The following is a 144,179-nucleotide window of genomic DNA, read 5'->3' as shown; positions in this document are numbered from 1 at the left end:
TGAAATTCAAAACGTACTAAGGAGTGGTGCAAGATTTATCTGTTAAAATAAACGCAAAACATTATCATGGGCCTGCAGAAGTTGAACATTAAATACACAATTAAAACAAAACTCAATCAGAACTTGTACAGGGTGGGTCATCCAATCGGTAGCTGTTATCACTAGTATATATTCCAGAATGGATCTCATTCACTTTTCTCAGCGATGGTTTGACCGATTTCCTCAATATTAGGGTCAAATGAAAGGATGATCCTATTAAAAATTACTGAATTTTCGAATTCAAAGATTATACTAGTTAATGCATAAACAATCTCTTTTATTTTCAAGAAACGAAGAGAAATATTTTGAATAGAATACCACAGTGTTATATATGAGAATATGATTGATATGAGAAAGGCATCATTACACCACTAGGTGTATTGAAACAGACTTTTATGAGAAATGAGTATAGAATTCGCTCAAAAAAGTATCTCTGTTTTATTTCATATTCACGTCACCCAGTTATGTCTCTGACATTACCCACCCGTCTTTTGATGTGAGAGAATCTAAGTGCTTTTAGTTGATTACTCTGCCCATACTCGCATATCAGTCCCATATCGATTTTTGCCAATATTGAGTTAGCTTGCGGAATGAAATCTATCCTCAATATATTTTCAGAAATTGCAATAAAAGTTGAGGGTTTGTTAAGTAAAATGTGAAAAAAATATCAAATCACGTCTGTCCCATATGCAAAGTACCCGCATATCAGTCCCATTCAGTGCAAATTTCAATAATTTCATTTATTGCAATATTGGAATAGTAAAGGTGTATTACCGATATTTCAAGTAAAAATACCATGATTTAGCATTAGGTAGCACAATAAATCAAAAAATTCAGAAATAAAATTTTAATCGTCTTTTTCTCGACAAGCCGATTTTCCATATGGGACTGATATGCAAGTATGGGCAGTACTGTTTAGTGTTATCTGTGAATTAAGTAAATATGAAATTCAAAGCACTGGTTTTTAACCGCAAATCTAAAAATTAAGTTCTACAGATTATAACTTTCATATAGGAATTGTAATTGAAATTAAAATGAATATTTATCATCTTTCCATATGTACTGACAACATTGACCAAATCGGCCACCAAGTCCGTTGAAACAGAAAGTCTAATTCCACAAAATGAATGTAATACCCAAGGAAATCCGAACGTCGGACACATCGTACACGAAAGCTTTTGATTGCTTTTCGAACAAGCTCAAAGTTTACAGTGTGTATCACTAGAACAAAAGAGTGTAGCTATACCAAAGCAAGAAGCATGACGCCTGATACCCAGGAGACGGTATATATAGGGTTTTTCTGCCCCAAAGAGGCAAGTGATCTTAAGGTTAAAAGGCTGTCCGCAATAGGCCGATCCGACCGATCCGAGCTCTCCGGCGTCGCTCAGCCATAGCCGAAGCATAGAAAAAGTAAACGCCGGAGAGCTCGGATCGGTCGGATCGGCCTAATGCGGATAGCCGTTAAAGCAGAGGTTTGATTCACTGTAAATAAAAATAGTCAGTATTATCAATTCATATCACATTTTATTGTAGATATTATAAAAATGAATTTTGAAATGAATGATTTTTGATAATTTTCTCGGATATGGATTATCCAATATTTATAATTTTAGTCTCTTTAGGTGAGTTTATTTTGTTGGTTGCATCGAAATTCCATGTTTTGTGATGTATTTGAAACTTATTCAGTAATACCGTCGCGAAGGAGTAATATCATTAATAAAAACAGCTAATGATATTAACATACATGCTGCGATGAGTTATAATTATAATGATACGAGAGATATTTACAATCACAAAGTATACTACGCAGCTGATTAATATTACCCTATTAAGCTTGAATATTATTCACAGAAGTAACAGGAGTGCAGTATTTTTGCTACGCTAATTCAAACGCACCATTCAAACGCTGCGCCAAATGCAGCGCTCCTGTTACTTCTATAAATCAAGTTCCTGTCAAATAGCGTTTTATTGGGTGTAATCTAAATAGTGCATGAACATCATCATCAGCATCATCTAGCTGGAAGTAAAACAAAGCGTCAGTTCGTGCTCGCATCTCATCCTACACAGTCGACAATTGCTTACGCTCGACACTATAGAAACAAAGACAATACAGTGTAGTGAACAATAGACTGTACGAAATGGGCAAATACGATTTAACAAAGCCTGAAACTTGGCCTACAAGGCCAAATTCAATTTGTATTGATTTTAAGCGCTGCAAAGTTAGACCAGCAGCAACCGAAATTGAAATCTTGCTTAAGGAACGAATGCATCTAAACGTTAATGATGTAAGTGAGTATTTAATGATGATGTAAGTAGTTTTTTCAACAAGGCATCTAACTGTGTGTACATTATGTTCAAACGTGAAAGAGATGCAGTTGCATTTGCTTTGGTTAATAACGGGGTGCACAGTGTTGATCATGACAATGTTAAATATAAAATCCCTGTGTACTTGGTGGACAATGCCATAGAAGTACGCGTGCCTGACCTTCCCCCGCAGACCAGTGATGGGTTCGTTCGGGAAAGTATGTCGCAGTACGGTGAAGTTCTTTCCATCGAAAGGGAAGTATGGCGGAATTTTTTTCCGGATATCCGGAATGGCGTGCGAGTAGTACGTATGCAACTACGTAAAGCTATTCCATCTTACATCATTTGTGATCAAGACGGGATACATCCGTGTAAAACGCTGATTACGTATGAAAATCAACTGGTTACATGTCAGTTTTGTAAATAACCAGCACACTACGGCAATCCTTGCACTGAAACTACAAAAAGGACATCTTCAAACAAAAATAAGGACAACCGCCCAACAACGGAAACTAGTGAGCGCAGTACTCCTGTTGTACCATCAAACCAACCAGCAACTGCAATTAATGCACAACAAGGCGCGTCTACAGCAACTAACAACCAACCCAAGAATGCGAATTACAAGGAAAACTAAGAAAAAACGGAAACCAACAACGATACCACCGATGCGACAATGGAGGACGACTCGAGCCACGGACAAAGTGCCCCTCAATGATCGCAAAATAAAAATGGAAGCTCCTCTCCCCCTAGAAAAAGGGTGACAACGAGCTCCAACGGTAAAAGAATTATTTTATCTAATAAAAACACGGCTCATTCGGCCACGTAAAGCTTGTACGCAAATTGGCTTGAATGAAAAAATTGTATAAAAAAAAGTAAAACAAACTGCTTAGTCGTTATAATTACTATTTGGTGTGGTATACTTTCTTAATAATTTTGCATTGCGTATTGCTATTGCACAGTAAAAACTGTTAAATTATCTTTATCAATGTGATTACGATCCAAACTGATTATTTTCCTAAACCCTTCATCTAACATTCATTTCCGTTTATCTAGTATGCATTTTATTGCGGATTAAACAACAGTCTGCATTGTCTTAAAAAATACTGTGCAATTTCATCCAGATCCGGCATATGGTTCAGAAATTACAGGACGATGAGTGTCAAAACTTTCAAACTGTCATACAAAATAATGCAAAACCGGTACGCATCGGTAGGTGCTGCTACGAAAAACACCACCGCCTAACAGGGTGCGTGCAGGCTTTCCACATTTTAATGTATATTAAATTGATAATTGTTAACAAATTGAAAAGGTTATGGTAGTTTATACACAAAGAAAGTTTTTGATTTTATTAGTATGAAAGAAAAAATCTTAAGATAATCTTCTAGTAATGTTTTGGAAAATATAAGTAAAAGGAGAAAGGCGTCATTAATCGCCATTTTTAATATAAGTCCCCGCGGAACTAGTTTTACTGGAGTTTTTTCCCTTATTTTTTTAAACTAACTCTACTTACCTGCACAATACTTTTACTTCATGTAGAATAACAACAAATTTTCTTTCTATATGAAGGTAACCCCTAATTTTCACAATTTTTGCAAAAGAAAAAAAAAACAACAAACCGATCCAGTAAACTGAACGAATATTTCGTGCAGTATGTCGTTCAACAAACGCTCAATGACCAACCAATGAGACTGGAGCACTCGAACCTCGCTCTTGGCCTAATGCGCTAAAAAGTGTTGTACATTCATTTCTGGAGCGGTACATACATAAATGCGCGAAGGAGTTTTAGTGAGAGCAGCTAAAGCTTTTCACCTGCGCATGATTGTCTTCTGAGAATGAGCACAAATTTCTCTGCGCAATAAAAAGAGCATGTAGGCATAAGGTCTGCTGCTACTCTGTGTAATATACAGTTCCTACAATTTAAAAAAATAATCGCAATTCTAGTTTTGTTATCCAATTTTTTAATTCACGGTGTTCGGTTTTTTTTATTCACAATCGGAAATCTTGATTCAAATTTCCGTAGATTGGCACAATGACGCTGCCTTGAAATGTAGAGGCGCTTCTTATTTAGAGATGATACTTTCAGCAAGAGCTGTCAAATCGGTAGGAAAATTTTCAAATTCTTCACCTTTTTAACGATTTCCAATAAAAACGGGCAAATTCATTTAAAATATCTTAAAATAAGTGGAAGAAAAAATTTTTACACTGAAATGGTAATGTTGATCTTAATTTATTTTCAAATGCCCGAAAATAACAAATAAAATATCTAAAATAAATGGTATTCGATCACTAAACATTCTATTACTCGAGAAATTTCTGTTTAAAAAATGCTGGTCCGAAAAAACCTAACCTTATTTCTTCCATTTCTGAAAATTTTCGATGCTTAAATGTAATTTACACTAAAAAAAGTAGTAATAATCTTTTTGAAATCGATTTTTTTCTACTCCAAGTTTATTTTTATTGCTGATATCTATTAGTACTTATTGGTAGGTGTCACTACCGGTAATTCAGCTTTGCGACAATGTGCCAATAATAAAAGTTCGATACTTTTTATCACCCTATCGGGGAGACGTCGGCTCGAAAATACCTCTTTTGGTATCTCTTCACTCTTTTGTTCTAGCGATACACAATGAAAGCGTAAAGCTTTTTCAGGTTGACGCGGTTGATGCAAATGGTGCAGAATTGCCCGATGACGGGCCGATTGAAGTGCCACGACATCAGTTTAATCTGACTTCAAACCGTGATCGATGTAAAATTAAACTGGAATACATTGATTCTTCAATAAACAAAACGGTATATTTTAAAAATCGCTTAGTTTTCATTTAGGGGCTTGGTATCTTTTGGGTACCGATTTCTGCTACAGTGCACATGATTGATTTAATTTTTTTTATGTTTCGCATTCAGCTCATCAGTGCATCAGCAGATTATGCTGAACTCCAAATGCCATAACATGAAGCAACATAATCCGCTAAGCAGACTAAGTCATTGCTATTTGCAACGCAATCGTTACTTTCGGTACATCAGAATAGACATTGCATTTTCAGTGTAAATAAGTGCGTTTACATGAATTGAATTGATATTAAGTGAAACACGACACTCCTTTTATCTGCATCAACAAAGACGTAAATTTACACCATTGTTTCTAGGTATGTGCAGTATGTGCGAATATATAAATAAAAATGTGTGCGAACTGCAGATAAGTTTGTCGGGGGTCTAATCTTAACTTCAATTTTTTCGAATTCCGTATATTCCACAGATTCCGGATTATAGCAAATAGCGAAACAGCCGAAAATGCAAACCTTCTCATCAGTTGATGCCCAGCTGATGCCCAGCTGATCATTGGACAACTGCTCGTCATATCACGATAGTGATGTTCAATGACATAATGGCATTTAAATTTTCTCGATTCCAGTGCCTTAAACTTTACGAGTAAATAGATCTAATTCGCAAGCTATCAATGGCGAACATCGAAGATAACTCTTTTCAGCGATATTATATTTTTATTTTGATAAGGAAACATCAATGCGTAACCATTCTTAACATTAATCATGTTTTTCGCTTAAATGACACTTCTCTCTCGATGACCATCTAACCGCCCAATCTTGATGAAAACCCTCTTAACAATTTAACATTATTGCACTGCGGGCTCAGATCTAAATGAGATAGTTTCTGTACCATTTTGTAAACTATCACACTATCTTGGCTCCCGTTGCGGTTCCCTCCGGACCCTGGTTCGGTGTTTTCGAGCCAACGGGTTGAGTTTTTCGCCTAGAGCGCCACATTTTTTTTCGGTTCATAGAGGCCATCAACGTAGTTCTTCGCATAAATTATCATTAACCATTTTGTCTCCACGTTGTTTTCCACTGTTTCAAAGGCTCTGGCTCGGTTCCACGGTTGCCGACATTATCAACTTTCCCGAGAGTGTGACTAGACCAAGTCTAGTCTACCCTTGAATTCCCATTAATTCCAAGCCATTTCAGCCAACCAGCCAGCTGGGTGCTCGTTCGTGCCTACATAGTTTTGAAGCTCTCGTGCTCCACTCCATGGATGAATTATGAAAATCAGGCCCGATTCTTCTCCACTATCGGGCTGCCATAATCGTATATTTTATGGTAATAAGGTTTGGCCGCTTTTCGGACCCATCGGGTGATCTTTTACCCACTACTTCTGAACCCGGAGGGCATCCCAGATGCTTGCTAGCTTGCTTGCTGTCGCATAAATTTTAATATCAAAATATAAAATTTCTCCCTTCTTGTTTCGGGTCTGGTTTCACACTCTGACCCGGTAGGACAGCGCACTTCGATTTTATCTATGGATGACAAACAATAAACGGGGGAAGTGGACGTCAAGCTCACTTGGAAGGTGATAATTTAGGATTGCATTTTTATGGCACTAGGTGGCAACATATTGTTGGGTACGATATTTACTGTCGGTTAAAGTGGACATTATCAAATTAGTTGACGACACATTAGCAATCAAAGCGGGATAGGTTATCAACAATACGCAGCGTTCGTTTTCTTCAGCATGCTTTATGCTCTATTTGGTCATTGGGCTTGCGGACCAGCAGGCTATTCAGCATGAATCATGGTCTATTATTTCCGAGTGTACGAGGTGTTGAATCATTTGTGATTAGACACAATGATTTTCTAATGGTTCCAAACTAGAGAAAGAACTCCCAAATATTAGTCTGAGCTTCAGAGATAGAAGCATGGATCATAAGATTACCAGAAAAAAACCTGTGAAACTAAAGCTAAAACGAATATTCTCAGAAACCATCTCAGTAACGAGACCGAAAATAAACTTCGGTGTTAGGTTGCATCACCCAATCCAAAGTCGCCACATGAGAAGTGAAAATTGTTAATTCAGACTGATCGAAAAACATCGATCAATCGTCGTAAACAATGCAAATAGTTCGTGCTGTCCAGTTGAAAGGAACCAATAATAGCCAGCATACGCGAGATAAATCATAGAATTTCCATACTTCCAAAGCCCACTCGTCTGTCACTGAAGTAACAAGGTGAAGAGGTCGGCGAGGAAACCGCCCATTCCAGCGCCAGTAAATCTTCCACAGTATAATTATGCTCTTCCGTTTGCATCGTATACATGCACTCTTACACTCAATGATACTGATGTTGGCTGTACGGAAAGGATGATGATGATGATGATGATGATGATGGTTATTCACAAATTTACTATTATTTAATACATCATAAGCTGGCTCAGATCGTAGGTAACAAATTTTCAGTTGCAGCCGTCTGCAACGTTATAACAAATAGATTTTCGGTGGTTCATAAAATTTGAATGCAACTAGCAGCCATTAAATGAAGGATAGCAATGAATGATATCTTTTGAACTAGATTGGAACCCATGGACAAATAGTAAAGCCACAGAGAATCCTGAATCTGATAGTACAAATAGGGTAAAAACTCCTAAATGTAGGCCAAAAGATGATATAACTAAATGCTCACGAGTTCTTATGTCATGTCTGCTCAAAAAGTTTTGATTACATTTATCCATAAAAACGGCTTCGGCTTCAGCGTTAGTAGCAAATTGAACGGTGGGAAAATCGTTAGCATACTGTAGCCCATCTGTGAACGTGGAACCGATGAAAAGTTGTTCAAATTGTAATGCTGAAGCATATTTAGAACGATGACGGTCTCTACATGGTTTCTTAAAAAACGTTCCAAGTATTCAAGAAACATTGTACGTGCTTAGTTGAAAGGAACTAAATCGAAAGAATATTCCATTTAACTAGACTATATTTAAAAAAAATCTCTGCTATTTCACCACTCCTGTCACGAGATAGTAACAGACACAGATACCAGTATTTCGGTGTGCTATTTGCCACTTTCATCAGTGTATCCGTTCTAAGTCTGTTGAACAATATAACAGTAGTTTCTGGAAAAGTAAAGTGAACTGAAACACTGAAGAAGGTGGCAAATCTCGGTTGATTTTTCATTAGGGCGTATAAGCAAGTGACAGTTTCTCTTTAATCACTCTCTCTTTCGATTATTGTGATGTTTTTAAATAGATTTTCTTTGATTTCACTACTCTGTTTGAAAGCCGAAAGTTTCGGGTATCAGTTTATGCAAACAGTTGAGTGATAAACATGGAAATCGCTTGGTAATCAATAGAAGAGAAAGTAAACAAAGAGAAACTGTCACTTGCTTATACGCTCTAATGAAAAATCAACCGAGAAATAGCACACTGAAATACTAGTATCTGTGTCTGATACTATCTCGTGACAGCAGTGGTGAAATAGTAAAGATTTTTTTAAATATAGTGGAATTAAATTAATTAAATTAATAATTAAATCTTCATAAATAATTAAATATATAAATTTAAATCTTCATGTTCTTCGTATATACCTATACAACTAGTAAGTAATATTTCTTCTTAGAATTCCAGCATAAACTGTTGAAATTCGCTGGAAATTAACACTAACACATTCATACAATGAGCGAAAATTCAATGCCGTTTATAATGTCACTGTGAATCTGGTTGATCGAGCACAGAAACGAGCAGTCGAGTAAGAATTCATTACTTAATCCGTATTTAAGACCGTATTCAAGAACCATTTTTGTAAGAAAGACCCGCATAATTAAAAATGGCAACTGGTTTAGTTCAAATCATATAAAAATCTTATAAGTTGTGATAACCTCATTTGTTATGGTATGTATTTGATTTAACGATAAACACGGGTTTTATGCATCTACAAAGTATTGTACACAGATGATGATTTGTTGTTACAATATAGTATATAGTTATTTTATAATATGCTGTAGTTACACCAAATTTGCAGGTGATTGAAATAATTTTAAAGAACTATGGCTATTATCGTTGTAACAGATCGGCTGAAAAGTTCGTATCGTTTCTATGAGAGGGCGCCACAAGAACTAAATCCATACCATTTTCAGTTAGTACCAACCTTCAAAAGAGACGTGTATAAATTTGACAGCTGTCTGATTATTAGTTTGCGAGATATTGCATTTTGAGTGAAACTACTTTTGTTATTGTGAAAAAAATGGAAAAAAGGAATTTCGTGTGTTGATGAAACACTACTTTTTGATGAAAAAAAGTGCCGCCGATACCAAAATATGGCTTGATGAGTGTTATCCAGACTCTGCACCGGGCGAAGCAACAATTCGTAAGTGGTTTGCAAATTTTCGTACTGGTCATATGAGCACCGAAGACAATGAACGCAGTGGACGTCCAAAAGAGGCTGTTACCGATGAAAACGTGAAAAAAATCCACAAAATGATTTTCAATGACCGTAAAGTGAAGTTGATCGAGATAGCTGACACCCTAAAGATATCAAAGGAACGTGTTGGACATATTATTCACGAATATTTGGATATGAGAAAGCTTTGTGCAAAATGGATGCCGCGTGAGCTCACAATCGATCAAAAACAACAACGAATTGATGAATTGATGGTGTTTGGAGCTGTTATATCGAAATAAAACCGATTTTTTCGTCGATATATAACAATGGACGAAACATGGCTCCATCGCGTGGAAAGACTCAACAATCGGCCGGTAAGGTTATGGCGTCTGTATTTTGGGATTCGCATGGTATAATTTTCATCGACTACCTTGAAAAGGGAAAAACCACCAACAGTGACTATTATATAGCGTTATTAGAGCGTTTGAAGGACGAAATTTCAAAAAAACGGCCTCATTTGAAGAAGAAAAAAGTTTTGTTTCATCAAGACAATGCACCGTATCACAAGTCGATGAAAACCATGCTGAAATTGAACGAATTGGGCTTCGAATTGCTCCCTCATTCACCGTATTCTCCAGATTTGGCCCCCAGTGACTTTTTTCTGTTCTCACACCTCAAGAGAATGCTCGCTGGTAAAAAATTCAGAAGCAATGAAGAGGTAATCGCTGAAACTGAGGCCTATTTTGAGGCAAAGGACAAATCGTACTACAAAAATGGTATCGAAAAGTTGGAAGATCGCTATAATCGCTGTATCGCCTCTGATGGCAATTATGTTGAATAATAAAAACGAATTGCGGCAAAAAAATGTGTGTTTCTATTAAACGATACGAACTTTTCAGCCGAACTGTTAGTATAGTTTTGTATGGCTTTACTTGATAAAACTCCAACCACCTAGTGTAATAAATATGCGAATTGTAAAAAAAATTTCGCGTCAGGCCAACTGGATTATTTTAATCAACATTTAGAGTAGATCTATCTTCTGCGGAACATAATATGTTTTTTTCCTGCCAATATCATACACATTGTAAAATGTAAGTATTACACTCATTCCCTTTATTTGAATACTTTGAGCAGGGCCGTCGAGGGGGGGGGGGGTTTCTTATTCTTCATAATAAAAAATATTCAATAATCCAAATTTGTGTTCTGTCGGTTCTGTCGTACCAAAACATGAACAAATAGCACACTCAGTCAAAGCCAAAGAGAAAAAACATGCCTGACTGGCCTCACCAATCAAGTAAGGATAGACATTAAGGTGCTATTCATGCGAGAGTCGCCTTTTTGTAAAAGGATTTATTCTCATGAAAGGGGGCCCGTAATATTGCAATCCTCCCAGGTCCGTATTTTCTCTCGTCGGCCCTGATTATGTTGAAAAATGCATGACTAGCACAAATAGAGCTATAGCTCAATTGGATACAATGAAATCCATTATATTTACATTCATCGATAGAATTGAAACTAACGTTAATTTGATGCAACACAAATGCATACAAATGACAGCAACGCAATTATAATATCTCTTTTGACACTGTCGAAAAAACAGTTTGATAAGTACGCTCAAATATTTTTTAACAGTATTTTGCTGAAAAACTACAACAGAACAATGCTCTAATGGTGCGAGTGATAATTGTAAATCAGAGTGTATACAAGCGTAATCTATAGTATTGAAACTGGATTATAAGCAAATTATGTCTTTTATGGTTTTCACTAAAAATTGCGAGAAAATTGTAATTTTGGCCTTTCTCATATAGAAAGGTTATGCAATCACTGTAAAAATCTATATTTTTTATGTGAAAAAAAGTAAATTTGTGATTTTTTTTCAATTGGTACCTACTCGTTAAAAAATCATGATAACGATGCTTTTCTTTAGAACTACACTTATTGCCTTTCTCATATAGAAAGTTTATGCAATCTCTTGAAAAATCCATCCGGGACCGGTAACGGATCTATAGGGCGAAGTGTGTTCAATCATTTAGTGCGACGATGCAAAATGAAGTATAATTCTTATTAACTTAACATAGCTGTTTACAATTTGAACAGGTTATGTTAGTTTATACCCCAAAAAAGTTTCTTATTTTATTCAAGATAGAAAAAATTTCTTGACAGAATATTTTAACTGATATTCATGAAAATGATCGCATAATGAACCTTTGTCAGACTGAGAGTTGAACTGACTTATATAAATATATAAATTGGACGAAATTATGTCTTATTGATTCCGATTCCGATTAGAGAGAGAGAGAGAGAGAGAGAGAGAGAGAGAGAGAGAGATCTCAGCTCGATGAACTGAGTCGAATGGTATATGACACTTGGCTAGTCGGTTGTCGACGAATGTCTTTGTTGATACAGTAACAATAAAAATTGTGCATTAAATATATTCTAACGTAGGACTACGTCTTTCTTTACTATGCTCATCTGGGTGCATTTTCGAAATTTCCCAACACGAAAGTGTAACGAAATTACTTCAGATTTGTTTTCTTAATAACTTCATCCTTGTTTGATTATTCTCTCTAATTCTTTTACGAAACGAATGGAAAAAGATGTAAGATTGTTGTTAATACCACGTACAAAACCAGCCGTTCTAATGGCTCTAAATGTTATCTAACGAACTATTAAGGTGACTTCTTTTGCAAATCAAAGGTTAACATTATCAGTTTAGTGCAAATCAAGAATAATTTGATAGGTTGCTCACTTTTCACTGTGCGAAATTCGCACCAAACGAATGCAAACAAAGCCAGCAAACGGCATATCAGTGTCGTATAAAATAACACCTTCTGAAATGAGTTCCGCGATTACATCATTCAGCTGCTGGTCGTTTGCGTGCGAGTAACAAAAAATACATAATAAAATACCCGAACAATGAAAAATGATAATCCGAAATAAAGTAATCAAGCTTAAAATTCTATATGTTGTTATTCTTGTAGCCGTTACAACCGCTCTTTTGAACTTTGGATCTATTATGCTCATTGTTCGCTCCGTTCACAGTGCGGCTTTCGCTTCAAATAAGTGAGGAAAATTCATCAAATTGTGAAATTGTGTGATTTCCTCATTTACATCAATTTGATTTTATAAAATCGAGTTTCAATCAGAATAAGTATCGTCACTACATCCCACGACCCTGTGCGGAACGTTAGCGCTGTAGGGAAGGGCACACAAGCAAATGACAGATTTACTTTGTGCACCGTTCGCCAAACGAGAGGCAACCGATTTGTTGGAAATTTTGCTCGTAGAAATAATTGTCAACTGTGTTGAAGGTTGGGGAAATGGTAACCTTCGGTTCTTTTCTGAATCCAAAGCATTTTACAAAGATCTGATGGGATTTTTCTTCAAATGTATAATATATTAGTAGAATAATGTAACAAAATAAATGTGCATTTTTAAAATGATCTGCCTCTTGTCGACAGCAGTCCTACGTCAATCTCGCGGTTATGTCTCTCAATTGTCACTCAATTTTCCCAGAGATGACTGAACCGATTTTCACAGACTTGTAAAACTGCACATTTTTGTAAAACTTACAGCTAAATTCATCTAGTTGGCAGGCCTTGTTAGTTAGAGAATATATAAAACTACTTTGGGACTACTAGTCCCCGGTTTCCGCTCCCGAAAGCACGAAAATGGTGAAAAAAATCTCCAAAAACGAAACTCACTTCGGTTTCTGAGCAACGATTAAACCGATTTTCACGAATAATGATTCAAATGGAAGCTCTCATTGTCTTTAAATATACTGTGCAAGCTCATCCAGATCCGACTTCCGGTTCCGAAATTCTAGGACATTCAAATTGTCGTTCAATGACGATGCAAATCTATTACGCAACGGTAAGTGCGGCTTTGCTCCGTTCGCAGCGTGCTTTGTTCATTTTCGTATAGCGTGAAGGGTTGCCACATTTAAATTTATATTTTTTTTAGTGATAAAACGTAAGTTTCTAATTCTTTTATTTAATTTGTACCTACTTGTTATTGTTATTACAAAATCATGATAATGATGCTTTTCTATAAGAGCACACTTATTGCCTTTCTCATATAGAAAGTTTATACAATCACTTGAAAAATTGATTAGTGAAAATTGGCGCCGAGGGTTATGTGATCTATATCATTCGACACAGTTCATCGAAATTAGCAATGTAGGTTTTTGTGCGTGTATGTGTGTGTATGTGTCAAATAATGTCACTCATAAAATAAAAAATCTCGCAGTCCCGCAGGTTGCTATTGAATTTCATCATGCTTTCATAGGGTAAAGTGTGTTCGATGCAAAAAACGGTTAAAATTATTCTACATTTGGCTTAAAACTGATTCAATTTGTAGGCTATATTAGTAACTTATTAAAAAAAACCGACTTCGGCTATACTGGTTCCAAGTTGCAGGTTCCAGAAGTACCGAAAATAGTGGTTAAAAAGTCTAAAACGAGACTCATTCAATTTTCTCAGAGAAGATTGGATCGATTTCCACAAACAGGCTCACATAAAAGTTCCTATAGTCTCATAAGTTGCTGTTTAATTTCATGCGGGTCCGACTTCCGGCTCTAGAGCTATAGGGTAAAGTGTGTTTAATAATTTAGTGCGACGATGCGAAATAAAGAAAAATTCTTATTAACTTGACATAACTGCATACAAATTGGAAAGGTTATGTTAGTTTATACTCAAAGAAAGTTCCTTATTTTATTCAAGATAGAAAAAAAATTGTTCACGTAACCTTCTAGTGATATTTTTGAAAATATAAGTAATATGAGAAAGGCATCATTACACCACTAGGTGGATTCAAAAAGTTTTTTTTTAAACGATCATTCGTTGTAAAAATTTCGATTTATAATTGAATACAATACATAAAATTATTTAAAGTAACACAGATTTTCTACGAAAATATCTGGCATCCCTGGTCTATGGCACGCTGCGATCGAACCGATATCGTGTTAAATCGGTCCGATGATCCAATGACCAATAAAACTCACTGAGTAAGCAGGTTATATGAAATTATTCTAAAAACATTCATGCAATGATTTCGTGAATCTCGGGTTTAGAGGATAATTTTTCTGCTGAAGTATCCCTGTTCAATCGTTTTGAATTTGATGCAGAATTCAGCGTGATTTTCATTTCGATGCCGTAACAGAAGCAACAAACGATTTTTACTCAGATAGGTTGTTCGGAACTTGTTTTTTCCATCTTACTTGGAAATTATGCCCGACTTGGCCGTACAATGCATAAGGCACTGAGCTTACGAGCCAGTTGTCGTATGTTATAGCCCCGATCTGAAAGAATTCTTAGTCTCAGTTGGATCGTAGCACCAGCCTTGCAATGGTTCTGTACACTTTGAATCGGCCACGAAGTCTGTTAAAACAGAAGGTCAAATCCCACAAAAAAGAATGTAGTACCAAGACTTTTGTTGGAAAGTATGCTGAATTCCAAATCAAATTACAAATGATTTAACTCTGATATTGTTGCATGTCACGAGATCTACACAGTAAAATTCTTATAATATTGCGTCGAAAAGTATGCTCAAATCCCCGTTTGTGTGCACACTTTTCGATGTAATATTACAAGAACTTTGCTGAAATGATGCGTAGAATTACATTCCTTCGACGTCACACGAAAATGGCACATGATTTAATATTTAAAAAACCTTCTCTTTTGGCGGTCATATCCCAATACGCTAAGGGAGAACGGGGCTAAGCCGGACACTTTTTGGAAATTGAAAAAACCATCCATTACAATTAGGTTTCTACTCAAGTTATCCATACCGTTGTGTAGCTTCAACCTTCAGCTACAATCCCAAATTTAGGATTTGGAAAAATATGAACTATAAACTTTCACACAAAAATGAAGAACGAGCACAAAGGAAATGAAACCATGTTCGGATGGATTGTCTATTGGTCTCTTCTTACCCTGCAATGCCAAAGAATTGACCATAGAACTGACTTAAGAGCCTATATTGAAGACTACTTGACTGTTTTGTTACATATATTTAACGGTTTGCTTGAATTTATAGTAAATCTAGTTTAAATAAGTGATACAAAGTAGAAATATAGGTATCAATATTTAGGTATGTTTCAAGAATTCGTTAGGAATTTCAAAACGAAAATTATCTGTCGGGTTGAGCATCTCATTTTTTGGTAGGTTTCGCACCGCACAGATAATTGATTTTTAAAACCCAACAATAGTTCCATTTTTCACGTAATCGGAAGCACTCGATAATCACTGGATTTAGCACGAAATCAACATTCAAACACACTAACCAGACCATCAATATGATGCATAGAAGTCAAATATACCCAAAATATGAGAAAATAAAAAAAAAGCAGTAAAAATCCTACACATTTTGTTATGAACACTATTGACGCCAAACTGAATTGACTCAGCATCATCCAGCTAACTGACGTCTGTTTGTCAATCCATGTATCGAAATAATAGCTGATTCATAAGATATTTAAGCTGTCGAATTTAACCACGTGTCCGGTCTAGCCCCGGTCTCCCCTACATTTTTGCAGAATATTCTGTCACAACACGAAAAATATCAAAAATGTTTTCACATGGACGATTAGAATACGTAGATTTTGATTGTACGTCATCGCACATTACGGTTTTATTTACTGTGAATTGAAATTTCTCAAAAAAAATTCTCATTTAAAAGAATTCTCAACCATCCCTTCTCGAATGTTATAATAGAATCAAAAGATGCACTACTACTCTATTCATTAAAGGGGCAATTGATTTATACACGAATTAAATGTAATCATATTACATTTCGCGTTTTATTGGGTGGTTTTAGATGTCGTATGTGACTCTGGCTACCGCGAGATAGCAACCAAATATGCAGAAGGAACCGTTTGTAACTTTTAGCCAAACGTACTTTAGTCATCAATCGAAACCGACAATTTTACAAGGAAAATAGCTTTCCAAGTTTACTTCTCGACCACAATTCGATACAAACTTTGTCTGCTGAATACGGTATGAGTTCCATAGTGTAGCGTGCCATCGCCATCAACAAACTACATTCAAGGTCATCGACGGATTTTAACTCTACTTTTTTTTCATTCCAATATGGCTAGCACCTGTGGAATTTTGACATTTGATTCTGTCTAAAGGGTGCGTCATTCGGATGTATCCTATTTCAACATTGAATAGCTCAGCAATTTTTCAGCCAATTTTGACAGATAACACCATTCAAAGCTAATGTACGAGCTGAAGATAATTGACATTTTATTGTAAACCTGGTTCGAAATAAATGACATAGAATATCATTAAAAAACTTATTTAATTGTGAAAATCAGCTGAAAATGGCGGAGTTGTTTAATGTTGAAATATGTTTTTAATATCTTGTAATATTTTACGAAAATGAGAGGAGAGTAGGCATCACTGGGAGTGCGATGCGGTATCGTGGCATGCTCTCGAAAAAGTATAATCTCAATGTGTTGTTTGATATGTATAGTTAAAAATTCGGTTGAAATAGTTATGTTGACGGACTAACATTCCTTCCTTTCCCTCAGTAGCACAGCCTTTGGTCGTAGCCAGCGTCGTTATTGATCATTTAATAAAAAGTTAGGTGTGAGTAGGTATGTACAGTGAAGATGGTTTGCTTCTCCCAAGCTTCGTTTTCTTGGTTCATTGTACATTTCCACTCATTCGGTCATTCACGAAGCGCAACTACGGGCGATATACTTCAGCTCAGCTCTAGTAAAATTTTACGAAAGTGAGTCAATAATGGAAGTATTTTCACAACTACACTAAATCAAACTGATCAATGCCTTATGAATAGAAAACAAAGGGCAAATTAATAATTTTGAGCAAAATAAACATTCCACCATTTTTACATTTCGTTTTCGACTTATCGGTGTGATAGCAGTTTATGTTAAAATGCTAACACCACCTAACGGTTGTTATGTGATGTGATGTGAAGTGAAGCCACCATCAGTTCAAGGACTTGCCAGTGGATGCGGGTAGACTTACAGTAGCCCCGATATGACTCATCCATTCACCTTCTTACTATAGCTGTTACCGAAAAGCGAACAAAAAGGGTTGGGCGGATATGTAAGTAGAGTCACTTACTCGTATTCCGCGGGAATAAAAGATGCTCTTCCAACCATAATATCCAGTGCATGGATGAAGCATATCGCTATACATGCTTGAACCCGCCTGATGGTTTGTTTGAGAAGGGCGCGTCAGACTCATTTCAAACCTTCAGAAGGAAACAAGTTTCCTTCAAGTGACTTGGGCTGGCTATCCACAATCCCTCGTCCAGTCATCAATTCGTCCGATGCCCTGGTGCTCCCTCCCCTTTACGCCCCCGTGCAAAATGTTTTATATTGATAAATACAATGAAGCATAGTGTAATGAAATTAATATAACATAAAATGATATAATAGATTACAAAATAATATAATATAACATAATATAATATAATATATTTTAATTAATTATAATATAATACAATGTCATACAATATAATATAATATATTACAAAACATGATATAAAATAACAGTTAATGTAGAGTGTCAGTTATGCTCTTATATCTTCGCAATACTGCAGGAAGTAGAATATTTCTCTTCTAATAACAATAATAATATATACATCTATAAAAATAATATATGTTATTATTATTGATGACAAATTAATAATAATAACAATAAATATAATTATGAAAATAACAATAAAAAACAATATAATATAGTACAATGAATTATATAATAAATAATAGAATAAATAAAATGATATGTTGCGATATGCTATGATATTATATTACTTGAATTTATATGTCATTTCTCATCCTCTCATTCTGCCATCAACGCATTCCATCGACCAATTGTCATCACAGATACACGTGTAGGCATGAAACAGGAACCAGTGAGGACCAAGCTCACCTTGTGACGACCTTGATATTTAGTAGAAAGTTACTTTAAAAATGATAACTTATAAGGAAAACAAATGTATATTTTGCGCAGAGGTACGTAGTACTACTCATAATAAACTCTATAATATAATATAATATAATAAAATATAATATAATATAATACAATATGATATGATATAATGCAATGCAGTATAATACCATACAACATGTTATATAATAACATAAAATAGTGTAAGACGATAATATATGAAATAATATGCTATGATACAATATAACAGTTGATGTCGTAATGTAAGTTACGCTCTTCTAATAATAATAATAATAATAATAATAATAATAATAATAATAATAATAATAATAATAATAATAATAATAATAATTAAAATAATAATAATAATACATGATGTAATAAACAACAGAATTATATGTTGTAATATACTATGATAAACACTGCATTTTAGGATGGGCTTCAACCTACAAGCCATTTCGCACCCTCTCATTCTGCTACTAACGCAGAAGGCGATAGCACCCAGTCGACGCCGTTCTATTGACCAAATGTCATCATAGACGCTCGGGGAGGCATGAGATAGGGACTTGTGAGGACTTAGTTATCTCACCATTTGACGACCATGCTAACACCACCTAACGGTTCAACATAAACCGCAAAGTATATTTACATTTACACCTGTTGTACCTAAAATCCCTGTATTTGCTGAAGTTCCGAAGAAAAGAAAGTACATATTTAAAAAATTTCGCTGAATTCGGTAATTTTTTACCGAATTTTCAACAACTGAACGTTTGGTAATCAGCTCGGTAATTTAATTGATTACTGATCGTTCGGTTATTGCTGAATTGTCAAACAACTACCGTAAACTGTAAACCAAATAGATCTAACGAATAGTTCGGTAATTTTTTTGTGTTTGTTTTCGTTTGGTTAAAATGCTGGATTTTAATGGATTTTCAGATTTCAAAAAAACAACACCAAATTTTTAACTTACAATTAAGTTTTTCGGATTTATATCATTAAATCAATTAAAGAGGCTATGGTTTTATTGCACTGCATTTCCACGAAAAAATAAGTGTTGAGAAAAACCAGAATTATGAGCGCCTTCCAGAACACTACACAATCCACCAGAAATTGTCCTTGAACGAAATGTGTTGGTAGCAAGCGGACAAGTGACAAGTGATACGAATTTTTTTTCTTGCCTATAAGTAAACAAAAATCTAGTTCTTATGTTTTAAAAACTTTGACCAACCCTTCAAGATTTTTTTCGTTTTGTTAATAAAAAGATACTTACTGAAAATTTCAATAACTTTTTGACAGTCAGTTTTCACAACAATCAGTATTTACAGAACTTCGGTTATTGGAAGATATTTTTACCCTACGGACAGTATGATTTTTACCGTACTCGACGACTATTCTTATTTACCACCTAACTTGGCACCGGTGACAGCTATCAAAGAAAAAATAACTGAAAAAGTCCGTTTAGTGAAACAATTGTTTATTGTTATTAGAAATAGTTGAGTTTGTTAACATATAAAAGCTGAATTCTTTGGCATATTAGCTTTCTGACAATTCACTTACAACCACAAATACAAATGAGATTAGTTTGTTTTCATCAGGAAACCCCAACATCAAACACAATTCAGACGATTAATCAACTTCGGTCGACGCCAAGATTAATTTAATAATTTTTTTAACCGCATATTGCTCACGTATCCGACGTTAAAATGTTCCTTGAACTTGACGTAGTGTCCCTTCATATGATCTGCTAACAATTAATGTTGTTGTTCCGCAATCATTCCATGCTGGAGATAGTCGCTCGATGCTGCGTGTGAATCGCCTTTGCATATTGTTTTGTTTTCATCAGGAAACGTGTTGGCCGCCTATTTTTCAGTAGGGCCGCCGTTCATTTTTCACCGGACATAGAAACCTCAATGTTAAAAATACAAAAAATAAAGTGTCTAAATGAAAAACAAAAATTTAAATATCCATAAAAACGCTCCTTTTCACATGCGTTTCTGGCCCTTGTCAGCACCCTCTCAGCAAGCGGTTCTATTTTGTTGGTCGTTGAGCTGTTGTTGAACGACATACCGAACGAAATGTTCGTTCAGTTTTCTGGGCCGGTTTGTTTTTTTTCTCTAGAAATAAAAATATTAAAATTAGGTGTTACCTTCATATAGAATGAAAATTTGTTGTTTTTCTACGTGAAGTAGAAGAATTGTACAGGTATGTAGTGTTAGTTTGAAAAATCTATTTTAATCCACCTAGTGGTGTAATGAGTGGCCTTTCTCATATCAATCATACTATCATATATAGTACTGTGGTTTTCTTCAGAATAATTTTCTTCAATTCTTGAAAGAATAACCGAGATCGGTTTATGATTGTTTGTGATAATTCTGATAGAAACCATCAATTTGAAAAGATTTGAGGTCGATTTTGAGTTTTTTTTCGCCCTTTTCAGTGATGGTATAAAATTTTAAACACACTTTATCCTATATTTCCAGATCCGGAAGTCGAATTCGGATGAAATTTATGAATTCCGTATGGACATTTTATCCCATAATCCCGGAACCAGAAGTCTGCTCCAAATAATATTCAGGAATTTTGTATGGGACCACAAAACCTTTCATTTGAATCTGACTTTGTGAAAATCGGTTCAGCCATCTCCGAGAAAAGTCGTTGCAGAGCAAACGTACACACATACACACACATACCTCTGTCTGCCACGTTTGTTGTACGAAAAAAATGGCATTCGGTTCAACGGTCTGTTTCAAAATTGGCATTTTCTTCTATTCTTTCTCTTCTTCCTTTTCTTCTTGCTTTATCTTCTTCTCCTATTCTTAACGTATTCGTGCTGTTTTTTATTTAAATTCGTAATAAAAATCTAATTTCACATGTAAGAAAAAAACATCGTTTTGTACAGATTTTTCAAAATATTCCGAAAGAAGACAGATTTTCAACACATTTCTCCAAAATTTTCAAAGATTATAATTTGATTTAAGCATCACAGATGGTAGACAGATGCTCAATTTGGAAACACGAATGTAAACAATGCAGACGTGAGTGAAATAAGATGAAATTTGATCAAATTCGGACAAGTGTAAAAAAAGTGAGAAAGAGTCGTGTTACTTATCGACTCACTCTTTACTCAGAAATTGGCTAAATGGAAGGTATTTTTCAAAGGCTAGTATCCAACCTACGCGTTAAACGCAAGAAAAATTGGCTCCTTACCCTATGTGTACAACTTACATAGTCAAACTTTGTCAAACAGCGACCCCAAGAGGGACCGGTAACAAACGATACGTGTCACTTGTTATTCCCATTCGTTCGGTTTTTTTTTTTTTTTGACAGGCAGACCACAAGGATGCAAAGCTTGAATATTGATTAGCTACGAGAACGACGTCGTTGATGGTAATTCATCGCCTCGTCGGCAGAAGGAAAAGTTCAATTGTAAAATTCTCTCCAGGCAAAACCGGGGCTTACTAACGTGCCATCAGATTCGTGGGAGGACTTGCTGATGGCTTTTCTTTCACTTGGTTTTCGTGTGCTTGATGAATACAAGAGGCTCACTGCCACGACGCTGGTATCGAATTGATGGCTGCGATTGACTTGTTTCCGGTTCAACAAAGCAGCACTGAAGAATGGTAAATTAGTGGTTTGAAATGGGATTTCTTTTTTGGATCTGATAAAGGTACCGATCGAACTCAGTGTACTTTTGAGCCATTCCAATAAAAGAGATTCCCGATTCCATCGAGTCGAGCCGAACAAGGTAATTTCACGGGGGGGGGGGGATTAATTCTGAGCACGTGTCTGTTCGGGTTGAAAGTTTCTCGATTGAGGTAGCAAACAATAGTCTAATAAATAAATCGTATAAAAATATATGTTTGATTTGGGTGAGGTTTTATGACTGACGGCAGTTACAATAATTTCACTTGTTCCTACGGCTGACGCATTTTAATTTGAATTTTATTCAAAGCAATAAGCTGCTTATACTTAGGATGTTTCAAAGAAGGTCACGTAGATGTTGCGGAATTTGTTATAAATGAGCATTGTTTTTGCATGTACTGAAATTGCCAAGAAACATTTCTTTTCCATTCCTAGAAATGAAAGCATATCCTGTTGATAAAATCGTGTCGAACTCTTTCTTAATTCTACCGGCTCATAAGCCGTCAAAGTAACAGAGAACGTATCTCATATTTATAATTCAATTTTCTTTTCAACTCATCCATTAACACAACATTTCTTTATCTTAATTGAATCGTAAAACAGTACCACAGAACATGCATTAAAACCTGAGCACTTGGTCTCGCACCAGTGATGTAAAAACTTCTTCATATGGATAATACTGTGCAGCTTCCTTTCCACCACCGACACGAGCCTTAGAAGCTTCCGGCTGTACGCACATCAGAACGACTTGCCTCTCGAAGACTGCCAACTTTCTTCGCGCTCATACGGAAATGACGGATACGAGGCAACCGAAAAAACGACTTACTGTAACGTTAACAAACAGAATAAAATAAAGCAGTAGCTGTTTTAAATTTCGAGAGTACTGTTTGTGCGTAAATTTTACACAACGATTCCTCTTCCGAGTAAGTGCAACCGAATCACTCAAAACAAGAAATAATGTTCAACCGTCTGCAATAAAGAACATTTCACACACCAGAAAGCGATTGAACGTTGTTCTCACGATGAAGTGCTGTTCAAGTGGTTGTCGTACGTCACTCACTTTTAGTTCCTGTTCAAATATGGTTTCTTCTCGTAATCGTTTCTTACCATCCATCGGATTTTTTCCGAAACGAGAGCACCTTTTTCTGGTTGATCCAAGATACAGTAAATAATAAAACACTACACTGAAATGAAAATCTTATTTATATTCATTAGATTTGTCATATGAATCATATGCCGAATATAATTCATAGAAATTATATAGAAACTTATAATCTTTATTTAATGTGTACGTCAAATCTAAATGGACGTTATCATAATGAAAGTTATAAAAATATCCCATATAATTTATATGGAAATCCGATGAAAGTCGTGAATCGTACTGCTTGAAGCTGAAGGAATAGTTGTGTCCTCAATATTCGTCAACTGCTCCAGACCATTTTTTTTCAGGAAGTCCCGCATCTCAATGTAATTTTAAATCGCTGAAAAAACAGCTCATCCAACTTCTTTCAAGGATATGCGTTAACGGACCATGAAATATATATGAGGTACGTTTCATTACTCTATCTGTCTAGTAAGATTCATTTTTTTTATTTTCAGTTTCGGGATCTCACTTCTCTTTCGAAAATATCATGAGGTGCTCCCTTACCGAACGGAATACTAGTATAGCTTGAATCCTCAAAGAAAAGTAGTAGTTTGCAATTATCTACTATTCGTATGACCTCCATTGAAAGTTATATATATATATATATATATATATATATATATATATATATATATATATATATATATATATATATATATATATATATATATATATATATATATATATATATATATATATATTACTAAACTAGTCATATGGTATATATGAACCTATCTAAATAAATTCGAAGTGAATATAATATGCGCTTCATAAATTGTTCCAATGTATGTTGTGCGGATATCTAGTAATGGTTATAAAACGCGCCAATAAATTTGACTCAGACTGGAAATTTCATTCGTTATATGGAAATCCTGTAAAAATAATGTTAAGAAGAGTTTTATGTTTCATAAGATTATCTCATATATTTGACATGATGTTGAACACATCTTGTAACTATTATTGGAAATGCTAATAGTGCAAAATCATTAGAATATCATATAATGTGAAAAAGAAAATTTAGCTCAGTGTAGACATCTTCCGATCGATGTAAAAAGTTGATATGTAATGTGTTTGGATTTATATTTAATCTTATTTTTTTTAGGAAATTCTGTAGCACACTATCACTTTATATAAGCAAGTCACTTAACGCTAGCACAATATTCTGTTCGTCATGAATGATTCAGGTCGATACGACCGAAGCCGTAAGCGCCCTCGTCGGAAGCGCCCCCGCAGAAATCACCTTTATCTAGTTGCGGGCGTATGCCCGGATTACCCAAAGCTAGGGGCTATCCCTCAGTTCAGTCCGAACGAGCGGCAGCAACCTTTCAAAATCTCAGTAAATTAGAATAAATTCTTTTAAGCAGCATGTTGATTTATCATGCCAAATGACCATTATGCCAAATAACCATTCGGAAAATAACCAAATAGCCATGCCAAATAGCTTTATGCCAAACGGCATTATGCCAAACGGTAGTATGCTAAACGACCTTATGCCAAACGGGGTAGCTCCGTCTGAATCAGGGGTTCCCAAAGTGGTCGATATCCTTTTTGCGGGGGTCGATGTAAACGAAAACTGACTATGGGGGTCGACGATGTCTAGAAATCAACCCCCTGGTGTTTGATATAAGTTGTTATTTGAAATATTTACACTATAAAAGTTGTGTTTATTTGACCATCCGCAGAAATTCGTAAGTATTTTACATCAATATTAAAAAAGCAATAAATTGAAGTTTCAAAGGAATTTGTTTATGGGGGTCTCAGACCTAAGTTAAATTTAGTAAAGGGGTCCATGACTCAAAATAGTCCTGGTCTGAATCATACACGCAAAGAAATGGAGCATGTTTAAAATAACAAAACTGTTAGTAAATTTTTTAATTTGATTTATGATGTGCTTAATCCACCTAGCAAGGTGATGATACCTTTTTTATCAATCAGCATGTGTTTTACGCGTGAATATTCTTCGTTGTGGTTAGTTTTCATGAAATTATTTTTATGACCGTCGTTTTGAATTAATTGTAATTAAAATTTTGAAACTGCAAGACGAATCGAAGATAGAAATTGTATGAAATCGTAAAATTCTGCCTTTTATTCTAAACGTGTGACCACTGTTGCACATATTTTTCGTGTAACTAATTCATTCACCCATCCTCGGTTCGAATATCTTGTTTATACTCATGCCTGTCTCGAACATCGTTGAACGTATTCACTGCACGAAAACGAGAAGGGTGAAAATGAATATACCAAAACATTCTTCGCTGCTGGTATACATCGTGCATGTTCGTTTTATACATTCGTTCATTTACTTCACTCTTCGAATTGGTTCGAATAGCGTCACTGCGATCAGAGATGGCATTTCACCAGAGTGATACACGCTAGAGTCAGATTTTTGCCACACCGAGGATGCAAAAAACGAAGCACCGCACAAAGAGGAAACCGCACTTCTTCTCAGTGTCGAATAGACAGCATTTGAGAGTGTGCTTGTAGTTAAAGCAGCTGGCGCGAGTGAAACACATTCTCTTCGCATGAATCGCTCACACGCGCTCTCGTCTAAATACACCCAAGTGACCACTGGCGCGTGATGGTGAGCGAACACTTCTGTGAACTTCAATTAATAGAGAGTAGATCTGGCCTTGCTATGAAAAATTTGCAAGGAAAACCGAAAATTTTACGATAAATTGTTTTATTTTGCTGATTTTGCGTGTCCACGCTTCATCTACGAAAACCATACAGCAGAGTGCTCACCGGCGTGTACACCTCTGTGAAAGTATCTGCATCCACCTCAGAGAATTTATTAGCTAATGCTCTAGCACTTTGGTGCGATTCAGTGGAAGAGGTAAAAGGAAATAAACAAACGCACTCATGATGCGTGCACACTTTATACAACAGTGGTGTATAAATGTGAAAGAGAAGAGCTCTCGTTGAAGTTGTCAGTGCGAGGGGAGAAATTTTGCTTGCTCTTCGTCACACAGAGGAGATAGACATCTCTGACTGCGATGATCGTTGGATTCTATTCTTCGCAAAGCATTCTTCATGTAATAAATTCATCATATCTCGTGAGGTAGCAGCAATGGGGTAGTACTGGGATATGTTTTTTTAAAGAGGTTTTAACCTTAAGGTCATTCACCTCTTCGGGCCAGAAAAGCTTTCTGATCCTATGTACGGGGTTGGGGATCGAACCCAGGTGGGCCGGGATATGGTTCATTACTCACACATAAGACTATGGTACTAATACAGAGATAAACGTCTTAATTTGCTTGTTTCGAAGACAGCACGAACGATCATCGCGAATTAGGGTTTGACGATAATCGCTGCATGAATATTCGTTCCACATTCGCGTTAAGTCATTCGGGGGTATATTCAATGCGAATAATAACTGCAAGAAACAGGAACTGCCAAATGATCTTCATGCGAGCAACGAAGCAGCGTCGGTTTCGTTCGCACCCGAATATACGGACAAGTCCGAATATCGAAGCGATTATCGAACAAAGCCGAAGGGCAGCGAACGGTGATCATTGACGTGATCATTGATATTCGAGCAACATTGCTTGTGACAATGGATTAAGCATTCCAAGAGATGTAGAAGGGAATTTAGTTTTTGTTATTATTTATGGTACTTCCAGAAACGGTGTTCAGAGACCAGCATAACCGAATATAGTTTGTATGTCCATGAATTAGTATGAAGAATAAATTGAAATAGTTCTGAATCCAACTTTGAAGCTGTTCTTTACGTTTCGTCTTAGACTCGTCAGTGCAGAGCAGTTCTAATTGAACTGCTTATTGCAAACTTAAACAGTTCAATTTGAACCGCTAAGCAGACGTAAAGTTCATGCTATTTGCCAAACACTTATATATTTGGTACCGAGGTACCACGTCTTTCCTGACGTGCCGAACGAAAACGTTGTTTTCGGCTTATTCTGGCCGATGCTGGTAAAGTCATTTAGGGGTTAGCCCAAGGGGAGGACGCTTAGAACAATGTGCCAATCACACATTAACACAATGCTTTGGTACATTTTTCAATATTGGCATTTTCGTTTTCATACAGTTGCACAGTTGCGGCACACAAAGGGCTCAGTTTTGACAAGTAGCTGTTTCATGGGGCACAGCGTGGCACACTTATGTCGTTTTCGCTTGATGCCAAACCTAACCCAGTTTCCACCCTAACTGCTGTCAAACCGTTTGTTTGAAGTTAGTTTCGAACCTAGTTTTAACGTTGTTGAACTGAAAATCGAGTCAGTTTCGAACCTGGTTGTTATATCAGGTTTGCTCAAACCCCCGTTGCTAAGTGCGAAATCAACACAGTTTCGTGAAAAGTGTTTGTTTGATGAAAATACCCTGAGTCAGTTTCAGTTTTCTCAAGCGAAAACGACATTAGACTCATAGTATATCACGTGTTTTTTAGAGGCACAATATAGTTTGTGTTAAGCGTCTATCCCCTTGGGTTAGCCGGGAGCGGGTCATATCGCCGAAAGCCATTTCGCCGAAAGTCGTTTCGCCGAATGCCATTTCGCCGAAAGTCGTTTCGCCGAATAGGTCAGTTCGCCGAAAGGGTCATTTTGCCGTAAGGGTCATTTTGCCGTAAGGGTCATATCTCATGCATGTTATGTCTCCTGTTTACCCGATGTGGCGCAGCCAAATAACCGAAGCCAAGACCGACGCCAGCTGAGTCGGCCACCGACCCGCCGTCGGAAGCGGCGGCCTCTTGCATACAAACCTGTAAACGCCTCGTTTGCCCGGTCTACTCAAAGCTAGGTTTCTTTGCTTTAGTTAGGTCCGAACGAGCGGTAGCGAGGTCGAACAGCACATGAACTATAACGATGTGGCGTAGCCGCATTAGTATTTTTTTCATTTTCACTTAATAAACGGAAAATACCACCTACATTTGCCTGGTAGATACACCTATGCAATTGCTTTGATGCTTACTAGTTAATAGTCAACAAGTTTTCTTGGGAACTACTTTCTGAGGTTCATGAATCAATCTTTATTCAAGAGTACAACAATCAATCATTATTCAAGAAGTACAATGGTAAGTTAACAAAACGGGCGTTAACGCTATTATCTTTCGTTTGTCTTTAATTTAAATCAATTCTAGTTACGATTTCAGGATTCGGCGAAATGTCATTCGGCGAAATAACCCTTTCGGCGAAATGACTTTCGGCGAAACGGCTTTCGGCGAAATGGTTTCCGGCGAAATGACCCGGGTTAGCCTATGTTTGTGCTTAGGGCACATAACCATTTTTACTGTTCTTTACGTTTCGTCTTAGAAGACTTTGAAGATTCTTTGTATTGTCATCTTCTATGACGGTTTGAATTTTAAAAACTTATCACCCTGTAATTTCAAAACTGGAAGGCGGAATCGGATAAAATTTTCTAAATGTTGTATGGAACCATAGGTTTATTTTAATTTAAATTTTTGTTTATTGAAATCGTTTCATCCTTCTTTTAGCTTCTCTATTCCCGATACTTTCGGAGATCGGTGTAGCCGAAGTCAGTAAAATTCGTTTAATGATAGATTCGAAATTTTTAAAAATCAGTGTAGTATAAAACTTTTGGGTACCTTCTGGGATCGAAAACAAGTAAAATCGAAATAAATTTATTTGATCGTCGACTCTTAAAATCTGTGAATCCGATAAACCCGATAAATTTATGTAAAATTTCTCTGAATCTGATAAAAAAACAAGCTGTTTTTATGGGACCTTAAAGGGCGGGTAGGGTCTAACACTTTTGAAAAATCATTTTTTTTCTTTATATTTTCTTATAGTAAAACAAGAATATTCTGTGAAATTTTCAAGCCTATCGGAACAAAACTTTGCAAGTTATGAGCCTTTATCTTTGCCTATCTCCTATTGAGAAGAAGTGAGAGCTCGGCACATAAGCCCAAGACTTTTGCTTCGATTGACTAGAAAACTTGACAAAACATTCTTGAAATGTTTCATTATAACAAATTATACAGGAAAAAATATGATTTTTTGAAAATATTAGGCCCTACGGGCTTCCTTGAATAATAAATTGTTTCCATTGATTTTATAGACAAAAAACTTTAAACGCTTTTTGCTCGGAAGCAGGTTTTGAAAGCCCGTGTCCATCGTCATTCAAAAACTACTGTACCAATTTTGTTCAAATTTTGCACACACTTTCTACATATAAAAAACCAGACCCCAACGTTTTCCTTTTCGTTGTTTGTTACTTGGGGGAGGTTTTAATGCTACAAAATGGCGAATTTTTTCGTGAAAAATCACAGTTTTCACTTTGAACAACCACCAAAAATTCAATAAAATAAAAAATATCAAACAGAAACATTGGGGCCTAGAAAAATTTCTACTCTAACTACGCTGCTTTTATTTGTTCACTTTGGATTAGTCTGCGCTAAGATACAGTGGACACCGCAAATCGTGATTTTTAAGAAGCGTCCTCAAGAATACCTCTTCACCGACTCATTTCTCAATATTGTTCCACGAAGAAAATACAAAATGTTGGTCGAATTATGCTTTCTATTATGCAAAACATTTGAATTCATTTTGTTGAACGATAACTCTGAAAAAATCGCAAAAATGATGATTTTTTTCATCATTTAGACCCCCCCCCCCCCTTTAAGACCTTTTATTTGAATTTTTATTTTAACGAAATCGGTTCAGTCATCTACTAGCAAAATGAGTGACCTTATTTTAATTTCATTACATATATCATCCTGTAGTTCCGGAACCAGAAGTCGGACCCAAATGAAATTCATAAACCTTATATGGGAGCACTGTTCATATGAGTCTAAGTTCAGCTCTAAGTCTGAGTCTAAGAAATCAGATAAGCCATTTCCGAAAAAAATAATGAAATTATTTTTCACACTTAAATTTGCTTTTCTCGGCGAACTTCTTCGAATAGTGTAAGGGTGTAAGAAGTGGTGCTCTGCTAGTAATTATTGTTTCTAGCAGTATAAATCAATATAAATATGAAATTGAATTTGAAAATACATATGTCAATACATATGTCATATTCGAACGATTATGATATAATAATTAAATCTTGCACGAATCACATCGGTGTCGAACTCAAACGTAGTGAAAATTCAGCATCGGAATATGTCACCCCTTCGATTATCTCATCAGCGATATTTTTGTAGGTGAAAATTCGTCATCAAGTTTCTATGACATAAAAAATCACTTGCGAGCCTCGAGGTTCAGAGTTTTGCGGATGCTTGTTTCATGAATGAATATCTCGGAAGTGTTCTTTCAATCACTGATTTTTTTAGAAAATTCGTTTTTTTTTACAAATGATAATGAAATGAATTTTTTCTGATCATGATTTTCCCAACACTGCTTGGGATACCTCACAATTGAATGAAATGGAACGACTTTGCAATCAAATTGAAATGACTTGTTTTGAGTATATTTTGGCAAATTCTCACTAATTTTTACGCGAATTTTCTATAGAATCATTTTTTTAGAAGTATTGGATTTGATTTTCATAAAAACCAACACATTTGAGAAAATTGAAGAAATTTTTATTGGAATCGGTAGAACGATCAATATAATTTAATGTTTGAAGATGATTTCATGCCAATGCACAGTGGGAAAAAAAATCCAGGAAACCCGCAAATAAATCGGGAACCATGGAAAAAGGCAACAAACAAGAGTGTTTCTTATATGTAAAAAAAATCCAAGAAATTCAATGGAATGATTTTCAATGGCCGCACGAATCGCCATTATGCTCTTTTTACCCCAAATGCCCAGCATTTTCAGGGTTTTCTGTAGTATTTGTTCTGTAACTTGAAAAGAAGTCGCGTGCAGTCTACTGAAATAGCTTGATTTTATATGTAAAAATGTCTGGAGAATCGAATGGAAGAGTGCACACTGGCCGCGCGAAACGTTTTGGTGGCTATTTTAAGTTAGATTTAGTAACCTTCAATAAGTTTTACCGAGATTTGAGTACGATTCACAATAAGATATTATGAAATGGAGAAATAGGGTAAAATAGTCACCAGAATGTTTCGTGCGGCCTATGTAGGTTCTTCCATTCGATTCTCCAGACTTTTTTACATAATATAAGATAGTTTTCCTATGCTTTCAACGTGGTTCGCTTAAGACTTAAGGGTGATTTAGTTGAAAATTTCACACATTGGAGGAATTGGGATAAAATAGCCACCAAAACGTTTTGTGCGGCCAGTATAAGTTCTGGCATTCGATTCTACAGACTTTTTTTACATAAGATAAGCTAGATTTAGTAAACTTCCAATAAGTTGTACCATGATTTAAGACAGATTTACAATAAAATACCATAACATGGAGGAAATGGGATAAAATAGTAATCAAAACGTTTCGTGCGGCCAGTGTAGGTTCTTCCATTCGACGATTTATAGTGAGCATCTCATGAAATAGAGGAATAGCCACCAAAACGTTTCGTGCAGCCAGTGTGGGTTCTTCTAATTGATTCTCCAGACTTTTTTTCATGAAAGTAGGCTATTCCAGAATACCGCACTCGACTTCTTTTCAAGTTACAGGGCGAATGTTATAGGAAACCCCAAAACTGCTGTACATTTGGGGTAAGCCGAGCAGGATTGCGATTCGTGCAGCCATTGTAAACCATTCCATTGAATTCTTTGGACATTTTTACATAAGAAACGCTTTAGTTTGTTGACTCATTTCAATTAGTTCATGAGTTACAGAATGCTTTGCGGGTTTTCATGGATTTTTTCCCACTGTGCAATGTTGGCCGCGGTTCTGCTTTAGATGGCCCATGCGCAAGGTTCAATTTTGACACACTCTCTTCAACATATCGGTCGGTAAGCAAAGCAAAGTCTTAGCATTACATTCCTTTTGTGGAATTTGGCCTTTCTGTTTCAACAGACTTCGCAGCCGATTCTTAGCGTACAGAATCATTGCATGGCTAGTACTATGGATCCAACGGACTCTAAGAATCCTTCCAGGTCGGGGCTCGAACAGTCGGTATTTCACGAATAAATGCTTCAATGTTGGCTTCCAGTGCGTCAATCGTTGCTGGTTTATCCTTGTAGACATGGACCTTAACATGGCCGCACAAGAAATAGTCCAGAGGCGTTAAATCACACGATCTAGGCGGATGATTGACGGACCCAAACGTGAGATAAACGGCTCTCAATTTGTTCATTGTTTCGCGTGTCGTGTGGGATGTGGCACCGTCTTGTTGAAACCACATGTCAGGCATGTCCAATTCTTTCATTTTGGACAAAAAAAATCGCCAACCATCACACGGTAGCGCTCGCCATTCACTGTAAATTTCCGCCGATCGTCGCCTTTGAAGAAGTACGGCCCGATGATATTACCGGTCCATAATCCACATCAAAAAGTGACTTTTTTAGGATGCATTGGTTGCTCTTGCAATGAAATGACCTTCATCGCTGAACACAAATTCCCGATAAAAAAGTAGATCTTTTCCAGCCTTCATTCATGATCAAATTATAGACCAAACGACAATTCATGATTAAATTATAGAGTCAGACCAAGTTTGACAATGATTTTAGACACGATTCACGTGTGATCTGTCAAAAAACAGAGTTGCCAAAAAGATACCAGCAAAAAAGTCACTCTTTAGTAACTGTTCGAGCCAACGGGACTCGTAACGCCGGGTCGAAGGGTTTCTTAATTCGCGAAAGCGACTAGCCGGAGGCTAGTGACGGACACAATCGAAAAGATTACTTCTTCACGAGATTACGGAATGCCAATTAGGCGGGACCGCAAAGCGAGGGTAATAAACTTGGGTGCTATGCGATCTTCAATTTTTATTGTGCACACTTCTAGTGATCAACTTGTACTGTCGGCTGTGTCGTTTTAATTTACTCATCAAGCCGAATTCTATTCTGCTGTTTTAACAATAGTTATCTTCTATCTCTCTTATAATTGTTTGATCTCACAAATCACGGAGTGTCATTGTATGGTATATAAGCAATAGTTCATAGACAATTGTACATAAAATTATAGGCTAAGCAAATTTAGATTTTTATAACTCTTAAAATTGAAAATTATTTTAAATGCATATTAAATTTCACATCATTTTATCAAAATATTCTACATTCCGGCCACCTTTGAAACATTCTACATGTTTCAAAACTGAATATTGTAATTTTATTTCTGATCTGCTCCCTTTACTTCAACTGTCCTGATATCTCCTTTGATCAATAGACGAATCGACATCTTAGATGAAAACTGTTTGTTCATGATTTCCTCCAATTTCTCACCGATGCGTTGCGAAACTTGAGCAGGTGATACAGATACAAGCCGGATGTTGTATGGTTATCCTCGTCGATCAGCCAAAAAAGAAGACCAGGTAGATCATACAGGATGAATTAATGTATTGGAATTTCAATTACCTTCTTGTTGTCCTGATTCGCCTTGAACACGTATAATACTGCTCTACTGATTTTGAATTTCTGTTGATGAATGAGCAGGATCACATGGCATCGGGAGAAATGCTAATTTTGCAACAGGTCTCACGACGTTCGAGGCAGTAGCTGTTCTTATTGTGACGACTCTGACGATTCCGTCGTCTCCAGGATGAACTGAGAGGATTTTTCCGAGAGGCCACTGTGCAGGTGGCACATTGTCCTCCTTGATGATGACGATTTTCCCTGGTTCTATGGAGACTGGTGGATTGCAGCCTTTGGTCGCCCTAGACTGAAGCTGTTGTAAGTATTCCGGGTACCATCGATCCCAGATACGCTGTAAGTGACGTTGTGTTTGATCCCAATGGCTGAGATGGTTTTCATTGGCATCCTTCACGGATGGTTCTGGAATAGCTTGAAGGTTTGACCCAACCAAAAAATGCCCTGGGGTCAAAACTTCTAAGTCTGACGAGTCAGACGGTAGTGGCGTTAATGGACGTGAATTGAGGCACATTTCAACTTGTGCTAACAAAGTCAGAAAATCCTCGTAGGTTATGGTAGTGTTGCCCATTTCCTTTAGTAGGTGAGATTTGGCAGATTTGACTGCGGCCTCCCACAATCCTCCGAAATGTGGTGCGCGAGGTGGGATGAATTTCCATCGTATTTCGTTATTAGCACACCAATTGAAAATTTGAGAACGGTTGCTCTCTTCCACTTTAAGCATTCGATACACCCGATTCAGTTGGTGAGATGCTCCCTTGAAGGCCGTTGCGTTATCAGAGTGGAGTTCGATAACCTTTCCTCGTCGAGCAACTAGACGACGAAGTGCAGCCAAAAAGGCAGCGGTGGACAGGTCACTTACGAGTTCAATGTGAATCGCTCTTGTTGAAAAACAAATAAAAATGGCCACGTACGCTTTCGTTGGACCACGGTTTCGAATTGCTGATTTAATATAAAAAGGCCCACAGTAATCGATGCCACATATCGAAAACGGTCGCGTGGGGGTAACACGAGAGGATGGTAAATCGGCAATGCTCTGCTGTATCAAGATCGGTTTACTGCGAAAACATGTATGGCACTTGTGGTATGTTTGACGTACCAAATTTCTTCCTCCCAAAATCCAGAAACGCTGACGAAGAGTAGCAAGCATAAGAAGCGGACCAGCGTGCAGTAACAGTCGGTGATAATATGATGCCAGAAGCAAACTTAAAGGGTGTTTTCCTCGAAGTATGATGGGATGCTTTGTTGACTCGGAACAGGCTGCGTTCCTTAATCGACCTCCAACACGCATAACACCATTAACATCGATATAAGGCTGCAGCCACTTCATCGCGCTAGACTTGGAAACATTTTTTCCAGCCTTCAAATCTGTGTATTCATCTGGAAAATCTTCTTGCTGAGCCAGGCGACACAGAGTGACATCAGCTGCTAACAGTTCTTCGGTATTGAGTGTGTGATTAGAATCTACAGAAGTTCGCTTCAGAGTAGGATGAACGTGGTTCTCCAGATTGGATTGACGGTGATTGGCGTAGACTCGCAGCTTTTGGAGATAACGTAGACAATAAGCCGTAGTTCGACGGAGTTTCGTGTAGTTAGAAAATCGACCGAACAACAACTCGCTGAAATTACTTTGAGTAATAGACATCGTTACTAACGGAACTCCTTTGCTTTCTATTGTTGTTTCTGATGATTCATCTATCGGTAACGCTCCTTCAGGCCATTCGTTCGGTGGTAGTGAAAGCCATGACGTTCCATGCCACCATCTTAAACGGTTTATTATTTCAGGAGGATTAAGGCCGCGAGATATGTCGTCAGCTGGATTATCAACACCGGCGATGTGCTTCCAGTTGCTTACTGGTGCGATTTGTTGAATCTGAGACACGCGGTTTGCTACAAAGGTCTTCCAGCGACTAGGAGATGAACTTAACCATTGTAAAACCGTGGTTGAGTCTGTCCAGAAATAGGTTCCTGTTGGCGAAATCTTCAGTGATGCAGAAACCTTTTTGTAGAGTTGTGTGGATAATCGTGCTGCACACAGTTCCAGCCTTGCGATGGAATGACGAGTAGAAAGGGGTGTAACCTTGCATTTGGAGGCAAGTAATTGAACGGAAATTTCTCGCGTAGACACCGCACGGATGTAGCAGCATGCTCCGTAAGCTTTCTCTGACGCATCCGAAAAAAGATGAAGCTCGAAAATACTTGCGTCTTTCAGAGAAATGAAGCGGGGAACCTGTATCTGACGGAGTAAACTGATAGTCGAGTGGAATTGTCTCCATTCTTCTTGCAGTCTGGTTGGAAGCGGTTGGTCCCAATCGTAACGTTTATTGTCGCTTGACTTTAATGACCATAAACGCTGCATAAAAAGTTTGGCTTTCATAACGGTGGGTCCTACCAATCCTAACGGGTCAAAAATTTGGGCGATATATGACATCACGTTACGTTTTGTCAGAACAGTTGCTGGCAAAGGCAATTGTACCTTGAAACGAAGAATATCGGTTTTGGGTTCCCAAACCAGACCAAGAGTGCTAACCGATTGGTCTTCCTGCAAATCGAAGACAGGTTTCATCGCTCTATCTTCTTCAGGAATCTCAGCAAGTACTTCACAGGAGTTTGAGGCCCATTTCTTTAGTGGAAAACCAGCCGAGTTAAGCATTGCAGCAACTTCTTGTTGAATACACTGTGCTGTTGGAACATCAGAAGCTCCAGACAAAAAATCGTCAACGTAAAAATCATCTGCCACAGGCTCTGCAGCCGCTGGAAATTAATTCGCTTCATCTTGTGAGAGCCGTTGCAGTGTTTTAGTTGCTAGGTACGGTGCACATGCTGTCCCGTAGGTGACTGTTTGTAGTTCATAAGTGGTGATTAGATCGGTAGCGTTGGTGCGCCAAAGGATTCTTTGAAGTGGTTGATCTTCGGGATGGATCTGTACCTGCCGGTACATTTTTTCGATGTCGGCAATAATGGCTATGGGATGAGTTCGGAATCGCAAGACTAATGTTAACAGATCGTGCTGTACTACTGGGCCGACGAGTAAACGATCGTTTAACGAAAAACCCGATGTTGTCTTGCAAGACGCATCGAACACTACTCTCGTCTTTGTTGTAGTGCTAGAAAGCTTAAAGACGGGATGATGCGGTACGTAATAGTGATCAATGCTATCGTCAACTGGTTCAATGAGTCGTTTCATGTGACCAAGACGCTCATATTCGTCCATGAAGAGATGATATGCAGTTTTCAGGTTGGCATCTCTTTCTAATCGACGTTCAAGACTTAAAAATCTTCGCTCAGCAATCGCCCTTGATTCTCCTAAGACGATTTCGGGATTATCAGTTTTGGGAAGACGAACTATGTATCGACCCATTGAATTACGAATTGTTGTGGCGCTATACCACTCCTCACAACGCCTTTCAGTGGAAGAATGAATAGGTTGATCGATTATGGTTTCCATCTCCCAAAATTTTTGAAGTGTGGACTCAAGACGATCATCGGTTGTAGATAGAAAACAATTAGTTGTTATCGATGATGTATCTTTATTTACTGAACCTGAAACAGTCCATCCAAATAAGGTTTCAATAAGCTGTGGCTGGCCAGGTCCTAGCGATATTTTCTTTCCCGTATGCAATTCCCAGTATGTTTCTCCACCCAAGATAATATCCACTTTGCCGGGAACATAGAATTTTGGATCGGCAAGAATGACGTTGGGAAGATTCCATGCAGAAATCGGTACAGGCACAGTGGGTAGATTGGTAGTAGGTTTTTCGATGATCAAAAATTGTAGTTTTGTTGCAAATGAAGAAATTCGGGATCTTACAGTGGCGGTTACGGTTCGATTTAGTCTCTTCTGGGATTGACCAATTCCAGAAACATTGATTTCTACCTTGGATTGACGACTAGAGAGACGATTTGCTAGCTTTTCCGAAATAAAGTTTGACATCGAGGCAGAGTCCAATAATGCTCTTACTTCGAAGACCTTTCCTTGATCGTCGACGATATTAATGGCGACTGTTTCTAACAACACCATATGGGAGCGTAATTGAACGGGTAAACTTACTTGGGTAGTAGGCTCTAGGTTTGCAGTGTTTGTCAAAATGGAAGAATTTTTATTCTCTACTTGGGATGACGTGAGAGCTGAGGTGACCGAGCCTTTGGGTGACAAATTGGAATCGTGAAGCAATGTATGGTGGCGGTCACGGCATATACGACATGTGTACTTGGATCCACAACTTCTAGCTGGATGACCAGTGCGAAAGCAATTCCAACATAACTTTCGTTGGGAAACCAACTCTCGACGCTGATTGATGGCCATATTGGCAAAGGCCTGACACTGGAACAGATAATGACTCTCGGAGCAGGCAATACAGGACGGGGTGGGTGACTTGTTTTCTGTAGTTGCTGCGCTGACTGCAATTTTTGAACGAAAATTATTCTTCGGTATTTGGTTGGAGCCGGCCACCTTTGCTTGCACTATCTGAGAACGTTGTAACAGGTCAGATGCAACCGATTTCAATATTCGGACTCGCTGGTATAGAAATTCAACGAGATCGTCGAAATAAACATCATCGTCTTGGCTACTTCTTTCTTCCCAGGCACGAAGCGTTGCTGGGTCTAATTTGTAAGACAGCATGTTGACAAGCGGAGTGTCCCAGTGTTCGGTTGGCTCATTAAGTTTAGCAAGGGCTTTCACGTGACGCAAAAATTCATCAACGAGCTCATGTAATTCTTGGGTGGATTCTTTCTTGATTGCGGGAAGATCATGAAGAGTGCGAAAGAGTTGCTTCTTAAGGAATCGACGGTTGTCATATCGTTTCAAAAGTGTGTCCCAAACAATTGCATAACTATCAGCTTCGATGTCAACACTTTCGAATGGTTTTCGTGCTTCACCAACGAGCGACTGGAGCAAATACTGTAGCTTAGCCACGAGGGGGATATCAGTATTAGAGTGGACCATTGAACTAAATGTATCACGAAACGACAGCCATCTTGAAAAATCTCCATTAAATTTGGGAAGATCAATCTTCGGTAACCTCAGATGAAAGTTGCTGGCTGGGGGTGGTTGAGGTGCGATCATCGACGCATTGAGAGCAGTTTGATTTGGATCTGGAACTCGAATCGACATCAAAATCCTTTGGCCTCACAGAATCGCAATTCAAGATTAGCTCGTTCGTTAAGGTGATCACCAAGCTTTTCTGGATCGTCTGCTTTTTCTATCTCACCTTGTACAGCCAAAAAGTCTCGGTACATTCTATCCAACGATTCCATGCGAACAAAAACTTGACATACATCTCGGTCATAGTTAAATTCTGCCACAAATGCTTCGACGGAGTCTCTAATCACATAAAGACCCTTTCTGGTTACTATCAAATCACTTAATCGTTTATCGATTTCGTTTTTCGACATTGTGCACCGAATTCAATTTGCATGATCGCGGAATACGGAATCGAGTTCTCCTTCCCGTCGCGGACGTAATCGAGTAGATCCTTCCCGACGCGGACGAAAATTCTTCCCGACGAAATCACGAGAATAACGCACGTATCGGTTGCACACACTCTGTTTTGGGGGTTATAGTCACTTGCCACGAAATAAACTGTCAACTTGGTATGATATCTCCGATATCTTGTAATTGTATCAAATGCAATGGCGCTACCCAAGCCACGCTAAAGGACGCCAACCTCGCGCTATTATTTATCATACAATAAACACAATTGGATTTAGGCGGTTATACATATCTCTTTTGACTTATTGTTCACCACAATTGCAATGGCGATAATTCTTCCACGTGTTACACAATCGGTACATAGAATTCAGTTAGTGCCGCACTCACTAATTCTTCCGACCGGGGGTGTCCTTCGATCCGGCTCGAAGGACCAAATGTTCGAGCCAACGGGACTCGTAACGCCGGGTCGAAGGGTTTCTTAATTCGCGAAAGCGACTAGCCGGAGGCTAGTGACGGACACAATCGAAAAGATTACTTCTTGACGAGATTACGGAATGCCAATTAGGCGGGACCGCAAAGCGAGGGTAATAAACTTGGGTGCTATGCGATCTTCAATTTTTATTGTGCACACTTCTAGTGATCAACTTGTACTGTCGGCTGTGTCGTTTTAATTTACTCATCAAGCCGAATTCTATTCTGCTGTTTTAACAATAGTTATCTTCTATCTCTCTTATAATTGTTTGATCTCACAAATCACGGAGTGTCATTGTATGGTATATAAGCAATAGTTCATAGACAATTGTACATAAAATTATAGGCTAAGCAAATTTAGATTTTTATAACTCTTAAAATTGAAAATTATTTTAAATGCATATTAAATTTCACATCATTTTATCAAAATATTCTACAGTAACAATTATCGTATGTTTCTTTAGGGGTAAGAAACGTTCATAAAATCTTTTTATTTTAAACAGTCTAGAGCAGGGCGTATATTTCTCATTACAATGTGTTTGTACTCGAGAAACTTCCTCTCCACTGAAGCGCTCTCTTCGGTCAAACAAGGACTGTATCTCCTGGGAGTTGAGTCAGGTCCTATTAAGGATTCAACATGTGCTAACTCTCTGTAACAACAAAAATTTCCATGCTTCATTGTTCATAGGCTATTACGAAATGGATTTGCGAATGACTATCGCCGGGGTAATTCAAATTTGAATAACTAAACAATGTACTGTGTCCCGTCAATTCATTACAAATAAGTTAAGTTTGTAATGCAAGTTATAGAACCGAGCCTCTTGTGTCAAAGACACTCTTGATCTAACATGATGTCATATGTACCTGTCCTGTCAGACAACTAGTTAGCAGAAAGTCATAAAGTGCGACGAGGATGTCCTACCCATCCAACATCCAATAAACCACGAACGGAACAAGTGCAACTCATGTTGAGTAGGATGTGATACCGATGATGGCAATGAGATTCCTGTAGGCTCTTGACTATTAACGCCTCTCGTCATCATGCCAGCCGCGAACGACCGACGACGGTAACTGTAAATGAACCAACAATGTTTGTTTTGTCGTGACACAGAGGGGTGAGAGGCTTATGCAAATGTGTTATGATGATCAGCTTTCCTATGGTGGGGAGGTATGTCACATGAATGTGCTTGGCATGACTTCATTGAATTATAGCTGTATGGCACAAATTCTATGCTGTTGATTGTTGCAGTCTAATGGGATGTGATATGCACATGAAAGTGTCGGTGTTTATGAATGTTTAAGATTTATTCGGAAAATTATAATATCTACAGCAGTGATAGGGTACTTTTCGGCAGGAGCAATCAGATTTGAGTGTTGGTACGCAGTGTTTTTTTTTACCTAAAATAACACACTAAATTAAAATAGACCTACAAGAGCAACAGATTTCCTTTCACATTGAAGTGTAGTTGAAGCAGCGTCTACAGAAGACAGATCCGTTTTCCCTCGTTCTACCATTTTGGGGTTATAGTTACAGATAATAGAAACGGAAGTTTGAAAATGAATGGCAGTTGCGGTGAATGATTACCACCAAGAAGAGCCAAGCAAGAATCGGTCCGACGTGTGATGACTAGCTACCTTTCGAGAGGATCCGAACGGTTATCGATTGCAACAAATCTACCCAGAATAATATATTCCCTTTTATGGCCGGAGACCATTCCCAGAAGGTGAAAGTCATTTCCCAGGACATAAACTCGCTGCATACTAATGATGTTTTACCACTTCCCCGGTCAGCAATCAGGTGCTTGATGGTCCGAAAAAGAATCTTAGCAAATATGAATGTAGGTATATATCTCTTCCCATAAAATTGTGTGTCAGAAACGAATAATGACGAATGATGGGGAAGGCAGCAGGCGAAGTCATGAATATTTTAGTATCGAGTGATTGAGAGTCAACCTCACACCGGAGAAAATGATGAATTGAAGTGACAACATCGAGACGTCTCCTAAGCAGTGGACTTATCATTCTAGAGCGGATTTACTTGTCAAACAAACCTTGTGGTTAGTGGGTCGAAAGTCACTCAAACTACATTACCATCGGAATCACCATTGAGTGACGGGGCTGTTTCCCATGGATTTCCTGGTAGGTAGTGTGGAGACTACTGCACAAATAGAGAGAATGTAGAGTAAATCAAATTCTGGTCTGTCTCAACTAGTGTAACTACCTGATGAATAATTGATACGATAAGATTTCACTTTCGTTTCTTTTGAATGTCGTACGCTTTATTTGCATCAAACAGAAACCAATTTGAATATCGATCGATAAATCGAGTAATCGATTAATAACCCAGATAATCGAATAATATTTAATCGATTAGCTTAAAACTAATATTCGATTATTGAGCTAAACGAATAATTGAAAAAATCCCATAGTTATAATCGAATGAATAATCGAGTAATCGATTAATAGCCCAAATAATCGAATAAATTTCAATCGATTAGTTTCAAAATTATACTCGATTACTTAATAATCGAGTAATTCGAAAATTCCGACATCCCTAGTTCTGACAAGCAAAGCGTTCATCAAAATTATCGAAACGTTCACCTATGTCGTTTTCGCTTGAGAAAACTGAAACTGCCCCAGGGTAGTTTCATCAAACAAACACTTTTCACGAAACTTTGTTGAATTCGCACTTAGCAACGGGAGTTTGAGCAAACCTGATATATGAACCAGGTTCGAAACTGACTCGATTTTCAGTTCAACAACGTTAAAACTAGGTTCGAAACTAGCTTCAAATGAACGGTTTAACAGCAGTTAGGGTGAAAACTGGATTAGGTTTGGTATCAAGCTAAAACGACATTAGAGTACCTTGAACCAGAGTAACGACAGCCTTTGCCATGACAGCTTTGTTGCGAACGAGTAAACGACCTGTCAAATACAATATATAGATAACGAAACTTTCAACATTTCGAATTAAATGTTCTGAATCTTTTATCTCACTTTTCCTTCTTTTTTTCTTTTTTTATTCGACTTCATTTGATATTCGTCAATCGCGCATGTACATACAAGAAACGAATCTTCAGACGAGGTAATTGAGATTGAAATATGGGTATTTTTGGTAGTGAGAAAGCAATGTTATTGGCAACAACATTTCCCATAATTAGTATATATAAAAGGCAATAACTTATTGCCTTTCATATGTACTTTTTATTGAAAGAAAAAACCCAAGACGCTAAAAATGTAGAACCGATTCAAAACGGTTCTGCCAATCTTGTATGGCAAGAATCCGACAGAAACAGAACCGTTAATAAACGCTAGGTGAAATTCTCTGCCGGATATGGTTGTTGTATTGTCGCTAGACTTTTGCCTAAATTCTGGCAGAATTCCGGCAAAAATGGCTGGCAGACTTAGCCAGGCGAAATCTGCCCGCCGCGGACAAGTGGGGATTAGCTGAATTGTACAGATCATTTCTAAATGATTTCACCTGGGACTAGCAAATCATCCTTCCATGTACATCTTCTGGTAAGCCCCGAATTCATTGATCAATACCAGCGCCAGATAAGCCCAACGGAAGTCCTCCGTTGGTTCAATACGTTGAACCGTTGGTCCGATGAATGTCCAATATCTCGTCCAACAGTACGCCGGGATCTTCGTTTGTCAGAGGTCCATTGTTGAGCCATTTTCAATATGAGGAGTTGGAGCCGCGTTTGACCAGTTTTGGAAGGTTCTAATTACCTTTTTTTTTTTTAAATAAACACTTCGTAGTCTTTTCAGTCTTGTCAGTCTATTCAGTCTTTTTTTTAATGCTTTTGAATTATTTTAATGGTTCCAATTTGCGGAATTTATTCAATGTTTACAACTGATGAGTCTTTTTTGCAATCATTTATTTATTTACACCAGAACAAAAATTCTGGGCCAGGACTGAATTCTGGAACTGGCTTCATGAACTAAATTCCAAAATTCAGATCAAGAAATCAGGTCATAAACTTAGCTCTGGAATTCTGGAACTGAACTCAGAGGAATGGACGCAATTTGAAACAACTAATTCTGACTGACAATCAGCGAGAACGAAGTGTCAAAGCCCCTCTTCTTTCGCTCCGGACTGGTCTTAAACGAGAAATTTTTTAATACGAAGTGCCTACCGGAAGTTGCGTCGTTCTTCAAAAAATACCATAAGGGCTAAGACGCGGTGTTCTGGCCGGATCTGGCATCGGCCCACTTCTCGAAGCGATCATTGGAGGAGATGGAGCGGCTGAATATCGCTGTGGTACCCAAGTCGACAAACCCAACGTCCCCTAGCTGCGTCCCATCGAGAATTTCTGGGGCAACCTGAAGCGTAAGATCCACTCCAACAATTTTGTTGCGAAAACTGAGCGGGAAACGAGATAAAGAACTCAAATAACCAATGGATGGACGAAACCGTAAATAGTAAACTGTTGAAATTATGCTGTAACTGATGACAATAAATACAAGTTTAGAATACAAATTTATTTATCACAAAGATATCCTTAACAATAAAAACAGCTTAGGGTCGTGCCTGAAATAACATATATCTATAAAAAATGGCTATTACAAAAGATATCGATTGAGTCTATAATATTTTTAAGAGCTACCCTGATTCAACAAGACTCCATGTGAAAGTTTGACATCTTCAAATGCTGCATAATATTACGCGCTTCAAAGTAGCCCGTGTCCTGTGGATCGTCAGGATTAGGAATAAAAGGCGGATTGGCTGATTCGAGGTTGTTCCAATCGATCGATTCGAAGAACGCCATCTCCATCATTTGGGCGGCCTGTGGTCTTTTCTGGGGATCCATCTCCAATAACCGCTCAACCGTTTCGGTAGCCTCATTCGAGAGAGATTCCTCGTCCTGCGGCCATTCTATGTTCCGGCTGAGAATATTTTCGAACACTTTTTTCGGCGTTTCGTCATTGAACGGTGGAACACCGGTCATAAATTCGTATAAACACACTCCCAACGCCCACCAGTCAACGGCAGGGCCGTGACCCTGTTGGAGGAGTAACTCCGGTGCCAAATAATCGGGAGTTCCCAGAATCCTTTCGTCTGAATCAATCGGTGCCCTTCGGACCGACTTCGGAGTTCGATACGGTGTCTTCGAAGGTTTTGGGGTATTCTCTAAGTTGGCCGTCAAGGAAACGCCGGTGCATATTGGTGACATCACAGATTCGTCTGCTATCTTGATAAACGCTTGTACCTTACGCGGCTGCTCGACAGAGGAAGGAAGAGCAAATCTGGTACTTTTTAGTTTTTCTAATGGCCCTCCCTCGCGTCGTGTTTTCTGCGAAGATACCGGAGTGGAAAACATAACATTACCGAGATGATTATTAACCGGCATTTCGTCATCCGACAGAGATCGAACTTTCAAAACTCCCTTGATGGGAGAGGTTGCCTTTCGTTTCTTCGGGGTGCTACTTCCGATGTCCATGACGTCTATTTCTTGTGTCAGTCCTGTACTAGCCGTGCTACCGTCTGGATCCGACGTTAGCGAATCGACCCGGCTCACTAGATGTCGCTTCCGTTTGATGCCTCTGCAAACGATAAATCAAAGATTTCAAAAAAGTTTTTTTTAAACGACCGCAATTTTTTTCTAGTTTACCTGAAATATTCCGGTCTTTTGAAACACCGCGAACCATTTTTCAACGGCGAATGATAGTCGTGTCGTGAATTCATTGATTCGTTGATGTTACTCATACTATAACTGGAACAAACAGAGAGAAAGATAGGTATTTTTCGATAAGCAAACTAACACGAATAATAGCTTCAAACCTTCGCGAAAAATCGGAACACGAGTAATCTTCTTTGTTGCTATTGTTCGAACACTCAGTCTTATCGATTGAGGAAAGTTCCGCATGAATATTTGAAATATCACTTTTACGACTCGACACACCGGAATCATTGCTAACATGATTTCTGAATTTATTGCCAGGAATCTGTAAAATCACAAATTTTAATGTTTAGATATTTCACTCTCAACTCAGCTTACCAGCAGGAACTCGAACGAATGACCATTTTTCTCCAATCCCGTTTGTTTGTTCTCATCAATCATATTTTCCTTATTATTAACCGACCGGTCCCGTGTTATAATGAAATTACTATCTCGGTCACAGCCATTGACATTGTTGCTGATAGATTCATAGCTTCCGCTGCTGGTCTTACCATCGATACTAGAACTGCAGGTGTAATACGAAGAAGTCAAATCTCCAGTTCCCTCAGTCCGAATCTCTCTGAGACTTTCAATCATACTGGCATTCTGTTCCGCCGAGTAAAACGGACTAACTCCCGACATCTTACTGTCGTTCTGTCGTGAATTGGAGAAGGAACATTCGGACTCATTTTCCGAAGACCGTTGCAGCCGTTCTTTTTCCAGCAGCTCCTGTTGGCGTTTTTCGTGCGATCCAAATGAAAGATGCGAGGTCAGTGAAAGCAACTGCCCTGGTGTCCTGGTATTCAGGGTTGGTGAACAGTTGATAAGATCGGAAATTTCCAAATCGCGACTCATTTCGATGCGGCTGAGTCCGAAGTCGGTTAACTTGACGTGTCCACCGGCCGAAATCAGCATGTTGTCCGGTTTAATGTCACGATGTACGATGCCATGCTTGTGCAAGTACTGAAGTGCTAAGCATACTTCGGCCGTGTAGAAACGAGCGGCGGATTCCTCGAAAAACCCATACATGGCGAGCAGTGATTTTAAATCCCCTCCTACCATATACTCCATCACTAGAAATACCGATGTCATCGTTTGCAGTGAGTAGTATAATGTTACGCAAAATGGACTTCGGGAAAGTGCCAATGCATTGCGTTCTGTAATCACCTGTGATATCATGTTTTTGTTGATCATCTCTGATTTCCGCATAACCTACGAAATTAAACGTTTTAACCTAACATGCCTACATGTATTAACAAGAAACACACCTTAATGGCAAACAGTTTGTGTTGATCATTCTTCTTATATCCCAGAAATACCTTTCCAAAAGCTCCACGGCTGATTGGTTTCAGGATGCAGAAATCTTTAATAGTTGGAAGCTGCAAAAAATGTTTGTTATACACGCAAAATGCCAAATATCTCACACCTTCCCTACCTTTGGACTATCGTTACTAACAGGAGCCGTTAACTTTTCCAGCGTTTTGAAGATTGCGTCGTGCTCCAGGCTGGATTTCTTTTTTGGTGTTGTATGTGCTTCCGCCATAGCCGTTGAGGAAATAATTGAATCTCTGAAGGATCAAAACTGTTGACAGACAACTGAGAAATCGGCCCTCAATAATCTTTCACAAACGAAGTCTTAGCAGCGACATCTATCGTTGAGTTGCATTCGATTTTTGATATACACTGAAAAAATTTCAATGAATCATCCAATGCTCAACAGTTCATTCAATTAGGCCCACATTATCAGATCCAAATGAATTCCGAATCGGCGAAAAATTTTCATTCGGAATTTCATGTGGAAATCATGTGGAATTCCGAATAAATTCCACCTCCAGTGCAACAACAGTTTCCGAATGAATTTCGCCTACAACCGGTACATTCAGAAATCTGTCGGAATTGAGTGAGAAGATGCGGGCTGATTTGTCAATTCGTTTTCTTCTTATTCATTCCCGTTTTTTTGTTTTCGCGCCAATTTCCAGTTTATTTCTGAATGAAAAATTATATACCTGATATACTTAATTTTAAATCTTCAAGTTTTTCGGATATACAGAACTAGTAAATAATTAGTTCTTTTATAATTCCAGCATAAATTGTTGAATTTCGCTGGAAATGAACCAAAACGTCCTATCTTAGTCAGCATCATCCATTTCTCTAGCTGGAGCGTAATAAAATAACGTGTCATCTAAGGTGTCATCTAACTTTTACACTAACACATTCGTAAAATGAGCGAAAACTCAATGACATTTATACTGTCACTGTCAATAGGGTTGATCGAGCATCCAACTCACGCGAAAATTTTAGCACTGATTCGATCGAGCACTGAAAAATCGAGTAGTCGAGTAAGAATTCATTACTCATTCCGTCATTTCGATAATGTGGTGCTATCTGACAGCTCACTTACAACCACAAATGCAAATGAGATTTGTTAGTTTTCATCAGGAAACTCCACCATTAAACACGATTCAGACGAATATTCAACTTCGGTCGACGTCAAGATTAGTTTAATAATTTTTTTAACCGAATATTGCTCACGTACTGAAGTAGTGTCCCTTCATATGATTTGCTAACAATTAATATTGCTGTTCCGTAACCGTTCCATGCCGGTGATAGTCGCCTGATGCTCCGTGTGATTCGGTTTTACATATTGTTTTGTTTTCATCAGGAAACGTTTGGGCTACCCATTTTCACTAGGGCCGCCGTTTATTTTTCATCGGGCATAGAAATCTCAATAGAACAAATCCGTCAATTGAAGCACAGGTAACAGATATACAGACTCGAACAAAATTTTCAGAAATCTGTAAATTTTAAAATTTGCTTAACAACATAAGTATATCACTACACCCCTATATACGTAAATCTCTGAAAATACTTCATCAACGAGAGAATTATTTCAAAAACGTGCTTAATCCACCTAGTAGTAAGCTGATACCTTTTTTATCAAACCGCATGTGTTTTTGCATGAATATTCTTCGGTGTTTTAGTTCTCATTTCATTATTTTAATGACCGTCGTTCTAAACGGCAATTTGAGATTTTAATCACTCATTGCTCTGTAATGGCGAAACTGCAAATCGGATCGAAATTGAATCTAAAAATTTGACAATCGGTTTACGGTACAATAAATTTATGAATTCAAGGTACTTCCAGAGCCGGTGTTCAGGAACCAGTATAACCCAAACCGATTCGTATGGCCATATGACGAATAAATTGCAATAGTTTTGAGTCCAACTTTAAAGCTTTTCGGGATTGTCATCTTCTATATCCGTTTGAATTTTAAAAATTAATCGTTCTGTAATTGTGGAGCAGGGAAAAGCCCAGTGGAGCTAGTTTAGTTAAAACATTCTTTCCAACAGGCATAAAACCTCCTCATCTTTTGAATCAACAGATTAGAATGATCCAAATAATACATAATAACTTAAAACTAAAACTTATAAATTATACAATGATGAGAGAAAACTAATACAAATAGTATTCTAGTTACTAGGATCTATCGAGACAGATAACTGAGAAACAGCTTTTTTAGAGCATTACGAGAATGATGAAGGTCAAATACATTGGAGCATTATTAAAGGTTCGTAATAACTTTAGTTAGTTCTAGATGAGAGTATTCTAAGAAAAGGTTGGAAACGAAGAGTACGGCGATGACTATCTAAGTGTAACAATTGTAGAAGATCTGAACAGTCTATACGAAATCAGTGACAAAAATGACCTTACAGACGTCGCGTCGAACAGAGAGCAAATCTAGGTCAATCAGCTTGCAACGATCTTCGTAGCTCGGAAGGTCCACAAAAGACGACGAAGTTCAAAACGGACGAATTTGCGTTGGATTGATTCAAGACGTTGAATGTCTCGAAGGTAAAAAGGATGCATACTCTAGAGTTGAGCGTATCAAGCTACAGTTAATAATTTTGTCTTTGTCGATTTGGCTTTTTTGAGAAAACGATTGAGCTTTCAATTTACTGCAAGTATGTTTCTCGATTTTTGTCTAATAATGTCATTCAACAGTTTGAATAGGCTATTAATTTTTCAATTTTATCGAAGAACTTTTAGCGAAAACGATTATCAAAATGGTTTGTTTATATTCTATTTTAGCATTACATTACTGCAATTTTTTGTTACTACAGCATATAAAATAACCATATACTATATTGCAACAACAAATCATATCATCTGTGTACAATCAGTGGTATATCTGGCGGCAAACCAATCCTTGCTCATTCAAGTGTCACATTTCCGGAGATGAAGCTTAGCTTTTTTTTGCTCACTAAACCAACGATAGGGCGGCAATTTTGTCCCGGGCGCTAAATTTTCTCGGTACGCCACTGTGTACAATACTTTGTAGTTGAGCAAAAACATATGGATCAATAATTCCCGAGACTAACAATGGAAACAACATTTTTTTGCATTTTTTTTTTTTATTCATCAACATAATCACCTTTTAGGGTGATACAATGGTTCCAACGTTTTTTTTTCGATAAACTGCTTTCTGAATCATCGACTCGTTGCTGTTTTTGTTCCATCGAAAGCAATCGCGCCACCCACTTGGAAAAAACCTTTTTCATGCACAATTTCCCATGAAGGATAGTAAATACGCTTCCATATAATATCTGTGTCATCTCAGCAATCTCACGGAGCTTCACTTTACGATCTTTCATTATAATTTTTGTCACTTCACTCACATTTTCCGGTGTAACGGCTTCCACAGGTCTACCCGAGCGTTCCGCGTCATTTGTGTCGGAACGACCACGTTTAAACTCGGCGAACCACTGACAAATCGTTGCTTTTGATGGACAAGAGTCCGGATAATATTTTTCAATCCATTGTTTCGCTTGCACGGTGTTTTTACCCATTAAAAAACAATGTTTTATCAAAACACAAAACTCGGTTTTTTTCATTTTTTTAACAAACTACAAAACGACTTTACTCCAACCTCGATAACTCAGCTGTTTCTGGTCGGATCGACTTAAAATTTTGACCCGTTTCAAGCAAAGGTTAGTACTCTAGAAAGACGTGGTTACTGGTTTACTACGAGCGCCATCTCTGCTTTAGTCTCGGGACTTATTGATCCATGTGTTATATCGCGAAAACCCCCGAAAACATAAATCATTGAGTTTTTTTTACTAATTCTTTTATACTTTTGCATGTTACCAAATAAATTATATATCAATATGGATCACTTTAACGAATCCAATACAAATCATAAAAGACGTCACAGTAACACCACAGACTAACAGACATGACAGTATGAGTAAATTCTAATAAAAATTATTTTTCGTGATGCACTAGTTCCACCTATATTGTACTGCGCGAACTATTTACTATCTGTACACCCCTTGTGTTATGTAAAAGTTTTTTTTACTAGTTGGTTTCCCCTCGTTTGTCAACACCGATCAGCTGCTTGCAGGGATGCCTAATTTCATCAAAATATTTGAAAATGAATCGTCACAATGATTTATTGGATTACGTTGATAATATATTTAACTTTTTCTTGATGTTGGAGGGTAACCATTTATTCGACTCAAATTTGTTCATCTAGACTATTTTTTATTGTGTTGGTAGTTTTCACCCGAAATTAAGTGGCGGCAGACGAGAAGCAAGTAAATATTGTAACAAAACGGGTTCGATTTTTTATTGAGTTGGAGGATGAGAAGTAGGCGCAATTATGTATGTATATAGTTTAGGCAATATCAAAGATAAACTCAAGATAGAGTAGTCTGCGATTTCTTAGGTATCATTTGAATAGGACCCCTCGATGAGCTCGGTTCACTGTCAATTTGAGTATTTTGAAGCAAAACAACAAGTGTCTGATCACTAGATGCGTCGTAACTATGACAATGATTGTTTATGTTTGGAAAATATCAAGTTACAGTATGAACGATATTGAGAAATTTCGCTTTATATCAGTGATTCTTAGAATAAGAAAGTGAAAACTGCTTAGAACCATTGTCTAGAATTTATTTAGTTTGTTATAGCCTCATCCCATGAAGCATCAGTTGTGGCAAGAAATCATTATATGCTGAATGTAAACATATGTGTGCTTCCTTTCTAACTTGTATTGTTTCCATGGCATTTTGTCGGAACTAGTCGACGCTTGCTAACGGAGGGTCAATAAAATTACATTATTACTGAACCAACTGGTTCACGATTACTGACCCAACATTTTTCAATGAAACGTATGGAACATTGTAATCTTCAGTTTATCTTTGGCAATATGTATTAAATCTGTATCCTGCATGAAATTCGCATGGACGTATACAAATCAATACATTACAGGTAATTCTGTATGAATGGCAACTCTGTTGGTAAATGAAAAAAATAAAGATAGTCTAGATGACAGACATGATGTTTTTGATAGGGTAACGTGGCGCCATCATGACACATGTGAGTACTGTCCCAAATAATGGAATATTCGAAATGACCGTTAAAATGATTGAAGAATCAAATTTGAGTGTCCTGTCTGTTAGTCTGTGGTAACACCATATCGTGACGAAAAAGGCTATTAGTTAAGTCATGTTTAATAGTTTGCGTTTAGCGTGCACCCAGAACTGAAATCTCGGTTGATTTTTCATTAGGGCGTATAAGCAAGTGACAGTTTCTCTTGAATCACTCTCTCTTTCGATTATTGTGATGTGATTAAAAAGATTTTCTTTGATATCACTATTCTGTTTGAAAGTCGAATGTTTCGTGTATCATTTCATGCAAAGAGTTGAGTGATAAACGTGGAAACTGCTTGGTAATTAATAGAAAGTAAACAAAAAGAAACTGTCACTTGCTTATACGCCCTAATGAAAAATCAACCGAGAAATGTCAAAATAATTGAGCATGATGCCCATATCGAGGTGTGAACATTTTTATATTTAAGTGTTCATTTTCTGTAAAGTAAATATCGCCTATAAAAATGTAGAATCACGCTTTTTTAGACCTATAGTCTTCAATTTCAAGAATTATAAAGTAATATTCAACTTTGCTCATGAATCCCAAGTAACCATATGCTTTATATCATTGCACAATTACAACTCTATTTTTACATTGTTAGTGTATAATTACACTAATCCTAAATACTTTAAAGCAATGTGCATTCAATTTAATAATAACTATAAGAGTAATAATCCCATAAAAGTCTAATAATCGCCCTTTTCAGCTTTATAATAGCATTGTAAGAATTGTGTACCTCCGCAGCATTTAATAAAATTTCACGCGAATTTTTAAAGCTGAATTAATGTAATGTTTTATTGCGGTGTGGTTACTTGGGAAAGTTGACAATGGAACGTATTAGTAAATTATTCATAGAATTGATCTTCGTTAGCGGAATTGTGCATAATTTATTATATCTACTGATACCATACCAAATTTCACAATCGAATATAAAGAGCAATGAGATTATTAGAAACTTTTCTAGACCAAAATATTAATCGACATTATCGATGCTACCCTGACCTGCTTTTGCGTATGTTTCAACAGATACTGAATTGTACTTTGCTGCATCTTCAAGTAAAAACTCCGAGCTTTACGTTGATTCTAATCAAACAAAACAATCATACAAAACAAATTTTGAATGATTTATCTTTCATGATTACGAAAAAACTCATGGCTCAATTTTTATATTCATTTTTATTATAGTTATATAATATTTATCTTTCGCGGTATCGGTAAAAGACTTCTTGGCCTAGGAAATAGGGTAATGGAGATATTTTGGTTACTCTAATATATTTGGCGAATGTAAATATTTTTAAAATTGTGAGTCACGATGTGCTTCATTTTGGTTATCTTCAGAAATATGTACGCCGGACCAAAATATATGATTGGCCGAGATTTTCGAGGATATGGTTTTTGAGAATAGCCTCACGAGAACTTGGAGATGTACACTAAGGTCTTTTTTATGCGGTCTTTTTTATGCGTTTTTTATGCGACTTTTTTATGCGGATTTTCAGAGTTGTGCGGTTTTTTTATGTGAGTTATGCGGTCTCCCTTCTGCCGTTTTTTTATGCGAAGTTTCAGAGCTATGCGTTTATTTTTATGCGAAGTTTCAGAGTTATGCGGTTTTTTATGCGTTTTTTATGCGGTACGTAAACTCGCATTAAAAAGACTTCAGTGTATTCAGCTTACTGCATCGGAAATTTTCATTATGTGCTGATACTTATTATCATGACTAGTAGTCTAGGTGTCATATTTGGTGTCCTGAAACGATCCATAATAATAAAACCCCAAAGTAACATTAGGACTTTTTAACCTTCCAATACAAATTCTGCCTTGTTGAAGCGTCCCAGAAGAGCAATCCAACAATCTAGTTCACACTCAGGATAATTTCACAAATAACATATTTCAATACAACGAAAAAATGATAATTTTTAAAAACCGATAAAAAATCATTCACTTATATATATATATATATATATATATATATATATATATATATATATATATATATATATATATATATATATATATATATATATATATATATATATATATAATATATTTCTATATATATATATATATATATATATATATATATATATATATATATATATATATTTCTATATATATATATATATATATATATATATATATATATATATATATATATATATATATATATATATATATATATATATATATATATATATATATATATATATATATATATATATATATATCCTTGGTAAAAGTGTTGCTCAAGAAGATCTTTTTTATCATTTTCAAGGGGCCACTATATTGGGGGTAGCTGGTTGTAAATCGTTCACGAACACTTTTTAATTCGAATTTTTTCGGAGTGGCTGGTCGTATCGACAAATACAAATTATAATACGGAGTACTCCGACCAATTTTCGAGGACACATTTTGCGCTATGTGGTACACTGTAAGGGTACACTGTCAGAGTGACAATGTACTTGATCAAATATTCCATACAACTGGCAACGCTGAAGGGTACAATTCAACTCACCATAGTTACTGTTTATTATTCTGATCGCTAAGGTCAAATCAGAAATATTTTGCTGCTAAGACTTCAAAATACAAGTAAGTTGAAAAGCTTTTTATATTTTTAGTAATTTAGTGATTGAAAAAATTTTTGTCTGATAGAATATAACATACCATGCTGGAAATTATCAATAAATACATTGAATATAACGACGAAGCCAGCATACGGGGTTAAACTTTTTTCGAGGTTGAGCCGTTGGAACACACGAATTCGAAGGCATATTGTGGGTGTCCCTCGCGTTGCTGCACTCAACAATCCTCAAAACTATTTACAGTACGAATGTTGCGAACTTGCAGATGACTGCAGTCTCATCTCCACTCTTCAGGATCTTTCAGTTGAATATGAACTGCACCTCGAGTGCGGTAGGATGATCAATCTTTTTGACTAGCTGCAGGAATTTCGAACTGTTCTAGTTGACAGTAACATAGACGAACAAAAACACCTAGTGGATCCCAAGATACAGTAAGATTTAAAATAAAGGCATTTTTCTTTTGCTTAACATGGTGCATGTTTTATAGGGCCCGCTTCACACGGGTTGTTGCAGAGTTGCGGTATCTAGATTCCATAGAAACGTTCAAAACCAACGGAGTTGAAATTTTGATTCCGCTGCATTTAAAATTGTGAATGATAGATGCTTTTCTCGAAAAGCAACCTTGTTGTCTATCCCAGTGTTTGCGAGACTCTCCTTTCCTCTGCGGCTCCGCAGCGAAACAAAATTTTAAATGAACATTAAAATTTGTATGGTAATTGGTAACCAACTTATGTTTTTATGTATTATTGTGTATTGTATGCCACGTTAGGTTTGAAGACCACAAATATATCTCATTTTCGCAATTATAACAAATATATCTCATTTCCGCAATTATATAATTATAACGCAAGAATATTTTTATCCGCTCTTCGATAGCGACGCATTGTTTTCATGATAATTACTAGCATACTTTGATGTTGTAGCGTTGCCAGAGAATCCATTTTTCAACTTTTCTAAGCTGTCATGACGAAACAGTGAAACAGGCTAGGCTAAATTGATCATTCTGTGAACCAAACATTGGGGCTCCGAATGTATGGGACTTAGGGGTATTATTATTTGTATTTGGTATCGACGCATCTACGATCGCCACTTGGCCATCGCAGCAATCGCAGAAGAGTTGACTGATTTCATCAATGCCCGATAAACATTAGATTAGATTCTAAGGGCAAATGACAAATTCTCTTTGTTTGCTTTCTCTTTCAATTATTACGGAATATTCCTGTATTCTTCGATGCTTTCTTCAGTGCAGGTTGAAAGGTGATAGTTTTTGTCAACGTTGCCAGGTATACCGATTTCTCGGTATTTATATATATTTGACCTCTATACCGCAATACAGATATGTATTCCCGAATTACCGATAATTCACGAATCATACAGATAAACACAGATTTTTAGTTTTTAGCTTGAATAGACATTAGAACCGACGACACGACCTGCCACTCGTCTATTGAAACTGTATCGCAAATTTAACTACCCCTCAGTAACTGGTAATGTCAAAACGAAATTTCTTGAAAAAAATTTGAAACTGGCAACACAAGTTGATGAATTATTGATTTGGAATAACAGTTACCATAACCTTGGTTACTGTTTTTTGAAGACATGAAGAATGTAAACAAAACATGCTCCGAATCATTTGCAGATCGGGAATGATATCACGGAAATTGAAAATTCCTTGACATTCTCGAAAATAAGATCGGCTTATCGAGGTAAGTTTCAAGTGGTTCAGAATTGTACAAATAAAAAATAATCTATTGTAAAATATCGTAGATTTGATACGCGCTATACATTTAGTTATAGCGGTATTCTATAGCACGGAACAAATAAAAGCTTAACTGAGACGGGGCATGCCATTGATACTTTCACATAAAACGGAGATCCTAAATGCAACTGGCCCGCTGGAAGGTTTCGATTTTTTTTGTCGTGAATACGACTTACTTTACTATGGGGTGCCTTTTCAAAATTTACCCTCTGAGAGAGTGATAAGTTTTTGATCGTGAATATCTCTTGTTGTATCTAACGAATCAACATAATTTTTGCTACATGCCATCGGAAATATGATCACAATTTTATGATAAAATTTTCAGTTGTGTGACATAATCTCAAATAGTTCAAAATTAAACTTTTCTGAAATGTTTGGTATAAACGAGTATCAAAGAGGATAATTCATATGGCGCGTTTGCCTTTCTCGTATTTTGAAAGCTCATAGCTCAGTGATCTGTGGAAGGATTTATATAATCTAACTACCAATAGAATCGAAATTTTTCAACTTAAACGTGTATAGCAAGAGCATTGAAGTATTTCAATAGTACACTATTGAAAAACCTATCTCATTTGACCCATGTCAACACCAGCCAATCAGAACGCGTTCTGAGGAAGAGAAGAAAATAGCTGCTGCTGTACAACAAATCGTTCAAGAAAAATGTTTCCAAAAGTGGTGAATATCGTAGTGAGTTCCTCAATTTGGTCCTTCTGAATGCTAGAAACGAATCCCTACAGCATATTGATAGTCTCTTTCAATAAATTATGCAAATCCGAAATGAAATAATCGACATTGAAATTCTATATGCGGCTATTTTTATAGCCGTTAGGACCGCCCATTAGTGAAAAAGCTACAAACGAAATCACATAAAAGGAAATCTCTTAACAAAAATTGAATCAGTTTGGATTCTATCGCCACTGCGAGCAGATGTGTTTTGTGTCGTCTGCACAGCTAGTTTCGCTTTCGACAAGAGCGATTACGTCACAGCTGCCAGTCATTTCGATGGATGAAAAAGCAACGTTGGAGAGCATTATAAAAAATCAGCCGTTCTAATGGCTCTAAAATTTTTCTAAAGAACTATTAGGATTTGTTTTTCGCAAATCGCAGGTAATTATCCTCAGTTTAGTGCAAATCAAGAACAATTTGGTTAGATTTGTGCACTTTTCGCTGTGTGAAATTCACAGTAATCGAGATCAAGTGAAGCCTTTTTTTGCGAAAAATGTTCCGAGTTTAATATCGTAGAGAATTACGCAATTTGACCCTTCTGAATGTTGGAAATGAATCCCTACAGCATATTGATAGTTTTTTTTCAATAAATTATGCAAATCCGAAATGAAATAATCGACATTGAAATTCTATATGCGGCTATTTTTATAGCCGTTAGGACCGCCCATTAGTGAAAAAGCTACAAACGAAATCACACAAAAGGAAATCTCTTAACAAAAATTGAATCAGTTTGGATTCTATCGCCACTGCGAGCAGATGTGTTTTGTGTCGTCTGCACAGCTAGTTTCGCTTTCGACAAGAGCGATTACGTCACAGCTGCCAGTCATTTCGATGGATGAAAAAGCAACGTTGGAGAGCATTATAAAAAATCAGCCGTTCTAATGGCTCTAAAATTTTTCTAAAGAACTATTAGGATTTGTTTTTCGCAAATCGCAGGTAATTATCCTCAGTTTAGTGCAAATCAAGAACAATTTGGTTAGATTTGTGCACTTTTCGCTGTGTGAAATTCACAGTAATCGAGATCAAGTGAAGCCTTTTTTTGAGAAAAATGTTCCGAGTTTAATATCGTAGAGAATTCCGCAATTTGACCCTTCTGAATGCTGGAAATTAATCCCTACAGCATATTGATAGTTTTTTTCAAAAAATTTTGCAAATCCGAAATGAAATAATCGACATAAAAATTCTGTATGCGGCTATTTTTATAGCCGTTAGGACCGCCCATTAGTGGAAAAGCTACAAACGAAATCAAATAAAAGGAAATCTCTTAACAAAAATTGAATCAGTTTGGATTCTATCGCCACTGCGAGCAGATGTGTTTTGTGTCGTCTGCACAGCTAGTTTCGCTTTCGACAAGAGCGATTACGTCACAGCTGCCAGTCATTTCGATGGATGAAAAAGCAACGTTGGAGAGCATTATAAAAAATCAGCCGTTCTAATGGCTCTAAAATTTTTCTAAAGAACTATTAGGATTTGTTTTTCGCAAATCGCAGGTAATTATCCTCAGTTTAGTGCAAATCAAGAACAATTTGGTTAGATTTGTGCACTTTTCGCTGTGTGAAATTCACAGTAATCGAGATCAAGTGAAGCCTTTTTTTGCGAAAAATGTTCCGAGTTTAATATCGTAGAGAATTACGCAATTTGACCCTTCTGAATGCTGGAAATGAATCCCTACAGCATATTGATAGTTTTTTTTCAATAAATTATGCAAATCCGAAATGAAATAATCGACATAAAAATTCTGTATGCGGCTATTTTTATAGCCGTTAGGACCGCCCATTAGTGAAAAAGCTACAAACGAAATCACATAAAGGAAACTCTTAACAAAAATTGAATCAGTTTGGATTCTATCGCCACTGCGAGCAGATGTGTTTTGTGTCGTCTGCACAGCTAGTTTCGCTTTCGACAAGAGCGATTACGTCACAGCTGCCAGTCATTTCGATGGATGAAAAAGCAACGTTGGAGAGCATTATAAAAAATCAGCCGTTCTAATGGCTCTAAAATTTTTCTAAAGAACTATTAGGATTTGTTTTTCGCAAACCGCAGGTAATTATCCTCAGTTTAGTGCAAATCAAGAACAATTTGGTTAGATTTGTGCACTTTTCGCTGTGTGAAATTCACAGTAATCGAGATCAAGTGAAGCTTTTTTTTGCGAAAAATGTTCCGAGTTTAATATCGTAGAGAATTACGCAATTTGTCCCTTCTGAATGCTGGAAATGAATCCCTACAGCATATTGATAGTTTTTTTTTCAATAAATTTGCAAATGCGAAATAAAATAATCGACATTAATATTCTGTATGCGACTATTTTTATAGCCGTTAGGACCGCCCATTAGTGAAAATGCTACAAACGAAATCACGTAAAAGAAAGCTCCTAACAAAAATCTAATCAGTTTGGATTCTATCGCCAATGCGAGCAGATGTATTTTGTGCCGTTTGCAAAGCTAGTTTCGCTTCCGATAAGAGTGATTACGTCACAGCTGCCAGTCATTTCGATGGATGAATAAGCATCGTTGGAAAGCATTATAAAAAATCAGCCGTTCTAATGGCTCTAAAAGTTTTCTGAAGAACTATTAGGATGTGTTGTTCGCAAATCGAAAGAAAATATCCTCAGTTTAGTGCAAATGTAGAACAGTTTGGTTAGATTCTTGCACTTTTCGCTGTGTGAAATTCACAGTAATCGAGATCAAGTGAAGCCTTCTTTGTTTTTGCGAAAAATGTGGAAAAGGGGAATGCTTGCATAATTCATACAATTGATCAACTATTTGATATTCGGAAGTGTTAAGGAACATGTCATTTGTTTTCGTATTCACGACATCCAGTTATGTCTCTGACATTACCCACCCGCCTTTTTACTTTTACGCAGTCACGGAAAGGAAGGTACTATTTCAATAGAATGGAAAGGACCGTCCAGGTGTGGAGTATTGTATGCTGAAGATGGCTGAATTAAAAAAAATCGATGATAAAACCTCAGGAACTTGTAATTAAATTATCACCGGCATGTACATTCTGAACTCAGAAGTGGTATTGATAGAACTGCATAGCATCCGGTAAGCGTGTAGTTCATCAAATGTATTAGAACAATTCTTGAGCTGTTTTTTTGAGTGGCACCGAGGACACAAAATGTAAATGGAACAGCTCCGTCACGTTCTTTGGTGTGCTGAAGTCGACGAAGTAAAGGCGAGTTTTGTGAAACCTGAGCTTGTGTACGACGCATCAGAAAACGCACGATTGATGTATTGTTGGACACGTGATGGGTATCTTGTTAAATAATACAAATACATTTCGAAATTTTTCTTTCGTATTTCTTTAAATTTCTTATGGTCAAAATTTAAAACCATTAGCAATTCCCGTCTTGGAGGCTCCACTATTGCCTTTAACTACATGTCGACTGGGTTGCGTTTCAAACGCGTGCAATGAAAAGTCAACGGGCTTTTCTTGTTCAAATAATTATGCCTGAAACGCTAAAATATTGATTATTTATCTACTTATAAACTAAAGTGATTTACAACTGTTCTGTAAAATTTGCTTCCATGTTTCTTTGGTATTGTTTGTTTATTTATTCTGCGGCTCCTTGGTAACTTTTTCATAGCAACTTAAACAGTGTTGCTGAAGAAATTTTTTTTATCATTACCAAGGGGTCGCTATATTTTTGGTAACTGGCGGTGAACCGCTAGCAGACAATTTTAATATTGATTTTTCCTCGGAGTGTCTGGTCGTGTCGTCGTTAGAACATTTTCTGGGATAGAGATTCTGATACCGATATGGTACAGATAGATTTCTGCAACGAATACAGATTTTTGGAAAAATGACCTGGCAACGCTGGTTTTAGTTAATATTTTCTGTAAATTTTTAGTGAGAAGAATTGCTAAGAGTACCGTATTAATCAAAAAAAAAAATTAAACAAAGAGAATCTATCATTTGCACTTAGAACCTAATCAAATGTTCATCGAGAAATGTTTGAAAATGATATCTGGCATCCCTGAATGTAGAACATTGTTCCCGAACACAGGCAGATTGGAAAATGCATAATAAAATTGAATTTGTTTCGTAATGAAAACAAAATAGTACATACTAGCCTAATGTACTAGGTATACTTTGTATTTAATTTACTATATTGAAATGAAACAACAATTACCGCAAACATTGAGACAGGTCAGTTGTTGATTCAAAATCCAGTCTTGTTTCTGTTTTCCTAATGTATTTGCAGCTTTCCGATAGTTTCCTTTCAAAGTCCCTTGATCCAATCTCGGTAGTTGAACAATGCATTGCATTGGCGAAAACCCGTAATAATTTGAACGCTTTCGTAAGCTTGTCCGCCGCTGAAGCTCGCAAACATGCAGAGAATTCCGCTGAACGGTATCGTGATGGAAAACATCTCGGTGTTGTTGACGGTGCTCCGATCGCTATAAAGGACAACTTCTGTACCAAAAACGTACCAACTACATGTGCTTCGCGTATGCTGAAAAATTTTGTACCCACATACAATGCAACGGTTTACAACCGGTTGAAGCGCCAAGGAGCGCTGTTACTCGGGAAGACCAACATGGACCAGTTTGCAATGGGATCGGGATCGGTAGATTCGATTTTTGGACCAACAAAAAATTGTTGGAGCGAAAATTTGCAAAACGATGAATTCCGAATCGCTGGCGGGAGTTCTGGTGGGTCAGCGGTTGCTGTGGCCTCCGGGGTTTGTTTTGCGTAAGTTCGAAAAGTTTTCGTCTATCTATCTATCAATTTAATTCTGAAAATTTCAGAGCTCTGGGATCCGATACAGGTGGTTCAACGCGTAATCCTGCATCCTACTGTGGTGTTGTAGGGTTTAAATCAACTTATGGACTCCTGTCGCGGCATGGGCTGATTCCTCTGGTGAACTCAATGGATGTTCCAGGAATTATAACCAGGAATATAGATGATTGCGTTGCGGTCTTTAACACAATTGCTGGACCGGACGATCGGGACTCGACAACAATTAAGTCACGTTTTGAACCGATTCAACTCGCACAATCCAATCATATTTCGCTAAAAGGTTTGAAGGTCGGAATTCCAATCGAATACCACTGCGAAGGTTTGTCTGATGATGTTTTGAAGGCGTGGACTGATGTTGCCGACATGCTTGAAGATGCTGGAGCAAAAGTGGAACCTGTTTCACTTCCCTACACGTCAGCTTCGATTTTCGTTTATTCAATTTTGAATCAATGCGAAGTTAGTAGTAATATGGCTCGATTTGATGGAATAGAGTATGGGCATCGGTCAGACGAGGAGACGAGCACAGAGCAATTGTACGCAAAGTCACGAGCCGAAGGATTAAACAGTGTTGTTAAAAATCGCATTCTGGCTGGAAACTACTTTTTGCTGCGTAAAAACTACGAAAAATACTTTATGAAAGCATTAAAAGTTCGAAGATTAATAGCAAACGATTTCGATGAAGTTTTCCGGAAAGTACACATTCTGCTAACTCCAACCACGTTGAGTGTGGCACCACTGTATAAGAATTTTATGAGCAGCAACAACCGAGATCAGTGTGCCGTTCAAGACTTCTGTACACAACCCGCCAACATGGGAGGAATTCCTGCATTATCCCTTCCAATCCGACTATCGGAAGAACTATTACCAATTAGTTTACAGTTAATGGGCCCAAGTTTCTCAGAACAAACGCTCTTCGAAGTTGCGAAATGGATTGAAACACAGGTGCAATTTGATAGGTACTATTAGGTCACAAGGATTTGTTGAATATAGAATTTCAGAATATTTTATTGCAGTATTTTATGGAAATAGTTGACAAACCCTGAATTTTCTAAAACATACTACTAAGAGTAAATTATTTCACATATCCAGCTACTGTACGTGCGACAAAATTATTAACCACAATCCAGAAAACCGTCGAGACCGCATTTGGTACTCCCGTTGGAAAGCTCAGTACTTTTCCGAATGGTTCAAAATTAAAGCTGTCACCGAAAACCACAACCGGAGTGTATCGGTAAAATATGGAGATAACTATAAGTCCAAGAGCGAGGGCAGCGTATGTTCCATAATTGATACCGAGCTCGTAAACTTGTCTTCGGCCGGCATCTCGATTTCTGACCTCTGTTAGTTTAGTATCTGCGGCCACCAGTTTGCGTTCTACCTTCACATACCGAATGTAGTCATCTCGCATCGATATTCTAGATAATTCCCGTCGTAATAAATCGGCTTCAGCTTTTAGAACTCGAATTTCCGGCGCGTCTTGAAAAAATAGAGCAAGTATCTAGAAATAAAATATTAGTATTTTCATTAATGTGTGCGACTATTTATTACCGGTTTAGATAATTTCGATGTAAAGGCCATCAAGAAACAAACAACTGTTACAACAAACAGTATATACATTTTGGTGTGTTTTTAATTTAAAATTATTTCTTGTGAACTTTGTAAATCAATGCACTAATTATTAATTTGGCTGATTAAAAACATTGGACATAATATACACTACATAATAGTGTGATGTTTACATTGGTGACAGGCAGCGTTGCCAGGTTGCCAGATTTGTCTGGTAAATGCCAGATTTTCCTCGCTTCGCCAGATACTCAAACTCACCAGATCTTTTGCCAGACTTTCCAAATTTTCCCAGACTTTCCAAATTTTTTCTAGATTTTGTCAGACCTTGCTAGATCTTTACGGGTTTGGCCTCTGTACGATAGGTTGGGAGACCGTTTTTTTTGCTCACTGAATATAAAGCCCGGCAAAAATTTCCTTGTATGTAGTAGACCCAGACAAATCCAGATAAATTTTTGAGTTTAGACAGATTTTTGAAAAAATAACCTGGCAACTCTGGTGACAGGATCATAACCAGGGGTGCCATTTGGACACTATTCTCTACATTTGTATGAATTATTATAATTAAAGTACTAACTTTACTTGATTTTCAAAGGTAGCACTAGGTATAAGAAAAGTTTTGAAACTGCAACATATGATCATTTGAATAGTATGTAGATCGGAATAAATCCAACTGCGTTCGGCAGAAATCTGTAAATTTATCGATCAATCTGCTAAAGTGGCATCCCTGAGAGTAGCAATTTTTCTTTCTATCATCTACAACTGTCACATCAAAGACTGGGGGAGAGGAAACTCATATATTACACACTGATCAATTTCCTTTGAATCCAAAGGCCGATTTTTCGAAGATAAACTCAAGATGGAATAGTCTATGATTTTTCATATGCCATTTAAATATGACCCCTCGTTGAAATCGGTTCACCGTCAGTTGCAGTTCTATTATTATTAGAAACAAAACAACAAGCGTCGAATCGCTACATGTGTCGTAACGATGACAATGTTTGTTTATGTAGAATTAATTTAAGTTGCAATATAGAAGAAATCGCGGTATTTTGGTGTATATCGAGTAGATCTTGAAACAGGAAAGCAAGAATCAAATAAAATTATTACTAAGAATCTATTTAATTTGTTATATTCTTATCTTACGAGGCATTAAAGTGATTGGAAGTAACAAAATATTGTGTGCGGTATGTTCACATATGTTTACTTCCTTCCGAACTTGTATTGTGGCTATGGAATTTTACCGTCGTTTTCAATGTTTTCAAAGGGTCAACAAAATTGCATTATTACTAAGTTCACTGGTTCACGGTTACTGATCCAACATTTTTTGATGGTCTGTATGGGACATTGTAATCTTGAGTTTATCTTTGGATTTTTGTTGTTTTTTACTTGACTCAAATTTTGCCTTCTTCCACCCTGTTAGCTTATAGAGAGAAAACAATCCTCAGTTCCGTTACGCCCAGGGATGCCAGGGCATTTTTTCAGAAATCTGTCTCGGACTCGAAAATTTATCTGGATTTGTCTGGGTCCATCTATATACAAGGAAATTTTGATCGGGCTTCATTTTCAGTGAGGAAAAAAAGGTCTCACCACCAGGTTTAGTGCCTTGAGACCGTTTTTCGCATGTGTTCAGAATAACGGTACATCTAAAAAGGGTAAATTTCATGCGAACGACGTTTCTCGGGTTATAAAGTCTTTAATGTTGGAAAACGAATCCTTAAGAGCTGTGGCAGAGCGGTACAGTGTGAAAGCAGGATTTCTTGCTACGGGGATTTGTCCATATAGTACTGATATTTTCACGGATTCTGATTTCATCCAAGCTGTGTATAGTGGAGAAAATGAGCAAACTGCCAAAGAATACGATTCGCAACACTGTACTTCCTTGATCAAAAAGTTCCAGGAATTTATTCAGAAAATTAAAAGTACAAGATTTATCATCAAAATTGATATTGTCCCCTTCAAAGTACTCTCAATCGACTGCAACACACTAATGCCAGCACTTCATCCAATCCTCGAAACATTTTTTATATTCAATTTTTGGTATGGTCATCTGCGGTTTTTCCATAATCTCATCTCGTGTGCTAAAACGCGTTCCATGGAGCGGTTTCTTGAGTCGACCTAATAGAAAAAAAGTCTCAGGGAGCCAAATCAGGTGAATTCGGTGTTTTTTGAATGGCATTCGTTTCGGTTTTAGCAAAATGTTCACGGATAACGATGGTATTGTTGACGGTGCGTTATCGTGGTGCAAGATCCACGAGGTTTTTGCCCACAAATCTAGTCTTTTAGGGCGAATTACTTCACGCAAACGTCTCATAACGCCAAATAATACTCCTAATAGTCAATTTGCGGTTTGCAGTCATCCATTCTTTGATTTTATTGATGTTATCGTCGGTTTTCGAAGTCGATGGCCTACCGCTTCTCTCATCACTCTCGGTTATTTCTGAAACGTTCGTGCCTCTTATAAACGACTGTTTTCTTCAGAGCATCGTTGCCGAAACACTCTTCTAACATTTGTAATGTCGTCGCACCATTGAAACCGTTTTTATCGCAGAATTTAATGCAAACTCGTTGTTATAAATTCAATTCCATTATGAAAATTGTAGAAAATCGAGGACACGTGCAATCGCATTTTCTTTTTTTTTTTCAGTGACCCTATAATTCTTATTGATAGTCTATTAAAACTGATTGATGTTCCATTGAAATAACAATAAATAGTTCCATGTTTGATCATTTGAAACTATTTAAGTACATATTTCGTTCAGGATCAATAGTGGCCCAACCTAGATTTACTTTTTGAGAATATTCCAATATTAACAAAAGATACAGGGCAAATTCAAAAATACAGAAAATTGTGTTGCTATCAGATATCAATTGTTCCATAAAAAATCTGTATTGCCCTGAATAAAAAATTGTATTTATTTACTATTAAATCTATTTTTTTACAATAAAATAATGTTAAGAGAATGTATTCTATTGTTTTAGAATGAAATTTATTTTAATGTGCGTTCAATTTTCATATCTTTATATCTCACTCTACAACAATTTTTAATGTTTGTAATTTTTCATCAACAATCGGAATCAACGAAACATAATTTCAGTTCCATATATTTTCAAAATGTTGGCGTTTCAGCACTCAACGTGCAACCTTAAGCAAAGACATCATATTAACAAGGTATCCAGCTCTCACATTTCCCGAACAAATTATTGGCAACATCCTTTTTGCGAACATGGTGCCCTTAGGCGAGTTCGCATCGGATCTTGTACATAGCAGTAGGGAAGAGAAATGTCAAATTCGTGCGCGCCAAAATAGCACACTGCGCACCTATACAATTGACATGATATGTTGAATGTGATGCCGTGCGATGGCGTTGCTGAACTGAAAATTGAGATCGCTCCAAGCTGACAGGGTCTGCCTTAAGTGAGGTCATTCAATGTTTTAGTCTGACAATAAAATTTTATCATTCTCATTAGTTCATTTTTCAAATAATCATATCGTTGTAATTTAGGGCTGATCCTAAAATATTTTAAAAATTTCATAATTTTAAGATCAATTTGTGATCCGTTCATTGATTACGAAATTTTTATGTCGTCACTGCTACCGAAAAGAGCTCATAGAGAAAGTTAAATTTTTGCTTTCTTTTTTTTTTAATTATTAATTTATCGTTTAATTATGCCCGGTTTTAACCAGAATTCGGTCTTTCACCTAGTTATTTCGAAATCTGTAGTTTGTATGAAATCATATGCGCATGTGAATATCTGAATAATGTATTGCACAGTTCACACCAAATCGAACTGCACAGTATGAAAGTGTGCTGAGTCAAAAGTGCGATCATAAGTGTAACTGTTTTTTTCCTGTCAGAACTCTATAAACGATAACATAATAGTAGAGTTCTGTTTTTTGTTGTTGCTTCTTTTCTGTTCGTTGTCAAACTCAACTATTTTCGTCAATTTGATCCACTTTTTTAAGCAACCATGTTTGTGCAAAAAAGAAAGTGGTTAAGAAACTGTGTCAAAAGTTCAGCTTTGGAAGCAATCTCTGAATCTCTGAGTGCAAAGCAAAATGTGTCCGATAATCGGGCCGACGTAGCTCGACTAAATTTACTGAGTTTTAATTACATTTCCAACTGTGCTAATGATTCTTTCCCCCCGAAGCATCACACTTATCATTCAACATCCCGTCGCCAGTGGCGCTGAAAAATTTGCTGTCACTTGAGCAAAGCTAATTCCTTCGTCAGCATCGGTTATTTTGTCGTCCAGTCAAGCTGAGCGGAGGAAACGAGTGCGTGCATGAGAAATCTCGCTGTCGTTCGTACGGTTTGCGGATTTCTCGGTTTTTCCCAGACGGAATTATTCGTGGAATTGCAGGAACTGGTGTTCTAAGTTCTAACTTTGGAATATTTATTTAAATCGTCTTGCTCGGTTCCTGTACTCGATGGCTGGATTGTTATCGATTTCGTCGCGGAATCTTCCGCGGAACGCCTTACGAGTCAGCCTCCGCTCACTGGAATGTAGCAATCAGCAGGTAAGTTTTGTTAAAAACGGCTATTCAGTGAGTTTAGTAATAAATAATTTGCGGACGTTCGTTGGAAGTAACTTTTTAGTCATGTGAAAATTTTGACATTATGTAATCTTGACGGTATTTTTTGCCAAATGGCACTGCTGGAAACGCCGATTGTACAGTATTTTGATAATTCAGACGGTTCGTCATTAGGGGTATGTAAAGATATGGACAATCTGAAAACAGATAAAATTATCTATAATTAAATGCCATATGATAATACCTTTATCTGTTTTTTCCTGACGTTTATTTTTTGTCTTTTTCTTTTTTTAGGTTAACAAAGTTGGTGGTTCAAGATCCTATCACCAGGGGTTTAACGTACTGCAAAAATTCGTTCGAGCAACAGTCGGACAAACCCCATCTGCTCAAAAGTGAGAATTTGTTTGTGTTGTTTATTTTTAGATTCCGGCAATTGTTTAGATTTCATTTGATAAGCAAAGTTTGTGTTTATATTGTATAGCATGCGAACCATTGTGGGCGTAGTGCCAAACTCTATCTTTATCAATGAAATGTCAGATCACTTAATGATTACTATGTTTACACTTTGCTCGATACAGTGCTGCTGCAACAAGTTCAAAAAGATGGATTCAGGCGGAACGAAACATCTTCACTTCAGTCCGGTTGTTAAGTTCGGAAATTGTCAATGTGCCTCCATTCGCCGATTCGGTTTCGGAGGGTGATGTGAAGTTCGAAAAGAAAGTTGGCGATGCAATTGCGGCCGACGAGATCGTGATGGAAATTGAAACTGACAAAACCACGGTTGGTGTTCCCGCACCTGCCCACGGCATCATCGAGGAAATTTTTGTTTCAGATGGTGATACCGTTAAGGCCGGTCAAAAGCTGTTCAAAATGAAAGTTACTGGAGAAGCACCAAAAGCTGCAGCCAAACCTGCCCAAGAGGCTGCTCCGGCCGCTGCTGCTCCACCGCCACCACCACCACCACCTCCACCACCACCAGCAGCTGCAGCACCCGGTGCTCCAAGACCACCACCGCCGCCACCACCACCACCCGGTGGTCCACGGGCACCACCGCCACCACCACCAGCACGGCCGGCTGGTCCGATTAGTAAAATGCCTGTTGCTGCCATACGCCACGCACAGGCCATCGAAGCTGCCACGGTTAAGGTTCCACCGGCCGACTATGCGAAGGAGATCACCGGGACCCGAACCGAACAACGTGTTAAAATGACTAGGATGCGCTTGAAGATCGCATCCCGCTTGAAGGAGGCCCAAAATACGAACGCAATGTTGACAACCTTCAACGAGGTTGACATGAGGTAGGTGAAATTGCACTAATGGGCTGGGAAAAAGTGATTTTTAAAATTTGGAAGGGTTATCAGTTTCTCAGAAAGTCATGAAAACTCCGAATTTGTTCAATTCTCAACGATACTGTCATATTCCGATGGGTATGAATCAATTCGCATTGATGACCATCATAAATTTACGGCTAATCAAGTCTAATTTTCTAAATCATGAATGGCTAGCTAAAAAGTCCATAAGCGTAACCGAAGCTCATGGCACGCGCTTCGATGTCAGCTGAAGTGATTCGCGTTTAACTGAATTCAACTGAACAGAACGCGTTTACATTATATTCTCCAACGCACAAAAACACCGACCGCAGAGTGTCGCTGTTGAAAAGATAAGTCATGTTCGTCAGTGGGTGTGTGTTGGTTGCTGCGATGATGTCACATGACACTCGGGTAAAAGTGAAATCATCGTCTCTGTGCATGGCAAGGCAAGGCCAGTAGCCAAGCGATTGATTTGCCGGTTGGTTTTGTTGTTATTTTTCATGATTCGTTAAAGCGCTAGAAGGGCGCGGCACGCGATCGTACTCTGATGTTTACAACAGATTGGTTTCGTAGTAGCTAAGCAGCCCCACGGTGTGATTGTATTTGGAGGCTTGGCGAGACGACAATGACTGTGGTTAATCACTTCTGATAGTGGATTTTATTTCAAACATGTGCTCTTTAGATAATCACGAGTGCACACAGAGTTGTTTTGAATCGTAATCATTCGATTTTTTTTACATTTTAGTTGCAAGATGCCGAGGTAATCGTTTGATGCTTGCGATGGATTACGTAAAACGACTATAAAAATCAAAAGTTGTCATTTTTATTTTGGAACTAAATTTTAATGCACACTTCCTTATTTGAATAAGATCTGAAAACTGACATAAGCCATAAAAATTGATTTTCTGTTGACCTTGCTGGCAATTGCCGTTTTTTCTATCGGTGGTGCCCGCATTTATTTCTAGTTTTACGACGTTTTCGCTTGAGAAAACTGAAACTGACCCAGGGTAGTTTCATCAAACATTTTTCACGAAACTGTGTTGATTTCGCACTTAGCAACGGGGGTTTGAGCAAATTTTCAGTTCAGATTTTCAGTTCAACAACGTTGTAACTAGGTTCAAAACTGGCTTCAAACAAACAAACCGTTTGACAACAGTTAGAGTGGAAACTGTGCTGGGTTTGGCATCAAGAGAAAACGACATTAGTAAGATCTGTCGTATCTGTTCAATGTATTGGCTCGAAGGATAGAAATGAATAAAATATAGCAGGCATGAGTTACGATAGTTACAAAAGTTTGTCGTTGAGTAGGTCTATAGGTTGCATTAGAGCGAATTCAGCAGCTGCAAGATTCATATGGGTGGTCTATAATGTAACTGAAACTGAAACAAACGTATCCCCAGCAAGCCGCTTTAGTTTTATTTATTCGAACAGTTCTTCTGTCAAATTTAAAACTGGTATACGCTGCCGTTCTATTTTTTCTATATTTGAAACACAGATAAAACGCTGCTGGGGTTGCCAGTTTATTTTGTTATAATTTCTAGATTTGAAATTTTAAAACTGACATAAATTATGCATCTAGAACTATAACACTCCTGAACACGCCCTTAAAGTCCCTAAAACCAGACTGACGACATCTCATCCGTAATGTTGACAACGATTCAAAACAATTAATTCTAAATGTTGGCAGTTTCGTTAGCTTTACATTGTATTTTTTCTATAATGATGGTATATAAAAAAATGAAACAACAGAAATGAATAGCAATTTCGAATTGAATATAAATGTAAACGTGAATAAAGATTAAACCATGCATTGTTCGTCGGGACGCTAGTGAAATTTCTAGAACATTTGAAAATTTTCTACTAAAATTGTCCAATGAAAATAAGTATTCAGCTGGAAACAATTAGGTTTTTTACCGTCACTGCTAACCTCAATCAAATGAACACATTTTGACAGTTCATCAGTACTCTGTGTAAACATAGATGTTTTTGTTTGTCTTTTACCAATTGGATGAGACCATTTACAGTCCATATCGCCTAAATAGAGTTTTAAAACATTTAAGACGTGTTATTCGATTTTTTGTTTAAGCTTGTTTGTAAACAGTACCGCTGAACTGTCAAGGATGAATGCTAGTTCATTTGTGACGTCGCGATAAAAAATCTAATTGCGACTTAGGTTTTGCACGATGACCACTCGAATGAACTACACTGAAAATCATTTCTACCTATTTTTTGAGGAGAAATCACTCATTGTCGAGCTCTTCTATAAGCTACCCAAAATTAGGTCGTTATCTACTCAAACTTTGAGTTGATGGGTAAAAATGGGTAGCGTGCTTTGTTATGGCATAACATTTGTACTAAACATACAGTTACCTAAATTTTGAGGTCATCATTCGTTACCCAAAATTGGGGAGATGCACTTTAGTTGATTTTGGGTAGGTTTTGACCCAAAATTAGGTAGCGGCTGGTAAGAGTGTACCGATGAATATAAACGGGTTAGACTACGACGGCAAGATGGATCAACTATGGACTTAGCCAGAATCAAGCTCATCATTTAGGTGTTTATGATTGTAGCACCCTAAACTGGTTTCCGGTGAACAAAAGTTATAGATAAATACAATTACGGGTTCCATAGTATAAAATCGCGCGTAGTGTAAATCGGTTTTTGAGTGCAGGTGCACTTCGGAGTTATGCAATGGTGGAAACGAGTGAAAATTAAAAAAATTGCTTTTACGTATACGAAAATGAAAAATTTAAACAGTGTTCAGAAAACCAAACTAACCGTAAAACCCCAACATGCCGCAATTGGACGGATTACCAAAATGCAAATCCGGCCAACAAAGGCACAAGCCACTACAGCTGGAAAAGGAGTAAAAACTACGAATCCAGATCCTGTGCAAACAAACTGTGCGGTGGGAAAATTTCTTATGGAAGCCTTAAACAATGCAAGGAAATTACAAAAATAGGAATGTTTCGTTTCAAAGTCGTACTGGATGGTAACAAAGATCCGTCGCAACTAACACAAGTCGATTCGATTTGGCAGCGATGAACCTCTCTCTTTTCACGCCAAAAGGGAAAACACAAACCATTTGCTTCGTGCCGGGAGTACCAATAGATTTCACTGACGAAGAACTGCAAACGGAAGCCACAACAGAATATCAGGTTGTAGAAGTAGAAAGGTTTCAACGAAAGGATAAGCAAGGAAATCTTAAACCAACTGGGAATGTCAAGGTAAAAGTTCAGGGGAAAGATGTTCCAAAATCTGTTAAAATCTTCGGGGTAAAATTTAAATCGGAGCTGTATATATTCCCGGTTCAACAATGTTCTGGGTGTTGTAAATTCGGACACAAAAGAGAAAGATGCACCGGCAAAGCAAAATGTGGAACCTGTGGTGAATAACATCTTGCTAAAGACGACTGCGATAGCACTACAAGATGTGTCAATTGCAAACAACAACATGCTTCGAGCAGCTTAACATGTCCAGATAGAGAAAGAAGAAAGAAGATTGTGAAGGAGATGCAGGTCAAGGGAGTTCCTCTCTCTGAAGCAGAAACTACCCAAAAACAGTAAACCGATTTGCAAGCAATTGATTCCCAATCTGTCATTCGGATTTCGGAAACATGTCTCAGAATCCACTTGTATTAACTACGTCGTCAACTCAATCCACAACGCAAATAAAATGAACAAAGAAGTTTTCGTTATCTTCCTGGATATAAGCAAATCTTACGACTCAGTTAACAACGAAATACTTCTGAATACCTTGGTAAAGGCTGGAATACCGTGCAAACTGATTGCATGGCTGTATGAATACCTCAAGAAACGGAGATGCTGCTAAAGACTGATGCTGGCACTATTGAAGTGGATATTTCAGAGGGTTTACCACAAGGATGTCTCTTATCGCCAATTTTGTTCAACTTGTACACAGCCTCCCTACATGATCTCTCATCAGACAATTGCGAACTGGTACAGTTCGCGGATGATTTTGCTGTCATCGAAACAGCCGACACGATTGAAGACGCAGCAGAAATATGCAACCAATTTCTGCATCGAATCTACGCAAGATTAGCAGTCCCAAGTAGCAATCCGCAACTAGTTCTGATACGACAAAGTCCAAACTATGTTGCAACAAGAGCACGAATATGTTTCTTATGTTATACTGGTTAAAACATGATGACAGCAATGTTTCATCATAACATAACTAGTTACGAAATAGTTATTTAGCTTTCCAATAATAACATCTTTGTGTCATATTGTATTAAATATAATTTATAAGCTATCGTTACTTAATCCAAACATATCTTTAATCACAACAATGCTTCTAGCTACTAGTTGAAAATAAGTTTATTTGACTTCAATAGTAGCAACCCGTAACTAGTTTTGATACCGCTTAACCCAACTGTGTTGCGACAAGAGCACGAACATGTTTTTTATGTTATACTGATTAAAACAAGGTGACAGCAGTGTTTCTTTATAACGTAAACATTGAACTAACTATCATTTGTAAGTTATCGTTACTTGATTCTAACATATCTTTAATCACAACTATGCTTTTAGCTGCTAGTTGAAAAAAGGTTTATTTTCCGTTGCGGAACCATTATAAATACGTAAGCGTATATGTAAATCGTTACTGTGAATTGATGTAGTAATAACTTAAATATTATAAGATTATAACATATAATTTCTTCATTGATTCAGATAGTTATCGGTAGGTTTTCCCAACGTTATGATAACGAAAATGCAAACAAAGCAATCTTTGTTGGCTTGAATATGGCGAACACAATATGGAGTCTCAAGAAGTGTATGAAACATAAATAAAACCAGGATATTACTTTTTTCAAAACTACTTTTTGCCGAAAATTGTGAAAGGTAGAATAGTCATTTTTGGTCTATGCACTGTCATAAACACGAAGAAAATAATATCGATTGAACATCGATTGTGATAATTCTATAATTCTCATGATATATAGATTTAAAATGATGAGAAATCACTCTACTAGGAATAATTTCGAGCATTCTGAACATAGGGTTATTTTGTTGTTTATTTTTTTTTATCTTTATAAACATATTTTGATTGAAGGCGCATAAAAAACAGTTGAGTAAAATTTAATTCCGCTCGACAGTTTTAAAATCGTTGTGAAATTTGTACCTTGTATCAAGCTTGTGATTTAAAGTACTCTTCTGCTTTTTTATTGATGATAGAAAAGTATTCTGGATTCATTCAATGTTTATAATGTCGCTGGTGACTAAGTTTCAACTAGTTTACTTGAAAACAAGTTATTTTCAAGTTATGAAAAAACGACAACTTATTTTTAGCCGATTTAAAAACTAGTAGAAACTGCGCTTTTTGAGTCATGCAACGGTTTAGATGTTAGTAACAATCACTCAAATATCTGGTTGCAAACTAGTCACAAACAAGCTAGCGTAACAAAAATTGTTACTTGGGGTGCTACATTTGACTCTAAGTTCCCAAAAATCAGCTGTTATCCCATTCACAAGAAAACGCACTGATCACATCAGGATAAAAGTACATGGAGAAACCATCGAGTTGGTAAACACCCACCTGTATCTAGAATATACGCTGGACAGCAATCTTACTCATAGACAGCACATTTTTTTATTTAACCTATTCATAAAGAAATTTCTGCTTGGTAGTGGAAACGCAAACAGAGCAATTTTTTTAGTTCCTTTTACTGAGAAACACGATTTCAACAAACACTTTTTGGTCATTTCCGAACTTTGAATCTTCATCTGAAAATCAAAACAAACCGCTGATAGCTGTCAAAAGGTGAACTTGATTCATCGGCAGTTCATTGGTGTTAGAAATGTCAATACTTATCTTATCTTATCTTTACAATACACTAATTGTATTGTATAAATTAACTAATAAAAATATAAAGGAAGTTTCGGTGTCACTATACGAACAGGTCAGAGGTTAGTCTTCGAGTTCCGAGTATTTGGCTTTTAATTATCATTCGCACTTATTTGCTATAAAGTTCTCTTCTTGCCGTGTTGTCTCTCTTGAGTACTTTCATAGTACATTGTTCGATGGGTTCAACTATGAAAGTCGAATATATCAATTGGTAGTTCATTCGAGTGGTCATCGTGCAAAACCTAATTTGCAGTCGCAAATCAAAACAAACCACCGGCAGCTGTCAAAGATGAACTTGATTCATCGGCAGTTCATTTGTGTCGTCATCGTGTAAAACATAATTAGGTTTTGCACGATGACGACATAAATGAACTGCCGATGAATCAAGTTCATCTTTGACAGTTGCCGTGTACTTGTTTTGTTTTGCGACTGCAAGTTAAAAATTGAAAAAATGACGAAAAAGTGCCTGTTAAAAACGTATTCCACAGTGAAAATAACTAAAAAGATTGCCCTGTATGTGTTTCCAGCATCAAGGAGCGATATATGTATGAATCTGTTGAGGTGACTGCAATTTTTACATTCGAACGAAGAACTTGTGATGAACTTTTAAACTGTAAACAAGTACACGTCGACTGTCAAAAAAGTTCATTCTGTTCATTTTTGTGAGGTTATGTCATGTTCGTGGAAAACCTAATTAGGTTTTTTACCGTCACTGCTAACCTAAATCAGATGAACACATTTTGACAGTTCAGCGGTACTGTTTGTAAACAGACTTTTTTTTTGTTTGTCTGTTGACAAACGGATGAGAACGTTCACGGTCCATATCGCCTAAATAAAAAGTGGCTTGTTGTGAAGTGTAAAGATGATTGTTTGAGATGTGTTCCTCGATTTTGTTTAAGCTTGTTTGTAAACAGTACCGCTGAACTGTCAAGGATGAATTCTTATTCATTTGTGACGTCACGATAAAAAATCTAATAACAAAAGGCACGATTAACGCCTGAACTGTCAAAAATAGTGTTAGCGAAAATATGCCAGCAAAAAAATCAACATTTATTAATCAAACATTCCCCTGAAACTCACTGAAACATTCATGATCAAGTTTTTTTAAACCAAATTTTGGAATGTTTTTTTAATGAATTCATCCATACTAAATCCCATATAAACCTAAAACCGCGGACGCGAAAAAATAGTTTCTCCGATCGAGCTAAAATTTTGCATGGCGCTTATGCAGAGGCGTCTCGTGACAAAATTTACGGGTTGTGCACTGCTTATGTGATGTGGTATCAGATGCAAGGGTTCGTTTGAAGTAAAAAGTAAGAATTGAGGAATGGATATTCGCTTGTTTTGAATACAATGAAATAACGATGATCTATTGGACTGAAATTTTTATTAAACGTATTTCGTATCATCGATACAATAGAGAAATTCGACGCTCTACACCCCGAGCAAATCTGTCAATAACTTCATCAATAAAACCGCTTCGACGTTGCAACTGAGACAGCAATTTGTTTTCAACTGCCATAAGCATGAGCGACTCAAGCCTTTCCTCTCCCATCGTTGATCTTAGGTAGTTCTTCAACCTACGCAAGATTGAGAAGCTTCTTTCAACCGATGCTGTGGTTGAGGGTAACGTCAATATTAGTCTACTGAGTCGAGTGGTCTCCGAAAAAATATCTTCGATATTGCTACCAATTATTATTCCCAGAATTTCTGGCACCTTTTTTTCGGCGAACTCTGATTTTGAATAGAACACATGCAGTTCATTGTTCAACTTTACTTTGTCGAACTGTGGAAAACGTGCGCAAAGTTCGTCCAACAATTCTTTAGGAAACTGTCGTGAATATTGCGAGAACTTAGTACAATCAAGTAGGCTTAGGAAACTTTGCTTGTGTAAATCCGCAAACCGTACTTCTAGCTCAACCAGGATACGGTCGATTAATGAACTGTGAAATTTAAGATATTTTGATGCCAGATCGTCGTTACTGCTGACCGCTACCAATTCTACACATGCTTCCCAAACAATGAAGAACTTTTTTTCGTCTTTCAGTTTTTTGATATTAGTACAAGTATCACGAACGCTCTTGCCACATTCGATATAATCCAATTCTTTTCGCTGTAGAGTCTGGTACAAAATATCTGTAAATGCAAAAATCGACGCAAAGGTTTTCATAAGAAATATGGTGTCCAAGTCAAGCATAAATCCATGCAATCCTCGTGCAAGTGTTGCCGTGTCACCATCCCATTCAGTCTCACCCAAATAAATTTCGCCCAAACAAGTTGTAATCTCTGTGTAATACGTGTTCACTATATTAATCATCCTTGAACTATAAGCCCATTTTACTTTACACACGTTCGGGATCTTTTGCTGCATGAATTTTTTTAATTCAGAATCTCTCTTCGGACTTTGCGTGAAAAATGACGCCAACGAAGAAATGGATGAAAAAAATTTCCTTGTACGTGGGTGATCTGTGCAAGCGTGTAATAAAACAAGATTGAGTACGTGTGCTTTGCAGTGAATATAGTCTGCGTTCGGAAATGATCTTTTAACAATTCCTTGCGTCCCTCCAGTAGCTCCGGATATCACGCGAGCTCCGTCGTACGTTTGGGCAATTAACTTGAGACGAGATACTTTAAATTTCTCCATTAAATTAATTACTTGTTTGGCAAGAGCTTCAGCGCATTTATTCTTGCTCATGTCATCCAATGACACGAATCTTTCGACGGAGATACCTGTGCGAAACATGAACAATCCAATAATGGACAAACGATAGTTCGACATATACATAACACTTTACATAGTTTTAAAAATGTCGTTTTCTTTCTAAGTATTTGTATTATTCAAATAACTTACCATCCTTCATACAATAGCGTAAAGTTGAAGCCAATTGAGATTTTCTTGAGACGTCAGTGGTTTCGTCGATCATCACAGCGATAAATTCTGCAGAGTCCACTTCCCGCGCAATTTCTTCGATCATGACAGCTCCAACGACTTCCACAAGCTCATTTTGAATAGTTGCTGAAGTTCCCGAGAACACCGCATTATTATTGATGAAGTCCGAAAACGAACTGTCTTTTGAAGCAAGCAATCCGCACATGTCCTTGTAATTTCCTCGATTCACAGACGATTCTGTCTCATTGTGCCATCGAAAACTTAATCCATGTGATCCGAGAAAGCAAATCAATTCGATGAGAATTTTTATCCCAGCTCGATTCTTTTTTACCAACATATTATGTTTTTTCCTAGCGATTTCGTTTGCATGATCAACTACATCCTCAATCCGGATTTTGCCGAACATTCGGTATGCCATGGCATTATTGATGTGTTCTCTTGTAGCTGAATGGGATTTTACAGCTGTAGAAATATGATTCAGGTCTTCATATCCGGTTTTTATCCATACACCATTATCTGACAGATTATGAAATAAAAAACATGGCCAACAAAAAAGTTTTACTCGTTTGTGTGAACCACATAGCCACTTTACCTCATAAGCAGTAACATTAAAGTTCCGAGTTATTGTTTTCCCTTTTCTAACACAGGTCGATTTCAATGTATCTAGCCTCGGTCGAGGCACGTCCATTTTCGATATTAAAAGTTTTTCCTCCATACACCTTCTTGCAAACGGTTTATTCAGAAGTTCGTCAACAATATCCGACTGCATGAATTTTATCTAAATAGAAAGCGTACCAAGTGAAGTTGATCCTCAATGAAACTAATCTGAATGTTAAAAAGAGAAAGCGCAAGCTTGTACATACCATTGGAGTCGCATGGCTGCCAAATAAAAATTTGCTCACAATCTTTGATGTTTGAATGAAAAAAAATCTATGAAAATCTGGATGAAAAAATGAAAAAAACGGTTGGTTTGTCGGAATCTGTAGAAATCTATGATTTTTTCTTATATATAAAAACTCTGTGGTACAGAATCTGTGTGGCTGAATGATTTGAAAAATCTGGGGTTTTACAGGAAAATCTGCAAGTATGGTAACCCTGAAAAGCACAGAAAATTCCCTTATGCCCCGTTTACACTTCTGCTGGCTGCCAGCATGCTGGTGTCAGTGTACTGCCCTCTTAGAAAAAAAAACGTTCAACGGTGGTCCTTCGTTGGTCTAATACTTTGGATCATTGGACCACAGTAGAACGTTTTTTCCTAAGAGGGCAGTACACTGACACCAGCATGCTGGCAGCCAGCAGAAGTGTAAACGGGGCATTAGAGCCAAACGTGAGAGAGCAACAAATCTCAGAGCTTAGCTGAGTAACTCCTTCTCTTCTTGATTCTGTGCAGTTACTCAAGTGCACAGAAAAGACACTAACACAGCGACAAGATATACTTGAAATTTTTAGTTGGATGTATACGAGATGTGTGTACATATACGAAATTTTGGTGCACAAGCCAATGTGATCGGGTTCAGAGCGCCACGCATTGGCTATGGCAATACAATATAAAAAAGATCGTTCGGCTGTCATTGTCCAGCAAGCGCAAGAAGCTTAGGGTGAGTTTGTGGTCCATATTGTGGTGTGGAAAACAACGCTCATTACTTCATATTCGGTACCATCCGACCTGCTTTTATCGGACAAATAGGAATCTATAAAATAATTAAATGCGGATTGGGATCCAGTTAATTTCTTCAATCTGATAGGTTGTGCAGTGCACGAGGTGCACATGAGGACGAGACGCCACTGCGCTTATGAGACCTTAAAAGGAACACGAAAAGTTTGGTGGAGCTGGAATCAATATTTTGTCCTACCCTACTGTATATACAGAATCTTGGTCCCAAGTTTATCTGAAAAATCTGTAAAATACAGATTAATCTGTATATAAGACAACCTTGGCTATGTCGCGATCTTCTCGTCTCGACGGTGGATCTAGACTACACTGAGGGCAAGTACTACGACGAAGAAAAATCTTTCAAATCGCCACAGAAATGACCTTCCAGTTAGTGATGTTGAAAGTATTTTTATGGCGCAGAACCTGTTTCCTCTCCACTTCTTCAGTTTGGATGTCTTATCCACGGTCGCAACAATTGTGCGGATAGCATCCACCGTTGAGATATCTTTCTGGAATCCAAACTGTTCAATACACCATTTTCATTCTCCGTGCGTTGTAGCCACCGGCTAAGGATAATTCCTTCCAGGAGTTTGCTGAGGGCATCCCGTGAACATATGGGTCTGAAAAATGCAATATCAGTACCAACTGGATCATAGTTTTAGTGCTACTTTGTGGGTTCAGGATCGAGATCAGGAGTTTTCTCCTGCTGCAGATCTTTCGTGATTATGCAGTGCTCTTCTTCGGATGTTTAAATATCTCTGCGGACTGCAGAACGAATATCAATCAATGGATTTCAGATCATCCTTGCGGAAATGCGCTAACAGTGCTCAGACCACCTTGGAGGCGACATCGAAAAATTCCATTAATTTTTGCATTCATTAATCTTTCGAAGGGTTTTTCATTGATGGCTGGACCAGTGTTCACAAACTTAGATTCAAACGAAAGGTCTTTTGTTTGTTGATTTTTTTCTGATCCGGTTTTTTATTTTTCCGGAATCAGGTATGTTTAAAATTTCTAACCGTCGTTAGAATGACGGTGCACAAAAGTAACCTTATAATATCTTTACGATGTCAGCTATCTCCTGCAACTTCACTTTTCGATTTTCCGTAACTATGGAATGAGCTTTTGAAACGATTTTCGGAACATCCGCCTCTTTGGATGACCAGAGCTTGTGTTTTCACAATCACGTTTAAATTCTGCATACCAATTAAACATGGTTGATTTGTTTAGAGCAAAGTCCGGAATATGCTCATAAAACAATGTTTTATCTAAACACGAAACTTTTTTTCCTTCATTGTTTCTAATTTACCGAAAGTAGCGCTACTGAAAACGCGCAATAACTAACAATGATCCTAATGTCACGGTAGTTTGTCGAATCGGATTTCTGAAGGAAATCTCTATTAAACGCTAAAGGAATTATAAACTAGTGACGCCATCTATCTGTGAGATCGGGGACTTATTGAACGACGTGTTATGAGAAAGGCATAATCAGGATTTCAACTCGTTTTCAATTTGTTCTTCTGACGGCAAAAGGTTAATAATCTATCTATTCAATCTCATAATTCCAGTTTCATAATGGAGTTCCGCAAGCAGCATCTGGAGGCTTTCCAGAAAAAATACGGTATGAAGCTTGGATTCATGTCCGCGTTCTGCAAAGCTGCTGCTTATGCCCTACAGGATCAACCGGTGGTGAACGCCGTCATCGAGGAAAATGTAAGCCACAGTTACAGTTGCCACCAAATCAATGCTTAAACTGATTGTTTTTGTTGTTGTTCATTTGTAGGAAATTGTCTACCGCGATTATGTCGATATTTCGGTTGCCGTCGCTTCACCGAAAGGTCTGGTCGTACCGGTGCTGAGAAACGTCGAAGGAATGAATTTTGCCGACATCGAAATTTCCATCGCCGGACTGGCCGACAAAGCCAAGAAAGGTACGCTGGCTGTGGAAGACATGGACGGTGGTACTTTCACTATTTCGAACGGTGGGGTGTTCGGTTCGTTACTGGGAACTCCCATCATTAATCCACCCCAGAGCGCGATTCTCGGAATGCATGGAATCTTCGAACGACCGATTGCCGTTAAAGGACAGGTAAAAATGTTTTGAATCCCTAAAGTATTGCTAGTTACGTGGTTAACAACTTGTTTCTTACCTTCGCAGGTTGTTGTCCGGCCAATGATGTACGTTGCCCTGACTTACGATCACCGATTGATCGATGGTCGCGAGGCGGTGATGTTCCTGCGAAAGGTCAAGGCGGCTGTTGAGGACCCACGCATTATTCTGGCCGGTATTTAAGCTACTAAAATCTGTTCTACTTAATGCCTAGTGAACCCAGTCAGTCGAAGTAATTATTATATCACGGCAAATCAGCAAAAAATAGTGTCGACTACATCAATAGTATCCAAACGAAGTAACAATACATTACTCAAAACGAGAATCTTACAGCTAACCAACATAAGAAGCAGAGAATAAAATCCACTTGTAAACTCTAAAGCCAGAAAAGCGGCTAGGGCTCTTTGTAGACTCGCACTGCTTTGCCGTTGTTTATCCATTGAACAAGTGAACACTTTGGTGCTTTTAAGGAAGACTTGGAACTGTTATCGTTTTTGTTACATGCAATGTCGTTTAAGAAACTTCCTATTCTGTCATTATTCAAGTACTGTATCATCCGATTGCCATTGTATGTAGGAAAACATATTGAAACCGGCGGAAACATACATCACGGAATGATGTCATACTTGCCAGCTGCGTTATGTTTTAGACGGACAAGGTGGTTTAAATTCGAACCAATTTTTGCGCTATAGTATGTCACACTTTTCAGAATTTATACCAATTTTAAGGAGAACGAACATCTAAATAAATGAACATGGTACCGAAAATGTAGATAGAATTGTTTATTTGAACGAAATTCATAATGTATTCATTTATCCGTGTTTTCCTAATAAATAAATCTTATTCCTAATCCAGGTATTGTTCAAATGTATTCGAGCCGGTATATACCGTCATGTCTAGTAGAGATCGGGTCTTGGGTATTTGTACCGGAACGCGAACCGAACACGATGGGTTGGAGTACTGAAAATAAAATTTTTCCGTGTTCGTGTCGGGCACAGGTAATTTTTATACGGGTATGGTTAAGGTTTAAGAGTTTGCTTGCAGAGATTAAGGTTCAATTAACCTAAATCCGCGCCATAAACAAAATCCGACGGGTTAGGGAAAAAACTGTTGGTCGAGTACGAATGAAGATTTTTTTCATTTGGGTACAGGTCGGGTTTAAGAATTTGCATACCGACCTATTTGATACTCTGCAGGATTATGACTTATGTATCCTTTGTACTGGTAGTGGTGTGAAGGGCCAACGAGAAAGGTTTCCATCCTGGGCGATTGTTTGCCTTCGCCTTGACTTGGTCCCAGGTCAAATTCCGATCGACTCGCTTAAATTCCTTGTTCAGGCTCCGCCGCCATGAGCCCCTGGGTCTACATCTGCTGCGATGTACGGCTGGATTCCAGTCCAGCGCTTGCTTGTAGATTTTGTTTCGCTCTTTCGAAGTGAGTGTCCGACCCACCTCCACTTACGATCCCGAATTTCAGTCAATATCGGCTTCTGATGACAACAACGATGGAGCTCGGCATTCGAAATCCAATTGGCAAATCTTATGATGCATCAAAAATCACCAATATCATAATTTCATAAGATTAATATGAACAATATACCTCTGCAACATACATCTCATCTATCACTATAATAGTTTTCATACGAACAACTTATGAACTCCACAATATATGAGAGAAGTTATGTTTGTTATAGAAATTTCGCACAATATTCCTAAAAAGTTCGTATGAATTTCATAAGGCGTTTTATTGGAATTCCAATTTTCGTGATTTCATAAGGCGGTCTTATGATTCGCTTACGATATTCTTGTGGCTAAAAACCATACGAAATCATTATGAAATTCCATATATTTTTTGCCTGAGTGTATATTTTTTCCAAACGTCCGATCGCAAAAAAATAAAAACCTGCAGGGTCGCAAAAAAATGAAAACCTGCATTAAATAAATTCACCTGTTTAGAAAAAATGGAATGCCTCATTGATTCCTCTGATTAATTGGATTTAAGGAAGTCGTCTTGTATGTCAATTCAATCAAAATTCCATCAATTTTTTCCAGGAATCACGTCTAAAACAGTATTGTATGTTTGAAACGAGGTATCGAGCATTGGAAACCAAGGTAGCAATTGTCACTTCCGTTAGTCGTCCTATCGTATAGAGGCCAAAAACCGTAAACATCTAGCGAAATCTGAAAATATCTACGAAAATTTGGAAAATCTGTGAAAATTTGGAAAATCTTGCAAAAGATCTGGTTAGTTTGAGTGTCTGGCGAAGCGAGAAAAATCTTGCATTTTCCAGATAAATCTGGCAACCTGGCAACGCTGGTCGTAAGCTCAATCCCGGATCGGGAAGAACCTTGATTTGGCCGTGGCATTCGAGTTTTCCTATTTCACATAAAACAGTTGAAAAATTTGGAGATGGGAACTGGCATGTCCATTACTTCATTTCATTAGAACAGTATCTTGTTAACTAATAATTCGTTTTGCATCGTGTTGTCTTTTTCTATAGAAAGATAACACAATTGCTTGAAAACTCGACTAATGAACGGAGCCTCCGAGACCGATAGTGTTATATACCATTCGATTAAGGCTCGTTTGAAATCTATTATTGGCCCGTTGATCAAATGCGAAGGTGGAATAGCTGTGACTTCTGGATCTGGAGATATGATGGTATAAGTGATGTAACTGACAAAACGAATTTTTTACCGCGCAATTTTCTCAGAGGCTAATCGATTTTAACAAGCTTAGGCTGGGCTGAAGGCTACCGTTGGACCATTGATGAAGATGAAATGGTTATCACTTCTAGTTCCGGAGATATGATGGTATAAGTGACGTAACCGACAAAACGCGTTATTTTTTCACCGGGAAATTTTCTCAGAGATGACTGAACCGATTTTAACCAGTTTAAGCGCGTTTGAAAGCAACTGTTGGGCCATTGATCAAGTTCAAAGATCAAATGGCTGTCATTTCTAGTTCCGGAAAAGAATTAGACTCGTTTGAAAAAATACTATTAGGTTATTTGATAATCACACAATACTAATGGCCCAGGACAGGATCCTATGAATGTTTTAAAGAGACTATTTGAATGGCGAGAGAAAGGCGTTATCACACCACTAGGTGGATTAGGAAGGGTTTTTAACTGGTTTCTGCAAACAACAAGCAAGGATGGCTTTTATCGTATCAAAGAACGCTCACCAGCAACTCTTCACACCATTGAATCAATGCCATCATAGAGAGACGGATATCATCGCAACAACAAAAACCCGGCATGGCTCATTTAACATAGAATAGACACCAGTGCGAGAGCGAATTTCTCTCGATGACATTTTTGAGAATCAAAGGTTAGCACACTGCTGTGGGGATCCTCTCTGAAGCAACAAACGGTCCCTTATTCTCGTTTCGCTATCCGAATCTATACAGGCAGTTGATAATTGCGATAGAATAATTTCACTATTTCCGCTTATTCTAAATATGTGCATATAACCTTTGTATAAGTTGTGTCTATGAAAATGTCTGTGGATGCTCCACACAAGGGTTTTGAAATATTGCCTCGTAGTATGAGAATCATCGATTCGATTCTCTGCGATAATTGTCAACTTGCGATTCTCTCTTGGGAAATTCCACACAGCAACGATCATTATCAGATGCTGCTTTATTCATTCAGTAATAGCCGTTCAACCGAGAAGGTTGTGTATAGAAGCGTACAGTTTAATAACGCTGGTTATTTTACACGCGTTAAATACGACAACGGTTGAACTACAGGTAGAGACCTGTTGGCAGCAGCCGTTAAAACGTAAAATCGTGCTGCATAAGAGAGCCCTAGTACTGGGCCAAGCTGGTGAAGGAAACAACAAAGGGCGTTTCCCAAGCTCTACCCAGGCCACAATATACAGCCACAAGTGCTGAGCAGGAGAGTGCAAAGGCACATTGAAGAAGAAGAGTGCAAAGGCACACAGAAGCAGGAGAGTGCAAAAGCACACCGGTGCGAAGGCACTTCGGTGCAGAAGCATATCGGTGCGGAGCACAAGGAAGAGGGAGACAAGACAACTCGGTCTTTCCACTGCCATACAACACGCAGGTATACACCGGTGACCTGCGCTGGTTGCAGCTGGCGAAGACAAAAGTAAATCGGAAATCGAGTGGTGCTGGATGTCAGGTAGCAGTAGCATCACATCCAACAATCAGCATCCAACAAGAACATCTAGAGCAACGAGGATCTACACGGCAGTGCAACGGAGATAGACAACAATTTCAAGGTAGAAGTTTTTTCTTTTCCTTTTGATTGAGTACTGTGTAGTGTTGTAGTGTTTCATTTTTTATTTTAAAGTTTGATTAAAAATTTTAATGTGATGGATGAATCCATGGACGTAAATCCTAGCATGAATCCTATACCCCCACGAACGAAAAAATATCAGGAGAGCTCTTCTGGGCCTTGGATAGTCTTTTTTAGACGTATATCAAAGCCATTAAACATTTACCAAATTTCTAAAGGTTTGACATCACGATACTCTTCAATCAAAGAGATCATAAAAGTAAATAACGATAAAATTCGTGTTGTGGTAAATAATTTGAAACACGCGAATGATATTGTCTCTTCGGAACATTTCATTAAAGAGTATAAAGTTTACATACCCTCCAAAGATGTCGAAATTGACGGTGTTGTTACCGAAGCGAGTCTTTCGGTAGATGATTTACTCAAGCATGGTGTTGGTCGTTTCAAGAACTCTATGCTTGAGGGTGTGAAAATACTGGAGTGCAAACAACTGTACTCAGTAGTTTATGAAGAGGGAAAAAAAGTTTATCGCCCATCAGACTCGTTTCGAGTGACATTTGCCGGATCTGCGTTGCCGTCCCATGTCTATGTCGATAAAATTCGCCTCCCTGTTCGGCTTTTTGTTCCAAATGTAATGAATTGTACGAACTGCAAAAAATTCGGACACACAGCTACTTACTGTAGCAATAAACCAAAATGTATTAAGTGTGAAGGACCTCATAAAGATAATGATTGCAACAAGGAAATTGAAAAATGTATTTATTGTGGGGAAAGTCCTCATGAGGATATTTCAGTATGCACTGCATTTAAAGTGCACAAAGACAAAATTAAGCTTTCTTTAAAAGCACGGTCTAAGCGCACATATGCAGAAATGCTTAAAACGGTCATTGATGTCCCCCCTTTGGAAACCGAAAACGGGTTTTCAAATCTAGAGGAAACAGAGGACTCTGACTCTGACGAAAATAGTGAAGGCAATTCGTTTATCACTACCCAAGGGTCAGTTAAGAGAAAGAAGTCTTCTTCCAAATTACCAAAAAAGACACCTAAAGTTTCATCTTCAAAAAAAGATCCCCGTGTTAAACAAAAAAAGTCAAAACCAAAGACTGTGCCTCCTGGTTTGTCAAATTCACAAACCAATCCAGGATCTAGCACAGAAAAAGGTAATAATCCTGTGGGCTCCATTTCACAGCCACCAACAGGATTACTGAAGTTTTCGGAAATTGTTGAATGGATTTTCTCAGCATTCAATATATCTGAACCCTTAAAGACCCTCATAATGGCATTCCTTCCAATAGCTAGAAATTTTTTGAAGCAGTTATCAGCTCAATGGCCAATTGTCTCAGGTTTTGTATCTTTTGATGGATAATTTATCACCCGCCGCAAATGATACAATCACTGTCCTGCAGTGGAATTGTCGAAGCATCATGCCAAAACTTGATTCATTTAAAATTTTATTGCATAGTCAAAAATGTGATGTATTTGCTTTATGCGAAACATGGCTTACTTCAAACATAGCTTTAAATTTCAATGATTTTAACATTATACGTCTCGATAGAGACTCTCCGTATGGTGGAGTGCTTTTGGGAATTAAGAAATGCTGTTCCTTTTATAGATTAAACATCCCTTCAACTTCTAGTATAGAAGTTGTTGCTTGCCAAATAAACATTAAAGGCAAAGATATTTGCATAGCTTCGGTTTATATTCCTCCAAAAGCACAAGTTGGACAGCGACAGCTTAATGAAATGGTTGAAGCCCTTCCTGCTCCACGATTGATTCTGGGGGATTTAAATTCGCACGGAATGATGTGGGGTTCCGTTTACAATGATAGCAGATCATCTTTAATACAAAACATTTGTGACAATTTTAGCATGACGGTATTAAATATGGGTAGCATGACACGGATCCCAAGACCTCCTGCACGCCCAAGTGCATTAGATCTATCTCTTTGCTCAACATCAATTCGACTAGATTGCACCTGGAAAATATTGCCTGATTTACACGGTAGCGATCATTTACCAATCATCATCTCAATTAGCTGTAACAAATGTATTGCTAATTCAGCTAGTATTCCATATGATTTGACAAAAAATATCGACTGGATTAAATACCAAAGTAGAATCTCTAGTATTTTGAATTCATTGGAAGAGCTCCCTCCACTTGAAGAATATGACTTCCTCATTTGTTCGATTCTGGAGGCAGCAGAACAATCCCAAACTAAACGCTTTCCTGGGCCAACGACTAACAGAAGGCCTCCCAACCCCTGGTGGGACAAAGAGTGCTCAGAGGCTAAACTCGCAAAACAAAATGCTTGCAAGACGTTTCTAAAACGGGGAGGAGGAACTCCTCAGAATTTTGAAAAACTTATGGTTTTAGAAACCAAGTACAAGAGCATACTTCGAGCCAAAAAATGTAGCTATTGGAGACATTTTGTCGAAGGTTTGTCAAGAGAAACCTCAATGAGCACTCTTTGGAATACGGCCAGACGAATGAGGAATCGTAACGTGGGCAATGAGAGTGATGAATACTCGAACCGATGGATATTTGACTTTGCTAGGAAAGTTTGCCCAGATTCTGTTCCTACGCAAAGCATTATACGGGAATCTCCTCCAAATAATGGTTTTATTAATAACCCATTTTCAATGATGGAATTTTCTATAGCACTCTTGTCTTGTAACAATAACGCCCCTGGGTTGGACAGAATTAAATTCAACTTGGTGAAGAATCTGCCCGACCTCGCAAAAAGACGTTTGTTGGAATTGTTCAACAAGTTTCTTGAGCAAAATATTGTTCCGCCTGACTGGAGACAAGTGAAAGTTATCGCCATTCAAAAGCCGGGGAAACCAGCTTCCAATCACAACTCATATAGACCCATTGCGATGTTGTCCTGCATCAGAAAATTGTTCGAAAAAATTATTCTACGACGTCTCGACACTTGGGTCGAGACGAACGGTTTGTTGTCAGATACTCAGTTTGGCTTCCGTAGAAATAAAGGGACGAATGATTGCCTTGCATTACTTTCGTCTGACATCCAAATTGCCTTCGCTCAAAAGCAACAAATGGCATCTGTATTTTTAGACATTAAAGGAGCATTTGATTCAGTTTCCATTGATGTTCTTTCAGACAAGCTCCACCAACATGGACTTCCAGCGGTTATAAATAATTATTTGCACAACCTTTTGTCAGAGAAGTGCATGTATTTTTCACATGGCGATTTGGCAACATTCAGAATTAGCTACATGGGTCTCCCGCAAGGCTCATGCCTCAGTCCGCTCCTCTATAATTTTTACGTGAATGACATTGACAGCTGTCTAGTAACCCCATGTACACTAAGGCAATTGGCAGATGATGGCGTGGTTTCAGTTACTGGGCCCAAAGCTATTGATCTGCATAAACCATTGCAAGATACCTTAGATAACTTGTCCGTTTGGGCTGTTCATCTTGGTATCGAATTCTCTGCGGAGAAAACAGAGTTAGTCGTCTTTTCAAGAAAGCATGATCCCGCGCAGCTTCAGCTCCATATGATGGGAAGAATGATCCAACAGGTTTTACCTTTTAAATACCTCGGGGTGTGGTTCGATTCCAAATGCACGTGGGGAGGACACATTAGGTTTCTGATAACAAAATGCCAACAAAGAGTAAATTTTCTTCGAACAATAACAGGATCTTGGTGGGGTTCTCATCCGCAAGATCTAATAAAATTGTATCAAACAACGATACTTTCAGTGATGGAATATGGATGCGTTTGTTTTCGTTCCGCTGCAAACTCTCATTTTATCAAACTTGAGCGAATTCAGTACCGTTGTTTGCGAATTGCCTTAGGCTGCATGCACTCGACACATACAATGAGTCTTGAAGTTCTCGCGGGAGTTCTTCCATTAAAAGATCGATTTTGGGAGCTTTCATCACGCCTGCTAATAAGATGTGAGGTGCTGAATCCCATGGTAATTAATAATTTCGAACGACTAGTCGAGCTTCGATCTCAAACAAAATTTATGACAGTATATTTTAACCATATGTCACAGGAAATCAACCCTTCAAGATATATTCCTATCCGTGTCAGCATCCTAAGTGCCCCTGACTCAACTTTATTTTTCGATACATCCATGCAGCGTGAAGTGCGTGGAATCCCGGATCATCTACGCTCGACGGAAATCCCAAAAATATTTTCAAGTAAGTTCAGGCATATTGACTCTGAGAAAATGTTTTACACGGACGGATCGCGAATTGAAGAAGCGACAGGGTTTGGTATGTTCAACAATAATGTTTCGGCCTCATTTAGGCTTCAAGAACCTGCATCTGTTTATATAGCAGAGCTAGCAGCAGTTCATTATAGTTTGAGTGTAATCGTCACATTATCTCCAAACCATTATTTCCTCTTCACAGATAGTCTGAGTGCAATTGAAGCCATTCGCTCAATCGCTGCTGGCAAAAATGAACCGTTTTTCTTGGGTAAAATAAAACAGTGTCTGAACGACATATTGAATAATAATTATCTAATCACTATAGTCTGGGTCCCGGCTCATTGCTCCATTCCAGGCAATGAAAGAGCCGATAATTTAGCCAAACGTGGTGCTATTGAGGGTGAAATTTATGAGCGACCGATTGCTTTCAACGAATTCTATAGTTCGTCTCGCCAAAGAACACTTGCCAGCTGGCAAGAATCTTGGGATAGAGATGATCTGGGTCGGTGGATGCACTCAATTATTCCGAAAATATCGACAAAGGCATGGTTCAGGGGACTGGATGTGAGTAGGGATTTCATTCGTGTGATGTCCAGACTCATGTCCAATCACTACACGTTAGATGCACATCTCCTTCGAATTGGGCTCTCCGAGACTAATCATTGTGCTTGCGGAGAAGGTTATCGGGATATTGATCATGTCGTTTGGACATGCGTGGAGTATCGTGATGTCAGATCTCAACTAATAAATTCTTTGCGTACCCAAGGTAAACTATCCAATATCCCAGTTCGAGACATTCTTGCTTGTCGTGACCTTTCATACATGAAACTTATTTATCATTTCATAAAGAAAATTGGAGTTTCAATTTAATAAAGGCCCCTTTTAAGACTTAGTTCTGATCCCAGCTGCGTCCATGAGTTTAACCAATAGCTAAATTAGAATAAAAATTATGTAATGATACAAACAAACTCGAAACAGTTTATGAAATTATCAACAAAATGTCTAAAAATAACAGCTTATTTTATAATTTATAGAAGTTAATCGTTTGGTTCAAATAATATTTCCGAGTAGATTTCATAATTAATGACGAGTTACCTAAGATGATATTTAAGCTATAAGAGAATATGTTTTAATAAATTCAAAACGTTGTGACTATGTTAGAATTAAATTAGGATAAGAATATTATGTAAAAGTGATGCTACGGCGAAGAAAAACTTATGTAAACTGCCTTAAGAAATAAACGTATTTATGGAAAAAAAACGATCATTATCAGACTAATTTTTTAAGGGCCGTGAATTAGAGCGAAGAAATGTAGAAGAAATCTCTCGCGGTTCATGCATTGAGAGCAGTGCTGTAAAACTTCATTCAATTCAATTGAAACTGAATGTGGAACACATTGACGATCTCTCCACTGCAGTAAGCTTCACTCTCTGACACACACAATGTTTGCTGACGGCCCGAACGGGCAGCATTCAATTCATCACTCGTTTCTCTTCAATCGAGGCTCAGTTTAACCACCGTCAGTTGATCTCTTGAAATGACAAAATATCTCTTTCAATAGTGTGAGAGCGGCCTTGTAATGAGGTTTATGTAAACATTCGAATTGGTTCAAGATAATAGATGAAAGACAAACCAGATAGCTGAAATATCAATCACAGAATACACATAAATTAATTGCTTCCTCCTTTAGTTTTCATTTTTAATACTGTACTCCATTTATAATTCTATTCGTTCGAATTTGCTTACTACCAAGAGCGAAGGTATTGAAGCAGGTAGACTACTTGTCACTCGAAACTGAGCAAGCAAAACTTCAAATGACTAGGTACGATTAATCAACTGACGACGAATTCCGGGAGCTTCACTTGAAAATGGCAGCAAAAGTCAAATGAATTAGTAGGGATATGCTGACTGTCAGCGGCCAAAAATTTCATTTTCATCTTATATGATTCGATTGAAAATGGATTGAAAATGAAATTTTACCGCACTGATTGAGAGACTCGAGTTCTTGTAGCATCTTCTACCGGATTGAAAATGTTGTATACAATATAGATAGCAATATAGGAGCTTCTGTCAAATTTTCGGCAATCACCAACACTGCAACAAGATTCATATGAAAAGTCCTATGCTCCCATACTCGGCTCCTGAATTCCATTTAGTTCCGACTTCTAGTTCCAGAACTACAGGATGTTATGTATAACGAAATTTAAAAAAAGTGTTATTCATTTTTCTCGTATATGGCAGAACCGATTTCCTCCATCTAAGATTCAAATAAAAGATCTTGAGATCCCATAAAAACTACTTACATTTTAATCAAATTCGACTTGCGATTTAGGAGATTCAGGGTGATTAGAGTATGAATGTCAATTTCAGGTTTATCGGGTTTGCAGAATTTTATAGTCAATGACCTAATAAACTTATTTCAGTTTTACCGGTATTCTGTTTGCGATCCCGAAAGTCACCCAAAAGTTTTATTTGGAACGCACTAAGATTTCTTAAACATGGCATTTCAAAATTATGAAACAAATGAAACGGCTTACAATTCCTTAGGTGAATTTAACTGACTTCGGCTACACCGATTCCTGAATCCCGGTTCGAAAGTATCGGGAATAGAGGTGCTCAATCGTTTTTTCAAATAAGGCCAAAACAAATTTCACAAACAAAACCTGTTTTTATCCTTACTCATATCAGTCATACTATCATATATAATACTGTGATGTTGTTCAAAAGAATTTCTTTCGATTCTTGAAAAAATAACTGGAACTGGTTTGTTTGGCCGTCTACTGTTAATGACTAGCGATTGGAGTAATTTTGAGGCCGATTCGGTAAATTCTGTTCCGATTTTTGTTTCGTAAGTGATTGTATAAAATTTTTAATTCACTTTACCCTATAATTCCGGAACGTCGGATCCCGATTAAATTCAGAAGTTTTGTATAGAACCATAAGACCATACATTTGGATCTAAGTTTCTTCTAAATCGGTTCAGCCATCTCCAAAAAAAAACTATTGCAAAATACGTGCTTAATCCACCTAGCAGTGAGATGATACCTTAGCATTTGTATTTTGCGTGAATATTTTTCGTTGTGTTTAGTTTTCATTATATAACCGATCGTCGTTTTAAATGAATTGTAATTAAAATTTTGGAACTGTCAGACGACTCGAAAATAGACATTGTATGAAAATTATTTATTATTTGTGCGACAATCGATTAAGCATTCCATGGGATGTAGAAGTGAGTTCCTCTTTAAAGATTTGGTAATTATTTATGGTACTTCCAGAAACGGTATTCAGAGACCGGCGTAACCAAAAATAGTTCGGATGTCCATGTATTAGTAGGACGAATAAATTGAAATAATTTTGAGCAAAATTTGTATTTTAAAAACTCATCAACCTGTAATTTCAAAATTGGAAGTCGGAATCGGATAAAATTCATCAATTTCGTATGGGACCATAAGTTTATTTAGATTTGAATGTTTGTTTATTGAATTCGTTTTGGACACGGAATTCGGAAATCAGTGTAGCCGACGTCAGTTAAATTCGTCTAAGGGTGAAGCCCAGCCTCCTGCTATGACGTCATGAAACTGTGGCCAGCATCATTCTGCAAAAACCAAAACAATGAAGAAAAATGGCTAACAAAAAAATTGATATTACAAACTATTTGTTTATTCAGTACCCTTTACCGTACTTCCCCGCAAATTATAGAGCAGAATATCAACTACAATAAGGAAATTAAGATTTTACTCGATTTGAAATGCTCGAATGTTTGTTTACCATACTCCGAGCGCTCTGATTGCCCACCAAATGCCCCAGATGTTGGCTACTACAGCACTTGCTGGAGCGCCTTATCTTTGCCACCGGGCTGGTGAAGCCAGAGAGAAAGCGACGCGACGCGAAGCGATATGAATCTTGACAGATCGCACGGAGTCGCGCGGCAGAGCTCCGTCCATTTAAGGTCAACAGAAAAATGACAAGTATGTCAGAGTGAACTCGATGCGTTGCGAAGCGAGTACTAACCGATCGCATCGCACTCATTCTGACGTACATGACATATTTCTGCTGAACTTGACCGGACGGAGCTCTGCCGCACGATTTCGTGTGATCTGTCAAGTTTCGCATCGCTTCGCTTCGCGTCGCGCGTCGCTTTCTCTCTGGCTTCACCTTAATGGATTGTAAATCATTTTTTTAGATTCGAAATTTTTGAAAATCAGTGTAGCCATCTTAACGAAATCGTAGTGTGTTCCTCATAAACTTTTTGAGTACCTACCGGGATCGAAAACAGAATACCGGTAAAATTGATTTTATTTGGTCATCGACTCTCTAAATCTGTGAACCCGATAAGCCCGTTAGATTTATGTGAAATTTTTACACTAATCACCCTATATCTCCTGAACCGGAAGTCGGATCTGATTAAAAAAAACATGCAGTTTTTATGGAACCTTAAGACCTATTATTTGAATGTTAAATGGAGGAAATCGGCTCAGTCATCTACTAGCCACATTAATGACATTATTTTAATTTCATTACATATATCATCCTGTAGTTCCGGAACCAGAACTCGAATCCAAATGAAATTCGGAAACCTTATATGGGAGCATAGAACTGTTAATATGAGTTTAAGTTTGTAGAATAACTGTAAAAGTCATCTTTGTGAAGAATTAGTGAAGTTTTTTCACACACAAATTTTCTTATCTCGACGAACTTCTTCGAATGGTATAAGGGTGTAAGAAGTTGTGTTCTTCCAGTAATTGTTGTTGCAAGCAGTATAAATCAATATAATGAAAATGAAATTATTTTGAACTTAAAAATACTGCCATCTTTCTAATACATATGTCATGTTCGAACGATTATGTTGCAAAAAAAAAAAAAACGAACCGTGCTTAAATCGAAACATCATGAAAAATGCTCTGTGTATTCGTTTAGGTGCTATATATATATATATATATATATATATATATATATATATATATATATATATATATATATATATATATATATATATATATATATATATATATATATATATATATATATATATATATATACATATATATATATATATATATATATATATATATATATATATATATATATATATATATATATATATATATATATATATATATATATATATAGATATATATATATATATATATATATATATATATATATATATATATATATATATATATATATATATATATATATATATATATATATATATATATATATATATATATATATATATATATATATATATATATATATATATATATATATATATATATATATATATATATATATATATATATATATATATATATATATATATATATATATATATATATATATATATATATATATATATATATATATATATATATATATATATATATATATATATATATATATATATATATATATATAGGTCTATAGGTCCGTATATCACTTGATATCAGCGCTAATGTGAACATACTATAAGAAACAATTGCATAAAACAGTCTTGAAAATCGTGTTTTACGTTGCTCCGAAACTTTGCTTTATCATCAAGCGTGTAAAATTCTTACGACTGGAATAAGACGAAAAGTCGCTTACACAAAACTCAAAACTATCGATATCTCCGTTAAAAATGGACGGATTTTAACAATCTATGGCTTGTTGGATATTGTGGTCAAGTGTGACAGAGATTGCCATTTTGACATAAAACTTCATATAACCTATCACGATTCTTTACGTGATTTCTTTTTGCTGTGCAGTTGATAGTCAGAACAATGTGATTTATCTATTTTAAAGTTTAACGCTGTATAGAAAAGTATAGAATTGGATTAATTGGTGAATAAATTTTCGGAAATTTTACTTTTAATGGAAAATTATGCCTGAAAGTCAATTCTGTAAAAAAATTTACTTTACATTAACTGAGTAGTGTACCTTAGATTTATTGCACAAAACCATATGGTGTTTCTTTCTATTCTATTACAAAAATTTCCAAAAAGTCACTATTGTTTTCTAAATATCAATTTATTTCCTACAACTTGGTTGCTTCATCACTGACGAGTTATGTGTTTTTCTATTTCAGTTAGTTTGACGTGCAGTAAAATTATTACAATATTTAGTGCCATTATCTTGCATATTTAAAGTTATGTATCAGACCTATTCATTTGTTTATTCTATAAATCGTGTTTTACACTGCTTTTTTCGTATCATGCTCTACTTTGTAGACTAGTTTTTCTGTATATAATCTGTATATTAGAGTTTGGATAATTTTATTTTGGATATTTCTAATAATAACATGTTCGCTGAAGTGTTCTTCACCGCGTCATGCGTGGTTTGTTATACAAAAGAACGGGAACGAATCTGCAAGTTAAAACCGCCTTTAATATCGTTTAGTTTTAGGGTCGGCAAAAGATTGAGAAATAACGTGATTTAATTTATTTCCAATTTGAGCTGCGTCTCGTTTTCTTGAGGAAGGATAATCTCTTCAGAATTTATAGTTATCTATAATTATTTTCGCTGCTTGAGTAGTTCCATCTCATATCTCGGTTGTATGCCGGTTGAGAGAGGACCGTTCGGTCAAGATTGAATCCGGCCTGGCTAGCCGGGGCAGGGGTTGCAATCTTTCAAACGGAAAACTTGAAACGGAAACGATGCGTGGCAGGGATTTGTGTTGACGTGCGTCCACACGTTTCCGTTTCCTCCATGTCGCAGCGCGCCGAAAAGCATAATGAAACGTTTTTCTTAGCTGACTTATTGGCCTGAGGGTCTAACAGGCTAGAAGCAATCGTAAGTAGAAACCGAAGGTTCGGGCAGATTGTAATCTTGCGAGCCGTCGTTTCCCTCTTTTTGCGTCTTTCTGCCATTTCTGATTTGCTGCGTCTTTCAGTTGGTTAGCTGTGAGTACAGCAAGGAAGTATTTGGCCCATCCCATTTTATTATTTGCTTTCACACTTTTTTTTTGTTGTTACGTTTTTTGATTCAGGTACAAAAAGGTCATTCAGGTGAGAAATGTCGTTTGATAGTTTTGAATGGGATCATTCACCAGCGGGTTGACATTGGCTTTTGCCTAGGGTGATTCGTTTTGGACTGTGCTGGAAACTGTATTCCCCAAGTCCATCAGTTGAGTTTTTTATTTATTGAAATCGAATAACATTTAGTTGGGATAAATTTTTCTACTGTACAATTGTACAATTCAACCATTCTTCTGGATTGGAAGACGGGTTTTTATACAGCGTATTGGTTCTGCTGGAGACCATGCAAACGTTTTCTGATCCCAGAAGAATGATTGAGTTATTGTTCAGTGGTGTTCTAAAGTGCACTGATTCAACTCAGTTCTCAAATTTCAATCACGCCCTGACGAAGTTTGATGGAATTATGGAATGCGATTAGGATGACTGAGTTGTCCAACGAAGATCATCACGGCAACACAGTGTGCATTACTTTATTTTTGCAATAGTTACTTTTTGAATGAATAAATAAAACAATGTTTATTATTTAGAATTAACGAGGGAACTTTATGGCAGCGACCGCCGTAGCTTTGTTTTAACTTTTTCATGATGGGTTTGATTGGGTCTTTGCACACTTAAGAAAAATGAAAATTAATCAATGCATTGCTAAAACAGGAACATGTAAAGACACCTTAGCAAAAGATCGTATAATAAAATGTAATACGATGCAAATGACCATATAATTGTGTTTATTTTTATTACGAAATATTTGACATTTCTTTTCTTCGATGATTTAGCGCTGGGTGTAGAAAGTTTTATTTCCAATGATTGACACATTGTTCGTGTCGTGTGAAATGCAAAATTATTTTATTCAGTTTGTTATAGTTTATGGGTTTATTTTTTTATGTCAATTATTTTGTTATAGATTTTAAAAGCGGTATTAATGGTTTTTCTTTAGGAAATTTATAAAAAAAAATTTTAGAATTGCTTTAAAACAAGTCTCTTCAAATGAGTTAGTATAGTTTTTTTTCAATATAAAACTTTGAAGAAATAAAGGGACTACTCGCCTTGAGGAGTTTGTATTTATTTAGACAGCAGAACTTGCTATCACCTTGATATTTCGATAGTTCCAAAGTTTTCAAATATCTATGACAGCGTTAGGCTTGTTTTGTTGTTTTCATAAGTGTTGGTGAGATGCGTTGGTACGATTCGGCCTGACCCATTATTTATGTAGATTTAAGATCACAAAATTATAGTTTTTAATATTTTTGAATATTGAATACCGTTGAATTAAAATCTTCTAGAGTTTCTAGCATTGTATTAACATGTTTTTGTGACATTGAGTAAAGAAGTTTTTCCCGAAAATTTGTCGATGGGCGAAGAAATATTTACTATTGTTGTATTGTTTTTAGTTCGTTGAAAAAAACATTTAAACCATTTTATATAGTTTTGGGAAGAGTCACATTGGGCTCGATGTTTCAGATAAATTAACAAATATGAGTAGCAATTTCAGATGATACATCAAACATTGAAATAAATGTTTGTGGAATCTAATTTCTCATTCATATTTATCAAAGATGAAAAGGGTTGTAAAATGTGACGTTTGCCTTATTGATGCAATGCACGATGTAGAAATGAGCTATGATTATATCTTTCTGCGGTAACAAGGGTCATCCGACGAATCACGGCTTGTTACAATTGTTGAACACAAAGTATTATTTCTTTTTATCGTTTTGGAAATACTTGACTTTTTGAAAATAATAATACACTTATCCGAATACACCACGAAGTAACTCCGTGATAGAATTCTGAACCAACAGACCTGAGAGCTGTTCCTAATTTTTATGTATGAAATTTTTTAAATGTATAGCCTTGGATAACTTTGGAATTTTCCTTTTTTTTGTGGAGCCGATTCTCTTATTGTACCGAACAATTACATTATTAGTGCTACGATCCTGCTGACACTAAGAATCTTTCTAGGTCAGGGTTCGAACATACGACAGGTGGCTTGTGGGTCCAGTGCCGTACACATTGAACCGCCAACCTGGAGAAGAATTTTTTTTAACACAATCTAAAAATATTTCAGGTCGCCAGCTAATTCTACATCGTGAATGCAATGATATTTCATATAGTATTTAAAGTTGGCACAAACAGAAGAAAAAGGAGAGTAAATTAGTTTGGGTTGATTATACATTTCAAGATTTTCCCAGCTTTAGCAGATTTAAAGTCCGTGATTTTTAGAAGTTGGAATTGTTTCAATTATATTTTGATCACTTTATACCATTGGTTTGGAAAAAAAATCAGTTAGTTTGTTTTGGATGAAAGAAAAGTTATTCATTTTATTCGAAGAAACCGGGATTAGATCAAAGTTATATAAAAAGGATTTGTTTATATTCTTAGCACGAGATGGAAGTTTTAGAAGTTTCGCAAAATTCAAACTAGAATCTTTCAATATCATAAAAACGGATCAAGCTATAAATCTGCCAACCAGTAAATCTCATGTGTGAAATTGTGTTCTACAATAAACAAATATGACGTATCGCCGATGAATTAATTTCGACTTTGACAGCTATCGGTGGTTTGTTTATCCGGTGATGCCGTGGAATGACAAAAACACAATGGAATGATATGGGAATAACATGGAACATAATGAAGTGATATGACATGAACATGTAAACAAACCACCGAAAGCTGTCAAACGATGCTCATCCGTCGCATTTTGAGAGGTTATGTCAATTTCGTATAGAGCCTACACACTTAAATTGTATTACCGATCTCAGCTGTTCAATCCTCGGTAGCTGATTTCTTCACTAAAATTAACATTTCATCACAGCGGTACCTTAAGGTACTGCTGTCAACATATGTTAATTTTTGCTGATATATCAGTAAAATGAAAATGTTCGGTAGCTCGGCTGTTCTAAACTGGCCAAAAGAAGAAAAAATATCGAGCAAAGTTTAGTGTGTAATACAAGTGGCATTTGGTTTTCAGCTTTTCGTTTTGTTAGTTACATTTCGTTTTTCAATCGATGTTTTTAGTACAAACATTCCGAAGCGGCAGCAAAGTTATCTATGAGAAGCATGTTCGGAAAAAGTAATAGGAATAAAGTCGTTTCCGGTTTCTTAAAATATGCCTTCATTGACAAGTGTTATTATTTATATATGACGTAACGAAAAGGTATTGAAATTTTGTAATTATTCTAGTAACTATCCCTACAAATGACAGTTATAGGGCCCCCATAGTTCAGATTGTTGCCAAATGCACTTTGTACGAACTAGCAATTTTTATAAGATGATCTAAATTCAACAACAAAATTTAAATTTAGTTGCCAGAGATTTTCAGATATCATATCAATGTGCTAAATGTTTCACAGAGCTTGTATTGGTGTAAAACACAACATTACTGAATTGTAATTTTGATTCTTTTTTGGCTTTGATAAGTTAATTTTAAATAAATTCAGCAATGAATTTTTAATGTTAGAAATCAAATTCATACTTTTGAACTGTACATAAGGCGTATGACTGTCGAAAGAAAAATTTGAATTTGCGTAGAGACTTTGTGCCATGTTCAGGTATGGTAAGTTGCTCTTAATTTGGAGAAGCTATATTTTTTAGCTCAATCAGTACAGTATAAGAATAGTGAATGAATCATAAATAAATAGAAAAAACGATTTTTCTGTTCAAACTATCCAGATGCTTAGCGTCCGACGTAAAAATTTGGTTTGGGGCTTAGAATAGTTGTGGAATCGAGGAATCCAATACACGTGCTGCTCACCAGATAGCGTGATAGCATTTATTTTTCATATTGGCTTTAGATATATATTATTGTTTTAGTTGTATTGTTCATCGTTAGAATTTCGTGTTCATTTTATTAGTTATTTACTTCCAGCTTCTGCGTTTAACATTTATTTCTCAAATTATAATGTTTTTACTTTTTGGATATAAATTTGGCTGTGCAGTTGCAGTATATCTGAAATTTGCGACGTTGCTGTATATGAATTTGTTCATAGTTATGGAAATAATTGTTTAAAAATTAATTTGAAGTTTTGATGTGTAAGGCGCTAGTCTTACTAACCAGTTGTCGTGGACTAGAACACTCATCTGGTAGTATTTTTAGTGTCAGCAGGATCGTAGCACTAGTCGTGAAATGGAAAGGTTAGGTTTTATATCTGAATGTATATCATCGCCTTTATATTTAGGTCCCAGGAATGTTAGAAAAAAAAATCAAAAGTATTCTATCAGAGCAGATAAAATATTGAGAATAAAAAATACGATGGTGTAGCAACCTTTGAACCTTAAAGTTTATAACCACAACAATTTGGAAATTCATGATCTGTTTCTTAACTGTAGTAATTTCATTCGGAAATGTATCCGATGCATAAAATCTGTGCCAGCTGTTTTGACGAGACGTTGGTTTAATTGTTTGACAGGTGGTGTTATTTTGGTTGGTCTTAAGTAGTTAATGTGTTTATTCCGTTCAGGGCTCGTGTTTCTTATATTTGTTAATCATTCTATTATACTCCTCTCATAGTAGATAACTGCTCTTGTATCCTTGATTCTGCTGTTTAGAAAAAAATTGGCAATATTTTAAATTTAGTGAGGTTATTTGATGCAGTTAGCACGCGAGTTGTTTCAGTTCATTTTTGTTCGGGTAATGAAACAAAACTGTTGATTGTTACTCAACCGTGTGTTGCAACAGTACAACAACATCTCCGATTAGTGTTCAATTTCAATATTTATGTATAATGTTGGCAATGGTATTGCCGCTGCAGCCCTAATTCGTTTGAGATTTTTGTGCAGCGACGTTTTCTTGCGTCGTCAGTAGAACTGTCATCTTCTTTTCAACGTTCGATGAAACCATGTTACATCATAAATATTTTGTTGTCATGATTGAAACACATGGACTACTATGAATACAATTAAATGTTTGGTTTTTTTTATGAATGTCTCTTTTTGTATACCTTCCAGGTTAATAATAAATGCTCCTGATTCAATACGTGTGGGACTGAATGTTATGAAGCATTGATTTCTTTTAGATTAACAAATCACGTTAAAATTTTATAACATTCGTGGAAAGAACATGTTTAGATGGAATAGATGTCGTTCACACAGAAAAAATATTGGAAAATTAAATACGTTCCGGAAAATAATAACGAATTTTTATATTGAAATAGTGACAGTAACAATACTGGGTCGATTCAGCCAATGTATTTTTGAAACAACCAACATTTGTTTGGAGCAACAATATTCTAGTTTAGAAATGCATATTTTATTTGGATATGCGATATTGATCTGCAGTTATGGTTTCATCGAATAAAACAATATTTTTTTTTGGTTTGATGAACAACTAATCATTTGGTTGTTTCAAACAGCTGGGATTTTTATGCGTCTTTCTAATTTCTTCTGCTTGCACAATATTCTCAATTTTTGAATAGTGTATTCAGTCATTTTTAGTTGTTTGTTTTGGGGTATTATTTAGTCTGCTTGAAGTAAATTCAGTCCACAGTTTAGCATCGACATCTCACAGACGCTATGTTACGGAACATAATTTGTGCGTAAAATTTGAGCGCTGAATATCTTGGTAACATGATGGTTTTGTTGGTATGTAAAAGTATAGTACAGAAACAATGTATGCTAGTGATGCCAGTCTATGTAAATAGGTGACACTTTTATGAAAAATTTTCCGTTCATTTGAAATTTTCGAATTGACTGTATTCAGAGTGATTGTCTGTTGAGCCGTCTAAGTTTGAAGTTTTATTATTCAATGAATAACACAGTTTAATATAAATTGTAATTTTAAATCGATTTTCATGTGCTTAAATGACGCTCAAAATCGAATATATGATTTTTCCACAGTCCTGTATTTTTCAATCTGTTTCCACATGAATATAAAGTGTTGGTTGAAGTTCGTTTCAACCATTTGGTTTAACATTATTGGCTATTTTTCTCTTTCGATTTCGAGACAAAATCGCGTTCATTTCAATATTATTTATGATGATTTGAATATGACGCAATTCATACCGTTGATGGAAGAAACCGCAATTTGAGGTAACAATAGAGAGCTTTGTTTTCGATAGACGGCACTGACAAGATGCGAAATTGTAGTCGTATTAGTACCACACAAGGAATTTTTATCATATCCAAAAATAATTCTTTTTCACCCAAATTTTATCCAATGAATCACAATAATACACTCTTTCTTCTGAAAGTCGAGAATGAGTCATTTGTTTTGCTCTGATTACACTCGAATGTAGATAAAAGGTTGTTTAGGATTGTTTTACTTTATGAATTTGCTATACGGCTCGAAATATTATTTTTTAAATCACTCAAAGTAACCTTTTTGACTATGACAGCAGGTTTGATTTAAATATTCACGTTTTTGGAAAATAATTATATATTTAGGTTTTGTTTTACAATAACAGAATGCAAATAGGCTTCGAATTAAGGGGGATTTTCATATTCTTCTCGGGAAAATAGTACTGTCCTTCTGTGTTAAAAAGTACTGAATGGCAAGTTTTATTCAGAGTCGCTAATATAATTATATAAGAGTCACGCAAAGGAAAAAATACTCAAACTGGTGCTCTGGCCACTGAGTCTTATTGTAGTTGTTTGTTTTGGCAACCAGGCTATTTATGTGAAGTTCAAATGTCTTATAGCCATAAAAATACTTTAGAACATGTGATTTACACAATTCCTAATTCCAAATTCTTGGGTATTTTTGCAATTTGGTTTCTGAGGATAATGACAGAAAACTTGAAAACTTTAAATTAGTGAGTGCTTCTGTACTTTTTGGGATTTTGGGCAACTGATGGAAGCTACATTGTCTCGCAGAGGGACTGATTAATGAAATTTTAAGCTTAGTCAATAGTTGGGTAACCTTTACTAGACTACTTGTTTCAGTGTGTTCGAACAATCCGATTGACAGTGACATTATAAATGTCATTGTATTTTCGCTCACTTTATGAATGTGTTAGTGTAGAAGTCAGGCGAATTGCGCCATTTTATTACACTCCAGATAGAGGATTAGACTTAGATGCTGAATAAAGTAGGTCTTTCTGCAGGTTTTTAGCCAATTTCAACAGTTTATTGTGGAATTCTAGAAAGAACTTCACAGATTCAGTTATATAGCGTTTCTATTTTGAATGTAGCTAAAAATCAGCACGAAAATGTGCAAAATCGGAGAAGAAGAAGAAGAAAACGAATTAATAATTCAGTTCGCCTTTTCTCACTCAGACAAATTTCCGAACCAATCGATTGGAGGTGAAATTTTTCGGATTTCAAACTGAAAATTTTTTGTCCACGCGAATTTGAATCGGAATTCATTCGTAACTGATAATGTGAGTGACAATTGTAAATGCCATTCAATTTTCACTCTATTTATGAATGTGGTAATGTAAAAGTGTGGCGAATTATGCCATTTTACTACAGAGGAATGGACGATGGCGATTTTGTTGATTTACAGCAGATTTCTACTGCTTATATAGAAATTAAGGAAATAACTGGCCATGAACAAGTTCTACATATCAGACAATTATATGTTTTAGTGTTACAGAAATAACTAAATTTATAATCCGAATTTAAATAAAAATCAGTACGAAAACGTGCAAAATCGAGAAACAAGAAGCCGAAATGACAAAGTCAGTTAACTTTTTCTCACTCATTTTGGATAGATTTTGTAACCGATCGATTGGTGGCGAAATTCACTCGCAATCGATTGTTTCACAGGAGTCTGCGCGTTGATTCGGAATTCATACTAAATTCAACATGGAATGCCGAATATTTGTTTACGCCCATTTGGATTAGATTCGGAATTCATTCCGAACTGCACATGTGAGCTTGAAGAGTTTTCATTAATTTTTCGCATGGCTTGCTGTGGTTTTTGTTCGTTTTGCCGTGGGCCTAATATAATGACAACAGCTTTTTGATGAGTGAATTTCGTATTTAGTGTCATGGGTTTGTTTATTGCTCCAGTTAGGAATAAAAAACGAGGGTAAACCGATTCATTTTGTGAGGCTTTACTAGGCTAGTACGAATTCTAATGACTATAATGACAGCTCTTATACACACACGGATGCAGTGTGTACAGCTATATTCGTATGCGAAATAAGAATGCGTGCGAACAGCGATCGAGTTTGTTCACGGTTCTCGCTCTAACCTCATTTTTTCGAATTCCGTATATTCCACAGCTCACGAAACAAATAGCAATACAGTTTCTGAGTTGATGTTAAATGATTTATTGTCTTCCTTGTTTTTCAATATTTTCCCGCTAAAAATCTTTACATCAACTGATGCCCAGTAACTACTCCAACACATTGACATTTGGATTAGACCATGAGCGGGAAACGAAAATCTGTTTGTTATTTACTTATTTTGTTTCGCGATTATTTCTGCTAATAGTAGTTTTTTGTTAATTTTACTCATTCCGTTTATCAAAATGTGCGATTAGCTTTAAACCAACTTCGATGCAATTCATCTTCGCGGTAATCGTTGTTTAGTAAGTGTTTATTATTATTTTATTTCTCAAAATCGCGAGGTAAGGTAGCAGTTATTTTCGTCAATTTTGTGAAATGTGTATAGAAATGATTGTAACGTCAGTTTATTTTCATCGACATAGTATTATAGATGAACTGTCTTTTGTTTATCCTTTTTATTTTCAATCTTCTAAACCTGATTGTTTCTCTCGTTTGTTTTTGTAGGCCGTCACTATTTCGTCGATACCTTATGTTGGCGGTTTATTGCAAATTCATTTACGTTCTTTTGTTACTTGATACCGTGTACTAGAATCTATATGTTGTTAGTATATGTTTTGCCTATTTTGATATGTAAATATATTTTATCTCTTATGTTCGAATGGATATTTCTGTTTTTCTTTTTGTACTTTTATGTTACATCTTATTGACTTCGCCATTTATGTGTGCTTGTTCGTTAAAATATGTCTGTTGTAAATGTTGGTTAATATATTTAATCTTAGGCAACGCACTTTAGGATTTTTTATTTCTACTTTATTTTCAACTGCATTTTTTTTAGTTTCCAATTTTTTTTGTTTAAGTTAAAATAAAAACATTCAAATCAAGAACTTTGCTAGTTTCGACGACGAAACCTCGAATGTTCATTGAAAATATTCTACCGATCGTCCTAGAGTAAAAAAAAAACTAATTGACATTATAAACCTAAATGCGATGGTACTCCTACAGCTCTAGTTCCGTTTGGAAGTAGAGGTAAAAAACATAACTTAGAATAAAATATTGAGTGATGCGACAAATATTTCAACCGTTTATGTGACTCGACAGTCGAGATCCGTTGAAAACGATTATGGTTTCTGCCGAAATGAATGAGGTGTAAGTAGTTTAGGCGCAAGTAATTTAATTAAACCGGTTCACTCCGAAATGTTCGAATTTTGAACATCTATTGCAGTTTTTTTTTGTTTGTTGTTATTGTTTCGTTTGAGGTTAAATCATCATCATCCAGATGTTTTACTTATACACAAAAATAAAGAAAGAAAAAAACACTAACACAAATAAAATAAAAATTTAAAATCGTTCGGTTGAATTAAATATTGTACGCACCTATTCGTTTTTGAGTAACCTAAAACAGTTTCACGTTTTGCGCGTATTCCGAAACTTCCGCTTCAATTTTTTCTCTGTTTATATGTTTGTTTTGTTTTTGGACGATTTCACGAAAAAAAATCCCAAAAAAAGAAAAGTGGCTTTTTTTCTCAACGACGAAAGACAAAGCTTTTTTGCGTTTTCGGTGCAAGGAAAACATTTTTTTCTTTGGTCTTCTGAATGCGATGTGGTACGGTTCGGTTCGGTTAATGTTTTTGGTTCGGTTTTCAGCATACCCCTTCAAGCCCTGTATCCCTCGTTCCATCCCACTCCACCCCACAAATAATCCGATATGAACTCCACGTGAAAGGAATTGGTTTTTGAGAGTTGAGATTCGTCTTTTCAATGCAGAAAACTTGCCCAAAGTAATCAATTTTACTTGTGCACCATTGGAGGTACGCATTTACGATAAGACATATTTCCAGGTTCCGTACCGTCTCCCAACCGTACCTACCCTGGGACGCCATCGATCAAGGATGGGAAACCCGCCATTCGGATTCAAGGGTTGACAGGGTTTCGGTGGGCCATGGCTGGTTTTGGATTTGTTTGAAATTTATGCTCATGATTGCAACAAGTTTTTGCGAAGTCTTATGTGTCTGTCTTTTCTGGATCGTAGCCCACAGAACTCCTGTCCTGTCCATAGTTGTTGGCTGGGGCCCGAGGGGTCCGGAGAGGATGAGACGGTCCGTAAGTTTTTGCAAGGTCTTATTCTTTGGGATGGCCGGAGATGTTCCTGAATGTAAAGATGCGGGGTGCGAAGAAAACTTAAAATATGCAAATTTAGTAAGTAAAATATGTTTCTTGAAGATCCTTTCATGTGTTCCTGGATTTGACCGGAGTTGGGATAAGTTTCATACCGATTTGTGTTTTAAGGAACGGGGATGGGTGCTGTGCGTACTGGCGTTGCCAAAGTTGACCGATTTTATTTGGTGGGTTTGTTTCGATGATGTACAGAAGCATGGTTCATGGTTGAATTTGATCCTGGACAGATTTTGTGGAGAGTTTTGTTATTTCGCCTTTGTCGAACAGTGCTCAATTTGATTGAAAGGGAATTGGTATTTGTTTTGGTTTAGTTTGATTTTTTGACTGAGGTATTTCCGGAAAAAACAACTTAAAATTCTTACTTCAAAGTTCGTGATAAGAAATCAATGCAACGTGAGACAGGAACAGGTTTTTTTTCTTCTAGATTTTGTTTTTGGGCGGACAAACCAAATTAAAAAGGTCCAAATCATGGTCCGGAAAACGTCGAATCGAACATGACCTTTTCGTTTTGAATTTTGTTTGTGGTAAGAATTTGTTCAATCGAAGCTAAACGACAACCTTTGGAGCGATGGAATATCCTAGTGGGGGACCATGTTTTTTGCGACAAAATAAGCTATCCATGTTTTGAGCAAGAACTAACAACTCAGGAAGTGAGTGTCCGAAAGCTAGAAAAGACATCCCGAAACGGCTGCCGTATGTTGAAATATTTTCCTGCTAAAATAAAAAAACGGTTCACCAACTTTATGAATGTATTACATATTTTCTTGTAGCTGTTGCTCTACTTAAATTTCTGGACCGGAAATGAACCGAGTGGTGCCCGTTTCGGGAAGAAGGCGTGTAGAAAATATGATTTTAAGTCAATTATCGAGTAGTGATGGAGAGCGGAGAAATCGACGGTCGGGGGAGACCCGAAAAAGTGAGCAAGTGAGCGACGACAAATACGGGGGGCGACACGAACTTTGAAGAAAGTTGAAAATGATAAATTTTAAAGTAGAGTCACTTGAACTTTTTCCTGTGATGTTGGAACGTGTCTATTTTTGGTTGGCCCGAACGGAGAAAGACTGAATGGATCGAATCTTCTTCCTACTTAGTTTTGGATTCTTGGATGCTTCCGGTAAATGAAAAATAATTTGCAAAAGGAAATTCAGCCGATGGGACTGAGAGGAATATTTGCCAGTACCAGCCAGGGAAATCATGAGCCTCTTACGGCAGGACGAATCGGAAGATGAAAATGTTAATTAACAGAATGGCATTGAATTAATAGCAATAATTTGATCAGCCGTCGATGGTCAAGAGGACAGTCTTTGGAAATTGTTTCTAAATATGCGGTTTTTTTTCTTCGAGTCGCTATGGGGAAAGATGGACTGCAACAGATTTTTTTTTTGTTTTCAGAGACATTCCCTTCTTTTTGTAATTTAGGGCGCGTACCGCAGACATACTGCAGTTTTAGTTGTTTCATTCGTGTAGCATTTAAAAAAAATCAATTTCTGCTTGATTTGGTTTGTTCGAAATTGAATTTAGAGCAGCGGTGTCTTTGAATGCCGTTATTGTTGGCAGTCGGTAACTTCCCTTTCCGTTATAATTTTATTGCCCGGCTGTTAAGGCATTGTCAGTTTTTTTATTGTTTGTGTGTGAATGAGAGAGGGATAGTTTTTGTGGTAGATTTGGTGGCATTTCACCAACGTATGCCAAGTTCACGAAACTGTTCGAAAATTTCGGAGCATCAATATTTTAGACACTTTAAAATTTGATTGTGTTGTTTTTTTTTTTACCGTGCAACTCAATTTAGTGCTCAGATTGTTCATTCGGCAAAGGAAAAATTTAAAGAAATTCAATGATTTTTTTGTTTCATTCGTGCTGAATTTTCTCGTGAATCTCCACCGAAAAGTGGTTCCAAAACGGGAGGACGAACATTTGCCTTCCAAGAAAATAAAGCCAAGGGGGAGATTGTTCCTTGATAGAAAGACGGAGACGACAATGCTTAACGACCATAAATTTCGTGATACTGGATTACTGCCATGAGGGTCGATTCATAATCACTGAAGCATTCAATTTTGCGTTTTTTGTCCGAACACGTGCTCTTTTGCGTTGGCAATGGCTCGCATGGTTTTTCGTATTGTTTTTGTGTTGTAATGTTGCTCATTTCTCGTTTTGTTTTGATTCTAGCTCGGATTGGATCAGAATTGTTGGAAAATGCCTGAATGTTGCAGTCCATTATTGATTTTAGTTCGACGAATATTTTAATTTCGGTTTGGTAAAAGAGGAATCACGGAGAAAGAATGTAATTTTGACATTTTAGCATACACCTCCTGTTCTGCGTTCTGCGGAGAGCTGTTGGAAATCCCAACCCCCCCCCCCTCCAAAAAATGGAATATTAATAATTTATCCCTTCGAAAATGAAACGTCTTGCCAGAGACTGGAGGTCGAAAATATTTTCGTTTCGTTCCTGCTTCAGATAGGGGTTGTGATCGAGTATTAAATCTTCGCGGTTTCGAACGAGGAATTTAGTCGGATAATGAGTTTCTAATAGTCGAACGCTATCAACAAAATTTCGGTTTTGCTAGCGAAAGAGGTTCCACCGGAGCTCCTGCATTCTAAATGAATTTTTATACCGATCCCTCCCCCCGGAAAGTTCCGTTCAGTGTGGGGAAGACCGCACTCAGCTAACCCTGTGCAGGTACCGCACCGATTGAAGGATCAACACTTAAACCGCAGGTCGGCCGGAACCTCTGTTGTGCGTTTCTATAATCCTGATAGATTCAAAAACATCTCCCTTTTCCAATACAGAAAAGCGGATATTTTGAGTTTTGATATTTCATTTTGATTCCCATTGAATTGGTTGGTGTGTTGTTTCCATGAAAAATAAAAAAATAACTTCTTGAAGCTGAATCGCTTTTCACACATTGGACCGAACGAACAATTTTTGTTTTTATAATGGTTCGAAATAGTAATCCTTGCACTTAGCGCCAAAGCTGAATGAAGCAAAATTTTTAACACTTGATTACTTATTTTTTGTTACTTTTTGTCTTTCCTACCATTCCTGTTTGAGAATAGAACAAAATAAAAATACATATTAATATCAATTGATTCGGATTTCGCTTCAGCATAATAACTTTTGTTTAGCTTGTAAATATTTTTTGTTTTTTTTTTGTTTTGCAGGGAAACTTGACATCCGGGACGTCAAGAACCGAACTGTCAGTGCGGTAAAGTGTCTAAATAAAGTTTTACAATGTAACTGGGCAGAAATAAGGACTTGTTCGTTGTGTGATTAATTGGTAGAATGTACTTTAATAATCTAGTACTTATATGTGTGGCAAAATTATTGAATTCGTTTGGTTTTGTTTGTTACCTGAATCCTATTCGTTTCATTCGTTTTGGTTTATATTTTGTTTTATTACAGAAATTATTGCCATTATTTGCGACTTGATTAGAGCCTATTTCAAAATATAGAAACCTTTTGTGTAACAATCTCGTTGAGTCAACAATAATTTATCATTTGTGTTGTTTTTGGATTTTTTCATCATGAATCCAGTTTAGGTTGTTCTTATTTTGAACGTAACAATGAGTTTGGATTATTTCTGGTCAAACCTGGTAATTTTTTTGTCTAATCAATTTAGCTAGTTTTTTCGTTTGCTTTTGCTGTCTTTTGCTTTGTTGAAAACAGTATTTTCACCTCAAATATGGAATATAGATCTGTGTGTTATTCAAACTTAAATAAATCTTTTGCAGATATCAACAGATACAGATAAATATTTTGCTAGAAAGTTTGCTAATTTTCTACGAACAACTGGATCGGTATTCATTTTCAACTAAACACTCCGCTAGTGGTTCTCCAAAATCGGTCGCCCGAACTTGGTATACTTTTTGTTTTGTTAAACGACAATGAAAATAATTTCTGTCATAAAATTACAGCGTTCGGTGCGTAATATTCACATTGTTTTGTTTTCATATTAACTTTTGGTTGATTTTTCGTTTCCTTCCAAAGGTACAACAAAGAATTTTCTACATCTCATTTATGGAAGGCCGTGTAAGTTTGCTTTTCGATTATGAAATAACAGTTTCTAATTTGACCGGAAATTCTCCGCATTATTCTTGTATTTTTTCTGTGTGTGTCGATTGTTTGAATCCAATAATTTTGTTCCTTCTGTGAAATTATTGGTTATGTGTTATAAAACGATGAAAAATATTCCTGTTAGCTGTTTACTATTATCTTGTTTGAAATATTGTTTTTCTCTTGTGCAAAGTTCAAAAGTTTGTAGTATTAAATCTAAACGAAATAAAACACTTATCCTAGCTATTGTTTGGTTGTGGAATAACTACTTAAAACTAGCACAAGGAAAAAAAATACTAGTAGAAAGATGCACTCAAAACTTAGGTATAAATACTTATCGTAAAAAGGAACGAAAATTGGACCGATGCATACGTTTGATGATTTAGAGTTCTGTGGCAACTATGAAATTACGGTGTGTTTGTGTTGGTACAGTAAAACAATCACAAAACCAATAATGTTTTATACTTCTCTGGAAGCTTTCGCTTGGAGGAAAGCTTCGTTTCCTGCTGCTGCTAGCCGTTGCGATTGCCGGACGACGTTTTTTTCCCAGACGATAGCCGCATCGACGATGATGATGGCGACGTTTGACTCGAACACGAAAACGATTTCCACAGTATCCGTGAGCTTTCTCGGTTTGTAGACGATGTGATTTTGTTGTTGTCGTTGTTTTTGCAGGCCATGTAGTGTATTTTCGTTTGGCTTGAGTCGGACGGAACTTTCAAATGTAGGGGAAGGCGCTACTGGTTGGCTTTTTTGCTTTACATAACCTCTCGCCGAAATTGATTCAATGTGTGATTTCAGCCCGAATGTCGGGGAATTCCCCTTTTAGGAACCTTTTTTCTCCTTCGCCGAAAATCAATTTCCCCTTTGGTCGAACAGATGCCGATTTTCCCCTGTTGATTTTGTATTATGTTTTTCCATTGAGTGTGCTTTTTGTGTATGATTTTGCTAGCAGTTTTGAACGACCGACAGGCTCTCTTAACCGTTTCATCGTTGTGTGAGTAAGTGTCAGCGGGATTCACCCCAGGACACGTGCTTTCTCTCTGCCACGTGTATTTCGGTTGACGCTTCGTTTAGGGTGGAAGCACTACTCGGTGCTTGGCGCGACTTTCCTCTCACAGTCTGGCGCTTGCTGGCCATCGGGAAATGCTGTGAAGACAAGATGGCGTATCAATATTTTATTCTCTTGCATCTGTAAGCATTGCGGTTGGTTTTCTTAGAAACGAAGTATTTTCAAACTAAAGCTAGCCGTTAGTAGGACGATCGTTTCGTGAAGGATATCCATCGCTGGAGCTTCCCGGTAGTATTTGCAATAAACATTCCGAGCAGTCGATTTGAACGTTTTCTATCTCTTAAATGTTCCGGTCGAAGCTGATTCGTTCACAACTGGTGCTTTGGTAACGTATGGTAGACGGACTTTATTGACACTAAATATTGTAATAATCATATTTTGCTTCATTTTCTTTAAGTCTCCGTTTTTCCCGGTAGCATCCGATCTATGATGACTGTTTTTAGGTAAAGCGTTCCGTGGATAGATGATGACTGTCGCCATATTGGAGCTTTACGAATGCGACGAGTTCGTTCAAATCCCTCTTCCTGAAAATTAGAAGAAAAAAAACGGCGATGAATAGGTGCACTAGACTAAGGCAACTAAGAATACAGAAATAATCAATTTCATTTCAATCTAGGTTTAGTAGTGTCAATCAGTGTTGTAAAACTTCGTTCAATTCAATTGAAATCGAATGTGTGCACACAATAACGATCACTCTACTGCAGCAAACTTCACATTCTAGCATACACCCTTCGCAGTCTCACCGAATGGGCTAGGGATTCATTCGTGTCTCTTTCTGCCGAAGCTCAGTTTAATCACCGTCATTTTATGAAAAAGCGTCCTTCAAGTGAGGTTCATGTAAACATTCGAATTGGTTCAAGATAATGGATGAAAGGTAAACCAGTCATGATGAAAGAATTATCAATTACAAAATAAACATAAATTAATTGTTCCCTCTTTCATTTCATTTTTAATATTTAGAAACACATCACAATACATTTCAAACCGTCGAAATTATCGATTTTAACTTACTGGTGATAATTGAAAACTCAAATGAGTTCCGCCACACTCAATTTATCGTTATGGTGTGTTATCGAATTGATGTTTATGTCTATTCATTCGCACTTACTCACTACCCACAGTGAAGACATGGAAGACAATGAATACTACAAACTGAGCAAGCAAAACTTCAAGTAACTAGGTACGGTTATTTGATTGACGATGAATTCTGGGAGCTACGGCAACAAAAGTAAAATGAATGACAGTCATCGGCAAAATATATACCATTTTCATCCAAAAATATTCGATTGAAATAAAGTTTTACCGCACTAGTATCAATGTATGTATCAATTAGTCATCTCATTTGTACAGTCAATGCATTATTTTGCGGATTATTCGACTTTTTCTTCTAATTTCATCGAATTTCGGTAAAAGCCAATACATAAAGACTGTCCCAGAAAGTATGGACGCAACCAAAAACCGCTGCCATTTCGCAATGGTTCAGAATCTGTCAATTTTTATGGCTGCGTCCTGTTGTTTACACTTTTATCTAACCACTTGTGCCGTTGTTTATTCGTTTTCATTAGTTTGTTTCGAAATGCGTGGACTTTCAGCAGAACAACGTCGAAAAATTGTGTACAAATGGTGCACAGAACGCGGACTGTCACTGAGAAAGATAGCAAAAATGGAAGGAGTAAGTGAAAAAGCCGTGCGAAATGCAATCAGGAAGTTCGGTGAGGATAACACCTTTGAAGATAAACCGAAAACGGGTCCCTCAGTTGGATAAACGTATACTGCAGGCGTTCGAGCAAAAGAAGGATGTTTCAGTTCGGGATGTGTTCAAAAGTGTGGGCACTTCAAGTCAAATGTTCTTCGTGCTGAAGAACGTTTGAATCTTCGAACCTATAAGAAGCAGAAACAACCAAAACGTAGTCCGAAACAAGAAGCATTGATCAGGCCGGGGATTCGAAAGTTGCACAATACGATTCTTGCTGGAAATTTGAACTGCATAATCATGGATGATGAAACCTACGTGAAACTCGATTACAAATCCTTCCTGGACCACAATATTATACGGTGCAAGAAGGGCAAGTGTTAAACCAGTCCGAGACATCGATTGAAGTCGAAAAATTTGGCAAGAAAGCTATGATCTGGCAAGCATTTTGTAGCTGCGGTAAGATTTCGAAACCCTTCATCACCACTACTTCAATGAACAGCGAAATATATATCAAGGAATGCTTACAAAAACGACTTCTACCCATGATTCGAAGCCACAAAGATCCTTTTGTCTTCTGGCTAGATCTTGCTTCTTGCCACTACTCGAAATCAACGGTAGAATGGTATACTACCAAAAATGTCACTTTCGTCCCAAAAAACATGAATCAACCAAATTGCCCACAACTTCGACCAATTGAGAAATTTTGGGCATTAACGAAAGAACATCTTAGGAAACATGTCTCGACAACCGGAACCATTCAACAGTTCGAAAAAGATTGAAAAAAAGTGTCAAAACTTGTCGCCAAGAAGTCTGTACAGAATTTAATGAGGAACGTTCGCAAGAAGGTGCGCCAGCTAGTCTACAATGGCTAAGTAGCAAATGTTGAGAATAATATTCTGTAGTTGTAGTCTAACATTATCAGTATGGCGAATAAAATTTGAATATCTAACACTTGTGAATTATTTACAGCGAAATCAAAGTGCGTCCATACTTTCTGGGACAGTCTTTATTTTGAAATTTCGCTAAACGTATTTACTCATTTTGGGATAATTGTTAATATCTTTGATGAGTTCAACACAAAACTTTGCTAAATCTTGACAAAAAGATATAATTGCCGAAAAATCAGTAAATCTACTGAACGAATCTCGGAAAAAATAATACTGATTACTGAGCAATCAGCAAAATTTTGTGTTGCCGATCTGTCTCGGAATTTTACTATACCGAGCTCGAGAATCAAAGTTTTTTAGTATGCAAGATTGTTAATTCCCCATAAAATTTCCTACAATTATTGTTACACCAAAACTTTTCTTATAATGTTTTATGTACATGCTTCGAAAAACCCCTTGATTTAACATCTTCTGCGATTCACATAACAGGAGCGTCACAGTTCACGCAAATTTACGTGCCAGAACATATGATATCGTGGAACATTCCATGACATCAAATTCATTCAAATAAAAAAAAATACTAACGACCACCGCTCTTGAACCCAGAATCTTTGGATCACAAGGTACGTCCATTAATCGACTGAGCCACAGAAGCACACTTTTATTAAGCCGGTAAATGGTGCATATAAATTCATACTGTGACACTTGCTAGCCAATTGCAGTCGAACCCAGTGAAATTCATGCTAATCTAACATTAAGGCATTACAAATGAAATTTTCCGTCATTTGACAAATTAGGTCTTTTGAAATGCATTGTATTAGGTATTAGGTCACCAGTGAAATTCTTTTTTTTAGTGTAGATCAGTGCAGTGAAACTTCATTCAATTCAATTGAAACCGAATGTGAACCTCACTGACAATCTCTCTACTGCAGTAAACTTCACACTCTGATACACACAACGTTCGCTGACGTACCGAACTGGCAATCGATTCTCTTCAAACCAAAGCTCAGTTTAACCGCCGTCAGTTGATCTCTTGAAGTAACAAAATATCTCTTTCAATAGTGTAAGAGCGGCCTTCAAATGAGGTTCATGTAAACTTTTGAATTGGTTGAAGATAATAGATGCAAGACAAACCAGGTAGCTGAAAGATCAGTTACAGAATACATATAAATTAATAGTTTTCTCCATCAGTTTTCATTTTTAATACTTACTTCATTTATAATTCTATTCATTCGAACTTGCTCACTACCAACAGCGAAGACAATGAAGGAGCTAGACTACTTGGCACTCGAAACTGAGCAAGCAAAACTTCAAATGACTAGGTACGATTATTCAACTGACGATAAATTTTGGGAGCTCCACTTGAAAATGGCAGCAAAAGTCATCTGAATTTGTATCGATATGCTGAAGGTCAGCGGCCATAAATTTCATTTTCATCTGATATCATTGTATTGAAAATGACATTTTATCGCACTGGTGTAGATAATTATGCGTTCAATAAAAGTTGTTTCAGATCGTTACTTCAAACGATAGTTCTATCAGAGCTCTCGTTAGCTTCTAAACATCAACCAAATTTAAAACAGAATATGTGGAAGATGAAAACGCGTATGAATTGCTTAAAACTGATTTCATTTGTTATTCTTATTGTAGTTAGGTCCCAAGTGAAAAACGTGACAAAATGATCAATACATTTGAAGAGTTACCAAGTAAAATACTAAATTTACAATCTTTCGAAATTTTAGTGAAAACAGGGCACTTCGGAGCAGAAAGTGTTTTACAAATAGGGGAAAGGTGGGTAATAGTGCGCGGTACATATTAGTGCGCATCTCATTGTGAGCTCCATATTTACCAGTATTTACTTGCAATAAACATTGAGATTTAAGCCTATTAACTTTATTCGGCTATATTCCTCCTTCTCTGTTGATTTCATATTAATGCAACAGACGTAAATATTGACTGAAAGATTAGAAAATATTCTCTTTCTTTCTTTTTTCTTGGTTTAGTAACAGTTTTTCGACCCAAACAAAGTAATCATCGAGTATTTCGAGTATTAAGAAAAACTTGAACATTACGGAAAATTCATTTTGGGCATAATTGTGTACCACTGCGCATTATTACCTTGCCTTTGGCAACTATTAGAAACAAATAATTACGAGTATTTTGTGGCTGTCATGCTCGTATACAACATAATAATTGAGTTCGTTCATGTGAGGCTGTTGTAAAGCGAGGTTTTCAATTTCTGTAGACGTGTTCACGATCTTGAAAAACGTAATATTTTATTTGTAATAATTCAAAAAACTTAGCTCCAATCGCCACCTCTCTCCTACACAGCTTTAAATCATTAATTTTTTGTTTGCTCTTTTTCGCATTTTGATGTTGTCAATTCTGTGAGCAGGGTTACCAGTTCGTGGATTTCAGTAACATTCACTATACTTCCAGGAAAAATACAGGTCTGTCAAAAATAGATAATACAGATTCCTGACAGCAAGTTTTCTTTGATCACTCAAAGATATTCAGCTTATAGTTGTTCATTTCAGCACATTAATAAAATTATTGATGATTGATACTGAAACACTGACGGTGACAACCGATCATTATATTTGCATAAATTTTGTCTCTGTTAACTCAAAAAACATTACACACAGTTCAGTACATGTGTTTTCTGTGGTGTTTCCTTCAATCAACACTTTAATGACTCAAAAATTGTCATGTTTACCGTCGACACCGATTGAAATGATCGAGCATAATAATGAAAAGTTTTTGACAGATGTTCAAGCTTCTAATCTTACAGTATCTACACGGAACGACCAAAATTAGCTCTGCGCCTAATTCGTATTACTGTTTTTGAATTAGTTGATTTTAACAACAAAATTACCAAAATAACTATAAAATTAGTTAAAATTGAGAATTTACTTTGCTGAAAAAAACTCCTATTTTTAGAGAATGTGTTTAGTTGGCGAATATTCTCGACACAAACCAGCAATATTTCAATCCAACACGAAATTCTCATTGACAACTAATTTTGTTATTAAAATCAGAAAATTGGTTTCTATTTATCTATTACCATCATTGCTGAAGGACAGCACAAAGAAAACAAAAATGAAATTGGTTTGATTAAGAAGTTTTTTAGCCAAAAACTCATGAGAAGTGTCAAAGCAAAACAATCCATTTAAAAGCTAAAAAGGACAGTCTTGTTGAAACTACTTGCAAATTGTTTAGATGTTTTTCGCATGTGTTACGATATATCCATATATAAATTTCTAAACCAATATGTAAAAATGACGTAAACTGTTAGTGGAAAGTGTATTTATTCATAATTTGTGCGCATTTGAAGCGATTGTGCGTAATAACGTTTTTAACAGTTCGTGCTCGCATCGCAAACGACACAGTCGAAAATTTCTTACGGTCGCGACGACAGAAACAAAGACAATACAGTGCAGTGAACAATAGAGTGTACGAAATGGGCAAATACGATTTAACAAAGCCTGAAACTTGGCCTACAAGGCCAAATTCAATTTGTATTGATTTCAAGCGCTGCAAAGTTAGACCTGCAGCAACCGAAATTGAAATCTTGCTTAAGGAACGAATGCATCTAAACGTTAATGATGTAAGTGAGATTCAATTCAACAAGGCGTCGAACTGTGTGTACATTATGTTTAAACGTGAAAAAGATGCAATTGCATTTGCTTCGGTTAATAACGGGGTGCACAGTATTGATCATGACAATGTTAAATATAAAATCCCTGTGTACATGGTGGACAATGCCATAGAAGTACGCGTGCATGACCTTCCCCCGCAGACCAGCGAGGGGTATGTTCGGGAATGTATGTCGCAGTACGGTGAAGTTCTTTCCATCGAAAAGGAAGTATGGCGGAATTTTTTCCCGGGTATCCGGAATGGCGTGCGAGTGGTACGTATGCAACTACGTAAAGCAATTCCATCTTACATCATTTGTGGTCAAGACGGGATACATCCGTGTAAAACGTTGATTACTTATGAAAATCAATTGGTTACATGTCAGTTTTGTGAACAACCTGCACACTACGGCAAACCTTGCACTGAAACTGCGAAAACAAACAAAACAAACAAAAACAAGGACAACCACCCAACAACGGAAACTAGTGAATGCAGTGCTCCTGTTTCAAAAGCACCTTCACCATCTAACCAACTATCAACTGCAATCAATGTACAAAGCGCATCTACAGCAACTGCAAATGAACCCAAGACTGCGATCAACAATGAAAACAAGGAAACGGAAACCACTCACAATTCCAACGATGTAGCAATGGATGATATGAGCAACGGACAAAATGACCTCCAATCTTCGCTAGAAGGAAATGGAAGCTCCTCTCCCCCTAGAAGAAGGGTGACAACGAGATCCAACAATAAAAAAATTATATTGTGTAACAAAAACATGGATAAATCGGCCACGTAAAGCTATACGCAAATTGGCCTGAATAAAAATAGTTATAAATAAAAAAAATAATGTTTTTAAGTGGAACAGTGAAGTGAGTTGCAATGTTGCACTCTAAGTGTGCATGTCAAATGATGTTTTTGTATCTTCCAACCTTCCGGGCCACACCGTCCGGTGTACTACTTGTATTCGGTTTTCGTTTTCCGAGTGCTCAATGTTTTCAGTGAGAGAGTCGATTTTGCGAAGTCGAATGAAGAAAGCAGCGATTTAGAAGAAACATTTTCAAAAAGAAGTTAATGTTTCGCTTATGTCTTTTTCTCCAATACAACATCGTATTTATACCTGTCAATATAGAAAAGTCTACCGCGACTCAAAATTTTTTCGGTAGTAGTGTGCCATCTAGTGGCTAGTAGTCATTACGGTGTTAACGTTTTTTCAGTGACAGAGCGCCATATAGGTGCAAATTGCTGAAACCAATTCAACCATTTATGTTGGTTGAAAACAACGTTTTATTTCTCTAAGAAATGACAGCACGTTTAATTGGTGAATTCAACTAAAAAATAACCATTTCAACAAATATTTTATTATTATTAAGGGAATTAGAATTAAAAAATCTAAATTACCAAAAGAAAATCAACTAATGTTTTCGCCAAAATGCTGATTTCGGTCTTTCCGTGTAGGACACTTTTAGTCCTTTCTAGTCTTACACAGGGCTTCGGCAAAGTGATAGACTCTCTTGTTTAAAATTGCTTTGATAGGTGTGACTCGAAAAGTGAAAAATAGACACGCCCAAAAGTGTGTACAGCTTTTACGTTTCGCTGGCGACGTTGATATTTTAATACACAAATTTGAGATGATGGTGGAAACATACGTTGGACTAAAAGCGAAAGCTAGACGAAACGGGCTAAGAAAAAGCACTAGTGATTTGACTAGTGATTAGTTCTATCTTTCTAATTTCCAAGCCTTTATTAATGGTAAAACTACATTCTCACCGAATAAAATTATAAAATAAGTGACACTCCACTCAATCTACTGAAAAGTGCATTTAGGCTGTGGACAATCTCGCGAAATTTTTAAACTTTTAGTCAAAATTTCACGGTTGAGCAGTTATTTTGTCGTTATAAAAATATTAGTGCTCGAGAGCATGGTCGGTTTTGATAGTTGGATGGTTATTTCCCGTCACTCATGCAAAAATCTCATAAAAAATGCAAATTTGAAATCTTTAGTAAAATTACTTGTGTGTAATTTCTTTTTATACTTTCAGTAAAACAAAATCCCAATAAAAAGTTTCAATACATTGTCAAACGAAGTAAGTTTTGTTCAAAGTTCTGCTTATGTACTCTGTATTTTAATTTTTATACCACTTGTTACCATTTAAGTTATAGTCATCAGTGTAAAATAAACCCAAATAACTTTCTATCCGTCAAATTTTTACGTTTATTTTTTGGGCCCAATTCAACTATTCGATAAAAATAACTATCGAAATGTTAAATTTCAACCAAAAGTTATAATCATTCGCCAAATGGTTCACAGACTTATTCAAAATTTACGTTTCCATCCATCTACTCATTTTTGAGTTGAGGAGATTTGAATAATTCTAACTCAAAATAGGAAAAATGTATTTTTCAATTCGATTGAATTTAAATCAAGTTCTTTGCACTTGTTTGAGCTGCTTAGTTAGTTAGCTTTAGAAACAGGATCTCGAAACGGCAATGGAAGAATATGTGTTTTTGAGATCTTAATTTCGATTAGAACACATCGCGGTTGAAGTACTATTTTTACAACGAGTTGAGTGGTAAACGCGGAAACCGCTTAGCATTTAATGGAAGAAAATGTAAACAATGAGAATCTGTCACTTGCTTATATTGTCACTTATATGTCACACTTTGGCAACATACCAGTTTTCGTAAAATAAAACTTCAACAAGTGAACTATCGTAACATTTCATATAATAGAATCAGATTTTCAGAATTTTGAGTTAATTTATTCCTATATACTGAAACAAAAAATATTATGTTTACAATGTGAGTATATTTTCCTATCAAATTATGTTATTTTGCAGCAGACAATATATTATTATTGTTTTTATTTTATGCGTGAATGCATAATGTTTCCTATTGGCAATAAACCAATTTTATGGGAATATGAATAATTACCATAATTGAAGTCTTTTAACTATCGTTTCTGCTTTTTGGAGGCTCGTTTTTCTTTAAAGCTTTTTTCAAAGAAAAATTTAAAAAATCTTAATGCATGAGTTAGGGGGGACATACTTTGAGACGCGTTCCCCCTTCCTTCGTCTCTTCACGATCTCGATCTCTGTTGTTTTTAGACATCTTGTTCCCACACCACGGTATTACCCAGTTTTGCACAATATTTACTTCTCTTTCATTCTCTTCCTTAACATCACCATAACCGTCCACGGAAGACCGCTCCAGTCGATGACCAGCATGCGGGCTACCCGTTGGGCCTTCGTGGCCAAGGGTTTTTTTTGCCGCGGACCCACACGGACCGAACGATGCGGCCAACATAGATATTTACCAACGCCTTCCGGAAGACTCTCATGCTATATTCAATTCACCGACCATTTTTCGAGAATCCGCGACCCTGATACGACATTACCTAATGATACTATTCGAGTTTTAAGTTAGTCGTTAATTAAGATAAGAAAATACCCTTGGCATTTTAGAGCTTAAGCAGTGTGCCTAAAGTTATATCATATTATTGAATAAAAAAATTCTTTGAAACGCTAGGAAAAACTGGTATAATTTCTTCGTATTACTGTACAGAAACAGACCTCTGATTTCCTCTAATTTTATGCAAATGTAATGGACAATAAAATAACTGAAACTACTTGAATATCAGTACTAAATTAGGGGAAATTATTCGTATTCACGTCATCCGATTATGTCTCTGACATTACCAACCCGTCTTTTTTAATTCTGAAATAAAATACCGAAGCCAGAAAGTTCAAAATTCAGATGGCCTAGAATTCTGATTCTGAATTCAACCTTATAATTTAGTTTCAAAATTCAGTTTTCTAATACTGATCCAGTATTCAGAAGTTGAATGCAATTACTCATAATCTGAGAAGACAACTGCTCAAAAGCGAAAGAGAGTACGTCCTGAGTGTTTAAAGCTTTATACTATACAGAAGGTCTGTTTTTGCTGCTATTGGTAGAAGGTCTTCACCAGGGCGTCCCGTTCCTTCTAAAGCACAAGAAGAAAATGATCGATGTTCGACCTTTTGTATTTGTACAGATGTTAAGCTGATTTTGAATAATACATACATGTATTATTGAAACAACATTAAAACCCCGTTGTAATTCCATATAAAAAAGATGCATAGTTTAAATCAACTAGGTAAAGTATTGCCATCATATCAAACGTGTAACAAGTAATTAATAATTAGGAAAATAAATTATAACATCATTTTGGTTATAAATTGAATGACTAAATTGACCATCTTGAACAACATGCACATGCCTGTTTTAATAACGAACAAAACGTGTCGCAAGCCCACTGCGCTCAATCACAACAAAATATTCTGTATTTCTATGTGTCGGCTTTGCACGATACGCTTTGTGCGATGATTCGTTCAATTCATGTGGTTGAAATTTTGCGCAGCTTATGGTGACACTGAGTTTCACCATAATGCTTGTTCATACAAAGCATTTTAGAAAACTTCAAGTTTGAGTTATTTGTGGTTATCTTATACTACTGAAAATTTATCATAAATTGTTAAACATATATTCGATGGTATGGAGAAAAATTTGTTTTGCTACCGAAAATACAACCTACAACAAGAGATATTCACGACTAAGTTCGGTCCATTCTTGTACAGAATGAATTTTAAAAAGGCACCCCATAGTAAAGTGAGGTGTATTCACGTCAAAAACAAAAAAAAACTCGGTGCTCACTTTAATGCGTGATTAATAGCAATAGAACTCATGGCTTGACTAAATTTTACTCAAACCGATACTAAAATTTTGACATATTGTTCCTTCATATTAAATTTGATTAAACGCAACTTAAATCATAAATTATGTTCAACGAGTTAGCGATATGCAATCGTCTGGTGTTATATATCATTTGATACAATAAGTTGAGTGGTAAACGTGGAAGCCACTTATTAATAAATAGGAAATAATATAAACAAAGAGATACTGTCACGTTTTAAGGGGGACATTCTATGAAACGCTAGAAAAAATGGTACTTTGTTCTATAGTACAGAAACAGAAAACGGCAGGCAAATTCGGTTTGAAATATTTGTGGATATAAGTTTAAGGGGAAAGATTTTTTTGCATATTTTGCCTTCCCGCTCATGTTAAAGTTGAAGCGTGAACCGAAAAAAACTATTTGGGTGTATAGAATTTATCTTATATTCTTCATTTAAACAAAAAACCTTGTTGTTTTTTTTATCACACAAATCAAAATTATTAAATCAGAACTAACACTAGAAACGAATACTGTAGCAGAGAATTGTCAATACCGATCTAAAACACTACAGTTGTGTAATGTGAGAAAGTACGGTTTATATTACGATAAACTTTACATTTTCGTATATAAAACGAAACTGTAACGTTTTCTAAACGATTCGAGTCACATCAATACGGCGCATGCCTAAAGGACAGTTACAAGTCCGTTGATGAATTTATATTTTTCGAATAACAATTACAACCGTCAGCGATCGTTTATGCATTGGGCAACAAATTATGTGACTCTCTTATTGCTCCATTTTCAAAATATTGTAAAACAGAATAATGTTTAATGATAACTGAAATGTGAAGATGTTTTGCATATTTGCTTCTAGTTTTTTACAGAAAACTTTCTTCGACACTTCTTTTAAAATGTAACGGATATTACAAGTATTGAGTAAATATTTAGTTTTAGTTTGTTGAGCATGCGAATTTTTTTGAATCGAAAATCCTTCAATGAAATTCACATGCAAACTCACCTCCGCAGAGTCCATAGCCGTGGGTTCAACGTCAATTTATTTAAGTTATAGTTTGTTCCTTTGAATTTCACTAAATCACTGTTTCACTTGTCCGAATCTATTTTTGCTACTTCATTTCACTAGTAATAAACTTTATTGGGAGCTTGAACTGTTCACCATTGGAGTCTTATGATTTTACCCATAACTGGGTAATATTTTTATAACCAAATTTCAAACACTGTTTTTCATATTCAGAAGATTAGGTCCGATGTGCGATGTACTCCTCACATCATTTCAATCTGTAGCTTTTGGTGGACGAATTTGTACTGATCCTTGGCTTAGTCGTGTGATCGCTGTTTCTGGAACAATTTGCGATTCACGCCAGAAATAAGTTGATGTTGAACGTCAGAAGGACTTGAGCGAACTGATTTACCAGCTAGCGCAGCGTTCAGCAGGAAAATAATTTCATGCAATCTGCGCTGAAGCTGCGCGGCCGGTTTTCGGTCGCATACGCGTATGCGTGTGTGAATCGGTATCCGGTTTGGCGAGGTTTCCCCTAATAATATTTTCGAAATTTTCAGACCCCGCTTCGCAACGGTCATCCAAGAGGAAACGATTCCGGTTTCTTTTTTCGTGCGGACCAGGATTTTTCTCATCTTGCCGCGCAAGGATGATGAGATTCATCTCCCGCTTCGGTGGATTTGGGGAGGGAAGTTTTTGAAAACTAGTCGATGCGGATGTGCACCTGGACCACGCGCGACCAGAAGCGTCTATCACCAACGGTCGGGCTTAGCAGGGATGATAATGTCGTTGAAAACAAGTTTTCCCGGTTGGTTCATTAGGCAGTTGACCGTGGTGAGCCCTGGACCCAGCGAGGATGACCAGATGTGTGATGCTGGGAAAAAGCGGGTTGACACACGGAGATGATCAGTCTTCTTTTATACGATACCTTGATTGTTGCTAAGAGACGTACATTAGCATAAATGTTCCAGTCCAGTTAGATTTAAAAGTTCGAGCTAGCTATCGATTTATTCAGTGTTTCTTTAACGAATATTTGTGTTCTGTATTTTAGGTTGGCAAATGATTAGAATGTGCATTAACATTAATCAATCATTTGTAGACATGTAGTCACTAATTTTATTTTAATTTACTCCAGTGATAAGTAACTTTCGAGAATGTATTATGTAATACAGCATTTATTATTAATTATTGCAAATATTATATGGATTTTTCAACTTTGGCCTAAACCATTTATAAATGATAAGCAATTATTGGGTTTCTCTAGATTTCTAGTTAAATATACTACGTCGCGTCGACAGAAAATAGAAAAACTAATATTTTCGAGTTTAGTTTTGTAGTATTTTGATTGATTCAATGAACGACAATTTTTCAATCCGGAAAATATTATTTTCATGTTATGCTTTCGAATGCGTTATTTCATCGGTCATTTTTCTCATGTCCCACGAACAAATTAAAATCATCTAATAGAAGACCAGCATAGCGCATGCATGCATTCTAGTATAACACATAGCAAGTAGAAAGTGTCATATATTTAGCCCGGACTCATCGAAAAGTGTTGCTCACAATGTTGAATGCGAGATTCTGTGCTCGTATACCATTGCTGTGCGTCACAGTAAATGGTTAAATGTCACATGGCAACGATGGCGTTTGATAAGTAGATACGAATCTTGGTACGATTGAACTATTGATAAACGATTTGTAACGAGCTACGTAAAGCACATTTACTATTAATTTTGTATCCGTTCATAAACCACGTAGACCAAAATATGGTATTTTTCAACCCATCCTTTCGTAGACTTTCGTAGACTTTTGGTAGGCGTAATTTTTTGCAGTTTTGGAGTCTGCAGCAGTCTGTCCATGACACACAAATTATCCATCGACTTGATTAAGTTCGTGCAACCTGCATGATTCTGCACAGTCTCAAAATAAAGTCAACCGCGAGTTACATGGATTTGAAATGAAGAACTTAAATATTAATTAAATTTGGAGAATTCGAATACCATAGAGCCTGTTTTCAAGTAATGATAATCTCACTATCATAAATCGTCGTCATGAAATCAACGTTATTCAAGATATTCAAGGGTTAGATATAGGGGAATGTCGTCAGGGTTGGGCCATTGCTTTTTCTTTTATATGACACGCGCTGCCATCGGTATTATATCATGGAAGTATTATTCTTAATGATAGAGAACTTTTCAGTGCAATGTTTGTCACGAAGAATGTTTTGTGCATTTGTCTTGTTTTTGGCAGTCCTAAAAATTTCGGAATAACCCTGAAAAACAGCTCAAAGCTTGGCCAAAAATGATAACACATCCAAAGTAAACATATATTTCCATTATGTGGTTAACCATTAACAAGTATTTCAAGAGAAAATTTCATTATTAACTTGTTTGCATGTAGTGTTTCACAATTAGAAAAAAACGCTTGTTTTCTAGGTTGGGCCACTTATGTAGTCAGGGTTGGGTCACATGTACTGCCTTGATAAAAAAATTCCCGGAATTTATACTGAAAAATAAAACAAACAGTCTCAGGGAGCTAAATCAGGTGAATTAGGTGGTTGCTGAATGGTATTCGTTTCGTTTTCATCCGAATGTTCACGAGTAACGATGGTATTGTGTGACGGTGCGTTATCGTGGGGCAAGATCCACGAATTATTTGCCTACAAATCTGGTCTTTTTTGGAGAATTGCTTCACGCAAACGTCTTATAACGTCCAAATAATACCCTAATAGTCGATTTGCGGTTTATGGTCATCCATTCTTCGATTTTATTGATGTTATCGTCGGTTTTCGAAGTCGATGGCCTACCGCTTCACTAATCATCATTCACAGACTCATGGCCTCTTCTGAAACGTTCGTGCCACTGATAAACGACTATTTTCTTCAGAGTATCGTTGCAGAAACACTCTTCTACCATTCGCAATATGGTCGCACCATTGAAACAGTTTTTATCGCAGAATACAATGCAAACTCGTTGTTGCAAATTCAATACCATTTTGTAAAATTGTGGAAAATCGAGGACACGCACAATCGCAGTTGTACTCAATATTACAATTACGTAACTTTTACAAATGTCCAGGTATCAAGCTGAAAATGACAGATGTGGCAACCTAAAACAAAATCTAATCGGGTGACTGAGAGCGATACATGGTGGTGATTCCGGGAACTCTTTGATCAAGGAGTTTTGAATACCCACAGAGTTGACCAGAACGGGAAAGCAGCTAGTTCTTTTCTGCCTTCGACGTCTTCGTCTCATGACTGTACCTTTTCTACGATTATGTCATTACGATTGTCATTATGTACCATCTAATCGTGGACGTCGCAGGCACAGTTAACTCTTTCTCCAGAGAGCCGTGAAGAGTTGCGTGGAAAACAACAAAAGCGCAACGCTTCGAAGACACCTCAAATACGTCAAATATCGGACGTGAGAAAATCCGATACAAATACAAATATGGTTGACGAAACTGATATACTGTGATACAAACTGGAAATAATTTCAACTAAAGAATTAATGTTATAATTTTCATTGGAAGATTTTTTTCAGTGTCGGAAAATAACCATCGATCTGTCAAAAATAACATTGCTCTCGAGCAAGGTTATTTTTGACAACATCAAATTAACCGCTCGAGTGTCAAATTTTAACCAAAAGTTAAAATTAACCGCGAAATGGTTCACAGCCTAAGGACTCCGTAATACAAAAACTCATCATACACACTACAAAATGAACAGTATTTCCTATATGGCTTTGGGATGATCAGTTTTGAAACGAGAATTATCTACATTCTGATATATTTCAATTTACAAGTGTATGCGTTTCAAACCAATTTACAATGATATTCATACAAATCAGTTTTTTTTGACTGAGGGGAAATTAAATGGCCGACTTATTAAAACCATCTGAAAATCGTTATGGGGATCGGATGAAGCAAAACCCATTCAGTTTGTGGCTGGTAATTTCTTTCAGTGTACTAAACTAAGTTGCCCACCGAAAAAAAAACAAACCTCTTCTGATGATGATGATGAGGATCAAAACTTCTATATCATTTGTTTTGAGCCGATGACCTTGAAATTCTTATTGATAGTCTATTAAAACTGATTGATGTTCAGTTAAAATAACAATAAACGGTTCCATGTTTGTTCATTTGAAATTATTTAAGTACATATTCCCTTCAGAATCAATAGTGGCCCAACCTAGACTGCAATGGCCCAACCTAGAAGTTTCTTATGGCGGACCAAACTTTTAAATAAGACATAAATATTGAGAATATTTCAATATAAACAAAAGATACAGGGCAAATTCAAAAAGTGGTCCAACCTAGACAACATTCCCCTACAACAAATCTCGAACGCTTTTTTGGATGAACGATAAGAAAAAACCGACTTACTATCAGGAATCAGAACAAATTGGCTCAAATGGCACGTTCCCCTTGATATTTGGAGATTTGTGCCTTCGAACGCTTTTTTGGATGAACGATAAGAAAAAACCGACTTACTAGCTGAAATTACCAATAAGTTTTATAAAATTTTGCACCTCATTTCGCCATCACTTGTGAAAAAATACTCATGAAAATGTAAATTTTTGACCTATCGCTCTGTAATACCAGAACCGGAAGTCGGATCTGGAAAGGGACTTTTTAAAGAATTTTAAGACCTTTTATTTGAATTTTAATTTATTAAAATCGTTTAAGAAATTTCTGAGAAAATTGAGTGCGCATTTTCTCATAGATTTGCACATATCACTTAATTTGGAACCGGAAGCTCCATATATAGCAGTGTATGGGACCATCATATCTTTCGTTTGAATCTAAGTTTGTGAAAATCGGTCACGCCATCTCTGAGAAAAGTGAGTGAAAATTTTATCACCCTGTAAATTCGGGAACGGAAGTTGGAATAAGACCTTTCATTTGAATATGAGGTTGTGAAAATAGGTTCGGCCATCTCGAAGAAAATCTTGTGACATTTTTTGTCATATACACACAGACATACATACATACACATACATACAAACACAGACATTTTGTGATCTCGACTCTGTAAATATTGATTGTTGTGAAAACTAACTGTCAAACAGTTTTTAAAATTTTTGGAAAGTGTCTTTTTAATAATCAATCGAAAAAAATCTTGAAGGGCTCGTCGAATGGATTGAGGGTAACAATAGAGCTAGCCTTTTGTTAACCATAGCTACGACTGGTTCGAATTTTCCTCATTCGTTTCTGTTACCGAATTCTGTAAAACTTTCTAAGCGTGACAAATACTAAATTATTACGAATCACATCCCACAATAATTATTGGAACACCTCATAGTGATGCGCAATACGGCTCATTTCAATGAGCGGCTCTGAACCGAACGCTCTTTCGTAAGAGCGGCTCATTGGCTCTTTCTCAATAAACGTCAATGTGGAGAAGCGGTTCGAGAGAGTGATTGTGAGAGCCACGGAATTGCATGAGCGGTATGGGCGATCTAAAATTGTGTTTCACAACTAGAGGTGCAAGGAAGCGGGATATTGAAATAAATTAGTTGTAATTCCATTTGGAAAAAAATCTATTTTTCTTCTCCTATTTCGACAGAATTCTTTGAAAATTCACTGCTGAATGAATGTTTCTATGTATTTTTGACAGCTTCATTAGAAAACATCATCGTTTAACCAACAACTCAATCAAATTTGGGCGTACACAGGCACACAGATTTTTCAAGTTGAAACGCAGTTTTTAAAATGGCAACTCTGCTTGAGAGCCGCGGTTCAATTTTGAAGAGCCGTGGTTCGTTCGCTCATTGCTACGAGTCGGTTCAAATGAACGGCTCGTGAGCGCTCGCCCATCACTAACACCTCAACGACTATAGACTCGAAGAAGCGAGAGTATTCAGAAAATTGATTCGTTTTTGGCACTTACGTCAAGTAAATTGTTGAGCTTGTTTCTGAAACATAATTGCTAGATTACTACTCAGATCTGGACTAAAACTCTTGTATAAAGTAAATTGAATTGAATGTTGGAAAAGTTTTTGTAATTTCCCAGAAATTGTATTGGATTCACCACATTTCGAAAACAAAATTTGCTATTCAATTTATCAAGAGTCCAAAGAAAGGTGTCAAAAATGTAAATCTCACCTCAATGTAACTGGAATAACTAATATTTGCACATTTGTTCCAGTCCCTAGCAAATACTGTATATCTTTTCAATCTAGACTAGCTCGAAAATTCTGCCCAACCGCAGTTTCGGTCGAAAATTGCAGTTTTCGACCGTAGAAGTTAGGAGCTATATGCACACTGAATTCTTTATGCATCTCATCATAAAAGTTCGTACATCCCGTGGCATACTTGCCGCAACATCTCCATCCCCCCATCCCGACCAGATCCCATCGTGCCAACTTCCCGTCGATTCTCGTATGTGTGGCTACGCCGGTGAACACCAGAAAATCCAAAAAAGTGTACACACACGACAAAAAGCCATAGAAAAGAGTTTGATGATTTCCTTCGGAAACTTCTATCGTTATCTCAAACTTTCATAATAAAACCATAAATTACATAATTTTGCATAAATTTGTTCCTTATATTTCTCCAAGGCTTGGTCGGCTCCATCCTCGCTTCTGTCTATCTATCTATCTATCTATCTATCTATCTGCTGATGGTTGAATGCATGCTGCAGGCCGGCTCCAGGACTAGACTTTTCGGTGCAACAGCAGCAGCAGCAGCTTCGGAAATACTTGTTCACTCTGGCTGTGGTCATCCAGCAGGACTGGCGGCCGGGAGCAGCGAGTGGGTTCCTCGGACAATAACGAATAAGCTGTAGAGTAATTTTCTTCTTCTGCGTGTTTCTTTTTCTTGCCTCGGTGTGTGCATTTTTCGGAATGTCGTACAACAGTGAGCTGAGGTACAGTCCGGTTTTTGCAGGTTTCAGAGAAAGCGATTCACAATGTGTGGAATAAATTGTCACTCGATTTTTTTGTGAGAGATTTTACTCTAAAATATCAAACCATTTTGTTTTTATCAGAATTTTTCTTTATTGTGAAATAATTTATATTCGCGTGTGACTTTTTGACAGCACCACAACAAATATTACAAGTTTTTCACACGATCAAATATTTACAGCTTCTGTTGTAAATTGAAACTAATGCAAGATATTTCGATCTAAAATCTAAAAATTACGTTACGTTCCAGTGCAGGTCAACCTCTGCATCCCGAAACGAAGACGGTAAACGTCAGCACCGTATTCCGGCGTTCATGTACGGAACTGTGAATCGACGGAGGAAAGTTCAGCCTGTCCGTCAGTGAATGTAAAATTAAACTTAGCTAGGAGAATGTCGTCGTTGGGACACATGGGGGTTCTTTCAAAGCAGTGGGCGGAATAAGGAGAGCAAACCGGGCGGAATGCATACGAAATGAGACGCAATAGTTGTGAATAGGAAGTAACATTTTTGCAACTGATGGAAATTATATGCAATTTTTGGATTACGTGAATAATTTAGCTTTCTTGTTTGATGAATAAAAGATAAGGAGAAATCATTGCGAAAATCAACAAAAAGACTACTATTTTGATAGTTTTTTTCCTACTTCTTGAATCTAAAGCACCTCATATAATTGCAAACAAAACTTAAATGTAAACACTTCGCTGTAGTACGTACAGAATTCAATAGCGAATTTGCATATTTCTGGAACAATTTAATTATCTAAAATTACCATTTCCAGGGTGAATTTTTACCCGTAAAACTTTTCCCTGTATCCTTCATCCTCTGCCCTTGGGAAAGCCACCCGAAGTCGGTTAGCCAACACAAAGCAGCGAAATTTGTCCTCTGTCAGTGTCAGGATGAGTTTGAAAAAGATTTCAAAGATGAACCCGGCAAGATAGTGGAAAATTGATGAACATCGTACAAGGACTTCGGGTTCTGGTTACGCTCGGAAAACGCTCCGTAATGGCAAGGAAAAACTTTTATTGCAAAAGATAAAACTATACCCAGTCTCGGCCACCCAAGCATCAAGCAGTTCCAACCCACGCTCGGGTTACCCATTCCGCTTCGGTGTTTTAGGAAATTGTTCCCAAACTCGGAAAAGAACTGATGGCTCATGCCGTTGCTACTGGCAGCTATCACCCGTATAACGATGTTTGACGTTTGTCTTCATTTTCGCCCTGTCCCGAGTCCCGACAGTATACAAAACTATATCGCAGTAGGTGCTGCAGCCTTGGTTGAAGAATAAAACGAATTCGATTCTATTTTATGATAAGCCATCAAAAACTTACTTATTATTTGCTTCTCAAACCACCAGCATGGTTGGCTGTCCAGGCACCGAACAGAGCTAGAACTGGAGAGAAACCGAGTTAATAGAGTCAAGCCGCATCGAATCACGTTCGCCATTCCGGAGTGGGACGTTTTATGACACAGCCCAGAAGGGGAATGGAACGGGTGTGTGTGTGGGTTGGGTTGCTTGCTTCGCTCGTTCCATTATTCGTTGCAGACGGAACAGTAAGAAGTTCCGGAAGGCTGGATTGAGAATGAGGCAAGGCGTGGTTTCTGGTTTCTGGAGAACGAACCAATCTCGGTGCTAATATTTTCGGTTTCTTTTGCGACGTCGTCGTTCGGCAAGATGCCATTCGTGAGGGGATGGAGGATGAAAGAAATATTGATTCGGCTTAGAGACTGTTTCGCAGTTACACCCGAGAATGGAGTTCTGAATTCATATTCTTTCTTATTTGAAATAAAATTTGACGTTAGCAATAACCGATTAAAATTATTCTACTTTGAAAAGAAGAAACTTTTAGTTTTCGACTGATAAGTGCACAACTGTTCAAGTTGAACTGTTATCGCTACTTTATTCTTAATACAACAATATTTTAGCCGAGAATCTAATGATCAAAAATTAGCATAAGATTACTCGAAAAACATATAACAAAATACTCGAGCTTAGAAATAACGTGTGAAATTGGAACAAGGACATTTTATTAGCTCAACAAAAGAATTTTGTAACTACATTTTTTATGTGAATCCCATATTTCGGTACCTATCGTATTACGATAGGCCCTTGCAAATGTTGCAAAATGTAATACTTTTTGCAAAGTTTCGCAATATTCATGTACACAATAATCGATATGAGCTCGCACATGGAAACCGAATCTATCATACTAAATGCCTTTTTTTACAATTTACAAGTAACAAGTATATTAAGGGATTCTTCCAAAAAAACTTATTTTTGAATATTGAACAAGAATAAAATGGCTTGTTTGGGCATAACCTTTTCAATTTTTAACCGTTTTGACCAAAGTTAATAAAAATTCTTTCAATGATTTGTTTTAGTCTTGTTAAGACATAGAGCCGTCTTGAGCTATAGTTTTAAATTTGATTAGTGTCTAATGTGGAAAACAGTTTGAAAAAAAAAATGACATGCGAATGCAACCGCGAAAATATTACTGCAGATACAGGACTCGAACCCGTAGCTAACTCATATACGGGGAATTTGTTTTACCAATTAAACTACCCTGCACACGAAATCACATGAAGAGACATCCCAATTGACTAGCAAACCAAGCATGCTTTGCTGTACTTGGCCAGTACAGCATTCAATTATAGTCCTATATCTATGGAAACACATCCAACGGGAAAAAACACATACCACATCCCATGTCTATTTTCACTTCTACTTAGCCAGGGTAGTTTAAATGGCAAAACCAGCTCCCCGGTTAGGAGTTAGCTACGGGTTGGAGTCGCGTATCGTCGGTAACATTTTCGCGGTTTTCATTATATAATTGCGTTCGCATGTCATTTTCCCCGTTTGATATTGATCAAATCTAGCAATTATTTGTTTTTTTTTTGCATTTTTGCTCTAAATTGGGGTTCAAAATTTTAATCACATCTCACCGGAATTGAGATCCGAACCAAGGTCTAAAGCAACCTATTTTTATAGACGTTGACCCTTTTGATTGAGTTTCGGTTTTTGAGTTTTTGTCCACTATTTTCGGTACTTCCGGAACCGGGAGCTGGGAACCGGTGCAGCTGAAATCGGTTTGATTAATCAGTAACTAGCATAACCTATAAATTGGAACAGCTTTGAACCAAATTTAGAGGTATTTTTATGTTTTATTAGCGCTTTACATACCATACCCAGGAACCAAATGCCAAATCTGGATAAAACTCTACATCCACTTTTGAACCCATAATACTTTTTACTGAGGATACGTTTGTTCCAATTTCAGTTTTATTATAAATCTTCCATATAACTAGTTGTTGAATTTGCTCTAAGGCCCTTAAGTTGAAGAAAAATCGGTCGAGCGGTCTCTGAGAAAATCGAATAAATTTTTGTCGTGAATACGACTTACTTTACTATGGGGCGCCTTTTCAAAATCTGCCCTGTACAAGAATGGGCAGAACTTCATCGCGAATATCTCTTAATGTGCTTAACTCAACAACATATTTTTTTCTACAAACTATTTGAAATATGATCAGGAATTTGTGATTAAATTTTCAACAGCGTGAGATAACCATAAATAACTGCTTCAGACGGAACTGGCTGTCGAGGTGAGGTTTTCCCATCAACATCGGTAAGAACAAACCAAGTATAAAGCATGAAACGCTCAGGTTGTGCTCTCATTGCTGCTGCTAGTCGTTTGCATTGGAGCAAAATACATCGCTAAATGGACAACAATGGGAAAACATTATGCAACAACAGCCCTTCTAATAGCTTCAAATGTTATCTAAAGAACTATAAAGATTGCTTCTTTGAAAATCTGCATTTAAAATCATCAGTGTAATGCAAAACTGGGATAATTTGGTTAACTTTGTGCAATTTTCGTAGTGTAAAATTCGCAACAGTGTTTAATACCGTTTATATCCAAACAGTGTTTACTATCTTATAGGATTACATAATTTGGCCCTTCTGAATGCCATAAATTAATCCCGTAGTGCCTTTTGATAGTTTCTTTCACTGAAATATTCAAATCCAAAATAAAATAATCGACATCAAAATTCTGTATGTTGCTATTTAGAACCTTAATTGTATACCCACAGAATTATGCGAATTAAGTATACACTATACTGTATAAGGCCCATATGTCAACCAGTTTTGCAGTAGAACTTTCTACTGATTTGCTATATACAATGCATAACTCCGATGCATATCACATGCACTTTAGTTTAGGTGTATCGTTTCAAATTAAAGATAAAGTGACAGTTTTATTCGTATTCACGACATTCAGTTATGCCTCTGACATTATACACCCGTGCTTATTTTTTGCACGCTTTTCCCCTTTAATATGGAACCTGAAGTTCGATCCGGGTAACATTCAACAGGATTCTATGGGACTAAGAGACCTTTCATACATACATGAACACACAGACACTCGACGAACTGAGTCGAATAGTATATGACACTCGGTCTCGTATCAAAAGTCGGTTTTCACAGTGATTGCATAACCATTTTATATGAGAAATGCAAACAAAAAGCTCGCCAGTAAGAAATTCAACTTAAATGAAGAAACAATTGCTAATCTGAAGTCTATTTTTAAGGAAAATCGTTTTAAACGAAAATGTGTTTTACTTTTTTTTGTATTTTCTTAGTTATGTGATGTGTAACAATATAATTGGATCATTGATCGAGTTCGAAGCTCAAATGGCTGTCACATCTAATTCCGGAGATTCCGGAAAAATCAAATAAATTTTTGTCTCGATAGATGTACATAAAATGAGTGTAATAATTCACTTAAATTTACAACCCAAAACATGTCAAAATTGGTAATTTGATTCACAACTGATTTATCTCAATTTACCAAATTTAATTTCATTGGCTGACATTGGCTTATGAAAATACGGCTTACTTGGATTTACCTCAAGTGTTATTTTCTTATTGTCTAATGTCGTTTTCGCTTCAGAAAACTGAAAACTGACCCAAGGTAGTTTCATCAAACAAACACTTTTCACGAAACCTAGTTGATTTTGTACTTAGCAACGGGGATTTGAGCAAACCTGATAAAAAAATAAGGTTCGAAACTTACTCAATTATCAGTTCAGTAACGTTGAAACTAGGTTCGAAATTAGCTTCAAGCAACCTGGTTTGACAGCGGTTGGAGTGGAAACTGGGTTAGGTTTGGCTTCAAAAGAAAACGATATAAGAGTGTAGGCGACGTAAACGACAAAATGCGCTTTTTTCTTGCCGATCAAATATTGTGCACTCAATTTTCTAAGAAATGGTTGTACTGATGATTTTCACAAACTTAGATTCTAATGTCTTATACAAATGTGTTGAATTTTATTCGGAACTGATTTCCGGTTTCGGAATTACAGGGTGATATGTGCGAAACGAAAATGAAAATATGTGCATCGACTCTTCTCAGGTATGGCTGATCCGATTCCAAGATCCTAGAAGTACTTGAAATGCCATGCGAAATTCTCGAATTTTATCTTGATGTGACTTCCGGTTCCGCCATTACATTATAATTAGTGTAAAAATTTTGAGTTTAAGAGTGTTTTTACATAAATGACCAGAGCATAAATGGAACTGCCATTTCCTTGAAAGTTGTTGATAAATTTCTCTTGTTTGTAGATACTCAAACTTATCTCACAGATCTTTAATAAAGTTTGATTTTCATCCGGATACGACTTCCGGCTCTGATATTAAATGATTAACTTTCTTGTTTTCACCTAAGAGTTTAAAAAAAGATTTTGAAAGAACCATTTAGTAATATACATGAAAATATGAGCTATATGAAAAAGGCTACACCACTGTAGAATTTTCGAAAATATAATTTTTCTTTGCAAAAGGTCATGGATGATCTAAAAAATAATATTCCAAAAGATGAAAAGCTGGAAAAATTTCTAGACGTCTTAATTTCGAGTATGAGATACGATCTTACAGCACCGAAAACTTTAAACGCGTTTATCTCAGAACCACGTTTTTTGAGCTGGCCGGAAACATAAGTCAAGTAAATCTTGACCAATCGATTCAAAAACATTACAGAATATTCTCGATAGTTATCTCCACAGAGGTACGTAGGGGTTTTTGAAAATTGTGAATATTTTTTTATGAACAATTTTGTGATGAAAAAATGCGGTTTTATTTTCAAAGGGCTGCCATTTTACAGAAAATCAATTAATTAAAAAACCCCTATGTACCTCTATGCACACTGTAATATGAAAATAGAAAATGTTTTGTTTTTTCTTCTAGATCGAAAATAGCTGGAGCTGAATTTCCGGCAGATTCAAGATGCAGCACTTTCGCGGAAATGTCGCCAAGTCGCCAATTTGTTTTTTTTTCAATTTTTAAACTGATCATTTTTTTGTACTTAAATACACATATTAAAAAGTGCTTCATACAAAATTCGGATTACTCCATGTTTTTGATCTCAAAATAATTCCCAAAAAAAGTCCTTCTCTTTTTTTCTACAGTGATGTAACCCCTTATCCCCGTATCCGGACTAACCCCTGTGACCCCTAAACGATCGATGCAAGAATATCTATTGAGTGGAGTGGATTGAGTATGTTTTTGTTCCTTTATTCAATAATGCATTCAACGTTCTTAGCTCTGTAATTCTGGAGCCGAAATAATCCGGATAAAATTCTGGAATTCTTTCGTTGGAACCTAGGTTTGTGTAGCCCGGCTCAGCCAGCTCTGCGAAATTCGAGTGAGATTTTTTGACACATACAAGCGCTGACAGTGTTCAGATCGACGAACTGAGTCGACGTTTGCTGGCCCATTTTTCAAATGAATGCATCTTCGTGAGAAAGGTAAAATTGCGTCAAGTTGTAGTTAATCAATTATTCATCGTAACGCACGTGGAATCTTTAAGAAAAAAATATCACATTTTTGATAGTAAGTATTTCGGGAGCTTGAAATTATTTGAAAGATAGAAAATATCTATTCGTGCTGAATGTACATAACCATTTTGAATGATTATCTTTACATATTGGCTTTGACTCGTCGATGCATAGCAGCTCAAATCGGATTACTTATCGCATTTTATTAGCTCAGCTTGAACCGCGAGGCAGATTTTTCAATTGATGGTGATTTTTACTAATCGTAGTCATAGTTGAATAATTTTTCCTTCAAAATGAGATTGGAGAGATGTAGAACTTTAGCTTGTCCGTCCGACGAAAGCCCACATAGTTAAAGTCGAGGTTAAATAAATCTACAATCAAATCTCAATCGGCAGATTCGCAGTTAGTTCAAGTAGAAATCCCTAATTGTACGTTTCCATTTCGAACCGACCTTGCCCAGTCATTTCGGCACCTTCAATCCTTCGAAAAATCGATTTTTAGCACCCGAATCAACAACCCTCTCCTTTCCCTAATTAAAATCGAAACACATAAGAATCACAAAATAGTAGAACTACCGCAATAGTTTCCGAAACACTGTCGTCTTGTGTTACTGAACTCACCCTGCTCATGTCGTCATGTCGTAGCACTCATCTGCCGAGTAAGTATTGTTTCGTCTCTGCTCGTAGCAATATTTATTCACATCTCAAAAAAGTTAAGATAAATACATACAGCAACGAACCCCTTTCCAAAAAAGAACGGCTCTCCAAATCCGGAGGACAAAGTAAAAGGGTAAATACCACACCACGCCGGTTGCTTCAGTTCGTTTATGTGCTTCGTATGTACATGAAGCCATCTCCATTTCCCATGTTTGGCCAGTGACTGTGGCATGTGAAAGAAACTGCCGTTTCTTAAATTAATAATATGTCCGAGTCTTGCCTGCTGATGCGGTCAAACTGCCCGACAGCTATTGCTCTGCATACTGTCTTGTGCGAGAATGGTTCCGGAAAGAATCCAGCGTTTACTTCCAGGGTCCAGCCCGATGAGATACGGTGCTGGTTGTAGCGTCCGGTAGATAAACAACTAGCTCACACTCTTCGTAGCCAAGAAAGGAGGGCATTTTCTCAACTTTCCGAAACCAAGCCAAGTACATACAACACGGCAGAAAGTGGAAGAGTTTTACCCTTTTTTGACGTGGATGTAATGCAAAAGTTGTATCCTAGAAGGCAGCAAACTACACGACAGACGCTGTGAGTTGGACGTGCCAGAAACATGGACAAACATATGGGCCAGCTTGGGCAGCATGGGATCTCGTAACTTCACGGAATGGAACACGTACCGAAATTTGCACCCATAGTTTTAGGAACACTAAAATGTGTTTGGCATGGGGAGGTGGAAGGAGGGAACCCGAAATAATAAAACTAAGAAAAACCGACCGAGAGTTAGTTGCTGTGTTTTTTTTTCGTTCGAGGAGGGTAGCTTCTCTATAAAGATGAAGATTTTCGTTCCCCTGCCACAAAGTTGTCGGGTTGTCCGCATTCAATGTGAACCAAAGCAATTTGCTTGGCTGTACACTGAACGAAATCTGTGTGTGTATCCTAAATATAATTTCAATATGATCATTTCGTATGTCACTTGCAATATGTGTGGATCAGCAATTTGGCTATTAAAATGAATAATTCTGGTACTGCTTAAAATTCTTTCTTAGTTTAATACGAAAATGATTACTAGCATTTTTGATCATGACTAACCGACCTACAAGAACTACAACAATCAACAAAGCAAACTACATTTCTTTCAGTGTGTAGGCTCCCGGCCGAGCGGTGGCGGGAGAAGAATGACGAAGATGACGTTTCTTTCAGTTCTATACGGAGTAATACTCTTCAATTCGGTTTCTACATGTACTTGAGTTTAATATCACGAATTTCACCTTTTTCTGAGTTTCAAATCTTTTTGTGATTTTCACACATTTACATTAGAATTGGAACCTTTTAACTTTCACCGTAAATTCTGTGCAGTTATGCTACAACCATAGTATGTTGAGTTATTTTCTTTAATTTGACTTGTAGTTCTATTGCATACTCCACTGGTTTGTAAATCTATTCACAACACTTCATGGTGATCTCGTCGAATATATGTCTCAACATTTACTTGTTTACATTAATAAAAGAAGTTATTCTTCAACACATACTTTTGTTGTCGTATATTGTCAACACTAATTCTTCAACACATAATTTTATTGTCGTATATTGTCAATACTAATTCTTCAACACATAATTTTGTTGTCGTATATTTATTAACACTATCTTGACACGAGCAATGGTTGTGTATAACTATTTTGTTCTTCTCGCATATGAGTATCAAACACTGCACATAAAACTGTTAAATCTTTATTCATTACAGCAATCTTTCACTCAATTCTTTAGATGCCTTCCGAAATTGAATTTGAACTCATTACAACAATATTTCACTCAATTCTTTAGATGCCTTCAGAAATTGAATCTGAACTCATTACAACAATCTTTGCCTTCAGGAATTGAATCTGAACTCATTACAACAATCTTTCACTTATTTCTTTAGATGCCTTCAGGAATTGAATCCGAACTCATTACAACAATCTTTCACTTAATTCTTTAGATGCCTTCAGAAATTGAATCCGAACTCATTACAACAATCTTTCACTTAATTCTTTAGATGCCTTCAGAAATTGAATCCGAACTGATTACAACAATCTTTGCCTTCAGGAATTGAATCTGAACTCATTACAACAATCTTTGCCTTCAGGAATTGAATCCGAACTCATTACAACAATCTTTCACTTAATTCTTTAGATGCCTTCAGAAATTGAATCCGAACTGATTACAACAATCTTTCACTCAATTCTTTAGATGCCTTCAGAAATTGAATCCGAACTGAGACCTAACTTTTCCCGACTAGGGGTTTTTATGCTAACTGTTCGGCCTAAACCCGAGACCATCGTGAACGTTACCGCGGTTGTCCGTGAAATTTCTTTGTTTACGCAGAGCACCTCAGTGTCGCGTAAACAAAAAAAACTGCTCAGCAACCCCGAGCACATTCCAAGAGCGCGTAAACAAAAACTGCTGCGCCAATGCAAACTAGCAATACAGCAAATTCGCTAAGGACGCTGCATTGGAAAACATCGATTTTGGATGCGATGAGAAGGAAGATTTGAGGGAATTCTCGTACCTCGAGGAGTACGATATATGTACCAGAGAGAACGACATTGAATTCAATCGATTAAAAATTTCGACAAAGAAAATCGACGAAAACAACGCTGATGCTACATTCGTAATAGTAAACAGCAAATCAGCATACAAGGAATTGGAGGAAATCGTAGAATTACCTCATGGTCTAAGGGACCACTTGAACGGAAGGATCTTTGAAATCCCGAATAGGAAGCTATGGGGGTTGATTTTGAACGGTTCCAAGAAATCATTAACAGATACACACGTACTTTTGGGAGGGCTAATGGATGCCTTTACAAACTGCCCCGAATACGTAAGAAATGCGGAAACCATTCAAATCATTTCATTCAGGAACTTGAAAAGGGCTCCTGAGTCGACGGCACTAAGGTTTATTGCCAAGAAATTTGGCAAGATATTCACATTATACGCCCCAGAGAAGGATCGAATGCTTGTAGCAGAAAAGGATCGCGAGACAGTATTGAAAGAATTTCACGATTCTCCCTTAGGCGGACATGTAGGTAGCAAACGTATGCGGATGCGAATGAGCCCGCTGTTCCAATGGAAAAATATGCGCCAAGACATCGAGAATTATGTCAAACAATGCGACTCGTGCCAGAAAAATAAGATTGGCAGGGCCGATATACCGATATACCGGTATTGGATAAAAAGAACATGCTCTATACGTTTATAAACAACAAACGCCTCTTTGATATAGGAATAGATGTGAAGAAACTAAAGGAAAGAAAAATAGAATTACAGAACATGACTTACGCACCACTGGAATACCCATGGATAAGCATAAGCACGATTATCATAATAAGCCTGAGCATAATAAGTGGTTGTGCCTATTGTCATAAAGGAAAAATTTCATGCTGTAGCACAACGAAAGTTATAAAAAGCAACGGAAACGTCGAAAGAAAGAAAATCAAAACTTCAGACATAGAATTGTACGATATAACGATTACAAACGAAAATAGTAAGGGAGGAAAACCCATAACTAAAGACATGATATCAGGGCCTATCTTGATGAATAAGAACGGAAGAGCACGGCCGATAGCGGAGACTCAAGAAGAACCAATACCGACAATCTCTGTAGAACCGAGACAAAAAAGCACCAACAGAGAAACAGAAACGGAAAATGAGTATGTGGAACCGTTCACGATAATAGAATTAAGAAATAGAGAGATAGGAATTGGCAGCAAAAACGGGAATAGCTCGGAAACAAAAAAAAAAAACAAAAAAAAAAAAAACAGACAAACCAACAAATGTGACGAATCGAAGCATAAATTCACTGTTTTTTGTTCCACTCACAAAACATAACAAAACGCATCGAAAATGTGTGCTTGTAAATTTGCACGTGTTGTGTAGGTAGGTCTCTAAATAAATATTACGATTTTAAAAGTTTTCTCTGCCGTGTGTTGAACATTTCGAACCGCTCTTGCGTACGTGTATCCTATTTCTACGTCCAACCATCGAAATAGTCCCCGCCCCCCCATAATACAAAGTACAGAGAACTTCTTCTTCTAGAGTACCGATCAGACTGTTTAGAAATTTTACTTATTAGTGGAGAAAGCCAAGCCGTGTATGTATCTCAAAATTATAATTATAGCATAGTCCCAAACTAAACTTTCAAATAACCTTTGTACGTTTTGTTGTTCCCAGCAAAACTAAAAACGCATATTGTATACTAGCCAGAATCGATTTATTTTCTCGTTTAACTTGACTCTTTTGTTGTTTTTCTTTTGTATCCTTGCACTGTTTTTTGTTTTTCTTATTAAACAAAAGGAATAATAAAATACCGAGCAAAACGAAAACTCATGAAAACAAAAACACCTAAGCAATCCGTTTTAGGATTCTTCAATTGAGGATGATAACAGCTGACTAGATAAAATCGAAATATTTTTCTGTCCACAAAGTCAATAAGCCGAGCTAAAATTTACAATCCAAGATTATCATTAAGTTATGAAAACTATACAAAAATTTTGCCATTAAAAATGTCTTACTCTTCACTATACGGGGCCGGGTGTCAATTAAAAGTTTCAAAAATTGTCGCGTAACCTTTTTGTGTCATAATTTTGAACGTTAATAACTCGGTCATTTGTTGATGGATTGTTATTATTTAACAACCAATCGATTCGGAAACTTTTAACTTAAACATGTATGACGACGTCTTTTCAGTATTTCAATAGCATACTATTGAAAAAATTGTTGGAATCGACCTATGTTTTCATCCACCAATCCCTGCTTTACAAAATGACGTCAACTTCTTGTTCGGCATAGGAGGCTTTGCGTCATGCATAAAAAACACCGCATCGTTCTGCGTAGTATGAAGAGAAATCTATAAATATAGGCTGCACAATATTTCTTTGCCTAGTTGATGTTTGACTGCGAATGAAACAAGTAGCCCGTCCAGTGAGCTGATGACTGGATTGTATATGCGTTCACTTGCTGGATTGTCGCTTTTGCATTATGTGTTGGTGAAATTTCCTGCTGTCTGCACAACCTTCGTGTTCGATTGAATATCTTATATATCATCTAGCTATTAAAGAACCGAATCAGCGTGGTTAGCGGTTCTTTTGAAATATCCCATGTAAAGCAAATTGTTGGTCGATTTTGCCATTAAAAATGCCTTACACTTCGCTTCCCGAGGCTGGGTGTCAAATTAAAACATGCAAAACTAATCGCGTAATATTTTTCTGCCATAATTTTGAACGCTCATACCTCAGTCATTTGTTGATGGATTTATATAATTCAACAACCAATCGATTCGGAAACATTTAACTTAAACTTATGAGAAAACGTCATTTGAATATTTCAATTGCATTCCATTGAAAAATTTATTTGAATTGAGTATTTTATTTTGGTTCTCTGGTAACTATCAGGCTAATTTAGTATTATCGGCAATAGATCTAATTCGGATCTAATTTGCAGCGCTTGTTCCTCGATGATTTGTTAATGGATTTTCCTCATTTAAATGATTCCAAAGCTTCAATATTGTAAGCTTAAAAATGTTTTAATTTGTCAACGGATCGGTTTGCATACGTAAATCTCCATTCCCATACGAACAAAACGTGACAATGTGACTGAACAAGTTGTTGTCCCACCAGGAATTAAACGCTTCAAAAGATTC

General features: G+C 36.8%; 6 protein-coding genes and 1 long non-coding RNA gene across 9 annotated transcripts; 3 read left to right on the top strand and 4 right to left on the bottom strand.

Annotated features, from left to right (window-relative positions):
- Positions 1-33,588: 33,588 nt before the first annotated feature.
- LOC131425935 (uncharacterized) lies at positions 33,589-36,210 on the bottom strand. Its single transcript, XM_058588260.1, has one exon. The coding sequence runs from the start codon at positions 36,208-36,210 to the stop codon at positions 33,589-33,591; it is 2,622 nt and encodes an 873-aa protein (XP_058444243.1).
- Positions 36,211-36,318: 108 nt separating this feature from the next.
- On the bottom strand, positions 36,319-38,505 carry LOC131425933 (uncharacterized). Its single transcript, XM_058588245.1, has one exon. It carries the CDS (start codon positions 38,503-38,505, stop codon positions 36,319-36,321), a length of 2,187 nt encoding a protein of 728 aa, XP_058444228.1.
- A 5,466-nt stretch (positions 38,506-43,971) lies between these two features.
- Positions 43,972-46,692, bottom strand: LOC131440158 (serine/threonine-protein kinase greatwall). The gene is made up of 6 exons (XM_058611205.1): positions 46,561-46,692; positions 46,394-46,504; positions 45,465-46,337; positions 45,248-45,411; positions 45,078-45,179; positions 43,972-45,009 (listed from the first exon to the last, which is right to left on the bottom strand). The coding sequence occupies exons 1-6, from the start codon at positions 46,666-46,668 to the stop codon at positions 44,079-44,081; spliced, it is 2,289 nt and encodes a 762-aa protein (XP_058467188.1). The 5' UTR covers positions 46,669-46,692; the 3' UTR covers positions 43,972-44,078.
- Positions 46,693-60,613: 13,921 nt separating this feature from the next.
- LOC131440156 (glutamyl-tRNA(Gln) amidotransferase subunit A, mitochondrial) lies at positions 60,614-62,367 on the top strand. 2 transcript variants are annotated; one of them, XM_058611203.1, is made up of 3 exons: positions 60,614-60,707; positions 60,796-61,317; positions 61,374-62,367. In XM_058611203.1, exons 2-3 carry the CDS (start codon positions 60,815-60,817, stop codon positions 62,329-62,331), a joined length of 1,461 nt encoding a protein of 486 aa, XP_058467186.1. In that variant the 5' UTR covers positions 60,614-60,707; positions 60,796-60,814; the 3' UTR covers positions 62,332-62,367. The 2 variants fall into 2 exon arrangements, with proteins under 2 accessions (XP_058467186.1, XP_058467185.1); XM_058611202.1 differs by having other exon boundaries at positions 60,614-60,771; positions 60,827-61,317.
- On the bottom strand, positions 62,354-63,099 carry LOC131440157 (guided entry of tail-anchored proteins factor 1). Its single transcript, XM_058611204.1, has 2 exons — positions 62,914-63,099; positions 62,354-62,863 (listed from the first exon to the last, which is right to left on the bottom strand). Exons 1-2 carry the CDS (start codon positions 62,980-62,982, stop codon positions 62,438-62,440), a joined length of 495 nt encoding a protein of 164 aa, XP_058467187.1. The 5' UTR covers positions 62,983-63,099; the 3' UTR covers positions 62,354-62,437.
- Positions 63,100-67,142: 4,043 nt separating this feature from the next.
- Positions 67,143-82,062, top strand: LOC131440155 (dihydrolipoyllysine-residue succinyltransferase component of 2-oxoglutarate dehydrogenase complex, mitochondrial). The gene is made up of 6 exons (XM_058611200.1): positions 67,143-67,450; positions 67,760-67,857; positions 68,044-68,763; positions 80,754-80,898; positions 80,969-81,274; positions 81,344-82,062. The coding sequence occupies exons 1-6, from the start codon at positions 67,361-67,363 to the stop codon at positions 81,476-81,478; spliced, it is 1,494 nt and encodes a 497-aa protein (XP_058467183.1). The 5' UTR covers positions 67,143-67,360; the 3' UTR covers positions 81,479-82,062.
- Positions 82,063-112,365: 30,303 nt separating this feature from the next.
- LOC131440154 (uncharacterized) lies at positions 112,366-113,367 on the top strand. 2 transcript variants are annotated; one of them, XR_009231348.1, is made up of 4 exons: positions 112,366-112,487; positions 112,560-112,721; positions 112,779-113,036; positions 113,123-113,367. It is a non-coding gene; the product is annotated as an uncharacterized LOC131440154 (long non-coding RNA). The 2 variants fall into 2 exon arrangements; XR_009231349.1 differs by having other exon boundaries at positions 112,410-112,497.
- The last annotated feature ends 30,812 nt before the right edge of the window (positions 113,368-144,179 follow it).

Source organism: Malaya genurostris, chromosome 1 (genome assembly GCF_030247185.1).
Source record: "Malaya genurostris strain Urasoe2022 chromosome 1, Malgen_1.1, whole genome shotgun sequence".
NCBI lineage: Eukaryota > Metazoa > Arthropoda > Insecta > Diptera > Culicidae > Malaya > Malaya genurostris.
The sequence above is the reverse complement of the archived record's forward strand: the minus strand, read 5'-3'. Positions and strand labels throughout refer to the sequence as shown.

Bases quoted from the DNA above. Each gene is read 5' to 3' on its own strand.
- LOC131425935 (XM_058588260.1), bottom strand. From the start codon at position 36,210: ATGCTTAACTCGGCTGGTTTTCCACTAAAGAAATGGGCCTCAAACTCC.
- LOC131425933 (XM_058588245.1), bottom strand. From the start codon at position 38,505: ATGGTCCACTCTAATACTGATATCCCCCTCGTGGCTAAGCTACAGTAT.
- LOC131440158 (XM_058611205.1), bottom strand. From the start codon at position 46,668: ATGGCGGAAGCACATACAACACCAAAAAAGAAATCCAGCCTGGAGCAC. The intron at 46,338-46,393 runs GTGTGTTTCTTG...TTAATTTCGTAG, and splicing joins ACAAACTGTTTGCCATTAAG to GTTATGCGGAAATCAGAGAT. The intron at 45,010-45,077 runs GTAAACTAGAAA...TATCGTTTGCAG, and splicing joins AAAAGACCGGAATATTTCAG to AGGCATCAAACGGAAGCGAC.
- LOC131440156 (XM_058611202.1), top strand. From the start codon at position 60,739: ATGAAACAACAATTACCGCAAACATTGAGACAG. The intron at 60,772-60,826 runs GTCAGTTGTTGA...ATGTATTTGCAG, and splicing joins TACCGCAAACATTGAGACAG to CTTTCCGATAGTTTCCTTTC. The intron at 61,318-61,373 runs GTAAGTTCGAAA...TGAAAATTTCAG, and splicing joins GCCTCCGGGGTTTGTTTTGC to AGCTCTGGGATCCGATACAG.
- LOC131440157 (XM_058611204.1), bottom strand. From the start codon at position 62,982: ATGTATATACTGTTTGTTGTAACAGTTGTTTGTTTCTTGATGGCCTTT. The intron at 62,864-62,913 runs GTAATAAATAGT...TTTTATTTCTAG, and splicing joins CATCGAAATTATCTAAACCG to ATACTTGCTCTATTTTTTCA.
- LOC131440155 (XM_058611200.1), top strand. From the start codon at position 67,361: ATGGCTGGATTGTTATCGATTTCGTCGCGGAATCTTCCGCGGAACGCC. The intron at 67,858-68,043 runs GTGAGAATTTGT...TGCTCGATACAG, and splicing joins CAAACCCCATCTGCTCAAAA to TGCTGCTGCAACAAGTTCAA. The intron at 68,764-80,753 runs GTAGGTGAAATT...TCATAATTCCAG, and splicing joins TTCAACGAGGTTGACATGAG to TTTCATAATGGAGTTCCGCA.